The sequence below is a fragment of the Pyrus communis genome, chromosome 12 (assembly GCF_963583255.1).
Source record: "Pyrus communis chromosome 12, drPyrComm1.1, whole genome shotgun sequence".
Taxonomy (NCBI): Eukaryota; Viridiplantae; Streptophyta; class Magnoliopsida; order Rosales; family Rosaceae; genus Pyrus; species Pyrus communis.
In genome coordinates, this window is record NC_084814.1 from 19629471 (window position 1) to 19770409 (window position 140939).

The 140939-nt window shown below is 36.6% G+C and overlaps 16 protein-coding genes and 1 non-coding gene across 24 annotated transcripts; 7 read left to right on the top strand and 10 right to left on the bottom strand.

Annotated features, from left to right (window-relative positions):
- Nucleotides 1-572: 572 nt before the first annotated feature.
- LOC137711326 (transcription factor ICE1-like) lies at nt 573-3519 on the bottom strand. Its single transcript, XM_068450557.1, has 4 exons — nt 1964-3519; nt 1437-1664; nt 1079-1249; nt 573-880 (listed from the first exon to the last, which is right to left on the bottom strand). Exons 1-4 carry the CDS (start codon nt 3116-3118, stop codon nt 797-799), a joined length of 1638 nt encoding a protein of 545 aa, XP_068306658.1. The 5' UTR covers nt 3119-3519; the 3' UTR covers nt 573-796.
- Nucleotides 3520-12054: 8535 nt separating this feature from the next.
- On the top strand, nt 12055-17584 carry LOC137710272 (ATP-dependent Clp protease ATP-binding subunit ClpA homolog CD4B, chloroplastic). Its single transcript, XM_068449200.1, has 10 exons — nt 12055-12277; nt 13001-13571; nt 13934-14049; nt 14143-14265; nt 14382-14567; nt 14707-14922; nt 15206-15423; nt 15684-15759; nt 15854-15943; nt 16104-17584. Exons 2-10 carry the CDS (start codon nt 13010-13012, stop codon nt 17280-17282), a joined length of 2766 nt encoding a protein of 921 aa, XP_068305301.1. The 5' UTR covers nt 12055-12277; nt 13001-13009; the 3' UTR covers nt 17283-17584.
- A 362-nt stretch (nt 17585-17946) lies between these two features.
- On the bottom strand, nt 17947-22636 carry LOC137710273 (dual specificity protein phosphatase PHS1-like). The gene is made up of 11 exons (XM_068449201.1): nt 22583-22636; nt 22283-22348; nt 21997-22139; nt 21713-21917; nt 21402-21578; nt 21157-21317; nt 19746-20820; nt 19482-19628; nt 19173-19400; nt 18789-18946; nt 17947-18623 (listed from the first exon to the last, which is right to left on the bottom strand). Exons 1-11 carry the CDS (start codon nt 22634-22636, stop codon nt 18266-18268), a joined length of 2772 nt encoding a protein of 923 aa, XP_068305302.1. The 3' UTR covers nt 17947-18265.
- Nucleotides 22637-23383: 747 nt separating this feature from the next.
- On the bottom strand, nt 23384-30993 carry LOC137710275 (serine carboxypeptidase-like 45). The gene is made up of 11 exons (XM_068449205.1): nt 30893-30993; nt 26317-26651; nt 26013-26114; nt 25778-25873; nt 25086-25178; nt 24879-24955; nt 24523-24804; nt 24198-24322; nt 23984-24076; nt 23787-23904; nt 23384-23702 (listed from the first exon to the last, which is right to left on the bottom strand). Exons 1-11 carry the CDS (start codon nt 30991-30993, stop codon nt 23553-23555), a joined length of 1572 nt encoding a protein of 523 aa, XP_068305306.1. The 3' UTR covers nt 23384-23552.
- Nucleotides 30809-35620, bottom strand: LOC137710274 (coiled-coil domain-containing protein SCD2-like). Of its 3 annotated transcripts, XM_068449203.1 has the most exons (17): nt 35080-35619; nt 34556-34728; nt 34377-34458; nt 34187-34228; nt 33981-34043; nt 33752-33801; nt 33646-33673; nt 33435-33509; nt 33247-33357; nt 33106-33166; nt 32718-32834; nt 32486-32604; nt 32298-32367; nt 32026-32067; nt 31597-31637; nt 31320-31446; nt 30809-31140 (listed from the first exon to the last, which is right to left on the bottom strand). In XM_068449203.1, the coding sequence occupies exons 1-17, from the start codon at nt 35452-35454 to the stop codon at nt 31010-31012; spliced, it is 1707 nt and encodes a 568-aa protein (XP_068305304.1). In that variant the 5' UTR covers nt 35455-35619; the 3' UTR covers nt 30809-31009. The 3 variants fall into 3 exon arrangements, with proteins under 3 accessions (XP_068305304.1, XP_068305303.1, XP_068305305.1); XM_068449202.1 differs by having other exon boundaries at nt 31320-31637; nt 35080-35620; XM_068449204.1 differs by having other exon boundaries at nt 31320-31637; nt 34556-34724; nt 35080-35219.
- A 1261-nt stretch (nt 35621-36881) lies between these two features.
- LOC137711500 (acyl carrier protein 1, chloroplastic-like) lies at nt 36882-38414 on the bottom strand. The gene is made up of 4 exons (XM_068450740.1): nt 38269-38414; nt 37692-37790; nt 37404-37526; nt 36882-37203 (listed from the first exon to the last, which is right to left on the bottom strand). The coding sequence occupies exons 1-4, from the start codon at nt 38338-38340 to the stop codon at nt 37072-37074; spliced, it is 426 nt and encodes a 141-aa protein (XP_068306841.1). The 5' UTR covers nt 38341-38414; the 3' UTR covers nt 36882-37071.
- A 1637-nt stretch (nt 38415-40051) lies between these two features.
- LOC137711501 (mitochondrial phosphate carrier protein 3, mitochondrial-like) lies at nt 40052-43716 on the top strand. The gene is made up of 6 exons (XM_068450741.1): nt 40052-40383; nt 41084-41445; nt 42748-42791; nt 42889-43103; nt 43196-43320; nt 43423-43716. Exons 1-6 carry the CDS (start codon nt 40096-40098, stop codon nt 43478-43480), a joined length of 1092 nt encoding a protein of 363 aa, XP_068306842.1. The 5' UTR covers nt 40052-40095; the 3' UTR covers nt 43481-43716.
- On the bottom strand, nt 43705-47097 carry LOC137711499 (uncharacterized). Its single transcript, XM_068450739.1, has 14 exons — nt 46906-47097; nt 46678-46771; nt 46452-46562; nt 46222-46319; nt 46051-46134; nt 45737-45870; nt 45573-45645; nt 45435-45480; nt 45224-45333; nt 45024-45131; nt 44887-44946; nt 44706-44767; nt 44229-44541; nt 43705-44108 (listed from the first exon to the last, which is right to left on the bottom strand). Exons 1-14 carry the CDS (start codon nt 46981-46983, stop codon nt 43893-43895), a joined length of 1587 nt encoding a protein of 528 aa, XP_068306840.1. The 5' UTR covers nt 46984-47097; the 3' UTR covers nt 43705-43892.
- A 2953-nt stretch (nt 47098-50050) lies between these two features.
- Nucleotides 50051-50437, bottom strand: LOC137710124 (xylan glycosyltransferase MUCI21-like). Its single transcript, XM_068449076.1, has one exon. It carries the CDS (start codon nt 50435-50437, stop codon nt 50051-50053), a length of 387 nt encoding a protein of 128 aa, XP_068305177.1.
- A 15471-nt stretch (nt 50438-65908) lies between these two features.
- Nucleotides 65909-68688, top strand: LOC137710973 (transcription factor bHLH137). Its single transcript, XM_068450154.1, has 8 exons — nt 65909-66442; nt 66579-66764; nt 66884-66949; nt 67057-67125; nt 67222-67305; nt 67493-67678; nt 67821-67958; nt 68262-68688. The coding sequence occupies exons 1-7, from the start codon at nt 66053-66055 to the stop codon at nt 67914-67916; spliced, it is 1077 nt and encodes a 358-aa protein (XP_068306255.1). The 5' UTR covers nt 65909-66052; the 3' UTR covers nt 67917-67958; nt 68262-68688.
- Nucleotides 68689-81117: 12429 nt separating this feature from the next.
- Nucleotides 81118-85211, top strand: LOC137710377 (sialyltransferase-like protein 2). Its single transcript, XM_068449335.1, has 12 exons — nt 81118-81452; nt 81550-81623; nt 81857-81946; nt 82215-82292; nt 82472-82572; nt 82657-82849; nt 82934-83024; nt 83114-83178; nt 83312-83466; nt 83571-83652; nt 83961-84070; nt 84545-85211. Exons 1-12 carry the CDS (start codon nt 81365-81367, stop codon nt 84729-84731), a joined length of 1314 nt encoding a protein of 437 aa, XP_068305436.1. The 5' UTR covers nt 81118-81364; the 3' UTR covers nt 84732-85211.
- A 1459-nt stretch (nt 85212-86670) lies between these two features.
- LOC137710379 (uncharacterized) lies at nt 86671-88260 on the top strand. Its single transcript, XM_068449336.1, has one exon. It carries the CDS (start codon nt 87212-87214, stop codon nt 88142-88144), a length of 933 nt encoding a protein of 310 aa, XP_068305437.1. The 5' UTR covers nt 86671-87211; the 3' UTR covers nt 88145-88260.
- Nucleotides 88261-108354: 20094 nt separating this feature from the next.
- LOC137711140 (U-box domain-containing protein 4-like) lies at nt 108355-110344 on the top strand. The gene has a single exon (XM_068450349.1). The coding sequence runs from the start codon at nt 108453-108455 to the stop codon at nt 110118-110120; it is 1668 nt and encodes a 555-aa protein (XP_068306450.1). The 5' UTR covers nt 108355-108452; the 3' UTR covers nt 110121-110344.
- Nucleotides 110345-113044: 2700 nt separating this feature from the next.
- LOC137711758 (U6 spliceosomal RNA) lies at nt 113045-113146 on the bottom strand. Its single transcript, XR_011065106.1, has one exon. It is a non-coding gene; the product is annotated as a U6 spliceosomal RNA (small nuclear RNA).
- A 542-nt stretch (nt 113147-113688) lies between these two features.
- LOC137711521 (CASP-like protein 1F2) lies at nt 113689-114887 on the bottom strand. Its single transcript, XM_068450760.1, has 3 exons — nt 114604-114887; nt 114375-114498; nt 113689-114090 (listed from the first exon to the last, which is right to left on the bottom strand). Exons 1-3 carry the CDS (start codon nt 114801-114803, stop codon nt 113869-113871), a joined length of 546 nt encoding a protein of 181 aa, XP_068306861.1. The 5' UTR covers nt 114804-114887; the 3' UTR covers nt 113689-113868.
- A 3925-nt stretch (nt 114888-118812) lies between these two features.
- On the bottom strand, nt 118813-124056 carry LOC137711531 (uncharacterized). 6 transcript variants are annotated; one of them, XM_068450774.1, is made up of 5 exons: nt 122573-124056; nt 122220-122471; nt 121580-121660; nt 119971-120519; nt 118813-119449 (listed from the first exon to the last, which is right to left on the bottom strand). In XM_068450774.1, exons 1-5 carry the CDS (start codon nt 123854-123856, stop codon nt 119411-119413), a joined length of 2205 nt encoding a protein of 734 aa, XP_068306875.1. In that variant the 5' UTR covers nt 123857-124056; the 3' UTR covers nt 118813-119410. The 6 variants fall into 6 exon arrangements, with proteins under 6 accessions (XP_068306875.1, XP_068306872.1, XP_068306873.1 ...); XM_068450771.1 differs by having other exon boundaries at nt 118814-119441; XM_068450772.1 differs by having other exon boundaries at nt 118815-119441; nt 122582-124056.
- An 8314-nt stretch (nt 124057-132370) lies between these two features.
- Nucleotides 132371-133313, top strand: LOC137709708 (early light-induced protein, chloroplastic-like). Its single transcript, XM_068448689.1, has 3 exons — nt 132371-132520; nt 132613-132702; nt 133034-133313. The coding sequence occupies exons 1-3, from the start codon at nt 132371-132373 to the stop codon at nt 133289-133291; spliced, it is 498 nt and encodes a 165-aa protein (XP_068304790.1). The 3' UTR covers nt 133292-133313.
- Nucleotides 133314-140939: the final 7626 nt, after the last annotated feature.

Consider the following 140939-nt stretch of genomic DNA (forward strand, 5'->3'; position numbering starts at 1 on the left):
AAAATTTGTCTCCCATTTTAAAATCACACCAAACTTCAAAGTTGTAAAATGTATTCTTCATTGTCAAACTCTTTAATTTTAACAAAAAATTGACATTCATCTAATACAAACGCTTATGAGTAATGTGTTTGTTTTCTTTATGGAAGCAATCCTTAAAAAAACTTATAGAAAACCATTTACCACAAAGAGAGATTTTTTAGTGTGCAACGAACACATCAATTGGTTCAAAAGTGTAAAAAAATAAAAATTCAACTAATTGTATTATGACGCTTAGTGTATTGAGTCGTGTTCCAGTCACACAAAAAATTTCTCCACGGTCCGATAATAGCACAATTATTGTAAAGGGGATAAATTTTAAGGAACTTTAACAAAAAGCTTCCGGTATTGTTCACTTTAACGAAAAACCACATTTTTACACTAAAAAGTCAATTCTGATACTATTCACTTTACCTTTTATTTTGTCCTTATCGTTAAAACTCAAAGTCTTCAAGCCATTTTTATTAGTTTTTCTTAAATTTTATGGGGTAATTCTGGTCGCAAAATTATCTAATAACAAGGAAAAGAAAGCTGAGAATTATTTTATTTTTTTCAGTAAATCCAGTTCTGATCGAGCTGAATTTGCTAATGGTACAAAGCAAATCTACAACTACAAAGTTTATGTTCCTTCAAAATCTGCTAATTAAGAAGTTGATTGAACGACACAATTGAGCTATCAGCTATGGCAACACACAACAAATTGCACGACTCCTTCCTGTCTTTGGTTAAATCAAACTTGAGGTGGTTGTTTTGCTGCAATCTACACCATGCCATGGAACCCGATCAAATCCAGAAGTACTGCCTTTATCTGATCCGGGTGGACGTCCTGGCCTTCCTTGCATTGCTGCAAGATATCGAGAAGTTAGCAGAAATGTTTCATTATCCAACCATCTAACTTATTGCCTACGTGTAAAGATTTATGATAACATAACATGTTAGACTGTCTGGTGGGAGAGCATTACCCTCCTCCACAATGTTAGGCGACGATAATGTTAGTGGTGTGCTGTATGTGCAAAGAAGTGATGAGAGTAATGAACGATACCTCCGCACGGAAGACATCCATAGCAAAACCATTGAAACAGCTGATGACAGCTTGCTGGATGTCCAACCCAAGGTTATCCAAAGTTCTCATGGTCGAGAGTAACAGACCTGGCCTTCGGCCGCAAAACATGTGGATATTCACTGCTCGTCCTTCTCGCTGCCTAACTTCAACCTGTATATAGTGATCAATATCAGAACACTACGATGATCTAAAGTGAACAGAGTTACTCATTTCCTTTCGTACTTTTAGCAAAAAGTAAAATTACTAGAAAAGTTTCCGGATGTTAAGAGTAAAATCTAATTTATACTGTTGGATTGAGGAAGAGCAAAAAGTAATTTCCAAGCATAGGGGCTGTTACCCTTGCAGGTTGGCCATTTGGGCTAGGTAATGAGCTGGGGCAAAGTTCTTCCTTGATACGATTTGGCAGAGTAGCCGGAGTGGGTGTCAAAGGGTGGAAAGTATTTCCGGTAGGTGTCAATGCAGACCCGGGAGGGATGGACTCCAATTCATTATGGAGGTTGTTGATCCTCTGCAGAAGTTCCTTCAAGTACTCAATTGCATCCCCAAGGATTGAGGCCCTGTCCATCTGATATCACACGACGGAATGTCTTTCAAATCATAAAACGTTTTTCGTAGATCCTTCTAATAGCAACTAGTAACTAATCTTTCATTTAAATTGGCTAAAAGTTTGAATGTGAGAGAAATTAATGCCATCTTAAATTGAAGAGGAAGTATTTTGGAGCCTTGTAAATGATGCTACTTGTTCAACAAATGAAAAGGCCAAAAACAATTTGCTTATGAACTTTGAGGACGTAATTAATCACCTAAAACATAATGTCATTGCATATTAAAATTCACGACAAAATTGTGTAAAATAATTCTTACTTTGCTGATTTTCGGAACAACGGATCTCAGCATGTACAGCCTATCATTGAGCTTCTGCCGGCGGCGCCTCTCAGCCATCAGATTCTTAGCAGGCAATCCTTTCTTCTTCCCCTTATGACCCCCTCCTCCTCCTCCACCTCCAGCAGCGGTAACAGTACTATTCGCATTCGAGCTATTCCCACCATTCTTGGCACCGTCATCCACCTTAGTGTTCTCAGTAAACTCATCCGAATCATAGTTCAAACCCGAACCATCAAAACTCAGATCATCAACATCATCTCCCCCTCTCATTTTCCTCTTCTTCTCATTCTCTACACCCATCTCCCTCTTCCTCTCATTGCCTTCATTCAAAACCAGGCCCCCTTGTGAGCCCAAAACACCCAAATTCCCTCCACCATCGGCTAAGTTTTTCCGAAGCGCGGCTCTTTTCTGGAAAAGGGTTGGCTGTGCTCCCACAGAAGGGAAGGACTCAAGGGGTCTCAGTAACTTAGGCCTATTAGGAAACAAAGCATTGGCTAAACCATCATCCAAACCTCGAAAACCCGAAAAATTTGAACTGTTTTCGAGCAATTGAGGCATACGGGTAGTCGAAAACTGTAAATTAGAACCCAAATTCTGAGCATTCATCTGGCTATTCGAGCTCAAATCATTGAACCCAGTTAAAACTCCACCTCCCCGGTTCATCAAACTCGAACCACCAGTCGAAGCTTGAGTGTCAAGAAACCCAATGTCACAGCCCAAATCGAAGCCGTGATCCAAAGGGTTGTTAGGAACAACATTAAGCAGCGAAGACAAGTTGGGATTTTGAGGCATGTAGTAATGAACCTGATTCGGGTCGAGATTGTTGAAAACCGACGACGACGGCGAGCAGGAGGAGGAAGAGTCCACCGGGTTGAGCAGCAAGCTTTCTGGGTCGGCAAAGCTCGGCGAGAAGCTGATGTCTCTGACATCCGAATGACCGTGGATGCTGTTATTCGTCGCCATGTACCAGTCGTCTTCAGCCTCCAGCATAGATTTGAAGGTGGAAAGAGAACCCATCTCGTCTTTGTTCTCGGTGGTGCCGGCAATGGCAGCGGCGGAGGTTCTAGTCCAGGAAACAGTCTCTCTGTCCTCCCTGTCGTCCATCCAAACACCACCGTTCAGCCTCGGCAGCATTCTGAAACGAGTTTTCCCTTCTGGGTTTTTCTCAGGAAAGTGACAGAATCAGCAGAAACCGAAAGGGCCCGAGAGAAATACAAAAAGTGAGAGAGCTTTTAAGGTAGGAAGAAATGGAGGTTGCAGAAGGAAAAGGGCATAGCTTTATGGCGATTTCTTGACACGATAGCCTCTGGAAAACGTTACACCCTAATCTAATCTAATCTTATCGCCATTTGGATTTATGTGATGATTACTATGAGAAAAAAAAACTGAAAGCTTTGGGATAAGCTTTCATGGCATCTCCTTCCTCGTTTCCTGCTCGGCTTTTTGGAGAACTAGGTTTTTTTCCTGCAATTCAGGGATTTGCAGGAGAAGCTCAGCTGGTTTTGTGGGGTGGATTGTGTGAGGTTTGTAGGGGGTTTTAGGTGAGTTCTAAATTCTAATCATGGCATCTTAACGTTAATTGCAAATTTACAGGTAATGATTCACACGTGTTAGGGAGAGTTTTCTTTCTCCCCCTAAAATTTGTATTTAGTTCTTCATTGCAATTTTGTTTTTATTTTTGTTTTTAAAAAAGAGGTTGAATATTTGTTCTGTGCTTGCAAATTTGGAAACTTTGAAGCACAAAATTCATCTATTTTATTTATTTTTTAGCTAATTCATGATAATTTTGTGCACCTCACTCTTATGCGTTACACACGTCTTATATGTGTGTTAAACTTGGTTATTAGTAGATTGTACTAACAGTTATGGCTATTGGCTACTAACATACTTTCCTTTACTTGATTTGACCATATATGCACCGTCCTTTCAAATTGTATTGTTTTTTAGTGTTCTTTCTAATTTTTTATCTCTTAAGTAATCCTTATACTTTTATGCATGTAACTATTATGCGTTACACACGCCTCACACGTGTGTTAAGCTAGGTCATTAGTACGTTATACTTACGGTTATGGCCATTGACATACTTTCCTTAACTTGATTCGACTATATAAGCACTTTCCCTGAAGAACATACATTTTTTAATTGTTCTTATTGAAATTCTTATCTCGTAAGTAATTCATTATATTCTTTTGCACTTAACTCTTATGCGTTACGCACGCCTCTCATGTGTCTTCTGCTATGTCACGTATCGCATATGAGACTCTAAAGTAAGTTATGAACTAAGGGCAACATATATTTAACCTACATACTTCTTTGGTGTCCTTATTAATTATAGACTTAGAGGTGATTATAGTGTGCTCTGACCCTCCAAATTAGAGAAAATTTCTATCATATAGTCTAAGTCTAGCTTAGCACACCCACCCTAACCCCATCACAATTGAAACCAACTTACATGGCACATAATAGCACAATAACACTGTACATATGCAATGTAAGTCAGTCTCCTATGTTCTAAAAGGCGTTAGTGGGGCGGGCAAGTAGAGGCCTAGTGACTAGGAGATTAGACGGGGTTTTTATTTGGCGTCTTGGTCCATGCCTTGTCCCTTAAGGGCTCTTTTGGGGCCTTACATGTGTTTGGATTGGATTTTGATAACTAAGATTTAAGGAACGTTGAAGTAGCCACTTAGTACTACGGTATAGTTTTATTCCTCTTTACTTATAAGTGAGAGGTCTTAGGTTTGATTCTCGCCAAAGAAGAATTTCAACAACATTACTGCTAATCCATTGTGAGGCTAAGCCCTTTCTCCCTTAGTGTAGATAATATCGTATGTTAAAAAAAAAAAGGGTATGTTGAAGTAAGAATGTGTTTGTGGGGATTTGGAATGAATAGGTTATGAAGTGCTTGATATATTTTGTGAGGATTGAACGAGATATTAACTTTGACAAAATTTCTTCATATATTTCTTTCTTGAAATTAATTTAGCATGTTATCCAATCCAATCTCAGATAGGCACCAAAACCATCCATGTGTCCGTAAGACACACTTGTTACATTTGATCTACATAGATGCCAAAATGATTCTGGATTCGACTATTCAAAAACTAATTAGAGTTTCAAAAGTATGTTGTTCTCAAGCATAAATCCTGAAAGTAATTGTGCCTTTGTGTATATATATGGTTTGTTTGGAAGTACTTTTAAAATGACTCAAAGTGCTTTTAGTGAAATTTTTTTGGAACCAATCCTTAATAAAACGCAAGTGAATCTTGCAAAGTGCTTTTGAAACCCAAATCATTATCTAAAAACGATTTCAGTCATTTTAAAAGCAATTCTCAATGAGCCTATAGTTGCAGTAAATAAAGGAAAATATTGATATTTTATAATTCTATCCCTTTGCGTCAATAAAAGCCAACTTATATCCAAAAATGGAAGGATAGACTGGAATTGTATTGAAGATGTGGTCGGTGGTCCTATTTGGTACCTGTCCCTCTTCACATCATGATAATTAAGCTGTATTTGGTTTTCTGCAATTATATATATATAGAGAATTGTTATTAACACTCTAAAAATTTCATTCTATACTTCTCATAAGTGTATTTTTCTTTCTAATTATAAAAAGTTTGGAATACCAAATGAGATTTTTGAAATGTTAATAACAATTCCCTATATATATATACACGTATATATATTTATATATTTCTGGGTTTTTGTCTTGCATAAGAGCAGTGAACATGTTATTGGCAGCCGCATCCCCCAACTTATCTCAATCATTACATGTTACAAAAAATGTGATTTTATCAAAATGTAATTAATATTGCAGGGATCAAAACACAAAAATATAATGATAAAAACAGAATGGATTGCAGATTAAGGAAACTTTAATTGGAGTGTCAGCAACCCTAATTTATCTGCTAATCACACTGTAGATTCCAGGCTCCTATTTCTGAGACATGACTGTGTTACTGGGCCAAATGCAGAACCACTTTTTTTTTTTTACTGTTTTACCTGTTTTTGGATAAGGCAACTGTTAACCAAAAGTAGGTAATTACAAATGTACTAAAGGTGATGCTGTTTCACCAACTTTTTTGTTTTGCTTTCATGTTTTACATGTTCTTGATTCTCAAGGGTCTAGCAAAGTATTGCTGATTGGTTTTATGATAGCATTTTGGCTTTTTTAATGATATTAGAGTAGATGATTTTACGTGTGATACTCAACTGTCACACATACTCCATGATACACGATTTGTGTTGTTCACGTGCTATGCTTGAAAATTCGTCACACGTGAGGGGGTTTGTTGAGAGTATCAATCCTGAGAAACCTTGCTTGTGCTTATGAGTAATTGGGTTATTCCCCATATTATCAATTAGTTTGACGGTGAAACCTCAACTTTCTTCACAAGTAAACTAAGCAATAATACACATACAAGGGTAAATCTAGATGTTTTTACCCTTGTCTCATGCTTATGTTATCACAATTCGAGCAATGTTTTTACGTTGCTTAAAGTCTAAACCACATTTAAGTTTATAGTTTGTCTCATGCTCATGCCTTGCCACTTATTGATGTTTAAGTTTACATCTTGTCACACCGCCATCCTTTTTTTTTTATCAATCACCCATTGTTTTTACCCTTTTTCAAAACTTTAAACTAAATTTAAGTTTATAGCATATGTCGTATGGTCATCCTTTACGTGCTTATTCGTTTATCACTCAATCGAGATTTTACCCTTTTTAAATGCTTAAATTGTGATTAAGTTTACAATTCGTTTCATGCTTATCTGTTTTGTTGTTTAACTTTTACATGCTCATCCTTTTACTACTCGATTGTTGTTTTTATCCTTTGCAAAATATGAACTACATCTTGTTTCATACTCATTATTCTACTACTTGACTGTTGCTTAAGTTTACTGCTCACCTTATGCTCATCATTTTACTTCTGGAACGTTGTTATAGTATCAAATTACCACTAAAAGCTCCCAATAGGCTGCCTTATTTGACCTTTGAATTACGAAACTCAAGCATATGTGGATGAAACATAATAACTAAATAGGAATAGTAGTAACCACAACAAGTAGTCAATTGGATAATTGCAGACAGCAGCTTCTTAAATAAAAAACGGGAGGTCCTGAGTTTGATACTTATAAGCTGTGAATCTGTTTAATTGTGATCACAAATATAGTGTAATTCTCAACTAATCTCCTCCAAACCTCAAAACAATGAAAAATTATGGTTCGCCACAAGTTGTCTCCTTTTTTTAAAGGAAGAGTAGGAGTAGTGTAGGATTTTGATTAAAAAAATTGAGTAAAGAGGAGAGAGAGAGAGAGAGAGAGATGGGATTCATGATTTGCAGTAGCAGCCAGAGTGGCAGAGGGAATAATTTTCAGAGTTAATAGAAAGAAAGCCAAGTATCTCGTGAGCCTCTTTCTATTCACCACAACAACCATGAACCAACCAATCAAACCTCTCTTTCTCCCTTACCTTTTCTTTTGGATTTTTAAGATCTTGTGGTTCCTCAACGGTTACTTCCTTCTCTCTCTCTCTCTCTCTCTCTCTCTGCCCTTGCCCTTTGGTCTAGTTTGTGTTGTGTGCCATTTCATTCACCCTCCCTCCCACCTTTATTTCTAATGTACTAATCAAACTCCCCTTCTTGATTAAGACAAACTTTTATAGAGACACCCAAAATACATCACTCATTCATTGAGTTCTCACAAAATAAGAGGTTATGCGCAATTTGCCGTTTTTTTAAGGATTCTCCACCTTTTACTTTTGCCGACATGAGATCTTATGTATTTTAGTCTCACTTAAAAATGACCTTGGTTTTATCAGATGTGAGAATTACTCTAATCACGCAGCCTTAAACAAGTTTATCTCCAAGTTAAGAAATACCCAACCAAATCAAATTAGAGTTGACCATTGCTTATGAGCTCGATTACCTTATAAACCCGAAGTTCATCAAATCAAGCTTAATACTTTTCTAGTACATTGGAGAGATCGAACTCTTGACCTATTCTAATTCAGTCTCATTAACCTCAACTCCCAAAACGTAGAAATTTTTTGAAACTTGAATTCAAAATGGTAAATAAATGTATATAAAACAAAAAAATATTTACAAGGGGACCCACTAAATCTACAAAAATAAAGCAAAGGACAAGTGGAAATTAAAATTATGGACCACAATGAAAGTGTAGTTAATGTAAAATGTAAACAGATGTAAAAGTGGAAGGAGAGGGGCCGGCAAGAATAATGTTGCAATTGCAAGATGGCAAGGGTAAGGCTGCCTTTAATATTCAAGGACTATCCTCGTGAGCTATATGGACATTGTCCCATTGGCATCAAAAGGCTGCCCTTAATATTTAGGGTGTTAACCCCCACACTACCTTAGTACTTGCAAGAGAAACGTTCTTTTATACTATAACATCCCAACTTAGGAAATTATTTACACGGACATCCCATGCCGGCCCTATGCTTTTTCATTTGACCATAACGAGCTACGTCGCTTCGGAGTAGTTCGGGTTGAGCCGTCGAGCGTAGCATTCCTTCAAAGTGGCCAACAACACACCGAGGGGATCTAGAAAACGATGGAATCTATTGGTGATGCACAAATTGGCTACTTTGGATAAAACCATGAAGAAGTTTGCATGGTAAAGATATATCACTCTATTAGGGTAGCAATAGTATTAATTGTAAGACGATATGACATGTATGTGGTGAGATGTTATATTGTTACGCTTGCAAGTGTTGCCTTGTCACAATCTAAAAGCGAAACCATGTTAGTTGCATCTTACTCGTAAATTGTTCTTAGGGTTATCCCAAGGGGGTGAAGGTGAGTGAGAAATAAGATATGGGGTAAGCCTAGTCAAAAGTTCGATTTCCTTCCTTATTCCATGATTCTCATCCCTTCATATGTGATATTAAATTCCTCATCTTAGTCCAAAGACTCCAAACTATAATATTCTGCGCAGAAAAGAGAAGTTCGAAAAAAGGATTATTTATTAGGGGAATTATTATTAACATTCTAAAAGTCTCATTTGACACTCCAAACTTTCTATAATTAGAAAGAAAAATACACTTGTAAGGAGTGTAGAATTAAATTTTTGGAGTGTTAATAATAATTCTCTTTATTTTGGCCCAACTTAAAAAGGCCTGAGAAGCCCACAAACATCTTCTTCTTTCTTTTTTTGTCAAAACCCACAAACAAATCTTGACCGGCCCACTTTTGGACCATCTTGAATTTGACATAGACTACAAAGTAGGCTGAGTCTCCTTGGCCCAATTAGCCCAAAAATCTAGCACCTCCATAAGCCCACAAAAGAAAGAACAAACTTAAAAAAATACAAAGGTATGGTCGCCGAATTGACAACAAGGCCAAAACAAAAGGCTGCCGACCCCAGCACTCCTAAATATTGGAAAGGGATATTCTGCAGATTCCTTTCCACCTAGTTCGAGATTTAGACCGTTGAAATTTGATCAAACGGCTACAATTATTATCACTTTTGAAAAAACCTCATATTTGTAACTGTTTGATCAAATTTCAACGATCCGGATTCCGAACTAAGTGGATTATGTGGAAAGGGATCCAGAGAGGACCCTTTCCCTAAATATTTTCTGATATATTTCTTATATGTACAAACAACAAAGCGCATCCTAATCATTGATCTTTCTCTAATAGTGGTAAGGTAGATCTCGTCGGACTTGGATCCTCTCCTGAGCTAATGGAGAGGATCATCCTCATCAATCATCCATGGCCGTTGGATTTTTATCTAACCGCTACAAACAGGGGGTCCCTTTAAAGTTATAATGATTGTAGCCGTTGGATAAAAATCCAAAGGCTAAGGATGATTGATGAGGAGGATCCTCTCCATTAGCTCAGGAGAGGATCCAAATTCGATCTCGTCTCTATTAAATTTGGTCTCTCTATTACTATTTTGTTTTAATATTGATGTTCCTATTTTAAATCACACTAAAGAGATGAGAGAGTTTGATTTCGGAATACAACAGATTAAAGAAGAAGACCCCAACTACTAGGGCAATCTGCCAGTTACTTTTATAACAGTTAGTAAGCTTATAAATATTGAGACTAAACTTAAAAAAATTGAACAACAATCCAACATATTGTTCAATCCAACCGCTGAAAGCCCGAAAAAACTTCTCAAAACTATTTTTTAAAAAGATGTTCCAATTTTTATTAATAATTGATGTGTTTCCGACAAAAGCACTTGGAGGTGCTTATTGTAAGCAGTTTTTGTTTCTTTTAGGGTGCGTTTGTTGCACCGGACTAACTTCAGGGACTAAGTTGGACTGGCTTAACATGGACTAAGCAGTATAAGAATAATGAAGCGTTTGATGCAGTGCCGGACTAAAAAGCGGACTAAAATATTTTTGGAATTTGATATTTTTTATACCAACCTTTTATCTCTCTCACCATTTATCACACCTGTTTTTTGTAGAATGTCGAGCACAGAACAAAAAAGTCCAACTCAAACCCAAAATTAAATAAAACACTGAACGTTGAAAAACCATAGTTGTGAGCTTGTCTCTCCATTAAAATCCAATTCTAAATATTCAAAATCAAAACATCTCTCTAATAAAACCAATTTTAAATGGGAATTGTTATTGGTACTCCAAAAATCTCATTCTACACTCAAAACTTTCTATATTTGGAAAGAAAAATACACTTGTGAGGAGTTCCATTGACCTGCACCTTTCTCTTTGAAATTTGCAGATTTTGTTGTTTTTTTTATCCAAAAAAAAAGCCAAAGATATAAACCATTTCAATTTCGTCAAAATATATTTCAACTACGACATATTTCATCTGGAACTGGAAATAACACACACTCATATATATAAACCCCAAAAACAAAAGAATTGCAAATGAGAGTCAGAGAGGGAATTTCAACTTCTTCCTTTTCTCTCTGGTTTAGTATTAACGAAAGCTCGACACACATCCATAGCGAATTTAGCAAAGAAACAATTTTGCAATCCAAAATTGACCAAACCACTCTCAAATTTAAGCTAAACAATCATCATATCATCATAACTATAAAAAAATAACCATTACCCACTAAAAATAAATCAAAACAATTTTTGGATCCTCATCAGCTCACCCCCCGTCATAGCCTTTTTGGGCTTCCAAAGACCCAGAACCGACCGACCCAGATGACGTAAACGAAAGGTAATCGTCAGAGATGAAGCAGTTGACGAGTTCGGCGTCGGAGATGAAGTCGTGCTCGAAGCCTTTGCCATTGAAATCAAGGTCGAGGAGGTGGATCGAGCAGGATGATGCGATGTGCCGTCGCAATCCAGGTTGAGGAGGTGAATCAAGCAGACCAAAGCGAAGTTCTTGGCTAATCCAGTGGTTTTTGGGGGGACTCGTGAAGAACGGTTAGCGATGTCTCTAGTGAAAGCGAGTCCTAGTTAATCTCATTAACACTAGTTCCGCAAGGAAACAAACACTGGACTAGACTAATTTTTAATCTAGTCTAGTCCAATGAGTGCTAAGATGGGCAAACAAACGCCCCCTTATAACCTACCAAACATTTTAACTTATTTTTAATCAAATGTTACTTGAAACGCTTAATCATTATAAAAACGTTCCAAACAAGCGCAAACATTTTTACATATTACAATTACAATGTGAGTTGTAGAATTTACCTCACAAATGACATTATGAATTAAAAAAAAAAAAGAAAAAAGAATTTGAAGGAAGCTTAAGCAATTGGTCTCGTGTACGACTGTGATGCAATCAAACGCGGCGTATTGATATTTCACGGAATATTTCTGGCGAATGAAGTCGAAGCGTATCAAGGGCGAAACCGTCAACCGACGAAATATCTCAGGGTGAAGATAGGGACTGCGCTAGCATTCACATTGGCTTACAGATAAGGCCTGTGGGCCCACTCGAAGCCACAATCTCACACTATTAAACGACGTGTCGTAGTTCGCTGCCGTCGATCACTCGCGGTCGTAGGTTAGCGGTGTTCTTTAGGTTATCGTGTACGCAACGGTGCATGAACGCTGATGCACCTTCATGTGGAAGAGAAAAGGCCAACAGATAGATTTATCAATTTATAGAGAGAGAAAGAATTTATAGAGAGAGAGTTTTAGAGAGAGAGAGAGAAAGAGAGCTTCTCTTAAGACCACACCTATCTCTTCCTCTTTCGGCCGACCATATCATACTAAGAATAGGGTCTCTCTCTTCGTCTCCGAAGAAAGACCCTCTCTCTCTCTTCTCTTTCTCTCTCTATAAATTCCGTTTTTAATATTTCAATTCGAAAGTTTATCCAGATAACGGGGTTTTAGGTGAGCTTTTCTTTTCAATCTGTTTACCCTTTTGGATTCACTGCTTCTGTGCGTGAAAAGTTAGGGTTTTTGTACTTCTGCCTAGGTTTATCTGGAATCTGGGTTTTCTGGGGTCTTCCCCTTTTAATCGATTGTTCTTATCTGTTGTGAGTGAAATCTGCTTCTTATGTTCGAGTTTCGGATTTGTTAATGTTTTTATGTTGTTGTTGTAACATGGGTATCTGATGTTTTTGTGTGTTTTGAGGTTATATGGCCTTGTTTGAATCTGGGGATCCGTTCTTTTGGTGGTTACTATGTTTCTGAACTTTTTTGTACTGTTGTAATTCACGAAGTTTGTAGATTTTAATGTTATATGAATGTAATTGTTGTTGGGTTTTGATGTTTGAGCTTTACATGCTTGGTTTGGAGACTAAAATGGATGAAAGGCTTGAACTTTATGTTTCGTTGATAGCGAAAATGGAGTGAAAAGGATTTCTCAATTTTGTAGTTATAGTTACTTTTGAGTAAGTCGATACATATGTTTTATTCTAATGGGAGAGAGGAGATTTCTGTACCTTGAGTAGTAATCTTACTGGTGTGAATATTGCTGCGTAAATCTCCGTAGTTTGATGCGCGTAGCACAAATTCTGTTATTAGTGAAATCTGTATGTTGAGTTTGTGTCTCTATGGATGTCTTGAATTGTGAACTAAATCTTTGTTTGGTCGTTGCTGAATGCGGAATAGGTTGGAATCATGGCGAGGAATCTGGTTCAGTCTACTTATATTCCAAGTGTGGCAACCGGGAGAAGGCTTGGCTACTCTAAAGGGTCTGGGAATGCCAGAAGGACAGTCATGTTCTGTACTTTACGAGCACCTGCATTGAGAATGAGCAGTTACACAGGACTCCGGAGTGTTAATGCTTTAGATGTTAGCGTAAAACCCAGGCATGACTTATTTTCTACGGTGAAATTCGCAAACACTAAACGTCGTGAACGAGCAAGCAGATGTGTGCCTAAAGCCATGTTTGAGCGCTTCACAGAAAAAGCAATTAAAGTAATTATGCTTGCACAAGAGGAAGCAAGGCGACTAGGTCACAATTTTGTTGGTACTGAGCAGATACTTTTGGGTCTTATTGGTGAAGGGACCGGTATTGCTGCCAAGGTTCTCAAATCCATGGGAATCAATCTTAAAGATGCACGAGTTGAAGTGGAAAAGATAATTGGAAGGGGTAGTGGATTTGTTGCTGTTGAAATTCCATTCACTCCTCGTGCAAAGCGAGTTTTGGAGCTGTCACTGGAGGAAGCTCGCCAACTTGGTACCTTCTATTCTCTTCCTCCTGTTCACCAAATGCCTCAAAAACATTGATATAAAGTTAAACTAATAAGAAGCATCCTTTTTCTCCTTGAAGGGCATCCTGCCTTTATTTACTTGGTTTTCCTAGTAATTGCGATGTGTAAACCTTCATTTAATTTAGGTGGAACAAAATTTGTATAGGCTGTTTGGCATCAAACGTAATCCTTGTGGAGTGAATCCATATTTCAATTGAAGTGTAGGGATCATACATGAATTGAAGGCAGAATATGATCTCAATGCAAGTTGATAACTCTTTTTTCTTTTTTTGTTTCTCTGCTGTACATCCAATTTTGTGTTATACAGTTCATAAATGATGGATTTCAGGTCATAACTATATTGGCTCCGAGCATTTGCTTCTGGGATTGCTTCGGGAGGGTGAGGGTGTAGCAGCTCGTGTTCTTGAGAATTTAGGTGCTGATCCTAGTAACATTCGCACACAGGCAAGAATAGCATCCTTGTTTAGTGATTTTTTTTTTGAAGAAATTCATTATCAGAACTGAAAGTAACCATAAAAACTTTCTTGGTGCGGACAGGTTATTCGTATGGTTGGTGAGAGCACAGAAGCTGTTGGTGCTGGTGTTGGAGGAGGGACCAGTGGTAATAAAATGCCGACTCTAGAAGAATACGGGACCAATTTGACTAAGCTAGCGGAGGAGGTATTGAACTCGTTTATTCTTTTTTTCCTTTGTCATGTCGTAGAATGTGCGCTGCTTTAGATGTTTTGTTTTTGTATCAAGGTTTGTTTTTAAGATACTTTTTCTTCAATTCACAGGGTAAGTTGGATCCTGTTGTTGGAAGACAACCTCAAATTGAACGTGTCGTCCAAATTTTGGGTAGGAGGACCAAGAATAATCCCTGCCTTATTGGAGAACCTGGTGTTGGGAAGACTGCAATTGCAGAAGGTCTTGCTCAACGGATTGCAACTGGTGATGTTCCAGAAACAATAGAGGGAAAGAAGGTGGGTGAGAGTTTAGTTATAATTCTGAATAGGTTAAAACTTATTTGGAACCGTTCCTTCTATTTCAGTATTTCAAGTTATATCTTGAAAAGCAATGTAATAATACGTTTGACCTTTTCTCCTTCTTAAAATTGTCTAGGTTATAACTCTGGATATGGGTCTTCTTGTTGCTGGTACAAAGTACCGTGGAGAGTTTGAGGAAAGATTAAAGAAGCTAATGGAGGAAATCAAACAAAGTGATGAGATTATTTTGTTTATTGATGAGGTGCACACTTTAATTGGAGCAGGAGCAGCTGAAGGGGCAATTGATGCCGCAAATATATTAAAACCAGCTCTTGCAAGAGGTGAACTGCAGGTAATAATCGTAATATTAAAAAAGTGATGTACGGATAAAAAGTATTCAAACCATTTTTTGTTTTTTTTACCTGAACAAATATCGTGTATGTATATTAAACACATATGTATTTGTTAACTGGAGGATGCACTTATAGATTTTATTGTCTGGGGAGTTGAGCTTTTCATTTGTTTTGTGCTCTTTGAATTCTGACGATTCAGGAATGATATATTTGCTACATTATATTAGCTTGCTGCTGTTTACATTTGAATCCGAATAGTAAGTTTCATCTCTATTGGTACAGTGTATTGGAGCCACTACTCTTGATGAATACAGAAAGCACATTGAGAAAGATCCAGCATTGGAAAGGCGATTCCAACCAGTCAAAGTTCCTGAACCAACCGTGGATGAAACCATTCAAATTTTGAGAGGGCTTAGAGAGCGTTACGAGATTCACCACAAGCTCCGCTACACTGATGAAGCCCTGGTATCTGCTGCTCAGCTATCATACCAGTACATCAGGTAGGCATCCATAATTCTATGTGTAATGTTGCTAATGCTGGATACTGTTGATGCTTATTGAAACTAATTAAATGTTGATAGTGTTTTGATGTGTACCAATGTCTTTTGTTATTGTTTGCGTTCCCTCCGCATAACCAATCCGTAAAATTAGTTGGTCTCCACTTTTCTGTTTGTTTCTGATGGTGCTAGCTACCTATCTCTTTCCCCATGCATGTGTACTTGAATAGTTCTGTTCTGATTGATAATTGTGTATACTTCAGTGATCGCTTTCTGCCTGATAAGGCAATTGACTTGATTGATGAAGCTGGTTCTCGAGTTCGCCTTCGTCATGCACAGGTATGAGTATGACCATTTCTAAGTTTTGATAGCCACCATCTTCTTAAGCTCAGGGATTTTGTATTGATGGGGACATGCTAAATGTTTTTTACAGCTACCTGAAGAAGCTAGAGAGCTTGAGAAAGAGCTGAGGGCAATCACTAAAGAGAAGAACGAGGCTGTTAGAAGCCAAGACTTTGAAAAGGTACAGAACTCTGTTTCTGAATGCACTTCTGTTGTAAAATTGATTTCAGAGTTAATGGGGTTTCTGATGGTAGATTAAGACTGTCAAATATCATCGTCTGTTAGGCCTGTGGCTTAAAAAAACTTGCATAAGTTGAGCTGACAACATGCATTTTGGACAGGCTGGGGAGTTACGTGACAAAGAAATGGACCTAAAGGCACAGATCACAGCTGTTGTTGATAAAGGCAAGGAGATGAGCAAGGCAGAGAGTGAGGCAGGAGATGTAGGTCCTCTCGTGACCGAAGTGGATATTCAACATATTGTGTCCTCCTGGACTGGAATTCCAGTTGAGAAAGTGTCCACCGATGAATCAGACCGCCTCCTCAAGATGGAAGAGACCCTCCATAAGCGAGTGATTGGTCAGGATGAAGCAGTCAAGGCTATTAGTCGTGCTATTCGCCGAGCCCGTGTCGGACTGAAGAATCCTAATCGTCCTATTGCCAGTTTCATCTTTTCTGGTCCAACTGGTGTTGGGAAATCTGAGCTTGCAAAAGCTTTGGCTGCTTACTACTTTGGTTCTGAAGAAGCCATGATTCGGCTTGATATGAGTGAGTTTATGGAGAGGCACACTGTTTCCAAGCTCATTGGTTCTCCCCCGGGTTATGTTGGTTACACCGAGGGAGGTCAGCTGACTGAAGCCGTTCGACGCCGTCCTTACACTGTGGTGCTTTTTGATGAAATTGAGAAGGCACATCCCGATGTCTTCAACATGATGCTTCAAATACTCGAGGATGGAAGATTAACCGACAGCAAGGGCAGAACCGTGGATTTCAAGAATACACTTCTGATAATGACATCTAACGTCGGAAGCAGTGTTATTGAGAAGGGAGGCCGACGCATAGGATTTGACCTTGATTATGATGAGAAGGATAGCAGTTACAATAGAATTAAGAGCTTGGTGACAGAGGAACTAAAACAATACTTCAGACCCGAGTTCTTGAACAGGTTGGACGAAATGATTGTTTTCCGTCAACTCACCAAGCTGGAGGTAAAGGATATAGCAGATATAATGCTCAAGGAGGTATTCGAAAGGTTGAAGAAGAAGGAGATAGAGCTTCAAGTGACGGAGAGGTTCAGAGACAGAGTGGTTGACGAAGGATACAACCCGAGCTACGGAGCCAGGCCTCTAAGAAGAGCGATCATGAGACTGTTGGAGGACAGCATGGCTGAGAAGATGCTTGCAAGGGAGATCAAAGAAGGCGACTCAGTCATTGTGGACGTCGATTCTGATGGCAACGTGACCGTGCTAAACGGCAGCAGCGGTTCTCCTGAGTCCTTGCCAGAGCCGATTCCCGTTTGAAGAGTTAACGTAGGCGCATTTCGTTGATCTGTTGGCAATATGTCTGCATCTTTTTTTCATTTGCACTTTGGCCATTGAACGTAGTATGTTTTAATGTCGAAAGGACTAGTCGGTAGCGGCAATCGAAAGCTGTTTGTTTAATGGTTCTTCGCTTGAATGTTCAAGGCTGTACCAGTTCAATACAGAAAAATAGCAATTCCATACTTCAGTTTCTCAAATAGTAGAATTAGACTTCTCTTTTTACACCTCGTGTGGTGGTTCAGTGTTGGTATTTATAATAAAAATTTCAACTGTTAAACTTCTATGCCTCTGAGAAGTTGTGTGCTGCCATGTGACATGAAGTTTGATCAAGCGTTAATCAGTTAGTAACATCTCTAGCGTTTTGGCCCACTTCACTCTCTGATATTTCTCATAGTTTGAACTGATATTTGTCAAGTTATTATTGAAAGAGTCTCTGACAAAGTAGTTAAATAGACGAACACAACATTGTCGATAAACAATGAAATGTCTACCAAAATAATGGCTAATTTGAGTGAGTTTTTACAAGAATGATTACTGGTACGAAATATTCAGGTCACCAACTGTTAGTGTTTGAGTGCTCCTGCAACATGAATTACTAACGTGGAAAAGAAACGATTTTGAGTTAAAAAAGGGTAGTTGCTGCTGATATTCATCTATGTACACTTGAAAAACTGTGCTTGCTCGCAGACGCGGGTTAGGCCAGTGCGCCTTCCCTTTACATCTCTGTTCGAATCCCTTCACCCGTAGATTAGAGTACATTATAATATCGCTTTGTCAGAAACACAGTGCATGGCACTGCCAATATATATCCCTAACTTGTCTGACAATCTACAATCTTCTTGATTACCAGGCAAACTCTACAATCTGTATATTTATATCTACAAGAATGGCCAGCCACATTTCTGCAACCATAAGTCCTTGACCTCCAAAAGCACCTTATAAAAAGGAGGCCTGGGAGATCCCTAATCTTCCACATCTGAATGAGACCTCTGTTTAGGGATGATGCTTCCGCCTCGGCTAATTTTTAGCGCTGTCAAGGCCTTTTGTATCTCCATTGTCATTGCACTATCGACACTACCTGACGATAGCTTCTTGTGTGATTTCTGCAGATGAAGCTTAAGCGAGCTGCTACTCAGACCTGCATTTACCCCGCAGATGGGGCAAACTTTCATCGTAGGCTTCCGCTGTTGCCACTCCATGGAAACTCTCCCATGAAGTTTCTTATCCAGATCCACTAGGATCTTTGCAAAACCATCATTGGGTTGCGCCCGACGATGAACTTGTTTTAGAGAATTCCACGCCTCTAATAGAGTGCAATTCCTGCACCATAGAAAGATTACTTAGCTAAACATTTCTCAAAGTAATATTGTTGGAATCACAATTTACACCAATAAAAGCAATACGGGTATTGAAGATCTGTTGATGCCCCATGTGTACGAGGAGTGTACTATATGTTCTACGATGTGTATAACAGATTTTACTTACTTTCTCAGCATTAGGTATGCAAGCACTAGGGTGGCACTTCTACTTTTCCCCTCGAAGCAATGGACAAGAACCTTCCCTCTTTCTTGTTCAACATGATCAGTAAAACTGATAGCTTCATCAAAGATGGTGCTGATATTTGTATCGTCATTGTCGCATATCTGTTCAAAGGAGGTGTGCACTCTATTCAGGACAATGCAGGTGCCAAACATTTTATGAAAGCAATAAAATACATGCAGAGTTGGGGGATTAAATTTTTAATACATTAAAAACAGAAACTTCACCAAATTAAATGGTGAGCATGGATTCTGGGAGAGAAGATGTCATTAGACAACGTTCACATATGCTTATTTGGATGTGTAAACACTGATGAGAAAGAACCCTTACAGCAAAATTCTTGTACTCGAATAGATCAGGAAACTGAGAATCTGCTTGTCCAATTTCATTGGAGCACAAACACAATACATGAGTAATTCCTAAGCGTTGCAGCGTGAATACAGATCGTGCAGCCAAGGCTCCACCGATGAACATGCAACTTGTGACTCGAGATGGCCTCTCTGTATTTGCAGCCTCCGATATCAATGCAATCCTCTCAAGAATGTGCTCAAGTCTGACCTGTTAGTTATAGAGAAATGTTTACAAGAAAGAGAGAGAAAGGAATAAAAAAACAGAAAAGGAAAGAAGGGACAAATATACCTTCAATTCATAAGCATCAACAACACCATTGTTGTCACTGCCCTCGAAAAACCCAGAATTAAAATTGTTCTCTTGACATAGTTTGATAGCATCACTCTTTAGCATTTCATTCCACTGTTCCAGTTCTTTGTTTGATTCAGCATCAACCTGAGCATTGTAATATATCGAAGTTTAAGAGAAACTATGTATCAAGAAACGGCTTTCTGTTTCCTCATCTGCGGTATCATATAAGAAAATTTTTAGTTTGCTTTAAGTATGTCCAACCTTGGCGTATTTATGAAAGTCCCGAAGCTTTGCTGTCAAACGCAGACTACTGAGGGGCTCCGCACTTCCTTTAGAGAACCTCCCATGCCAACTATCCCTTGACATGGGAGAGCTGCAGTCATAGCCTTCTTTATTTCCAGAAGACGAAGACCTTAAAGCAGTTCTCTGTGACTCAGAATCACTAAAATCAGGATTGTTCTCATTGACAAGTCGTTCCTTACTTGGTGCAGAAGCACAATGAACACTTCCAGCAGCATGAGAGGGAGACTCAGGAACTGCCAAATCCTCTTTGTCGGACTCCCCTGAGGATATTCTATCTATAATATTGAAGAATATTCGTAACAAGTTCTCCAGTCTTTGATGAAGTGTGAGTAAGAATATATGGAATCCCTGCAGATCCCTAAGAGCAGCTCGGAATCCACTACGAAATTTTTTAACAACTGAAGCCATCTCATACGCTGGTATATCAGATGCATCAGTTTCTTGTATGGTAGAACGTCCTAACTTCCCTAATGTTATTTCATGCAACACATTAGAGGAGTACTCAGAACTGTTCAGTAGTAACTCAACCAACCTGGGATAAATTTCCTGATCATTTGCGCGCTTTCCAGCAGGAGGTCGACGAGGAACCCCAGAGTCAATAGCCACAACTGGAAAATCAGAAAACACCGAATGATCTGATAGTTCACTCTGTATAGATCTTGGTGACTCTATAATATCTGAAAGATCAGAGGTCTGTGTTACTGTTACGGCATTATGAGTACCCAATTTGCTATCTACTGAAGTTGCCCTTCTATCCTTATGAAGACCTCTGATTACTCTTGGTTTGTATCGCTTGATTGCACAATCGAAGGCTTCCTCCAATCTATCCATATTTCCCAAAGCCATTTTGTCAGCCAACAATAGATTTGCGGAATTTCCACGCCATCTGAGCTTATTACAAGGAAGCCTATCCTCATTTCTGATGACAAGATCCAACATCAAGATCCTACCAAGAGCAGCCGCTGTTTTTTCTACAGTTTCCCTCGATTCAAATACAGTTGGGCTTTCAAGTAAAGGAGATCCCTGAATATAGCTGCAAAAATTAAAGCTTTGGCCTTCAGAACACCATATAAAAGGACCAGTTATCTACTAGGAAGCGTTTTCTAGTGGTCCAGATCATGGAACATGATGCTTCCTCATTTAGTTTCTGTTAAAAGCATACAAGGAGTGGGGCAGAGATCAGGTTCTAGAAAACCTAGGGGAACAATTTAACTGCATGCAAAATGACCCGAGCAATCAAAACAAGTTTTTGCCACGACTCTAACTAGTTATGTGCATGCTCGATGGTGAACGAAGCACAAACATTTCATAATGCAGAATTAACTCCTTAACTACGTTAGAAATAGAGACACTAAGATTATAGTTAGACCTTATGAGCAAAAGGCACCGGCTAAGTTCAAGAGCTTCCAAAAGTTCTGAGCACGTCATTTCCCCACATTCATCTCCTTCTAAACTTGCTGCATCTCTTGCTTTCTCTGCAGCTTCCTTCATCTGCAGCCACTCCAAGCTACAATTATGAATGACTCTGGCCTGCAATATCCAACAGACAAAGCATATATGTATTATGGTAGATATGATATTATCGCAGGAGAGAGTTGAGTGACAATGTACTACCTGAGGAGTTCGAACTCCAAGCCACTTTGCAAATTCATATCCAAGGCGTTCAGATTGTGTGGCCATTCTTGATGATGAAATCTTTATAACAGCTGCCGCTTCCTTAGTAGAAGCATCATCATTCCCTGGCTGGTTGAATAGGCCAAAGAAGACAACGCCCCCTGAATTTACGGTTACCTATATGCACACAACTGAAGAGATTACGGGGAAGCAAATAAGAATATAAATAATGACGTACGTGTTTATTCAGTGATTCAATCCAGTAAACATAACAAGAATTCCATACAATGTAGTTAATTTAGATTGCACACCTCAAGAGCTTTATTCATTTCATCCTCAGAATTGTCATTGCTACTACTAAGCTCAGTGTGATGAAGCGAAGAGAGCCTATCCCAGGAAAAATAACACGAGTCAATGTCCAATGCAGCAGCCCTACCAAGTCTTTCCCAGAGATTGACTTCCGTGGTTTGCTCACAGGGAAGAGAACCTTCCCAATCATCAACAAAGTCTCCTACACTGAATGACCACCGTGATGACTACTACCGAACATTGTGACCACATTTCAACGTAAGATAACACAAAAACTGAAACAGACCTCGAAGGCATACTGTCGAACCTCGGAAGGTGGTGGGGGAAGCCAGAGGAGTGATATTTGGCACTCCGTTTACGAAGCAGTTCCATCCATTGCGTGATTCTATATGCCTGCCCTGCGGCAATGTCACCCAACATATACAAGGCCTGCATTCCCAATGCACCCCCAAACATCCATGATTAAATTTCATTTTTGTTTCTCAAAAGTTCAACCACTACCTTTCTATGCAAAATCGTACTACAACACAAGCATTCCAATAAAAATGCGGCATATTATACAAGTTACTAACCCGGGAAGTGACGGTGAGAGGCAAAGGGGCCTCAGGCTCGTCAGAACCGGGGTCCAATTCCTTGTCCTGTAATTCCAGCATATAAACTACAAAATATGAAATCGGAAACCCCCAAGTTTACTCATTTCTTCCAAAAAAAAAAAAAAAAAAAAATGCAAAATTTACACAATGCAGAGAAACCCCGGATTCCAAAACATCAGATAAACGCGAATGGCATTCAAATTAGGCGCAATCTGAGATTTTAACGATCTGGGTTTTAATAAAAGGGAAGGAAAGATAAAGGGAAGGGAGGAAAAACACCTGGAGCTGCAGAGGGTTGGTGAGTGCAGGCTCCTGGCTTTGCTCCTTGGCCATAATGTTTATTTTTGGGATGTTGGGGATTTTCTTTAGAAAATTAAAAGAACGGGAGGAGGACAGAGAGACTTGAAGCAGTTGGAGAGAGAGCTGCAGAGGAGGATAAAGCATAATTTAAGAAATAAAAAAAGGAGTTGGCTTTTTTAAGAAAGAGAATGCGGGATCGTTGGAAGTTGGCGCCTTTTCAGTTTGTTTTGCTGTTCTGAAAACTATGCGTTGTTGTTATACGGTAGAGAGAGAGAGAGCGAGAAAGAGAGAGAGAGAGAGAGAGAGAGAGAGAGAGGTCAAATTGTGAAAGAAAGGGTGGGGAAATTATGTGATCTATTATATTTTTGATCTTTTTTTACTTGACTCTCATTTAGTATAAGAATTGTCTTTAACAAAATTTATGTTGTGATTTTCACTCTCGTAATCTTCTTTATCACTTGTCGCTTTGTTGTTTTATACTAATTTTTATTTGATTTATTCAATTTTACAGGTAAAGGCAAGGAGAAAGGAATTGTAAATAATCACTTACCCAAAGTTTCCATCTAACCCTTGATATTGGCTCAAGTCAAGGCCAAAAAAGATTTTTTGACAAAAAATTTGCAATCCAAACGGTCAATATTAAAGGGCAACCTTGGCTCCTCACTTTGCGAGGGTCGGGGGAAACGTTTATTATATACAACCTTATTTTTGTTTTGTAAAAATATTATTTTCACAACTCGAACTCCTGATCTTTTAGCCATAAAGAAACAAACTTTCCGTTGCATCAAGGCTCGTCCTCCCAAACAGTCAATAGTACAATTACAAAATCCACCAAACAAACACACAAAATCTCCCGTCTTTTCTTTTTACATTTTTGTTTTTTTAGAACCTTTCTTCTTGCAATTGAAAGATCTCTTCAAACTCGAACACCATGGACCAAACAATTGTATCAGAAAATTTCAGGCAGAGGCCTGCCTTCCAGAAATGACTTAAATAGCCTCAGTGATCTCTCAGGCTGTGAGAATGGAGCTTCATGAGAGGCACCTCTGATGGTGGCAAATGACAGAATGTTTCCATAAACTTGAGTCCACCCACCAACCTGGACGGAAGAAGAAGAAATCGCATAAAACCCGATTTTCCTTACTCATTTTTCATTACAAATAAATTCCTAGAATATATATACCTGCTTTCCCTCGAACCAAACTCGATAAGGGACAGTGGTGTTCAATTCTAACTCCCTTGCCAATCTAGAGACCAATCTTCGGCTTCCCGTTAATGGAATTACAGAATCCTGATCTCCACTGAATTTAGAAAATTTATGAGTTTGTTTTATAGCAGCAAGAAGTATCCATATAGCAGGTGAAACTGAAATTTAGTTACCTGTACACCAAGACTTGGATGCCTTGCTTCACAAGCGATCCAACTAATGAGATTGTAGGTACTTCCAGGTTGAGCATTTGGTACTCCAAAATGCTATAGGATCAATATATGCAGCAAAAGTTTGAAATTTTTATTAGTAGCTGCTTAAATTGTATTTGTACAGAATTACTACATCAGCTTTTTCTTTAATCTCAACTAAAAAGAATTTAATTACCTGCTGCAAACATCCCATCTGCGCACGCCAACAAGCCGCGCATGGAGAGCCTTTTGCACATCTTTCCGGTTCAAATAATTCACAGTTTTGTCTTCAACACACACATCTATCCTCTCAGTCATTTGCTGCAGCCACATAATGTGAAGACTTAAATGTGTAATGAGAAAAAAAAATTCAGAAAAATGGAAATGATCTCCGTGCACTCCTTTTTTCTGTCTACGCTCTCCTATTTATTTATGTTCTTTGAATATCGCTTGATTTATTAGGAATGTGCAGGCGGAGAAAAAGGGTGTAACAAAACGTTAAGGGGGAGAATTAGGCTTACATTGGGGCTTATGAACTTGGATTGTGAAAGCACAGATGAAATACAGACATCTAGGGTTACATCATACTTGTCCACAAATTGACTTGTTTCCTTGGTCACTTGGCTCATAACCCTTGAGCAAACAGGTGAGACCGAGTGTCTGTAGTACTCGCTCACATAGCGCGAATAGTTACAGACAGAAGTGAACATGTTGTATGTTGAATCGGATATCAGTCCGTGAGACCAAAGGAACTCCGCCTGCGAATTCAAGTCCGTGGCAAATTCTAGAACAGGATTTCCCAGCTGCAAGACCTCATGAAGTTATTGAACTTTCTGAGTGGCAAGTGTTAATTTCAGTAAAAGTACTTTCTACTCACAGCAATTCCTTTTAGATTGAACTTCTCCTTTCTGTTGATTTCAAAAATGAGCTTCGCAAGTTGAGGGATGTAGTGACCTGGAATTAATAATAAGCAACCAAAAAAAAAAAAAAAACAATAAGAAAAAGAAAATACAAAAGGATGAAGCAGAAATGCCAAAATGCTCTTTCAAAACGACTCTCGGAAACGGATAAATTTTTAGAGTACCTGCGTAACTCTCTCCTGCTAGAAATAAATCCATGTGCCTGTATTGGGGGAACTTGTTGAACCAGCGTTGCAAGAATACAAGATTGTCCGTGGCTTGAGAAGTCAAATGCAGAAACAACATTCACAAATACCGTAAGTTCGAAATTATGAATTAGGAACAAAGAAACATAAGAAAGGGAAAAGGTGAAAAGAGCTTGTTAATACTAGAGTTTCGAGCTCTTGGGGGCAAAATCTCGGGTTAACTGTTGTATATCTCTTATCACGAGATTTGATATATTCTGATTATGCGGTAGAATCTCTTATTCGGGGGAGTCGAAAGCAAAAGTAACAGTGATGAAGATCCTCATTGTGGGGATATTTTCGGGCTCCTCACATTGTAACCGGTCATCGTAGATATCAGTTTTCATTAGATACTATTTGACATTTGTGTTTAATTTTAAATTCGAAATAATTTTTAACCGCACACTATACGATGAACGTATATGATGCAAGGATCCTTAGGATCCCCACAATTTGAATCCGAATGGGATTCAAATCCGATATTTCAGCCAAGAATTACGGTTGAACATGTCACTTCTTGAAAAGCCAAAGCAACTTCAATGCAGTCCACTTGGAAAACCATAAGTTTCAAAAGGAGAAAAGTAGAAAGCAAGAAAGAAGCAAAAAGGATGAACAGAACATGAATAATGTACCTGTTGCCTCATCATCCACTGCCATATAGGAGGAGTTGGATTTAGAATAAGAGAATCCCACTCCAACTGGTGTCTCCAAATACAGCATATTTGCCTCTGCATTATATCAAATGCCAAAATTATGAATCTACTAATTTCCAAATCATGCAGCTACTTACATATGCTCATCTTTTTTTATATACAAGCGATATTGAGGAAGGGAGAATCGAACACGGAAACTAAAACCGGTGAATACCTCTATTCCAGCTGTACTCATTTCTAACCAAGACCTCACCATCTGGTCTAAAAGGTCCATTCTCAGAGAATGCTCCTACTCCAAGAGAAGAACAACCAGGTCCTACATGAAAACAAAAATAACACATCAATGAAGGAACCACATTGCAAATGTTGTTAGGCCAGTTGGTCAGAGCAGTGCGTCCGCTCTTTTCATTCAAGTTCGAATCCCACCCATAAATTAGAAAAAAAATGAAGGAACCACGTTGTCCAAAGTTTAATTTACATTGAAGCAAGTAATAAAGGGGAGTAATTAGGTTACTGACCTCCGTTCAACCAGAGGACCAAAGGCTTTGAAGCTGGATTGATTTCTGCTTCAGCAAAGTAGTAAAAGAGAGCTTTATGGTTGTGATCGTCCACAGTAATGTAACCAGATAACTGTTGCAATCCGACATGGGGCTGTCCAGGAAGGCTGGTTAGCTTGTGATCAGGATGGTGGTGAGATGAGGACTCAACAACCTCCATGGAAGAGTAGGTCTGAAGTACAAGTGCCGCAGCCATTGCCATGGCCTTCCATGTATGAGAAGAAAACATGGTTACCGAAGTGGGGAGAGAGAGAGAGAGAGAGAGAGAGAGAGAGAGAGAGAGGAGTTGAATGTTGCTCGGTGGAGGCCTGGGGTTGAGAGTGGGGGGACCATATAGATGGAGAGAAACTTACCTAAACCATTGTAGACTTTGTAGTTGTACTTTAAAGTCAAAAAAAGTATCGTCAAAGTTTTGATTTTGTCTCGATAATGTCCATGTGATTGACCTACAATAATGCTAGTATAACGGTATCTCAAATCAAAATGCATTTTAATTTTTTTATGCAGTAATGTGTGATTGATTTGAAATACAGTTACAGTGACCTCTGTAAGAAAATGCTTTTCATAGAAATGTCATATCTTGTTTATTATTTTGTCCGACAAAACGTTATTCTAAATTACTCTATGTCATATCTTGTTTATTATTTTGTCCGACAAAACGTTATTCTAAATTACTCTAATTTAAAGAGTATGATCGAAACTCAAATGTAAGAGGACTGACATGCTGTCCCGGCCAACTGTCGTGCCATAATGCCATACCTTGTTTTATATTATGATTACACTCCTAGCTTTTTGATTGCAGGCCTGAAAATGGTGATGAAAGAGATGTGTGAGAGACGCAATGACTGGAGTGTAGGGAGTGAGTCTGGTCTGTGCCTGTTTGGTCTTTTGAAAACCGAAGTTTTGTTGTTTCTGTAACAGTTTTGAGCATGATCCATGGAAAGTGGCTTTACAGTGGACTATACTTTCCATCAAAGAAAAATGCAGGTCAGGTCTACAAAGACACCATCAGAGCTTCACAAACAACAAGTAATTTTGCTTCTAAATTCTAATGGGACCTGCCTCCTCCTGTAAAACTCAATTGTTGAAAGAAGACGACACACATTGCAGTGCGTGCCATTTCTAAACAAATGATTCTGCAGGTCATCCAATGACCACTGAGCCCTCAAGTCACGGATTTGAAAGGTGGTACTAGTTAAATGAAAGTGTAACTTTGTTTGACAAAAAAATGATTAATTTATACACTTTTTTTGTTAATTGTTTACGCACCTTTTTTTATTTATGGTTATCGGAGGGAGTAAATGCGAAGTCTACATTTTGGTGAAAAGTGTTGGAGTTTAAAAGTATTTGTTGGTCAAAAACTAAGTCTATGGTGCAAGTTAGTTAGAATGAGGGTCTAAAATGAGATAGGAGTGATGATTGGAGATTGTGAAGTACTAAAGAGTGAATGCTTATGTTATCATGGATCTATCTTTCAAAAGGATAGAGAATTAGATGAAGATCTCAACCATAGAATATAAGTTTGATGGATGAAGTGAAATAATACATTGGGTGTGTCGTGCCACTATTGTATGCCACTAAAATTTAAGGAAAAATATGCATAGGATGACAATAAGGCCAATAACAACTCTTTATGACACAAAATGTTGGGCAGTCAAGTATCAACACGTGCAAAAAATGAGTGTAGCGGAGGATGAGAATGCGTTGTTGGATTTGTGGGCACACAAGAAAGGATATGATTAAGAAAGAAGATATTCGAGGTAAAGTGGGAGTGGCTGCAATCGAAAATAATGAAAGAAAATTGGTTAAGGTGATTTGAACATGTGAACCGAAGACCTATAGATGTTTCTGTTATAAAATCCAATTATGAGATAGAGGCTTAGAAGAAAAGGGGTAGAGGAAGACCTAGGAAAACTTTGAAAACGACTTTACGTAAAGAATCAACAAGTAAAGCAAGTAGAATCAACAAGTAATATTAAACATGACCGAAATAATTAAAATTTCAATTTCAATTACTGAAAAAAATGCCTTTCGGTATTTAGTTAATATCGCTAGCATTTGATTCATATTTCTTCAATATTTGATTGAAATACTATCAGTATTTGACTTTGGTTGATTTAACAGTTGAGGTTGTAAATCGATCATTTTAAGCTTCTTATTTGATTTTAAATAAAAAATTAGACGAGATTAGCTCTTTAGTGGAAGTCACATGATGCAAGTGGTCGCCCTCGATTTTGAAGGAGAGGATCAACACTTTAGGGTGACATTCCCTTGTTTTATCAAGATAAAAAAGGTACAACATGAACTCGAATATACAACCAATTGCATTCTCTCTTTCTAATAAAACATCTAGCATCTATAATTTTTTTAAGATCTCTTCCGATAAGGTGAAGACTAAATGAAGTAACTACAACTGAAGAAATAACGGGATGATTGTCCTCAATGTGCATCTTAACCTAGATATGAGGTTTAAGCATAAGATAAAATCTTCATGATGAAGTCACATTCACATACCATACTTTGGTTATGGCGGAAATGATATGGTCCCAATTTTATATATATTCCATGAACATGGCTGGTCTTCTTCATCATTGCTTCAACGCCTTTTCTCTGATTTTTAAGGACATAATTTTGGCATCTAACAAGCGCTCAACATTATTAATTAGCTCCTAGGTTAATGATTCTTTTCAATACAGAAAGAGATTTCAGGTTTGAATTTCCGCTACCTTGTCGAGGAAAATAAAAATAAATTGTCAAAGGTAATTGTATCCTTTCATAAGAATTCATGTTTAAATTTCTTTGATATGTTTTGATTTGTTCCATGGTTCCATTGTTTTAAGCCTGCGTAGAATGGAAAGAGAAATAAAAAAGGGTACTGTTATCTACATATTTATTTTTACTTTTCACACATCTCTTTCAATTTTTGGTTGTCTAATCGAATGAATTGAAGAAGATCAATAACTAAAAATTAATAAGGGTGTTTCGAAGGTAAAAATAGGTGTGTGAATAGCTTATTTAAAAATTAAAAAAAAAGAAAAAAAAGAAAAAAGAGGAATATGAAGAACGGGAAGTGGTTAGATTCTCTCCCGTCCAAATTTTCTCTCCTATCTCATCCCCTCCTCTCCTCTCACACTTTTGTCTTTGTCTCTCTATAAAAAAGTTAACACAAAATACTGATGTGGCTTCACTATAAGAACTGGGTTCAAGCTTTCCTCAGACCCTTCTCATCAAGGGATTCCTTAATTGTAAACGTTTAAATCAAAAGGGATTAAAGGGGAGAGATAATGAGAGATGAGAGAATCTGAATTCGAATCCGTGGCTAGGAGCATCACAGTTGGAAAATGTGTACATTAGAGTTTATTTTTATAAAGTCTTGACTGTCTTGGCATGAAAGCAATGTTTTCACCTTTTTTCTTCATTTGTTTTATTTTTTTATATACAAATATTTCCCCCCTTTTGGTGGAATTTTAATAGTGGAGAAAAGACAATCAACTTTTCTATATTTAAATAGCTTCCAAAAGAAGGATATAATATTTCTTTTGTTTAAAAAAATGGAAATATTATTGAGTTCCTTCTTTTTAGGTAATGTAGTAAGTGCCGGTTGGCTTGAACTTGTAGAGAAGCTGAGCTTAATTTGGACTTTGCTTCTATTTGTTTACCTAGAAGTGTCAAAAGGCCACTCTCTCAAAAATCAGATTTTTCACAGATTTTTTTATCACCTTATATATTTTGCACAACGTTTGATAATGTTAGCACGAGAATTAATGTTAAGCTGTGAGGCGACAGAGAATTCATGGTTCCTACTTTGAAAGAGTCTTCTTAGCATTTTTCTTGTCTACCATATATAACATGATCCTCAATTTAGGGCTGCTGTGAAGCAGCTTTAGCTTTGAGAGGAGTTGCTTATGTTGTTTTGCGTTTGGCGATTGACTTTTCCCCTTCTTTTTAGGATGCTTCTGCTATCTATTGAGAGGAGTTTAGTGTTTCGGACCGCTCAGTGCTAACACAAATTTAACATCGTTCAACTTGTTTTGGGTCTCTGGACCAGTAACTTACCGACCCAAACACAACACTAGTGCTCCAAGCATCTAGGATTACAACTTTGAGGTGTCGCAATGTAAGTGTGCAATTTCTTTTGGCATTTTGTCGATCACTTGGGCTAACGTTGTCTACAAGCCATAATGCGCACATGTCAACTACCGACTCTTGTTGAGTGCCCCTGGCAAGTGCTGTCGAGACCCTGTTACCTAGTCTTGTCTACTCGTCTTGGGCGTGCTACCGAGTAAGCATTTCGTCCAACAGTTGTACCCAAAAGGAACTCGTACTAGCCATTTGAAGAGTCCCCGAAAGATCTTGACAGGCATGTTTCATTGGTCGAAACAATTGCAAATCTCATTCCGTATAAAGACGAGAGGAGAAATGACTCGCTACTGATTCGCAAACCCTCGCAATCGGAAAAAAAATGTGAACTTGATTACATAAAAAAATTGAGTGATATATGTACTACAATCCCAACTCAGTTTAATTATACAGGAACTCCAGTGAGAGAGAGAGAGAGAGAGAGATGCTAGCAGTTTGGACTAACACTTCATGTGAAAAATAGTATAAAAAGAAAAAAGAAATGATATAAGAAACCATCTGAAGGCAGCATCTATCACGAAGAGGTGTCAAAATCTGCTGCAGCAGATTTGTAAGCCGAGACGGGCTGATCGATTTCCTTACGAGATGCTTCCCAAAGTTGCTGTTCTATCCCCAGCTTCCGCAGCTCATATAAACCCCGCTCCGCTGCCACAAGCACTTATACGTTCATTTACAGCAACAACATTCGATAGAAATTACAAATTCCAAACGAAAACAAGACTTCCAATCTATTTCTATTTCTCCGTTTAGTAGGCATCAATTTACCGAATCACCGATTAATAAGAATCTAGGCACTGTTGATATTTCATCATTATGAAGCTTACCATCCACAGCATCGTGGCAAGTTGGCGTCTGCACACTACGGCTTATCCATAACTGAAGCCTATCATCTGCAATATCATCTTCCACGCCGTGTTCTTTAGCTCTTCTCCAAAAGTAAGTCAGCCAAGCCTGTGATGTCAATAGAGTATTCAATGCAAACAAATGTCGACTGACATAATTTAGTATCTTGTTTCTGGTTTTAATACAAATAGTAGATATCATAGCAGAAGGGAAGAATATATGGGCATTTCTTATATTCAAGGGGCCAAACCAACTAACCACTTTGAAAGAAATGTCTTCAATCTCATCGTCACTAAGATCTGCAAGGAAAAAAAACAGAATAGTGATAAGATTACCACTTTTCATCAGTTTAAATCTACCCATAAACTTGATGTGTAAATACTATATAACTGTGATTCTATCACATGACTCGAAGCAGGTAGTTTTGAACTACTTGCTTGGTTTTGAATATCCACCAAAACGCAACGTGTGATCACTTTTCTTTACATTTTAATTTTAGTAAAAAAATGTGCATTTAATTTTGGGTAAGTTACAAGAAAAGTCGTCCCGGAAGATGGGAGGCTTTGGGAAATAGTAATAAAATTATTTTCTGGTATGATTAAGATATGTGTGCTGAGATTCCTTAATTTCGGCATATATATGTGATACAAAGATACATTGTGCAATAGATCAAAATATCTCTCTTACCAAATGCCTCCATGAACTTGGGGGCGCCAGGTGATTTCGAATCTGAAATTCAAAAGAAAAGTAAGGTAAGCATTGTTTTGAGAATCTTTCTGCTCCGGTCCTTAACCTTGGACAACTCTAGGATAGCCAGCATGAAATTGATAGCAAGAATAAAATGTTGCGACGCACAGCATTTGAACCATCAAGCACATGGATGTAACTATCAAAATAGTTTACCAAAACACCATAACCAGGCAAATTCTAGAATAACATGAGACAATAAAGAAAAATACCTAAAATGGACTGCCGAACAGAATTAGGACGTCTATGTTGGGCCAATGCAATTACAACAGCATCCTCAACCTAAAAGAAATGTAGTACAGCAATTAGAAGTTGAAAACTGGATAATAATAAAAATATAAAGTATATTTTTTTTTAAAGAAGAATAAAAAGATTCACAAGTCAAAGAGTAGGAATCGACCTTTAGAGAAGATAATTCCCTCATACCCATTTCCACTGAAAGCATACTCTCAATATTTCCTTCGCTGGTGAGGTCGGTTAAATCCCGAGCCAGCTTACTTCTATCTGGATCATCACCACCTGGTAGACATCATACAGTATAAAAGTTTAATTGAGTGCATCAAATGAAAAACCAAATTAGATAAAGAGATAACATAATCGTTTTCTTTGATATAAGGAACAACTAAACTAACTTTTGCGCCAAGGTTCCTCCTTTGCCTTTTGTCCAGCAGAAATGACAACTTCAAATGGAAGAGGAGCTAACGACGACCAATGCTCATGCTTTGACACTGCTATATCTGCACATATGCCTTAAGCACAAAAGAAAAAAATAAAGCAAAATCTAACTAATTATAAATCTGCAACTTGATTCATTCAAATCCATATTCACATATACACATATATAAACACACTTCACCATACACTTTCTTGATGTTATGACTAAAATGAATACACAATGTTGAAATTGACCAAAATCTCCAAATCAAGTGAAACATTCCTCAGCAAGCTGAGATGTCAAATTTAGGCATGCAATTTATATCCTCATTCAAGGAGAAGATGGTAGAAAATAGAATACAATACCATGTTGCACCGCTAAACCCCAGTAACGAGCAAGCCAACATCTCTTCAAAACAACTTCCTCCTAAAAGATACATACAAAAATAAACTTAAAAGAGTATGAACAGCTAAAAATAAATCTCACACGAGTATCAGTAGACAAACCATCTCTTCCTGTGTTAAAATCATTCTTTGCGTCTTTGTACGAAGACTCTTTGCTTCAGATTCTGCTTCTCGGAGCTGTTCGGCTGCCGCTGCTGCCCCATCTTTTAAATTCTGATTATAACAACATAAAAAACTCAAGAAGCTATCACATAAATCAGAAACACTTGATTAAGATCTAAAGAATATACCTCAATTTCTGATCGAAGAGTTGCAATTTCCTCCTCTTTCCCATCCTTGTTTTGCTTGGCAGCGAGAAGAGCAGCCTGAACAATCAATAAGTTTTAGTTTAAAGACAGCCACTGACTATGTCATTTTAACAGAACAAGTTTCAACTTATACTAGTAGTATCCTTATTAAATGCTATATCTATGCCACATCTAATTTACCCTCCCAACTTACCTCTCTTGAACGCAAAGCTGCTTCCTTCCTGCAGATGAATCATTTAAATAATCACAACCAGGATATCAAATAAAGGCAGAACAGACGCAAAACAGCTCAACGTTACCTGCTCAACAATTTGGCTTCCATGCTTACACCTTCCCCCAGATTAGCAACCTGTGAATGAATTGACCATAAAAATGGCTGAATCAGCACCGCTACCTTCTTTGTAGTAAACTTACGCTAATATTGTTAAAACTATAAAGGAACATATAACATGATAAAAAGAAACATAACGGCAACATCTCCTGATTTACAAGCCATACAGTTAAATCAATATGAATAATAGGTTTGACCTGTTTCTCAAGCTCCTTAGCTCTGGCCTCTGCTTGCGCATGTTTTTTTTCAGCAAGGCGAAGCTGTAATGCATGTTTAGGCATAAATTTACAAATCGAATATAACCGAGTCATGCTCCATGCGTGCATGGTTATGAATGTATGTCTGTATTAGAATGTAAAGTATTTGCATATACTTGTGTGTACTAAAATGTAGAAGAGCACACCTTCTGAAGTATAATCTCGTTATCTTCTTGTAGCATATCAAGCTGCAATTACAGCACATGTTAGTTTCAAGACTACTGCTGAAAAAATGACAGTTACAGCTCCACAAATAACAATCTTAAAAGTGGAGCAATAATGCGTATCCTTCAGGTAAAGGTTATCTGCGCCCGTTAAGGGATGAAAATGACATACTTCATCACGAAGTGCAGAAGCTTCACGCTCATCTCCTGGGGCCTTTGCTTTGAACTGTCCAATATCTGGTGTAAACCTGTCCCTGTAACAAATTAAATATATCAGCTACACATACTTCCTAAATTTCGATAATATCAACTAGCTACTATAATGCAAGTGAGAAATAGATACGAACTTGCCTTTTATCTCTATTCCTATTAGAAGGAGGATCAATTGGAGGTATGGTTACTGGAGTTCTAAGCGATGGTTTGCTCGGTGGTGGCACTACTGCCGCCGAACGAACTGACATAGAGGGCCTCCCCGTTGATGAGGAGCGAACCGATGTTGTATGCTCTACAAAGTTCCGACCTAACTAATTAAAATACCAGAATCCAATCAGCCATAAGATCACCACATTCAAATCCTCTTACAAGTTTACCAATCGAACGTTAACTAAAAGTCAAATAATTAAATTAACACTAATTAAGAACAAGCCAATGGTAAGAACTCTAGCAGAAAAAATAATTAAAGTTTAATTAGACTCGAATTTAAATAAATCTCTATGAAACTAAGCTCCAACTCAATCTAAACACAACGAAGTAAGCAAAATTCAGGTCTTAAAAAGATATCAACGAAATTAAACAAAAAAATTAATTAAAAAAATCCAATTCCACATGATTCAAAATTTCAAATCACGTAATTATCAGCGTAGATTTTGAATTACCGCAGGCGAGGGAGATCTATTAGGCCGAGCCACCGCAATCGCCGGAAGAGGCTTTGCGCCGTTAGTAAAACCATTTCCGGAGAAAGAAGACGGTGCATGAGGCGGCTGAGCGAATCGGAAACCGAGATCATCGTCGTCGTCGTCGTCGTCGTCGTCATCGCCGGTGGACTGAGAAGCCATGACCTGAGCTAGCCGTTGAGCGGCGGCTTTAGCAGCGAAGTTTTGATTTCGCTTGATGGTGGAGATTCCGGTGGCCGACGGATTGAGCCGGGACTGAGGGTGCGCTGGCGACATCGCCGGAGAAGAGCCTGTGCTGCTCGAGCCTCCGCTCCACTGCCGCGAGTACACCGGACTCGCTTGTCTCCTCCGATCCATCTATATGTGTGTGTATAAATATGTATGTATTGCTGTGAAATGAAAGCTGATATTTTCCCGAGAAAATTTTCTCGGGAAAATCGAAGGAAAATCGGGAGGTGGACTGAGAGAGACTAGAGAATTAGGGGAAGGTGTTTTTCCCCTTGAGTTCGGGGGTTAGAGACAAGTCGTGTGGGGTTGAAACTTGCAATGCGCATGCTGAGCAAACAAACGGTGGCGTTTTGGCTTTTGATTGACGTTGATGCACGTTTCGCGGGAGAGGATGAGTGGAAGCGGGCGGTGACGTGTCAAATGAGAAGGCGTGGGCCCGATGCTTTTGATGGCAGCCGATGCCAGATGTTTCGGGTATTGATGCATTTCGTCGGCAGTTTCGGACACGTAGACTTTTTGCTGCGGGAACGAGTGAATCCGGATTCTCTTTGTAAGGATTTCAAAAATTCGTGAAGGATATTCATTCATCGTAAATTGTATAGTTATTTTTTATTATATTATTTATGTTCAATTTTAAATAATAAAATTTAAAATAATTTTTGACCGTACGATATGATAATAGGTATGAATTCTCGAATTCTCACAAAGAGAATCCGAAAAGGATTCTTATTCGAACGAACTAACATTGGGACGAGACGAGGTCTATGAAACGTTAACGTTTTGTGAGGAGAAAGCTTTGGACAATGAGTTGTTAAGACTAATTAATAAAAAAATTATTCATCTCTAACTATTCTTAATCATGTCAACTCCCTAATGTGATCATACTTGTTTAATGATTAAACGTGTTTGTTTTCTCAATGCCAAGCGATTGAGTAAAAGTTACTTAGAGATCAATGGGAGTAAGATGTCATGTACATAAATAGTAAGATGTCATGGCATTATAAACAAATAATATGTCGTTTGTTTTTTTAAGTGACAGTATGTTAATGGTTAGAAATGTTAAGATAATATACGCGCAAATGTAAATCTCTCTCGTCGAAGTTGCTTGTGTTTCACTATAACATGAGAAGGTGGGTACCAATTGAGCTCCACTAGATGCATGTTTAGGTGTATGAAAATAACTGTGAACCGTTAATTAAAAAATATTACAATATTAGTTTTACTTGAATTGTATTTAATACAATACATCACTGCGTGTTAAACTTGACGAATTAAGCTCGATTAGCTACATATCTTGGTGTATAAAAGCAATCATGAAACTGTTGATTGGAAAATCTTTGCAATATTAACTTTGCTTTTATCAATGAACCACAAAAATCCATGATTTTATTTAGGCACATTATTATAGCATTTTAAACCAATAACGCGAGAAAATTAAAACACAAGACATCATTGTATTCACTTATAATGTCACGTTGACGTGCCCAGAAGTGTTAAATCCTTTTTCAAACTTTGACACTGCCGGAATTATGATAAGCTCTATTTGTTCACATACATTAACAAGGAGAAATAGCATGCATTTTTGCAGTAACAATGTTGTAGACAAAAACTATGCAACTTCACCAAACCAAATCAAAGTCATCCAAATCCAGAACTAGCAAACCAACCTCACCAAATCAAATAAGAAAAAGTCGCAGCTCATAACCAATAAGCTTAACATAATTAAACTCAATTAATTTGAATAAATTAAGCAGCTGATTTCTTTTCAATGAGCTTCTCTATCAAATCAGCTGCTTCTTGGACCGTGCTTATGTTCTGAGAGCTCTCCTCTTCAACACTAATGTCAAACTCTTCCTCCAAATTCATCACTATCTCCACCTGTATCCAAATTACTTCTTCGTCAACCTAATCGATAGCAAATAATCCGAGATAGTTTTGAAATGGTATAAATAAAGTATCAATATGTTGGCGACATTCTCAAGACTTGACATAGTAATAGCGCTATTTGAGAACATTGCTGCATTATATATGCACATAAAACTAAAATTTGATAAATTGGATAAGAAAATTAGACATACGGTGTCAAGAGAGTCGGCACCAAGTAATGCAAACTTGGAGTCAGGGGAAACCTCTGACTCCGGAGGCAAAGCCAATTGTTTCCTCACAATCTCCACTACCTTTTGCACTGTCTCCGTTTTGGCCTGTTCATTTATGTGGTTTCAATATAACTTGTTAATCTCAAATTTACAAGTCATCTGTCTTGTAACCGATTATAAACAGAGAAATAGACACAAGCCAATATACAAATAATAATAACTATGAATCTTTCGAGAGACACAATTAATTTTTGAGTTCGAAAAACTTACGACGCAACAAATTTGGAGACGAGAGATCCTCAAAGAAGAGAAGCCACTCTTGGCCCATCCATTAGAAACCAACTTTAAACTTGAACTTGTTTTTGTTACCTGCATTATTTTCACCTTCAACACATTTTATTGGTCTAAAAAACCGTCAATTGGGCAAATATTCAAGAAATTCAAAAAATAACGACTCCTAGTGGTTAACCTATAACTAAGGTATGTGAACGCCTTTCACAGATAAGTAGATAGACTCGTGTGAGATGCACATGCAGAGAGTACACCTATCTTCAGTATCACCATTGGACGCAAGATTTTCTCCAAAACATACCCCAAAATTTCAAGAGATAACCCAATCGAACAACAAGAGAAATGTGACTTGAGCACACAAAATTTGGTATAGTAGTACTAAAAAACCAAATGAGACTAAAATTAATGAAGACTTAATGACACGTGTTCCCGTTATCGTGGCATCTTGAGCAGTCCTAACATAGAAGTGGCATAGGACGTTGCAATGAACGTGTTCTATGAAGGTCTCTCTCAAAATTAACTGCAATAAAAGTGAATCTAAGGTAAATGTTAGTACCTGGCAGGTCTTGATTGGCTGGTTTTGAAAGGTTTGGAACCTGCAGAGAGAAGTTGCTGAAGCAGAAGCCATTGGAGCTCACAAAAACGAAGCACAGAAACTTGGTTACTTGAAATAGAGATATGGTGAAAGTCAGCTAAATTATCCTATTGGAACAGAGCCCTATCTACTACTTACGTGGTAGATACTCGGACAGCATGGTGGGTCCCCAAAAGCTAGGTACAAGTTGCCACATGGGACAAATTAACAACTAGGCATCCAGCACACGAGACATGTTGTGTACAGAGATTAATGATAACGGTATGTCACACGTCATATGTAATTGAAGAGATATTTAAAAATTAAAAAAATTTCTTTCAAATTATATGATGAAATATGACGCATCTCGCAAAGATAAAATATGACGTGTATCGTCGTGTTCTGTGACTGAAACGATGCTTGTGAAATGAAAAATTACATGTCGAATCACACAAAATGGGTTTACAATGAAAAATAAAATTAACTTTACAGTAATTTGAATACAGTTCGTCTTCAATTTTGTTTAAATCGCTATTATTTAATCCTTTTAGTTTAATAACTATTGAAGCTTAAAGGACAACGACTTCTTACGTCGACTAAATTAGAACATAAGAGGACATGTGTGATTAAGATGAGTTTTTGAAAAGTACATTAAAATCCTGTGATTTCGAATGGCAACGATTATTAATTTAGATGCATGACAATTGACTTACAGAAATTGAAGTGAAACGTTGTTTGAACTACAAGAACTGACTACATTCATAGGCCATTGTATCAGAGAGATTTATATGAATCAAAAACGATAAAATGATGATGCCTCAAATTTATCACATGTCACAATATTTTATCGCATGTTTTAAGCTTCTCACATAACGTAACATTACTGATGTTGATAAATTTATCTACTAAACTACAAAAATGATTCGCTTAACATGAGTAAATCACTAGTGTGATATTTCGTGCTAATAATATATCATAATACTGACTGCGTAGAGAACTACGATTGCAGTTGCCAGTTCCATAAAAATTGTTATCTCGAAACTGGAAGATAATTATTACTTATTAAGGTATGGGCAGAAGATTCTTTAATATTTCTAGGTCTGAATATTCTTTTTAGCATGTGGTAGAAAGGAAACTAGTTACACGTGGTTGCTCATCGAACAAAAATGATAATGTTATTGATACATTTATTTTTATTTTTGCAGATTCTTATTAATTTTGGCCATTGTTCTTTTTTGGAGTATCTCCAAAGAAGATGTTAAAAGATAAATGTCAAATGTTAATTTGATGGTTGACGTAGCAATGTCAGATTTATTTATTTTTTTTTCTAACTGATATGTATTTTTTGTTTTAAATAATATTTGTAAGACCTATTTTATAAAAAAAATCAATTAAAATAAAGTTTCAGATCTATAATTAGTGCATTAATGGGACATACACAATAAAATAATTAAAAATGATTTAACATCACTTTTTCTCATATGTTAAATTTGACATATGAAAACTCATATATATTACTACATAAAATTGGCATATCTGTTAAAACTTGCTCGTACCCTCAAATTTAATTACATAACATTTCACTTAAAATTGAACTTCTTTAAAAATGATCTTAATTTATTCCAAATATTTGAGTGCGACAAGGCTTTGAAATTTTGGATGATGATTGGTCCCTTCCACAAATGGCCACTCCGCCCGGCCAAGATAATATAAAATTGCGCGCCACGCGCACATTTTTCGACGTGTATTTCCACCAACATTTTAACGCAGTCTCTCCAATTTCCTCTCCTTTCTCAGACAGCTCAAAAAATGGCAGATCCACTCAGCAACTCTCGTCGCCACTCTCTCGTCCCAAGCTTCTTGTACTCTTCATCTTCTTCAATAACGACGAGTACTGATGCACTGCGGCCGTCGGTTTCATCGTCGTTGGTGGGGGCAGCGTTATTGTCGAAAAGAGTGGTGGTTCCGGCGCCTAAAGAGAAGGTGGAGATGTACTCGGCGGGGTTTTACGCCGCGTGTGGCGTAGGAGGGATGTTGAGCACCGGACTCACCCACTTGGCTGTCACCCCGATCGATCTCGTCAAGTGTAATATGCAGGTGATCAGCTTCTTCGCTATTTTTTTTTCCCTTTTGGTTTCTGAAAATATGAGCAAGCGTCGAATTTTGTAGTGTTCATTTACGGATTCTAGGTGTTATTCAACACGAACACGGTTTTGGAATTCATGATTCTTGTAACCGATGTGGTTGTTGTTTAACAAGTTTGGAAGCAAATAGTAAGCCAAAGTATTTTGTTCATGCGTCACGTAACTTGCGACTTCACAGTTGGTTACTGATTATGATTTACGAATAAACAAAGTTTTTTGTGACTTCACAGTTGGTTACTGATTATGATTCACGAATAAACAAAGTTTTGAAACGCATTCAAATATAAACGTTACTTTGCAAATAGAAATGCTATTCAGACTCTCTCACATTCATCCCAATAATTAAGTAGTTAATGTTACTTTTAACATCACTTAGCATGACCAATTATACATTTACACATCAAGTGCCCCATTATATCTTTGCAAATAGAAACGCTATTCAGACTCTCTCAACAAGTGCAAGCACTCGCACTTAACCTTGCTTTTTAAGGAGTCTGTTCTTAAGACAAAAACTACAAGCGTCAACAAGTCCCACTCAAATTTGTTTTATAGAGTCCGAATAGCGATCCTCAAACGGACATTGTGGCATCACTTATGTTGATTCTAAGCTTGCTGAAGTTACCACGCCTCTAAACCCTAAAACCCTTCTTCAGATTGACCCAATCAAGTACAAGAGCATCACATCCGGATTCGGAGTTCTGCTTAAGGAGCAGGGCATTAGGGGTTTGTTCAAAGGTTGGGCACCAACCTGGGCTGGTTACAGTGTTCAGGGAGCCGGCAAGTTCGGGCTCTACGAGTTCTTCAAGAAGTACTACAGCGACGTTGCTGGCCCTGAGTATGCAGCCAAGTACAAAACATTGATCTACCTTGCAGGTTCTGCATCAGCTGAAGTCATTGCCGATGTCGCCCTCTGTCCTATGGAAGCCGTCAAAGTTCGCGTCCAAACTCAGCCCGGTTTTGCCAGAGGCTTGACTGATGGCCTTCCGAAGTTCATCAAATCCGAAGGCGCTCTTGGGTACGTATGAATCGAAAACTGAAACACAATGTTGTGTGTTGAAAAGCTTTGGTATGATGAGGCTAAGGAGCAGTGGCGGATCCAGGATTTTAAACTCGGGGGGTCCCAATAATAAAGCCATCGCTTCCTAATTGTGAAAAGTTGATTTTAAAGAGATAGCAATGAAGACAAAATGCCGCATCTTTAGATATACTATACTCCAACCAATCATATTCTTCAAACCACGAAACAACAAATCGTCGCTTTTTCTTTGCATGCAAAGTGTATGGGAACTCATACTTTGTAGGCCTACAAGGTCCCATTTGCAAATATGCTCTGCGGACCTCATCTTGAATATTAGAAGGATAGTCCTTCATTCGAATTCTTTTTCCCGGGTCTCTCTCAAGATTATTAAAATCAATGTCACACTCAATTTGTCTTGAGCTCGAACTACCCGAACAAGTAGATGGTGCTATTGGCTTTGGCTTGAAAAATCTTTCCATATTTCTTATTTCTAAACTACACATTTAACCAAAAACACAAAACATATACCAATCAACCAATAAACAAAAATTCCTTATTTCTTATTTCTAAACTACACATTTAACAAAAAATACAAACATATACCAATTACCCAATAAACAAAATTTCCATCTAAATTCTAATGATCAAATGAGTATAAACATAAAACATATCAACAATCATATCAATAATAGACTAAAAATCTTCATCAATATCTAATATAATTTAATTGAGATTAGATTAGAATACCAAAAAACTTACTTGAATTGTGAACCAAATAGTGGTGACCTAGAGATTTGGGGAGGTATGATATTAGAGTAATAAAATTATAATATGGGATTGGGTGTGGGATTTAGAATTTTAGGGTTTTGAAATCTGAGGAGTTGGGGATTGGAAATTGGATGAATATGTTAAAGCTGGGCATTGGGGGAAGCAGAAAAGAAATTTGGGTGAATATGTTATTGGGCATTGGGGGAAGCAGAACAGCGGGAAACGGGGGAAGGGTGGGACAGTGGGGAATGATGTGGGTTAGGGGAGGGATTTAAAATAATGGGCAAACACTTTGGGTGGGATTTAAAAAATAATTTAAAACAATTGGCCAAAACTCTGTTGTTTTGGGCCAATTATTTTCTTTCTTCTCCGGTCATCTTCTCCGACAAGAAGATGTCGTACCTGCAACCTGCACTGCACGAGGGGTCCCCAGAAAATTTCTAGTAGCGATTTAGGGTCGTCGAAGGGTCCTGGGACCTCCCAGGTCCCTCTGTGGATCCGCCACTGCTAAGGAGTTTCGTTATGTTGTAGGTTGTACAAGGGGATGGTTCCGCTCTGGGGACGTCAAGTTCCTTGTAAGTTGAAACCTTTCAGTCAACTTTTATTCTGCTTCCTAACTTCCTTCCCATGCATTTACTCATAAGGGCGTAAACATGGTCCTGGTTTCTACAGATACTATGATGAAATTCGCGTCTTTCGAGACGATTATCGAGCTCATGTACAAGCATGCCATCCCAACACCTAAAGAGCAATGCAGCAAACCCTTGCAGCTGGGTGTGAGCTTTGCTAGCGGGTACATTGCTGGTGTGTTCTGTGCTGTTGTCTCGCACCCAGCTGACAACTTGGTCTCCTTCCTCAACAATGCCAAGGGAGCAACCGTTGGCGAAGTGAGTGTTCATATATCTCCGGCTTCCTCTGCGTTTACCAACACGTATTTAATAATTAGTTGTTTATTTTAATTGTGATTGATGTCTTGCAGGCTCTGAAGAAACTGGGACTTTTAGGTCTTTTCACCCGAGGCCTTCCTCTGCGAATCGTCATGATCGGAACCCTCACCGGAGGCCAATGGGTTATCTATGATGCTTTCAAAGTTTTTGTAGGGCTGTAAGTTTCTGCTCCCTTCATTGTCTTTCGTTTTGTTCTTCCAAGGATGCTCTGTTTTTGGCCGTTGAAATGTGACGTGGTGCGTTCAATTGCTTTTCTCAGGCCGACTACTGGTGGTCCAGCTCCTGCTGCTGCCGCCATCAAGGTTGCCAACGCTTGAATCCATACCGGATAGCTGACAACCCCAAATCTTTTTGGCTCTGAGAATTTGCATAAACTATTTCTTTCAAAGTGATGATTTGATTCAGTTTCGGTCATTGATCCTGTATGTATACTTGTTCGCTACGTTGTACTGCTCGATTTGATGCCAAGAGAAATTTCTGGGGTCAATTTCCCCATCAATGAACATGTAACATAGAATTAAAAAGTTCCACTAAATTGAGGTAACATTCAAGTCTTCAATGACGCTATTTAATCGTCTACTGTCGAATGAATGAACTGCCAAGAGCTCGTATGAGAGTTGGTTTAACCGCCCTAACCTAGTCGTGTAGTTTAGATGAGGGAACAAAGGGACAAAAAACGACTCCCATATCTTACTATTAAGATTTCGAAAATTTGTTCTCACAAGCAAGTCATGTTTGAGCATTATCAGGATTTAGACCAAGAGGATATATGGTATCGAACACAACTCTTGCGAAAATATGCCGAACTTCCGGCAGGGCTCCCTGAGCTAATGACTCATAATCAATCTTGCTGCCCTGCTTCGGGATGAATCCCCTCTCTGCGCCTGACGTTACGCAGCTAAAAATCCGGCAGACCCTCAAAGATAATCCCCACGGGATAAGTACCTGTGATTTGAGATCAAATCAAATAAGCAAGCCCTTTTGCAGTTTATCAATAAATGAGACGAAGAATTACTAGATCAGCATGCAACTTCATCGGGAAAAGAAATAAAAGGAAGTGCTAACCAGATCCGAATATGGTGCTTGTGGGTACGCTGCCATTGCCTGAGAGACAATTTGCTCATCAGTCATATTATTGAGGGCACGCTTAAGAGATGTTGTGAGATTCACAACTTCATCTCGCAATGCTCGATGGTTCAAATTCTGATTTTCTAATAACTCGTGAAAGCTAACATCATGTACTTTAGTGACTCTCTTGGCTATGCTTACTGCTTCTAACATATCTCCACCATTGTGAATTGCAAGGCTAAGTGCAGCAACCACCAACGGATCCCGAGGTTGTTCGGATAGTGCATTGTGGAATGCTAAGATCGCAACCCTGGAAGTGTAAACCTGTGATGAGTCTTGGTCCAAAGTGTAATGAGCTTGAAAGAATATCCTAAAACCTCTACTATACAAGAGAACATGCAATTTTATCTTTCCAATTTCCTGCTATTAATGGCATAAGTAAACGAGCATTCATTTATTTCGAAAGGATCTTACCATAAGCTACTGTGGCATGGCTTGTCAGGCGAAAGAAGTTTGTCCAAGTTAGAAAAAAGGGACTGCATGTGGCAAGCCAAAGAATTTACAAGTCTTTCGCTTTTAAGGCAAAGCCTCTTAATATGTGAACTTATGAATAAGCATATAACAAGTAAGTGCATAGTTATGTAATGATGATTACCAAAAGCAGGTTGGTCCTTTTGTCACGTCTTCGAAAACCATGGCGAACAAAATATGCTGCCTACAAGATGAAACTGTATTAGAACTAATTCTATGGTGTGGAAAAGTAGAAAATTTATTCATTTATGAGACCCATACCTGGATAGGAAGAAGCAGTTCTAGAAGTCCAAATTTCCATAACAACCTTAAAGAAGCTTCGGCAGAACCATACGCTAGCATGTAGTTCATTTCCATGAGGAGTCTTCCCTAAAGCATAAAGTTATGAGAAAGTAATTCAGGAATTCCAGAATATTAAGTGGAAAAAAAACAATGATAAGGTCAAAGAGCTATTGAAATACCTTATCAAGCCTAAGAATTGAATAAGATAAACTTTTAACAGAATGAGCCGTGTCCTTGGAAATACGAAATCGTAAACGGGCAGCAATTCTTATTGCACGTAGAATGCGAGCTGCACAAAATGCAGAATCTGATTTTATTATCTTCATAAACATGATAAAGTGTTTGCCAATTGAGCACAGGTAACCTTGTATTCTGCACACATAAACTCACCACAATCCTCTTGAAAAGAAGTACTTGCAGGTATCACGGTTTGGACCTATGCCCAAAGAAGATGATGTGAGGACAATGTATTTGCCATCTAGGGTAAAGTAATTTAAGAAATCACAACTGCTAAGAGTACAAGCACACTTTAGCTTTTCTAATATCTTCAATGCCTCCCATGTAGTCGTACACTATCCTTGCATAAGGATCAAACATCAACCTGCAAAAGACAAAAAGGAAGACTATAAGAAATAAAAAGAAGGAAGAGTTTTAATTGCCAACTTTCAAGTAAAAAGGGTTTTATAAGCAACCCGTTAATTGTAAAGTCACGCTGTGAACAATTCATCCAACGCATATAATCATTGTCGTCACAGTGATTTGGTTTCCTGAAATCACGACTTAAGTTTCTGCCAGACTTACGTGCAGAGATGCTAAAACTTGAGACCTGATATGAGCGCAAACATTAACATGACATTAGAACAGTGTGCATATATGTGTGTGCCTGTGTGCAAATGTACAAGGAACTTCATGGTATTTGAGTTCGAAATGATAGCACTCCCAATGCATTAGGCTAATAGTTCATTATTAGTTGAAAAATAGCTTAGAATTACTCCATAAAACAAACCTCAATAACTGTATCACCAATGTGGACATGACATATGGGAAACCGCTTGCCAACTATTTCACACCAAGAAAATGTTCTTGTCACCTGAAAATACAGCAGATACAACAAGCTGGAAACAACTTATAATATCAACAACCAGATAACATTAAAGTAAAAAATTCAGAGCGAAACCTCCTTCAGTTCAGCAGAAGTTATTATGTCAAAGTCCTTTGGCGTACGGTTTAATATAAGATCCCTTACACAACCTCCTACAAGATACACATCATATCCTACAAGAGAAGACAAGCTAACACGGTTATTTACACAATTAAGAATAAAGCAACAACCATTTTAATAATACAAACCAAATTCAACCATAAATTCAAACTTGATCACCATCTAAACGCTACATTAACACGCACCCTTTCGCTTTAGCCCATTGAGAACCTTTCGAGTAGGCTTGTCGATCATTGAAGTAGTAATCCCAAGCTCTGTGGAATTCAACTTCTTCCATGCCGGCGCCTTAGCATCTTCTACACCCCCAAAAAATCCGAAAGTAAAAGTTAAAAAAAAAAAACCATTCAAATGATCCATAATACAAAACCCAAATTACAGGCAAGAAAATTAAACCAAAAGGTCGAAACTTGCTTCTTCCATTGGCAGAATTACTGCTTTTATTGTCCTTAAACAGACCCTCCGGCTCATCAAGCGCCTCCATGGCCGCGACCAAGTTCACTTGCACCTGCAATTGATTGAAACGAGTGGCTCATAAAGCAACTCACACACACATGTACATACACACACACACACACACACACACACACATATATATATATATATATATATTATATTTGACATATGCAGGGATGAAATTACCTTGCTGATGCAGTGAAACGGAGGAGCACGGAGGCAGAAATGGGGTCGGCAGGCGATTCCGAGGCTCGAAATCACCATTATCGGAGTTGATTCATTCACCGAGTCGGGTTTTGGGAATTTGGATTGCAGAGCTTAAACCCAATTGTTAGGGTTTTAGAAAACAGGGGCAGAAGTGAGAGCAGAGTGGCTCCTCTGACTGGAAATGTTTTAGCCACACGTGAACTGTGATGATCTAAGTTGGATTAGCTTGGGCTTACATGGGCTTACTACACACGCAAATACCTTATTGGGCTAAATGTGAACTGGTCTAGGGCACATAACGGGTTTGGCCCATGTTCGTATTGGAGCGTGGAGGATATCGAACTTGAAATCTCTTTTAACGTCGAGAAATAATATTGTGAAAAGTAGTTTCTTTCATTTTCTGATTGGTAGGAGTGGGCAAGGTCGATTACAATATAATGTTTTGGTTTGGTTCAATTTAACAAATATTATTAAAAAACCGAACCAAATCAAACTCATTTTTGCCTTTATTTTCCTTACTGGTGCCAAATGCCCCCCAGTTCAGTCCAATTAAAAACGTGCTGGAACTAGATTAGTTCAACACAATACGTATTGGATTGAATTGGTTACTATAAAAACCTAGGTAGCGCCACCTCCACACTTATTTTTACTTTCCACGAACCTCTTGTTAATTTTCATAGTTTGATCTTCTTCAATTCATTATATCTGATGGTTCAAAATTAAGAAAAGTGTGGAGATAAAAAGGAGTGTGTTGATAGTACCATCCAAATCTCGCTCAATTATAATTCTTGTTTTTTTTCCATTTTTTTTAAAGCTTAGTTAGCTTGGACTGGGTTGGTATGCATGTCCAGCCCAAATTAACCAACCCAAATTTGTGGCAACCCTCAACTCAAACGTGGGCCCATTAAGAAAATGGTTGCATTGAGCCTTTCTAAACCCCAATATTGAAAAAAATGTGATTGTTGTTCAATCAGTGGCCAAGTGAACCCATGGCATTACGCCAGTTTTCAACCAATGTTGGGGTGAGAGCATTTCCGATTACAGTACTTTTGGATGAATAGATTCACGCTGCCAGTCATAAAAAAAATTACGCATCGAAATCACCATCTATACGAGCCGACATTTCACTTACAAGTAAGACGATTATACTAGACTGTAGTGCTACTGGTTGCTAAGTGTGAGTTATGTCCTAATCATTTATCTTAGGTTAGTAACATTATCATACTATAAAGTGGATGGTGCTATCCACACCCTTTTTTACTCTTGAGACAACCCTGTTAATATTCATCCTTTAATTTTCTTCCATTCATTTGATATGATAGCTTGAAATTGAGAGAAATGTATAGAAAGTAAAAAAAAATGTGTGGATAGCATCACCATATAAAATAATGAGGTATTCACCAATTTCCCCCTGGGGAGCTTGTAAGGAGCTACTAATTTCCTCTTTAAACTTTAATTTTAGTTGATTACCTCCCTGAACTTTTATAATTGGCAAATTTCTTCCTGATCTATAATTTAAACCGATTACCCTAGAATTTTTATAATTGGCCAATTTCCCTCCTAAACTCTAAAATTCAACAAAAAGTGTATGGAGTGAACTAGTAGAATAGAAGAAGAAGAAAAAAAATGTTGTCCACTACATCAAGGATAAAATTCCTTCTTACAATTATAAAATTAAAGTTCATGGGAGAAATTGACCAATTATAAAAGTTCAGGTGGGTAATCGGTGAAAATCAAAGTTAAGGGAAATTAGTTAATTATAAAAGTTTAGAGGTAATTATAAAATTAAAGTTCAAGAGGAAAATTGGCAGCTTCTTACAAGTTCAGAGAGAAAATCGGCAAATACCTTTAGAATAATTGATGATGAAACTAGCACTAGCCTTCATTGAATATGTACCATTAGATAATTGATCTATCATAATCAAATTGTAGTTTGGTAATTTATAATTGGAGGGGAAGAAAAATTAAGTAAAAAACATGATTGGAACCTGATAGGAAAGAAGAAGAAAAATGAAAAGCCAAATTTGATGGAGGGAAAAGATACGCGTAAATATTGTGAACCTGTGATGGTACACAGAGAGAAGAAGGGCAAGCAACAACCACAAATATAACCATCGATGTTACGTGCTTCCTATTGGGCTGCATGCCTGCATGCATTGCTTTCACTTAATATATGAAGATCTTTAATTCAAGATTTTCGGATCATTTTTTCTTTAATTTGTTGTGGGATAAGTTTGTCAACAGGCCACCGTCCAATGTCTGTTTACGCGTAGCCAACACAGTACACATCTCTCATGCAATTTGAAGTTAATGGTGCCCTCTGAAAGTGATTCACTTCCGTGAAAATTTGATCGAATTTTGTTTGAATTTTGCGGGCAATTTCGCAGAAGAACACTTCTGTTTGATCAACTTGGATTGATTGACGTCGTTTATTTCAAATTTTGTTTTACATCCCGTAGCATAAAATCGAACTGATCCAAGATATGCCACAACTTGTATGATAAATTAATCTGCAGAAATATATACGTCCAAAGCAAATTAATTTGGACTTGACCCTTGACTGACTTTTACTATGATTATGATCTATCTAGATACGGGCATGCACGAAGATTGCGACATGCTTCCCCACCACCCCCCCCCCCTCTCTCTCTCTCTCTCTCTCTCTCTCTCTCTCTCTCTCTCTCTCTCTCTCTCTCTCTCTCTCTCTCTCTCTCTCTCTCTCTCTCTCTCTCTCTCTCTCTCTCTCTCTCTCTCTCTCTCTCTCTCTCTCTCTCTCTCTCTCTCTCTCTCTCTCTCTCTCTGTTTTTTAATTAGGAAAACTAATGAAAATAACTTATAAACTTTGAATGTTAACAAAAAATCAGGTAATAACTTTATTTAATAGTTAGGACAAAACCCACATTATTTTTAAAACTATAGCAAAATAACTCATATTATTTTTGAAACTGAACTAAAATAACTCACACTATTTCTATACACCCCACATTTCTCAAGTCTTATAACACTCATTTTTAATTTTCAAGGACTGAATCTAACCATTTAAATGTTTAGTTTGCCGAAAGATTTCAAATCATCTGAATGTTCAGTTTGCCGAATGATTTCAAAATGATGATTTGAAATCATCTTAGTATAGTTTGCATTGACAGATGTCTACCATCGTTATGTAGGGTAACATCAGTAATGGCTTCATTGCTGGATGTTTAAGAACAGGATCAACTTTACCATACTTATCGTACGATGAGCTCTCTGTGGGAAGAATTTTGTAGCCAATGTAGTTTAAATCAAGCTTTCTTGCAAGTTCCCCAAAGTATGCCTCTGCTCCCCAACTAGTTCCAAGAGGAATCACTTGGATCAACACAGAGCCAGGTCTCATGAACAGAAAATGTGTCATGGTAGCACCGTGAACCCCTATCACGACATCACTTAAATTAAGAACCCAATAAATCTTTACCAACTCGATCCTCGAATCAGGTCCAAGAACTTCAACTTCAAACCCAATTTTCTCAAACATTTCCACCAACAAGTCTTCATTGGTTTTTCTCTTGATCCGTTTCTAGATACGATCACCAGTTTAGGGTTCTCCATTTGTCAAAAATAATTTTTTTCAATCAACATGTTTGTAGTTTCATTGGTTAGGATTTTGTTCAACAATGGAGGGTAAGAGGGTTTTGATAGTTGAGAAGAGAAATAATACGCTAAAAGTGATTTGGGGTGTATTTAGAATTTTTATTTTATTTTTAAAAACCCTAATAAGGTCAAATTTGTCATTGCATAGTGGGGTAAATAAGTCATTTAATATTAAAATTTAATGTGGGGTGCATTTAACATTTTGTGGGGTGTTGATATAAAAAGCCTTTATTTAAACGTGCAAAATGGTTTGAGGAGGTGGCCACTCTCCTTCACCCACGTTGAGCTTTACCTCCCTTTCAGGAGGAAAGGGACAACAAGAAGAAACAAGAAAAGAAAAAAAAAAAGAACCTTAACAAAAAACTTTAGGTACTGTTCATTTTAACGAAAAATCACATTTTTACAGTAAAAAGTCAATCTTGGTACTATTCGTTTTACCCTTTATTTTGTCATTTTCGTTAAAATTCAAAGTTTTCAAGTCATTTTCATTAGTTTTCCTAAAAAGAAGGCAAAACCTGAAGAGAGAACGAACAACCAAAAGAAAAAATAAAGAGAGAGAATTGGCTGACATAATGGCATATTTGTAAATAAAAGAAAGTTTATTTCTAATAGAATTGGCTGACATAAGAGCATTGTTGTTAGGGGCAAAGGTGACAAAAAAAATCATTTCGTTTTGGGCTTTTAGTTCAGCCCATGTGTATTAAATGTTTGTGAGTTTGATATAGATTAGTTTTATCCTTATGATTAAATATGAAGCCCTTTTTGTTAAATAATAGTATATGATGGTTTTTTTATTAAATTAAACTTAACTCAAGCCCTCTTCATTAAAGCTCCCTTTTTAATTTTGGCCTTTTCAACTTCCGATAAGAATTAATAGATGTCAAACATTCTTAAGTGCAGATTTCACTACACGTATGTCATAAAAAAATCTTTCCAACGAAATGTTATTTGTAAATTAAATTTAAAGTCTTTGTGATTAGCCTTCAAATTTGACATCAATGTCAAATTTATTTTGATTAGTTTAGTAGTGGGTCCCTAATTCCACTATCATTTTAGCCTATAAAAATTTTGTTTCAACAAATTTTTAATATATACAACCAATTAAAGCTCTATATTAATAAGAAAATAATATTTGACAATTTGGTTAGACAAACACAAAATTTGATATAAAACTTCAGATTACCACATCAACCATTAATTATAATTTGACTGTTATATTTTGACATTTTCATTGGGGGTAATTAGTAGCGAAGCCAGAAATTTTCAAGTGGATGAGCGGAATTTAAAGAGTGCAATGTTAAAAAAATGGCAATAACCAAATCCTTTTATATAGTAATGTCTTCTTTAATTTACCAATATTAATAATGGGAATGACTTCCTGGAAATTTGAAGGAGGACTATCCGGAATATTTGAAGGATTTAAGCATTGTTTCTTATTGTATTGTTTCAATACATAACTGTATAATGGGAAGAAAAAAAGTCGTAATACTCTTAATCCTAGAGTAAAATATACTATATGACTACTAACTAATTAAACCAACAACTCAATTAATCAATACCAATAATCGTATAAATTATTCCAAAAACAAAAATTCAATCAATATCGATAATTAATTAATCAATAATCAAGAATTCAATTTCTACCCTAAATAACAATTTCATTCATCAATAATCATTCGTAGGATTCATATCTCTAATTAATAATCAATAACTCTATTAGTGTATTGCTCTATGATTCTATATTAATTAAACAAAATCGTATTAATTAATCAATTAGAGTTACCAATATATAAATTTGGAAATTAAAATTTTGGGAGGCACAAAACACACCTATGTGCTTTATGATTGGTTTTCAAAAAGGAGTGGGATTGAATGGTGTGAACGCAAAGGGGGGACCAGTGGTCCCCACTTAGTTTTTGGTTTTTGGTTTTTTTTTTTTTTTTGTATTTACCTAAATGGAACTGTGACATTGTCTAAGAAATATTTTAAAAAATTTCTAATCATTAACCGAAACGGCGTCGTCTAACTTAAGGATTTTCCAAAAAAAAAGTAAAACACCTTGTTGTATAGAAGAAACTTGACAGCAGAGCGAGCACCACCACTTTCAACTGGACTAGAGGGGTGAAACCACCTCTCCTAAGCTTGATTTCCGGTGATGGGAGGGGCGGCCGCCCCTCCTTGCCCATGTGTATCTTCGCTACTAGGGATAATGCTAAGAAGACTAAATTTTTAAACAAAGTTTTGTAAACAAAATGATATGGTTGTTAATAATTGGATGGGTAATGCTAGGGAGACTAAATTTGTAGACAAAATGTTATAAACTAAATGATATGGAAGTTAATGATTGGATTATTACTTAACCGTTGATAAATGTGCTCATTTCTATTGGTGACAAATCATTTAGTTTGTAAATTTTGTCTCCCTAGCATTATCCTAATTGGATTATTACTCAAGTGTTGATTAACATGCTCATTCTTATTGGTGACACATCATTTAGTTTGCAAATCTGGTTTAAAATTTTAGTTTCTCTAACATTATCCTTCCATTGGAGATGGTCTTAACTGTTTCCCAAAGGATTAGCTATGTTATCAATTGAAAATAGTCAATAGATAACAATTATGTAAACTTAATTAGTACATTTGCATCTACAAAACGTGAGAAGTAAACATTTAAGTAGTATGTGTATATATTTCTTCTTTTGATATTAATTTTTAATGATTTTGATGTATAAATAGACTTTTTCATGTATTTAGGGTTGGTTTGGGAATGCTGTGCTTTTAAAAAAATGAAAACTAATGAAAAAGGCTTGAAAACTTTAAGTTTTAACGATAAGGAAAAAATAAAGGGTAAAGTGAATAGTACCATGATTAATTTTGTAGTGTAAAAATGTGGTTTTTCGTTAAAATAAATAGTACCGTGAGCTTTTTGTTAAAGTTCCCTTAAAAAAAAGCAGTTTATTAAAAAAATCAAGTACATCAAATGTGTTTGGTAAAACAAAAAAATTGTTTTTTTTAAAAAAAAAAAACTGTTGTCAATGACAATAAAAAAGTATAGAATGTTATAAAAAAAGGTCAAAGTTTGAGAGATAACCTTTTAATGGTAGGTGCAAGGTAGATGTAAAATGCCACACTAAAATTATGGCACAGGCAGATAACAAATAAAAGGCAGAGGAATAGATGATGTTACTGATATTTTTCTCTAGTTTTCTTTCTTCTTATCTTTTCTGTTACATGAAAACATATGGAGTGCTCTATTTATAGAGCAACTCCAAACTGATGCATTAACTGCATGTTGAAACTTGTAACGCGTCCTCTGACAATACAATTCATTTTCCACTTTCACTTTGCATAGGCATTGAAAACTTCTGCCCATGCTGAAGAATTCTACTAATGAAACTGTGGGCATTCATTGCCCATGAGACTTTTCAACACTCCCCATTGGATGCCCACATATCAACATGAGTTACCTCGTTAAAACCTTGCTTGGAAAAACCCAGTGGGAAAAAACCATAGCGAAGGAAAAAGAGTACAACTTTTCCTGGATCGTTGATATAGTGTCATATAGTGTCAAGTATACTTATGTTGCCTCGTTAAAACCTTGATAGGAAAAACTCAGTGGGAAAAATCCTAATCGAAGGAAAAAGAGTACAAAAAGCATGTATCATGGATGCTCCCCCTGATTTCGCATTCTCCAAATTTAGCTGTTTGGTAAGTCGACGTAATCCGATGCCTTGCACTAACTTCTGAAATGTGCACTTCGGTAGTAATTTGGTGAACAAGTCTGCCAGATTTTCATTTGAACGGATTTGTCTGGCTTCAATAACTTTAGCCTTCTGAAGCTCATGAGCACTGAAAAACTTTGGAGATATGTGTTTAGTCTTATCGCCCTTGATGAATCCTTCCTTCATTTGGGCAACACAGACTGCATTATCTTCATGGATGACAGTTGGATTGTCTGTCTTTGAAGTTAGACCACATGAATTCCGAATATGATGGATCATTAATCTGAACCAAGAATATTTGCGACTTGCTTCATGTAAAGCAAGTATTTCTGAATGATTTGAAGATGTAGCAACTAATATTTGCTTGGTTGAGCGCCAAGAGATTGTTGTATCTCCATTCTTAAACACATATCCAGTTTGTGAGCGGGCTTTATGCGGATCAGAGAGGAAGCCAGCATCTGCATATCCAACAAGGACCTGGTCATCTGTAGAGTTCTTTGAGTAGAAGAAACCCATGTCTGTTGTCCCACGAATGTATCGCAATACATCCTTAATACCATTCCAATGGCGAATTGTTGGAGCAGAGCAATACCTTGCTAACAAGTTAACTGAAAAAGCTATATCTGGTCTAGTACATTGTGCTAAATACAACAAAGCACCTACTGCACTCAGATATGGTACTTCTGGACCAAGGACTAGTTCATCATCTTCTTTTGGATGAAATGGATCTTTCTTAATGTTCAAAGAACGAACGACCATTGGCGTGCTTAGTGGATAAGCCTTGTCCATACCAAATCGCTTCAGAATTTTTTCAATGTAAGCTGATTGGTGGACCAAAAATCCACAAGCACAATGCTCGATCTGTAGGCCGAGACAATATTTTGTTTTCCCAAAGTCTTTCATTTCAAATTCACTTTTCAGATATTCAACTGTTTTATTGAGCTCTTTAGGATTCCCAACTAGATTCATATCATCAACATATATTGCCACTATAGCGAATCCAGAATTGGATTTCTTAATGAACACACAAGGGCAAATAACATTGTTGATATACTCTTCTTTGATCAAATACTCACTGAGACGATTATACCACATTCGTCCAGATTGCTTCAGACCATACAATGATCGCCTTAATTTGATCGAGAGCATACCTCGTGGTTTATTACTTGTTTCAGGCAACTTAAGTCCTTCTGGGACTTTCATATAGATGTCAGTATCTAATTCTCCATATAGATACGTAGTGATGACATCCATAAGTCGCATGTCAAGTCTTTCTGAAACCACTAAACTTATTAAGTAACGGAACGTAATTGCGTCCATTACAGGAGAGTATGTCTCCTCATAATCAATTCCAGGTCTTTGAGAAAAACCTTGTGCAACGAGTCGTGCTTTGTATCTTGCGATCTCATTTTTCTCATTGCGTTTCCTTGTGAATACCCATTTGTAACCCACGGGGTTTATACTAGGCGGGGTCTGGACTACTGGTCCAAAAACATTCCGTTTTTCTAAGGAATTTAATTCTGCCTGGATTGCATCTTTCCACTTAGGCCAATCCTGTCTCTGTTTGCATTCATCAACAGAGCGGGGCTCAATATCATCACTTAAGATGATTTCAGTGGCTACTGCAAATGCAAACATATCATCGATGATTATTCTATTCTGATCCCACAATTCATTTGTACATGCATAATTTATGGAGATTTCTTTGCTTTCATGTACTTCTGTCTCTTCAAGGACAGATGTCTTATCAAGGACATTTTCTTTTTCTGGAAGTCCAGAATTATGAATTGTGGATGTATCATTCATTTTCTCTTCCTGAATGACTTCATTTGGATTCAGTTATGCCCTCGACTTTCTCTTTCGAGGAGCTGAATCTTTTGAACCTTGGGGTCTACCACGCTTCAGGCGTGCACCAGATGAATCATTCGTTGCCACTTTATTTTGTCCAACAGGGACATCAATTCTTGCAGGTGCATTTGCAGCTGGTATATGTGATTTTGTCACTGTTATAGCATCATTAAATGCATCTGGCATTTGATTGGCAATGCTTTGAAGATGAACGATCTTTCTCACTTCATTTTCACATTGAATGCTGCGAGGATCAAAATGAGACAAGGTGGGAACAACCCATGTCAGCTCTTTCTGTTCTTCTGGAACGATCTTTTCTCCCCCTAACGATGGGAAAATTGTCTCATCAAAGTGACAATCAGCCAAACGAGCTGTAAACATATCACATGTCAAGGATTCCAAATATCTAATGATAGATGGTGAATCAAAACCCACGTAAATTCCCAGTCTACGCTGAGGTCCCATTTTAGTGCGTTGCTGCGATGCAATAGGCACATAAACAACACAACCAAAAACTCGTAAATGGGAAATGTTTGGCTGATGTCCAAACACGAGTTGTACTGAAGAGTATTGATGGTTGGCTATATGTCTCAATCGAACCAATGATGCAGCATGTAAGATGGCATGTCCCCATGCAGAGACTGGCAATTTGGTTTTCATAAGCAGAGTGCGAGTTATTAACTGAAGCCGCTTGATCAATGCTTCTGTTAAACCATTTTGAGTATGGACATGAGGAACATGGTGTTCAACATCAATGCCCAATGTCATGCAATAATCATCAAAGGTTTGAGACGTAAATTCACCAGCATTATCAAGTCGGATTGACTTAATGGGATAATCTGGGAACTGTGCTCATAACTTAATTATTTGAGCAAAGAGTCTCGCAAAGGCTACATTCCGAGTAGACAAGAGACAAACATGTGACCATCGGGTAGATGCATCAACCAAAACCATAAAATATCGAAATGGTCCACATGATGGTTGAATAGGCCCACAAATTTCCCCTTGAATTTTTTGCAGAAATGATGGGGATTCAGCATCAACCTTTAGTTGTGATGGTCTAATTACCAATTTCCCTTGAGAACAAGCTTTGCAAGGGTTATCATTTGAGGTAGCAATGTGTCTGCTCACTAATGGATGTCCATTAGAGTTGATAATGATCCTACGCATCATGGTAGATCCTGGATGACCCAGACGGTCATGCCAAAGCATGTAAACCTTTGAATCAATGAACTTCTGGTTCATGACAGTATGTGATTCAATTGTCCTTATGTATGTATAATACAATTCACTCGACATACTACGCAACTTCTCCAATATACGCTTCTGGGTATCATTGGAGGTAATGCATAGATACTCCACATTTTCTACACTTTTTGTTTCAATGTGGTATCCATTTAAACGTATGTCTTTGAAACTCAACAAATTTCGAGTAGATCGAGTAGTATACAATGCATTCTGTATGGACAATATTGTTCCATTTGGTAACATAATCTGGACTTTCCCTGAACCTTGAATTACATCTGAAGGTCCTGATATTGTTGTTACCCCTACTCTTGTAAGTATTAAGCTTGAGAAATACTTTCGATCACGAAGTATTGTATGTGTGGTTGCACTGTCTGCAAGACAAATATCTCCGCCATTTCTCATGTTCTGAGAATAACCACAATTTTTATCCATGCTCTCTGAGTAAGAGAATCAGAGTTAAAAGCAAGTTATAACAAGAAATTTACATGCCACTTTTATTGAATCTGAAAATACTACAAGTTCAGCATAAAAGTACATCAATGTTTTAATTGGACCGGTATACTTCATTTCCCCTTTCCACAATAAAATCTGGAACATCTAGATGAGTTGTGTTCAACTGCCCTGTTAAGTTAAACACTGGATCAGGTATATCCATTGGTCTAGCCTGGTCGAGAAAGTTGGTCTCGACACCCTTCTCCTTAAGGGAGGCTTGATACAGATCCACTAAATGTTTTGGGGTACGACAAGTATGCGCCCAATGCCCATTGCCACCACACCTATGGCAGGCTCCTTCAGATTTTCTAGGAGCATTGTTCATATGAGCTTTGCCTTTGTGGCGATTCATATTTTTGAAGCTCGGGCCTGAATTATGCCTCGGAACCTGGTTGTGAAACTGAACTCCATGGTTCTTGCCTTTCCTATTCCATCGACCTCGCTTGTGGCCACGCCCTCGTTTATGATTATCACCACCAGAGGATGTGGCGTTCACTTCGAGGGAAGCAGCATTCACTTCTGGGAATGGTACAGATCCAGTAGGTCGGGAATGATGATTTTTAATCAGGAGCTCATCATTCTGTTCAGCTACTAAAAGCACAGATATTAGCTGGTTGTACTCAGTGTAGCCTCGCGCTCTATACTGTTGCTGCAGGAGCACGTTGGAGGCATGAAATGTGCTGAAAGTCTTTTCCAGCATATGCTTATCAGTAATAATATCCCCACAAAGCTTCATTTGAGAGGTAATTCTGAACAATGCAGAATTGTATTCTGCCACTGACTTGTAGTCTTGGATCCTCAGATGAGTCCACTCACAGCGAGCCCTTGGAAGAATCACCGTTGTCTGGTGATTGTATCTGTTTCTCAAGGCATTCCAGAGAGCTAACGGATCTTCAACCGTTAAGTACTCGCTCTTTAGCGCCTCATCAAGATGGTGGCGAATGAAAATCATGGCCTTTGCCCGATCTTGAGAGGATGAGTTGCTCTCTTCCCTGATGGTATCTCCAAGATTCCCTGCTTCCAGATGGATCTTGGTATCCAGTACCCAGGTCAGGTAATTCTTCCCGGTAATATCCAGGGCAGCAAATTCAAGCTTCGCCAAGTTTGCCATTTTCTTTTCTAAAAGAAAATGAGATGTGTAAGAACTTGCAATAATATGTATTCCTGGAGGAATATGATGTTAGAACTTCTGGTTCTTACAAATTTTTCATTTTGATCTTCAGGCCAAAATGATAAGCACTCAAAATTTCTGGCTCGAGATTTTCAGGGTGAATGAGGAGGGCGATCGTACCGCACCATTCTCATTGAAATAATGTAATATAGAATGGGCGATTATTCCGCACCACTCAAGTAACAGGAAAATTAAATATGCAGAGCAGCGTGGGCGATTATACCGCACCACATAAAATTGCAATGAAATTAAACAGCAGGTAAATTCAAATATGCAGGGTAGGGTGGGCGATTATACCGCTCTACCTAAAATTTGCAGTAAAATTAAATCTGCAGTCCAAGATAGACGATGATACCGCACCGTCTTGGATCGCAATAAGAATAAATTTGCAGTTCAAGATGGGCGATTGTACCGCACCATCTTGGATTGCAGTGAAATTAACATAAATAAATACTGGGTTAGTAATCAATCTCTACACCAAACAAGTAATCAAAGATGTATGTAACCGTTAGTTGGAGAACTAAGAGTAGGCATGGAGCAAATAGTTCGTCGCGAGGGTATACTGCGCAGTTGAGGCAGAGGAAGAAGATGAACAGTAAAAACCTTAAAGGAAACATTTTTCTTTCTTTCGGTCGTTCGTTCGGCGAAGAGAGATGAGAGAATAATTATATTTAGAGACTCGTGCTGATAACGTGTTATAAAAAAAGGTCAAAGTTTGAGAGATAACCTTTTAATGGTATGTGCAAGGTAGATGTAAAATGCCACACTAAAATTATAGCACAGACAGATAACAAATAAAAGGCAGAGGAATAGATGATGTTACTGATATTTTTCTCTAGTTTTCTTTCTTCTTATCTTTTCTGTTACATGAAAACATATGGATTGCTCTATTTATAGAGCAACTCCAAACTGATGCATTAACTGCATGTTGAAACTTGTAACGCGTCCTCTGACAATACAATTCATTTTCCACTTTCACTTTGCATGGGCATTGAAAACTTCTGCCCATGCTGAAGAATTCTACTAATGAAACTGTGGGCATTCATTGCCCATGAGACTTTTCAACATAGAAAAGTAGAAACAAGGTCTACATGCTTCTTAAACAGTGTTTTTTATAACCCCATATATTTTACAAAATGACAATCATTACCCATACTTTATTCTCTTTGACAATTATTATATCACATTAATAACCATATCCTGTTTTGTCATTTAACATATTCATAACAATTTATATAAAAATTTCCCAAACACTCAGACACTATTTTCTTTGTTAAAAGCACTTTTACAAAAAAAAAAAAAAAAAAAAAAAAAAAAAGGTTTACCAAACACTCAACAACTTTATTTTACAGCTGTTTATTTTTACAACACAGTAGATGTAGTTTTTATTTTTTATTTTTTTATTTATATATATATACCAATGTAAAAAAGGGGAGGCCCTGGTTCAAAAAACTCTAGAGCCCCACTTCAAAGGAGGTAGATTCTTTGCCCTCCTGCTATTGTGCCCTTCCCATCTCCTTCTATTTGTGCGGTCACGGTTAAGTCACGTCAACATTTTATATTCCTATTACCTTTTGTCTTATTATCTCTATTTAAAAATCAATATAAAATGTTGACGTAACTTAATCGTGACCGCACAAATAGGAGGGGATGGGAAGTGCACGGTAACAGGAGGGCAAACAATCTGCCTCCCACTTCAAAAGCTCACCTAGGCCCCCCAAATTCTTAGGGTTGGCTTGGATTTTGTCAATATGTTCATGTATGTTTATTGTTTTGCATATGCGTACGCGTATGTACAAGTAAATTCAACGTTCAGTAAATACACAAATTATAAATGCTGGTCACATAAAATTTTCTTTTACATACGGATTGAACAAGTGGTAATAAGTGATAATTTGAACTAGCTAGTGACTAGAGCCCTCCTAATTAAGATTCAGTGTGCCAATTTGGATGATAGAGTTGCACATGAGAGAGCTAGCTTGCCATGCGATTAACTTCGTGTTATGAAAGAAGATGGCTACATACAGGTCCTTAATTTGTGCGACACAGTCGACGGAGTCATGAACTAACATATAAGAGCCAGAGAAGATGCATGCCGACGTATAAATTATATTAAGTTAATTAGCTATATATAATTATAAGAGCCAGGGAGGATTTAGACACATAATTGCTAATTATAAGCTAATCTATCACATGCGTTGCTCCAAAGAGCTTGCATTTGGATCGGTAATTAATTAACAACCACATGCAGACTAAAGCTGTTTCATGCATGATGGACTACTAGCTTGTAGCTAGAGCACGTAAACAAAATATAATGTAAAAAGAATTTATGCAGATTATACAGTGACATTGTCGTTGTTTTACGAAAGTTCTTCTCTCCTTAATGACAGCCATGCAGTAGAACTTCCAAGACCTACTAGAGCATTTCCGCAATAGAAAACGATGTTTAATTTCCCAATTCATATTTTTCATGTTCTCCATCTTCAATTATTCCAAGTTTGATTTTAGAGATTTTCTATTACGCATCAATGTATATTTTTTTGGCTATTGGATTCGGATATTGACTTTTTAACCGGCGTTCAACTTTTTATTCATTTTATAAATTTTTATAGACCAGAATATGATTTTTTTTTTTTTTAATATGTGAAATTTATACTCTCAACATATATGCATATTGCAACAGTGACATCTTCGTGGTGGAAAGTACTCTCTCCTTCCGATAACCCATGGTCGAGCATTTCCACAATGGAAAATGATGTTTTACTTTCCCAATTCACAATGTTCATGTTATCTTCAACAATTATTAACCAAAGTTTGATCTTAGTAATTTTTTTTTGTGCACTAGTGTATACTATACATTAAGATCCTTAGCCATTGTATTCTTAATTATTGAATTCTTAGTTGCACGTTCAACTTTTTATCCATTCGGTATATTTCATACATCAGAACATAATAGAGAATTTCTGCGGATCTTATTGGCTCATGAATTTGGCTTCTTAAAGTTACGAGGTGCCAAACGTGTATACATGCACCGACTATAGTATTTTTTTGCGGTATGTACTAAAGTATATGAGACTGGTGACAATATATCACAAGGACCCCCACACTTCACGCGTAAAAGACTCGTCACAGTCAATAGATGTGCTATTTACCACCATCAATATACATGCACCCACCAGAACCCACGCAGCACCAACCACTCAAAATTGCAAAAATACATCCAAAGGGCTGGTCTGAAGGGACATCTGCAGGTTTATTTTGGAGGAAGAAGAAGAAGAAGAGAAAACAAAGCAATGAAAATGTGCACAAAATATTATTTTTGCCAGTTTTATCTTTATTATTGGCTTCTAGGTACGTCTAGCTAGTCAACAAAGTGCATTTAATTGAAGATCACACCCGTATACTTAAGCAAGAACCGGCCAAACTAGCTATTTAAAGAGGTGGACGACCAAGATTGATCAGTTTCAGACCGACAAATTTTTTTAAGATATATTTTTCTTGAGGAAGTGATGGATGGAAGTATAGGCCCTAGGGTTCGAATAAATGATGAGGTTGAGAGTTCAAATTTTGTCAAAGAATGCAAGCAAATTACTAACTTAAGTGAAAGTACGCAGATCTTGATACATTCTAGTGCAAAATAAAGAAAATAAAGTGATCAAAATAGTAAAACATTATAGAATATATCTCCGACCCGAAATATTAACTATTTTGCAAGATTTAGTGGCAGAGATCGAATATCATATTAGAGGATGAGGAGATTAAATTCTAAATGAAAGTATTGGGTGTAAATTTCTTAGACATATATTATTTCCAATTGGAAACTGTGATATCTTCTACTATATCTTTTAATACCAAACGGGTTTGGATGTTAAAGTGCATGTTTTGTGTTTTTTGGATCCAATTTAAAATTAAGGGATGCTAAGTAATTTAGCTATATTCATCATTTTTGAAAACTAAAAATTGGATTAATTAAAAAGGATACTATTATTCTAAACAACCCCTAATATACTTATACGGTTAAATTGTGAAAACAGTATAAACTATGTAGATCTTTTTCATATATGGGTACACACGTAGTTTAAATGAGTAATATTACACTTATTACAATTTTTTTTATATTTGTACCATTTGTATAATAAAAGTAAGGTTCACCAACACATGTACAATAATTGTAAATGGTTTATTTTTTATTTTTTACTTTATTTTTAAATTTATATATATTTTTTATTTGGTAAAATGTTGATTGTGCATTTTATCCGTTGCTGAGGACAAGGGGCCACTGTTAAAATATAAAAATAAAACAAAATGAAGGGAAAAAAAGGCCATGATTAGAAAATCTGAACGAATGATGCCCTTCATGACAGTGTATGCATGGCACAGAGAGCTCCTAAAGATACCTTACAATTCACGAACCCAATCCATGATGACGATGGTGATGCTTTTTTCAATTTACATGCAGAGAGAGAAGTGAACGCGAAAACACAGAGCTTCCCCTCAGGGCCTCTCAATTTCTACAAATCGTACTTCCAAAGTTGAAACCAAAAGAGCAAGCAAAAGAACCCTGAGACTTTTACGTGACATGTACACGTACCTACCTGTGCACTCTGGTTCTTGCACTTCGCTTTTAATCGCCAAAAGGCATTCTATGTTGTGATTCTTCTAAAAATACCAAACTATTTTAATCTATATGGGAAGGACATTTAAATTAATGAATATAGTGCAAGAAGGTATAGTGTTTTACTTAATTCACTTGTGATTTTTTTAAAGATCTTTTAAGTAATGAGTCACATTACATTTTTCATTAACAATGTTCTGAAAATCGCAAAACGGTAGTCGATCGCAGAAAGAAAAATCACAATTGTTTTAGTGCCTATGCCTCATTTTAGAACACTCAATAAGTGGAGATGATGCTCACTTTTAGTTGTTAGAGTTATGTAGTTTACTTAAACTTGCAACTAAGGATGATCAAATCTTAAATATATCAACACATGCCTTTTAAGGGAAGGGATCCCCATTTTTCAAAAAAAATGGGGATACCCCTCTTGACCGTTAGATTTGACCTTAATGAAATTCTGTGGTTGAGATTAAATCACAAGTCACAGAATCTCAACTGCAGGATTTTATTAAATTCAAATCTAACGGTCAGGAGGATGCCTCCATTTTTTTTTTTTGAAAAATAGGGATCCCTTCCTTTAAAGGCTTTCTATATCAACATGTGACGGATGTATATGTGCCCCAACTGTCATGCAAAAATGCCTGTCAAACGACAATGTGACAATCTTGATCGACCCGCAATGCAAAAATAGGGTAACCACAAGTGCTGCTAACCTCTGTAGAGATCGAAGTTTTCTATATTATTGTGTGTACATGGACCAACACTAGGGAACCTAAATCTTCGTCGACATGGCCTAAACGATTAATGGGGGACCTTTAGTCTCCAAGGACATGCTCTAAGAATAGGGAACCTATAGCATTGACGGTGGTCCTAATTTGCTTCTACTAAGGAAACTCGTCTTAATTAATCCCTAATTACAGACCCATGTTTAATTTCTGGATAACATTATCACTGAGTGTATATTGGCTTATATAATGATTGACATGTCAAATGATACAAAAGAGTACCAGTACTCCTGTTTCTGAAAAAATTAAAGTCGTAATTTTCTTTTGAAGTCAAATTTCCGTTTTGTAAAAGAATAGCACTATTTATACATCACTTTTTATCACTCACACACTTTTGTTAATTTTTATTCATTGATCTTCTTCAATTTGTTCATTTGACGGCCGAAAATTAAGACAGATGTATGAAAGGTGAAAATAAGTGTAGATAGCAGCATCCCTTTGTAAAAATGTGTATGCCATATACCCTGTGACAGAGTTCAGCCATATATGATCTTGGTCAACTTATTAATGATCAAATTCGCGGAACTCTTATGCAAATACAAGTGCGTTTGTACCATTAGATTGATGGATCACCTTTCTAGATCAATGCTACATTGTTTAAAAAGTTTCCGAACACAATGCGAATTCTATTGGAAGCTAAGGAACTTTTTCTTTCAAAATAGATGAACCCCATAATCTCAAAAAAGAAGCTAGGTACAATTGCAAGGATGAGGGGCTAGGAGAGGCATATGCTTTTGGTAGAACAAGAAAAAACGTTGGACCATAATTTCAAGACAGAGGCAGTACTTCACCAAACTGAAAGACATCATCACAGCTAGCCCTTTAGCTCAAATAATTGCAGAAGAAAGAGAAGCAAATTAACGGTGAATGCTCAGTGTTTCCTCTCTTTCTTATTTATTTCTGTTTCTACTGATAGTGATATTTTGTCATTGATGACACCCGTCGATCGGTTGCTTTTAGTTTCTGACTGCATAGTGCGATTGTTTCTGCTCATGTACATGGACATTTTAAATCACATTTAACCAAATTGCCAGTACAAAAATGCCCCAGCTGGTAACATATTATTTCACATTAAACCAAATAGCCGGTACAAAAGATGCACCCGCCAGTACACACTGAAAATAGCATGCTAACGATCAAGTCATATAATTTACAGTATATGATTTAAATAAGAAAATCTTTTTAACATTATTCTTAAATAATATATGGCCATAGTTGATAATATAAGCTTAAATCCTTATCAGCTATTCATCTTTTTCTGTTTCTCTTTTATTTTATTTTCTTTTCATACACAACTGTATGTATATTAGAGTAAGAGAGAAAAAAGAAAGGGATTGATGAGATAAGACCGGTGTAGAGAAAACATTTGCATGCTTATGAGTTACCAAAAGATTTTATACACCTGTTGGATGTGTCTCCCTTCTCTCCACTCCCCCCTCCTCATCTTTATATATGCCACTTCCCACTTAGTTTCTCACAGAAAACCCACTTTTCTTAACTTGCTCTCTCTCTCTCTCTCTCTCTCTCTCTCTCTGTCTTCCATATATCACTTTCTTTCATATAACACTCTTAACCATTTTTCCAATTTTTCAAAAGCTCTCTGTTCAGATATAGGACACATGGCAGCCTTTTCATACCAAAATCCCCACCACCCTTCTCTCCTTGACTCAATTTTCTTGCCCAACTCTCCTACTACCAATAACATCAACACTGACAGTAACTTCTCTCAATCTTTTTACCCATCTGAGCCTTTAACCCAGGAAATTCAAGCTGATAATAATTCAAGAGCCGTTGAAAGCAGCTGCACTATGGATCATAGCTCTACTAAGGTTGCTTTTAGTGACAATGAGAATGATCCTTCTGTGACCAAAAACAAGAGCACAGAGTCCTCAATTGTTGTGGATGTGGATAGGCTTGAAATTGGTGATCAGGTCACTCAGAAAGTGACTCCTATGGGCAAGAAGAGAAAATCCAGAACTGGATCATCCTTCAATTCTGCTCAATCCAAGGTATTTTCATAATCTATTATATATACATGTAATATACGAGCCGTTTCTTAGCAGGTATCCCGCTTTATTGTAGCAAAAAATCTTAATTGATAGGAATTTGGGGAGTGGGGTGTTTAATGGTGCTGTGTTCCATTAGGGTACTAAAGAGCAGAAGGGAAAGAAGCAAAAGAAGATTGATGGCGGTACCAAGAAAGATGAGGAAAAGAAGATTAAATCAGATGAAGAAGACCAGGTGAAAGCAAGAGAAGGACCTCCAACTGGCTACATTCATGTTAGAGCAAGGAGGGGTCAGGCTACAGATAGTCACAGCCTTGCAGAAAGGGTACACAAAATATGAACTTTCATTAAACATGTCCAACAGTTTATGTCCCAAAATTGCTATTGTGCCCACCATTTTATTATATCTCATAATTGTGTATTCTTTTTTTCTCTATTTCATAGGTAAGAAGACAGAAAATTAGTGAGAGGATGAAGATGTTGCAAAGACTTGTTCCAGGCTGTGACAAGGTGGAAAACCAGCTGCTCTCTCTTGCTTACTTGCCTTTACCCTATATGTATATATAATGTAATTTTCCTGACTAGATTCATGTGATTGGTTTTTTAAAATAAATTAGATAACTGGAAGGGCAGTCATGCTGGATGAAATTATCAATTATGTTCAGTCCCTACAAAATCAAGTGGAGGTACTGTTTTAAATATATATAATATCCACACACATGTTAATTTATGATCTTTATTGAACATTTGATTTAACCAATTTTTTTTCTTTTTCTTTTTAGTTCCTCTCAATGAAACTTGATTCTTCGAATCCAATGTTCTACGACTTTGGAATGGACCTTGGTGCTTTGTTGGTCAAACCAGAGGTACATAGTTAAAAAGGATCAATTATGTTCAGTCCCACGTCACAACGTTTTCAAACATGGGAATGAAAATCTTCTGTTCTTATCTCATGGGAATAGAGACACGAGATTTTCATTGTCAAAAAATCTAATTCACGAACCAAAAAGTACTAATGTAATAACAATTTGGTTTTTATTGTTTTCCATGCAGAGATTGTGTAGCATGGAATCACCATATCAATCTGTGCAAACACAGCCAACACCTTTTGCTGATACATCCATCGACATCACCGCCACCACTGCCGCTGCCGCTGCCGCCTTCACCACAAATAACAACTGTCCTTTTCTAGACAGTTCAGCTTCACTTCTACTTCAAAGGCCAAATACCTTCTCTCAGGTATATATTTCTGACCTAATTTGTTAACCCAATTTCAATTTACCTTTTAAAATATCACTTGAACAAATGTTATTCAATGAATTATTAGTTAATACTATTTCTCTAACCTTGAGGTTCATGGCAAAACATATATCATTTTCAGGACAGTGAGAGCTTGTTGTGGGATGTGGAAGATCAAAGACAAAGCTTTCTTAATCCATCTGGTTTCAGCAACAGCAACTTGTGTTCTTTCAATTAATTACAAGGCAAAAAAACTGCCCCTCAAGCATACCAGCATATGGTTGGCTCTCATTTCCTGTCTCGTACTTAAAAAAACAAGTACATAATTATACACAAATTGATAAGATAACTAGTTAAATCAATTTAAAACAAGTACCATGTACTTGTGTTTATTAATTAATCGTTGTTCGAAACTTCTATTATACTCCAATGATTAGATCTTAGTCATTGAATTCTTGATGAATGATCCGATTGCCAAAATCCTTGTGTAAAATACCGAAGCGTACCCTAATTTTGTATATTGTCCACCTTGTTCACTCATATAACTTAGAAAGCACTCTTCTTTTTTCATTGGTCTTTCCAGTTTGTGAGGAGACAAGAAGAAAGCAGCCAAAACAGAGAAAAACAAAACCCAAACATGGAAAATGAATCAAAGGCTTAAGGTTGTTTTTTTCATCGGTTCCATTGGAGTCGGAGCTTGGAACATGAATAAAGGGAAGCTAGCAATACCGGTGGATGCAGAAGAACACAGAGAACGACAGATAGCAACCGACCAAAAAAAGACCATATCTTTTTCAAGATCACTTTGCCTTATTTTATGCAATGCACAACTTCCAAAGTAGCCTAGCTGGAATTTTAATATGTAAAAACAGAATATATATGACCGTTTAATGTATTTGACCAATTCCTGTGGTTTCAGCTATTCTAGTTATTTCAGTTATTTTTTAACCTTTGTTTTTGTGGTGCGTGAATTGAGAAAGTAAAACCCTAAAAGTAGGGTTGTTTGATTCTGTTCCTGTAGGTTAGCAGTTCGACATGACTGGTTATGCAGTTGTTTGTGGAATTTTTTGGTATTATTTTCGCGTTATTGTGAGACTCAGGTTTTTCTGAGGACGTGAGGTTAATTCCCCCCCGTCCATCGACGTAAACGTAACGGTTCTAGGCAGCAGAAGCATCTGTTGAATGGAGCAGTCTCCCTTTCAATTTTTCTTTCCCTCCCATTCATTATTTGAACGGTCACAATTAAAGTATGTAAAAATCTTGTGATCACTAATTTACAGAGAAAGAAAAAGAAAGAAGGTGAGAGAGGAGGAGATAAATTTTGGAGAGAAAAAAATCATACTTCTTGTTGAACATAACTGACCTACATCTTATTAACCTAAAAAAAAAAAAAAACATAAAATGCAGATTGACTGGTATTTATTAGGCTAAAGATTTATGCATTCTCAATTTAAAAGTGACAAAATTGTTATAATGTAGGTATACTAATGTCTTGGGAGTTTCATCTTTTGGGGTTGCCGACCCAATCCCTCCAAAATGTCATCCGTTAGATTGGTGTATCTACCACCAAATAATCTTTACTCAACTTTACATGCGTAGGTTATAAGCAATATAGATTCACATTAGGGCCGTGAAGGTTATAGCCCTCACTCACCATTTTTACTTCCTTGAAGTTGCTTAATATTTACATTGATAGATCCTTTGAGTACGACCTTCATGAGGCAATGTGTTTGACAAAATGCCTTTGAGACGGCGGGCAAAGAAGCAAACTAGTGTCCATGGTTAGGCATACGAGCTAGCTTGAAGTCGTCATTATAAGTTTTTTTTATACAACATACGGCCGATGCAGTGGGAATGAGAGAAATGGAATTCAAGACATCGGATATAAGTGAATATCTTAACCAACTGAGTTTTTTAATCAATGTTGGTAATATTTAAGACATATTTCTTCAAAATCAATGTTCGAGAGCCTTAATGTTTGCTCTTGTCAAGTAAATTTCATAAACCCGCACACTGCTTGGAAGTGATTGGTAAGAATTCGAGAGACTGTTCATACAATTTTGCAGAGGACCACATTCATTGATGTCTTTGAATTGTTCAGGTCATATGACAATGATAAGCTGGGTTGCAATTAAATGATTTTACCAAATAGACCAAGCAAGAAATAATTGTTCTGGTAGTAACTGAATCTAAGAAGTAAACAGCCCCAAGAAACATGGCTAGACTCTATTGAAATCTGTGTTTAAAATATTCACGAAATTGTCGATAATTAAATATTTTTATAAATTTGCATATCTATACGTTCATGTATATCGATATTTTAAACACTGATTGTAACAATGTTTCACCAAATGAATGACAATAGGATTTGGAAGAATATATATATATATATATATATATTTAAACATAAATACAAAACTCAATCATCGATATATGTTATGCACAGATTTTATACACAAGCAAATTCAATCATCCCTTAAAATAAGACATCTTATACAATGATACGTTGCAGAATTTCTCTTAACTTGTAACAAAAAAAAAAAAAAAAAAAAAAAAAGAAAAAGAAGAAGAAAAATTATTAATGCAGATAATATCTGACATTGGCCTCCCATACTATCTTGCAGTTAATATTTGGTCACCCATTATGAAATAAAAAACAAAAATTACACTTGACTTAATTATAATCATCGGTTGAGTTGAGTTACTAATTTACAATATATGGCCCACTAAATAGTAGATATCCATAAATATCATTAGTGACAAATAGCTTAGTTTTGGAAATTCTCCTTTTTAAAAAAGGATACATGCTTAAGTTAAGTTGGTTCTACATATATGGAGGAAGACAATGCATGTGGTTTTTGTGTTCGACCTGATTTTTACGTTGACCCACATGTTGTATTGTTAGTGGCAATTAGTCGGACACATCCAGTCTACTTGCATTGTTTCACCTCAATAAGAATTGCATATCCTTTGTCGGACACATCCAGTCTACTTGCATTGTTTCACGTCAATGAGAATTGCATATCCTTTTGGAAGAAGTCACTATAAAATTAATTTGCAGTATGAAAGAATAGTTCAACTTCTCTAAATTCTTGCATGGTTTGATCCCTTAACAATGTGGAACTTACTTTTCTTATTGCCAATTAATTTTATGGTGGAACTTCAACATTCTTCATGGTATAAGAGCAGGTTGGCCTACTTGTGAAGCCTAGCTAACAGTCACACCGACTTTACGTTAACCAATTTGTATTGTCCACGTGTTAAACTTGAAAATTCGCCACAATTGAGGGTGTGTGAGAACACAAGAACAAAGTCCCATATCAGTTAGGGACCAAACCATGCAATAACTTAAAAGAAGTTGAACTATTCCTCATATTGTTATTTGATTTTATAGTGGAATCGCAACTTTCTTTACTTCTAAAACACATCAAACTTCAAACACAGTTAATTAATTAAGAGCATTCACATGTAAGACGTTTTGTGGTGTTCTCCCAATATATTTTGTATCAGAAAAGACGCGTATAGTTTTGTAGGCCAGTTCCAAAAAGAGAATAAAACTAAACTATTGTTTGGCAATTATGTTGTTCAATATTTGTCCGGGCTTCCAGTCCCATCTCTTGAAGTTGTGGAACATTGTGAGGACTAGAATCAAACTGATGGATGAATCCAAACTTTGATTATTGCTTTTAATTACATTTTTTTTTAATCTTTCACAGGTGTTCATGAATATAAATAGAAAAAGCATATATGTTTAATTTATATGACATTAGTTGGTGTATTATTTAATGTGAAAATTGATGTATACAAGGAACATTCAATGAGATAAATTCATTAATTGACTTGGCATGTACAGTGCATATCACTTGCCACATCAAATAAGAGCTTGTTTGAATGTGCTTTTAAAATGACTAAAAGCGCTTTTGGTGAAAATGTTTTTAGAACTAATTTTTGGTAAAAATGCAAGTAAATTCTGGGAAAGCGCTTAAAGTGCTTCTTGGAAGAAGCACATAATTGAAGTGCTTTTGGAATCCAAAAACATTTTCTCTAAAAGCGCTTTCAGTCATTTTAAAAGCACATTCAAACGAGTTCTAATACACCAATATGTAAAAATGTGATCTCTGTAACATTTTTGTACTTATCCCCAACCCAAGGTGATCGCTACCCTCCCTCCCTCCAATATTTTGCCACGTTTTTATTTAACAAATTATGGTTATCCATGCATTTTAATTTCACATTCTCATCTAGTCCTTCTACCCTATATTGTCTGCACCCAGTGGCAAAGCCAATTAGGAGCAATGAGGTGTAATCGCATCTCTGGTTATTGAAAATCGGCTTTAAGAGCGAGAATCCGCCTCTTTGATTCCTCTAAACCTGCACGGAACGATTCGGTTTTCTACTTTTTCCACGCCCACAACAACACGATCTTCTTCTCACCCTTTCATGGATTCTTGTGATTGTGATTGTGATCGTGACCCCCCATTTGCTAAGATCTCTTATGGCGTTCATGAACACCAACAACCACGGTCCATCCCCATTTTAATTTTTTTCCTTTTCTCTCCAAATATTTAATATTTCTGCTCTTCTGCTTGTTGGGTTTTTTTTTTTTTTGTTTGTTTGTTTGTTTGTTTTGTTTTTTTGTTTTGTTTTTTTTTTGTTTTTTTAAGATAAAAAAAAGGTATTTTGTTTGTTTCTTTGGCAGAGTTGACCAGGAGCTTGCATTTGTATCAATTGGATAAGCCGCTTCTAATCTTGATGAAATTTCCAACTTCTCAAGTGCTCCAAGGGCATGCATGTCAATGACTGATGGGTCTGCATTTTAGCATTTCATGAAAATTCACATGTTGATTTTACATGCATTCTTTCTATTCTTTCAGTCTCCAAGTACCGTTTTCATTCTAATATTTAGTCATATATATGTTGTCTCTCAGTTTTTAATGTTTTTCACGGTTTTGTTCTTTTGGTTCGGGATGTTATTATTTGTGTTTGTGTGTTGTGTTTGAGATTTACTAATTGCAATAATACCTGATAACAGATTTTTAAACATGACATTAGAATAATAGCTTCATGTTTAGAATTTGGTTATTTATATTTTTTAAGGACCTTTTATTGTTTTAAATTTCGTCTCTTCTCCTAATAATTCTTGACTTCGCCATTATCTGCAGTAAGAACAAAATTTTACAATAAAAGTTCACACCCGCCCCATAGCAGAAAAAGAAAAGGAATAACTACCCCATACCAAAGGAACAATACATCAACGAGGCTGATTGTATATCACATCTTCCACCTATCCTAGCTTCTATCTTATTCCAAGCACTGAAGTAGTACTTTCTTCAATTTTGTTATAGGACATCTCGGTTTTTTTTTCCCTTTTCTTTTCTGCTATGGTGGGGCATTAGTTTTTTTTTTTTTAAATAAACGATATTATCTACGCTAAAACGGTGATACATTTATTTTTTATATTTTGTTCTTACTGGACTATAAGAATGAGGACTGGTTGAGAAAAATTAAAGATTGCAATCAATTATTAATTAAGGAGAGAGAATAAAAAAAAGAAGAAGAAGAAATGGTAAGTTTTATTATTTTTAATTCATTTAATTAGTTTTTTTTCACACAAATTTTCATTAAATGCATAGATAATAATAGGTTATTAAATAGACATGTGACGCCACTTAGTACTACGGTTTAGGGTATTCCTCTTGACCTTTAAGTAAGATGCTTTAGGTTCGATTCTCGCTAAAGGCGAATTTGAACCATATTATTGTTAACTCATTGTGAGGCTTAGCGCACTCCCCCACCCCTTAATGTAGCTAACATCGTTTGTTTAGAAAGAGAAAAAAAAAATAGACACGCGACAAATTTTGGAGGGGTGGTAAGTTTTAACGGCCACCTTCAGTCGGGTGGAGTGAGCAAAAATGAACTCACACACACACACACACAGAGTAATGTTAGGTAGACCAACCTTTTAGATCATATTTGCAAATCACTTGATGTAATCAATAAAAAATAAGCATGTTAATCAATACTTAAATAATAATTCAATCATCAAGAACTATGTTATAAGATATATAAAATTTGATCTAAATAATGATCACCCAAACATTACCAATTTTATCGAATCATGACCCATCATCAAAGGAAATGTTGGCCTACAAAATTTAATTTTGTTTGGTATGCAAACGATTGCTCATTTGCCACTTGTCACAGCTGAAACAAGATAGCACTTCCACAAGGATAAATTTTTCAATGTGAACGGTACACAGAGTGGTACACCACGTGTCATTATACAAATGGTGAGATATGTGTGTTAAAAAGTTAATTACTTAAAAAATAAAATTTCCCACCGCTTATATAAAAACACGTGGTGTAGCCTCCGTGTTCCGGTCACAATGAAAATTTTCTCCTTCCATAGGTAATCAGCTCGGAAAAGATTAACACCACACCAAAAATCTAAAATCAAACTTTGGATAATCTGAATCTTATTATCCTTAAGAACTAAGACATCAACGGAACCCTTTCATATTTCATTCATCTCATCTTTATAAAATATGTAAATATGCGGGTTTCCCACTTTCGGCCCCAATAAAACAGTATGATTACTAATGTAATTAGTATTTAAAGGAGTTTATAACATTCGAAGTATAAATTCAATTAGAAATTGATTTTAAAAGATTTTAAAAGCTGAGGAATTTGAGGGAATTTGAGATATTTTGTAATGCATTTTAAGTATTCTTTAATCTCACATACCATTTAGTACTACGGTATAGTGATATTCTTCTTCATTTGTAGGTGAGAGGTCTTAGGTTCGATTCTTGCCAAAGGCAAATTTGAATCACATTATTGCTAGCCTATTATGAGACTTAGCCCACTTCCCACCCCCTTTGTAGATAATATCGTTTGTTAAAAAAAATAAAAATATCACCTCTCTCTTTGAAATTTTGAGTAAGTTCACTCAAAATATTACATAGTCTCCTAAAATTAACTTTTTAAACAATTGATGATATCCACACTAAGGGGGAGGGGATGATATGCTAACAATAATGTGGTTCAAATTCGCATTGGCGAGAATCGAATCTAACCTCTCACTTACAAGTGAAAAATAATATCATTAAATCGGAGTACTAAATAATCTCTTTAAATCAATTACATTCTATAAAAATCTCTTAAATCTTAATCGAATACACCTCTTAGTTTCTAACTTCCATATTCCACTAAGTTCTAAGAATTCACTAATTATAGTAAGTGGACGCTCTAGGCAATTAATCTTCATTGTCCCCTTCTAGTGGAACAATGAAAGCATTAGCTCCCAAACTCTCCAGCTAGCAAAGCCAATGCTACGTACACGTATAAAATACATTTATGCGAACTTTGCCGTGACAAGTCAGACATCTAAACTAAAAGATAATCGTCATCTATCATACCAGCTTACTTTAGAAGAAGATAGAAAGAAAATAATTAGGTCCGCAGCTTACTTGCTAGCTAGGTCGACACTCTTTAAATCTGTCATATCCCATGAAAAAAAAAAAAAACACTTGGCGGCAAACTAAGCTCTGTATATATGCGAAAATAAAACATTTGGCAAACTAAGCTTCGTATATAGGAGTATGATTCTCTCATCTTCTATTTCCATTCATTTTCCTTCCTTTCCCTCATACTATATTTTTTGTATTATTATCTCTATAAAACAATTAATATAAGATGTTGATGTAATTTAACCATAACCGTTCAAGTAGAAGGGGAGAGAAGGAGAGAGAGATTACGAAAGGAGATAATTCTCCTCGCCATATATATGCAGGAAGAAACTTTATCATAACTAATAACACTAAGTAGCAAATATTTATTGTATATATAGTATACATTTACGTGGTAAACATTTATAAAACAAGTGAAGCCCCTAAGACTATTTCTTGATTGCAAGAGAGAATCAGTCCCGTAAGAGAAGAACAGGCGAAGCAATCAATCGTAATGCAGTATTCGATCCAAACAAAATACTAGGTCTTGCTTTTTCTTTGCAAGATACAGAGGTTTTAGGTGCCATGTAAGAGAGCGTCTTATATACTACACTTGGAATCCGGTGTTTGTAAAATGGGAAGGGGTAACAAATCAGAGACGGAGATAGATGAGTATTATTGTGCCTGGAGCTGCACGAACGCATGACTCGTTGCCGGATCTCATAATTTCTTGCCGTGTACGTAGGTGGGCAAACACCTGGAGACTTCACTTAACTTTTTGCGTCATGATCATGTATATATATAACAATGCATGCCCCGTCCAGATCTGAATGCAGCATGACTAGGTAAACCAACATCTCGTATATTTGACACATGGACATATTTGACGCTAAGAAATAATATTAGAGTTGCTAACCCGGTCCTCATATTAGAGTTGTTAACCCTCGAAGCCTTCAGCTGGTAAACCATATCTTTCCTTGGATGTATCCAAGGGATCTTATAAAAGAGTTGCTAACCCGGTCCTCATTTTAAGGTCCTTAAGCGGGACTAAAGTTATGTCACTCGCATGCATTGTTATTGTTTACCTTTATTATGCAAGCTGAGTCAGTGGCTCTATGGATTAATACATCCGTTGAGAGAAGGATTTACATGAAATGGATTTACTACCATATGTGTCCTTTATCCTATACTGCATTGTCAAACAAATTTTTCTCTACATGACAATGGATTATTAGATCGGAACGTTACATAGGTAAACTCATTTCATATAATTATTCTTATCCGTAAGAGTTTGAATTTGGGTTGGGGTTCCAAATCTTAATCGTTTTCACACCCTAAACCCATTATGGGTAGACAGCTACTAAACATTAGATATTGAATTGAAAACGATTTTCATCATCACCGTCACCGCCGATCACCATCGTCAGATGTCAATGTGTGATTTGCACACACATTTACATAACACACACACACACGCATATGATTGATGAGACTCAACAAGAGGCTCAATTAAGGATTAGAATTATTTCCCTTCCTCTTTCCATCATCTCTTATCACATTCTCTACTTTGTCTTTCTCTTTCTATAAAAAATTAATATAAAATATCGACGTAGCTTAATCATGACTGTTCAAATAGGAGAGGATGGAAGGGAAGGGAAAAAAAGAAGGGAGAAAATCCTACTCCCTTAATTAGTGTACCAATCACAACTTAATTAATGATTAACATAATTTGCGTGTTCATATTGGCTATAGCAGTACAGTCACAGATACGTGATTACTCATGTGTAGACCATCATGCCAGCCCAATTAGATGTATACATATCAATACGTTTCGCTTATGACCAGCTAGCTAGTCACTTGAAGTTGATGTCACTGAATTTGATTTGATAATTTTCTTCATTCTCTGGATAATTATCGACATGAATAATCATGATTACATTAATTATTTAGAAACTAGCGAGAAAGCTGCTTTCAAGTTGTGCCTCCAGCTACCAAGTACGAAGATCTCATTGTGGGGATGACAATTGTCGGGCATCCCATTTCAAATTATGCGACTTTGAATCGGTGAATCGTATATCAATTTTGGTTCGACAATGATACAATCAATCACATGCATATGTAACTATCTATATATCTTTATAGGGTCGGATCACATTTTAGTGAACCCCACTTCGTAATGTATTCAACAATTCGAATCGTTTATATTTTAAGTCTCCTCTCAAATATATCATATCTACAAAAAATTACCAAAATCTGAAACAATATTATCGTTGGATGAAGGGTTTAGGGTTTTTTTGGTAGAACCGTATTATTCTATTTTCTTCATTGCAAATAAATGTCTTAATGATTTTGGATTTGTTTAATTTTTTGCAAATATGATCTATGAATGGTGTCCTAAAAAATTGACGGTTCGGATCGTTAAAATATATTACGGAGTGAACCCCATAAAAACGTGTCAAAAACTATGTAAAAAATGTGATGTCATGAATCCACCTCATCTGTATATATTTATCCTATACACTAAAACATATATAATTTCTCATCAAGCTAGATTAATTACTGATGTACTCCAAAATGTTACATTAAAATTAAAAAAATGCAAGTTGTGAAGAGAATAAAAATTGAACCCTAATTCCTAAAATATAATATATTTTTAGCTACCAATTATTGAAAGAAAATAATTTGAACAATTCAACAAGATGTAGTGTCACGCCTCGATCTTGATATACATCCAAGATCGACACATAATGTCACAAAAAATCCGTATCTCTAACATACCTCGCCTCCGGCTATGTATAAAGCACCATTCAAGGTCCAAATGCGTAGTAATTTTTTCGTATACTTTATGGCTGCATCTAACCTCCTCATTAGATTGCTTACATACCCTAAATAGGGATCAAGCCATACGTAATTCGTTATTCACTAAACTCCGACACTTATCCCAGTACGTTTTAATAGGAAAACGTATCATTCCTTAATTAATCAATTATTTGGACTTGATAAGCATGAATTAATTCATTCAAGCTACATAACGAACCTACATGACGTTCAAGATTTACATTCCATCAATCATAAAATCACTATGTTTTCAACATAATATCGCAATCCAAAACATGTAATATATCAAAGGATCAACAAAGCACAATATTTTCCTCTAGTCACATTCATTAACTAATCTAATCATATTAATAACAATTATATGCAATTATATCCAACATCATACAACAATCACTTCAATCAACCAATTCCATGAATCAATGAGGCACGATATTAACATTTGATTACGTTAATCAATCAACAAGATCATGTATCACCTCACAAAATTTAATAAAAGAAGTCTATACAATTCCCCACTTAGATTATAAACAATAACATGGTAAATCTAATTTATAAACACGATGCCTATTGTGAGCAATTACTATTCACTTGAATTTAAGGCTGGACTAATCTTGTGGAAATGAGCAAGAGTAGGGATTCTAGACCTCTCAACGTAATCCAACTAAAATAAAATCGTCTATCGAAATGTACCAAGTACAACTAATCATCATCACCCCTAGTATGCATATGGTCCCCCATTGCGGATATACCAAGCAGAACCATAAACATGATCTAAACGTGTTGGTAGTGATCACCCATTGCGGATATACCAAGCATGATCACTCCTAGCAGTCCCCCATCGCAGATATACCAAGTATGATTGTATCCTCTAGCTTTAGGTAGTGATCACCTATTGTGGATATACCAAGCATGATCACCCCTAGAATACGTATGATCCCCCATTGTAGATATACCAAGCAGAACTATATGCATAGTCTAACATGTGGTCCCCTATCGCGGATATACTAAGCAGGACCATGTCCTAACTCTAGGTAGTGATCACCTATCACAGATAAACCAAGCATGATCACCTCTAGAATGTGTATGGTCCCCCATGGCAGATAAACCAAGCAGGACCATAAGCATAGTCTAACCGTGCAGGCAGTGATCACCCATTGCGGATATCCTAAGCATGATCACCCCTAAAATACGTGCAGTCCCCTATCGTGGATATACCAAGCAGGACCATTCAAGTAACACTCATACCTGGTACAATCAGTTTAACACACAATCTACCCTTACCTCAATCCCTATGATTTACAACGTAGACACCTACACTATCAACTTCTCATGTCCACTAACTATCTTGTCATACAAGCATAAAAATTCTACATAATACTTCTAATAAGATTCTAGGTTCACATCGTCATAAAAACAATCATACACATCATACCAATCATACAAATCAAACCACATTTCATAAATGTTTTCAAACTACAGTCGAATCACAATTAATACACATAGATCGATGGCTACAAATAAAAATAACAATTCAATAGAAATCACATTTAATAAACAAGTATAACTCAATATGGTGCCACTTGTACATAAATTAAGACACACGTCATCACGATGAGCCCATTAAGCTTCATGAATCTCAACAACACACTAAGATAAACGACACGTTAGAATAATTCAAGCTAGTTGACTAAAAAGTCAACCGTCAATCAAGGTTGAGGGTAGGGTCCACAACCCTAGTAATTTAATCCAGAAGATTCGCTTATCAAATTTCTGATCCGTAACTTCTCAAAAGTCTCTTTAATTTTTTAGAACAATATCTTAAAATTTCGGAACGATTCAATTGTTGGATTTCCGACAACCGCTAAAATTACGTGACGGCCGACGTTTAGTTTTACAAACTTAGGAAATCAATCCGAGAAGATCAGTATGTCAGGTTCCTGATCCGTTAGTTCCTAATATCCTCAAATATTATGTGCTATAACGCATTAAAGTTTGGTGACGATCCAATGGTCGGATCGTTAATTCATATCATGATCAAGCGATGTACCATAATGAAACTAGGTTCAAACAATCAAATCACATAAAGTGGATTCGAATATGAAATCAGGACATCTAATTTAGCTTAAAATAGCATCGTCAGCCAACTGGCCACGTGCCGTCGTGGGTGGTGGTTTTCGGCAATGGAAACCCAATTACGAACTCCAAAAATTACCAAATTTAAAAAAAATGTAGAACTCATCAAGGGGAAGAACTTTCATACTTGGGCCGAAGTCCAATTCGGCCGGAAAACACTTGAAAACTGCATTGACTGCCGGAAACCTTTGAAATGGGTGTTATCGATTCGACCTCCAATGCCTTCACCACTGCTTGGGATTTGTTCCTGGGGTTGAGGTAAGTCTATTCATGGTGGGGATCAATGACAATAGTTTTCGAAATCATCGAAAAAGGAGAAAATTTGCAGGAAAACCCTTGGCTCTTTGTGGCTTCAACCTGAAAAAAGTGGGTGATAAAATGGGAAATCTAACAACACCAAGATGTTAGGCTCGTCGAGACCTTTCCATGGACATGAAGATCACCCAAAACAGAAGTCGGACGAGGGAGATACGACCTGGTCAAAATTGATCGTTCGCGGGTCGAAATTATGGTCTAGTAATATCACATTAGTTGGTATTAACAGTTGATGTCTGTGTTGTGACTTAAAATTATGGTTTAGTAATATTTTTCTTTTACTTATAAGTAAGAGGTCTTAGTTTCAAATTTCAGAAATGACAAGTTTGATATCAATTTATTCCCCCTCCTTGTAACATAAATATAGCGTTGTACCAAAAAAAAGTTGATGCTCATGGTGATAAACAAAATCATGATGGATTTTTTTCATCTTTTACTTATGTTTTAAAATCTTTGTGGCATTTCTAATTTTTCGTTCATTATTCTCACTAAGAATGTGACTAAAAGCTCGAAGAGCCCACTTGATTGCTTCTTATTTTTTTTAATTAATACATACGATATTATCTTCGCTAGAATTTGAACTCTAAACTACCATAATTCTAACCATAGATCACAAGGCGATGACTGACGTGCTCAAATCTCCTTACAATTTAGCTTAGTCTAAGGTGTCATGGGCCTAGGCCCAGACATCAATTAAGCTAAAAGTCCGGCCCGTAAATTTGGGCCCCATTGAACTGGGCCACTTACAACTGCAATTACGCGGGTCTTCTTCGTCCTCCTTTCCTGTTACTCGGAGCACAGTAAGCACAAGGAGCAAGAAAGCAAGGTGGGTTCTTCTCGAGAGATCCAGAGCTCGCTCGCTGAGAGGTAGCAGTTCAAAACCAGATCTTCAAATTATCAGAAACACGCAGGGAGCTTCGCGTCGCCAAAAAGTTTGAAGCTTTCGAAGCCGATGAGGCTTTTGCGGTTGGCGTTCGTGGTTTCTGTACTCTTCGGATTGGTCGCCATTCTCATCTACATCATCGGCGTCGCCGATCTCTGTATGCTTCTCTCTCTCTCCCTCTCTCCCCTCTTTCTCTCTGTACAAGTTTTGATTTTGTGTATGTTTATGTGTGTGGCTGGAATTCTGTGATGCAGATGAGACGCATCGGCTTACGGAAGAAGATGTTGAGGCGCTGCATTCTTTGCAGACCGGTTTCCAGAAGTGTGTGGTGAGCCGTCTGGAAATTTCTTTTCTATTTTATATGTGTGTGTGTGTGTGTGTGCACGTACCAATTGAAACTTCTGCTCTTTTTTTGTATGTGTTCTGAAAAAAATTATATGTCTTTTGGTTGGTAGAACATGGTAATGTATGTTGAATTGAGGTACTAAAAAATGGGGTTTGTTTGTGTTGTGAGAGATTTCGGAATGTTGGGGATGTCATATTCATATGATTGTGATGCAGGCTGCAAATGGATTAGGTTTGCAAGCCACGCTCGGTAAAGATTACTGTCAAGTCATAATGCAGTTTCCTGCTGACACCATTCCTAAATGGGTGAGTTCTTTTTCCTGGTTGAAATGTTCAGCATTTGAAAATGCGTGTATTTGGCATTTGAGTTGGGAATAGGGATAAGATACCGTAATCTTTAAAATGAAAAGAAAGGGTGTTAAACTAGTTTTTTTGTATTGATTCGTAGTCTCTTTAAGCAATATTGTTTAGAAGTTGGAATGTCTTGGCATCTATTTGCCCTCTGTTTTGGTTGTAGACTAATTTAAGTCGCTCCCGTGGGCTAATCTATTCTCTGAATTTTATGTGTAAACAGAAAGATATTAAAACCGGTGAGCTTGAAGGCTTATCTTATGAGTTTGATCTTTGTGAGGCTGTGGCTACATGGGAACAGGTTAGTGTTCTATCACTCGTAGAGATATGCGATCTGACATTACTATGTCATCAAATGAGATATGCAACTGTGCATGTTGAAATCAATTTCTTCTTTTTTGTCTCGACCTTTTCAATGTTAAGTTTGGTTTTGTTTTATGCTTTACAATTGATTTGTTATTCAGTGAGTTGATTGCTCAGGTGCGGAATAGTACCACAATACTGACCAGGGAGTTCATTGACTCTTTACCAAATGGATGGGAGGATTATGCGTGGCGTAGGATTAACAAAGGAGATCGCCTGTTAGTACTGCTCTAGATACTAGTTTCAGAATGAAAAATAATTGGATGAACATGTAGTTGATTTACTGTATTTCTGTATTGCAGCAACCGCTGTAAGAACAAGACATTATGCGTGGAAAAACTTTCACTGGTACTCCCTGCAACACCACCATATGTTCCACGGATGTTTCGCCGATGTGCTGTGATTGGAAACTCAGGAGATCTTTTGCAAACAAGGTTTGGAAAGGAGATTGATGGCTATGATGTTGTTATTAGAGAAAATGGTGCACCAATTCAGGTCAAGCTGATTCTTTTTAGAAGTTTGGAATAGTGATGCTTACTTGACTTTGAGAAATCTTCTTACTTTTTTGTTCTTCTGCAGAACTACACTGAATACGTGGGGAAGAAATGCACATTTCGGCTTCTTAATAGGGGATCTGCTAAAGCTCTTGATAAAGTTGTGGAGTTAGACGGTATGGTAAATGGTCCACTTTGTTGTAAGTATGGCATATTTACTGGAGTAAACACTAAGTAGTAAACACTAAGTATAAAGTTATTGCAGAGTCAAGAAAGGAAGTATTGATCATCAAAACAACAATTCATGACGCCATGAACCAGATGATTCGGGTTTGTATATTGTTATTCAATAACTTGTTGTCTTGACTTAACACTCAACCAAGTACTTGTTGCTGCATATGTTTGTTTTACCTGCAAAGAGTACTGATGTTTTGTTTGTACAAATTTTGATTGCAAACTGCAGGAAATTCCAATAAAAAATCATGTATATCTCCTGCTAGGTGCTTCCTTTGGTTCTGCCGCAAAAGGAACTGGGCTCAAGGCTCTTGAATTTGGGCTCTCTATATGTGACTCAGTAGATATGTATGGTTTCACTGTTGATCCGGGATATAAAGAATGGTAATGAAAAATTTTCTACTCTTTCTGCCAACATCTCCTACAAAATGCTTTCTCACAGATTTAAAATGTTTACCTGATAAAGGATTTTGAAAATATTTTTTCAGGACTAGATATTTCTCAGAAGCCCGACAAGGCCATACTCCTCTACATGGTAGGGCATACTACCAGATGATGGAGTGTTTGGGCGTAAGTGTTTAATTTTCTCCTGTTGTCATTCTGTAACCGGCATATACAAGCAATATTAGTAGAATTTTCTTGAAAGCGCTATACGGAGGAAGAAACCTCCTTTTATGGATCTCAGATGGTAACTGTTTTAGCCAATAAATTACAAATTGTTCAAATAAAGTTTCAAGAGTCCAGAACTATAGCGTCTTTTGTTTGTCTATTTTAGAAAAGTACTTACACCTTCTGCTTATTATGTGAGAGAAATGGATAATTTGTACTGGGTAATTTTTCTTATTTGTTATTGATACATTTTATTTCTCTTTGTTAAGCTTATCAAAATTCATTCGCCTATTCGAGCTGATCCAAACCGTGTTGTGCAATGGGTACCAGAACGAAGTTTAGTAACTGCTGCTAGAATTGCATCCGAGAAATTGTTGAGGTAACATACAAAATTTATTTATTTAATGAAAAAAATCAGATTCATTCTTTAAAATGTGCAGCTGTTATCACGAGCTTGAGTTCGACCAAGATTGAGTCATACATCTTTATGAATCACACATATCGCTATTACAGTTAGGAACTTCTGATGCAACCCTACATGACCGTCCCAGTAAGAGGATAAGTACTATTGTTTGTAGTCAGCTGGCTCGTTGCTACTGAATATCTCTAAACTCATGAAATAAGTTAATAAATAGAGTAAGAGAAGAGGTTCCATTACATTGATGGAGCTTAAAATATGCAAGCTCTCCTCAATATTCGGTTGTTTATGTAGGGAACTTCTATTCGTCATGTGATGGTTTATCTTTCTTGTACATTTCTGATTTTTAGTTCTGCAATGTGTTGAGGGTTTTCTGTTTTTTCATTATATTGTTCCACTTCAAAGTGGTAATTGTGCTTTTGTTTATGTCTATAGGAGGATTGGAGCAGGGTATGTAGATCCACTGCGTATGTGTTCAATTGTAAAGAAGCAAGTCAACCTAAAGCTGACATCATTTCTAAGTCTAAGAAAGGCCGCTATTGACCATCAGAAATATGTGAAAAGTGCAACCTTGTACCCTCTGGAGCGTAGTCCTCGGCATGGTATGCTTTGCACTGTGTGAACCATATAAAGTTGAGTTTACTAGACTGTTCCTTGCACCGAAGCAACTAAACAAATCAGTCAACCCAATTTCTTGGTCCAAGCGCCATACTTAAGCTAATGTACGTAGAAACGAGTAGCAGCTCAAAATTGTTCAGGAAGGAGATCAACAGGAGCCTACTCAGTGTAGAGTTTGGAAAGAGCTGTAAGTTTTTCGGCACCCTGCATTCATCATAATATTGATTTTTCCATCCAAAATGAAAATATTAGGCTGAGATATGAAGATTCAGTCCGTAGCGTCAGTTGACAGTTTGTTTTTCGGAATTAGCAGTGTCGTATATGAGGTTTTACAAATGATTCTTTGGACACAAGACAGGCCATGATTTATATAAATTCTCTTGTTTCTGAAAATTCTGATCCAATAGCTTGTATGAACGGGAAAAATGCAATTCAAATAGCATGAACTTCTCGTGTGTGCAATGCTTGCCACTTTTTCTGACGACATAGTTGAGTACCTGCTGTTATTTTGCTTTTAGATGTACTTGCAGTTGACTGGTTACAAAAAATTTCTTGAGGGAATCGAAAATACTTGGTTTTTATGTTTGGATTATTTTTAATTAGGGACAAATTACATTTTGACACGTGAAATTTTCTTTTTGTGATTTTGACAAGTCACTTAAGTACATGTGTTCACATCGTGAAAGCAACTTGTATGAAACAGGTTCATCGTCCCGTGACTTCTTGATCCAATAATATTCTGCCATGTGGAGAAAGTCTTACACATGACATGACATTTGACATTATTGGACTTGGATACCATGGTGATGCTGAACCCGTTCGTCTTTCTCCCACTTCATTTTAAACGCAAGGATTGTAGCAGTGTTCTTTCTTGAGTTAAATGTAATTGAATGAAAGAGGGTAGATGGAAAACAACCTCATTCTCTTTACTTTTGGTCTATCCTTTAGATTCCATACCCCTTTTACTTGTTTCTGTTCTTCTGTTGTTTGTAAAAATGAGAATTAGTATTATTATCTAGTGATATTTCAGAGGGCGAGTTTTGGTGCAACAGAAAGGTTGTTCCTTTGTGACTAAGAGATCACGAGTTCGAGTCGTGGAAATAGTCTCTTTGCAAATAGTACCTAAAATTATGGATCCATCGATTTTGGAAGAATGTCGAGGAACATCTTAAAGTCTTGAATCCACAATTATTTCCATGGAAATTATAATTTCTTGCATCACAAGAGAACATGTGATGGTAAATGCAATTTTTATACATAATTTGTGTTGAATCATCATCTCTCTCTCTCTTCAAACAAGAGACTTACATACAAACGAAAATTGGAAAAAATCTTATATGCAACAGGTCCACCGCTCTTTTCATTGGAATGGAGAGGGACCAGCAAAACTTGCCATTCAAATTTGGAATCCATCTTGGACCTGGAGTGGATAATCGATGGATACACCAAAAAAGGTAAAAAAAAATAAACATAATATTGGCAAAATAATGAGCAAGATAAACTTCAGGCAGCTTTTATTGACTTTTTTAAAAATTCAGTTTTACTTTTCATACTTGTTATCTCTTTTTAGTTATTGGATCGAATAAATTGAAAAAGAGTAATGCTAAAAAGTTTAATAAAAAGTGTATGAAAAAGAAAAATAAGTATATGAATAACATTATTTTTCCAAAATTTTTTTATGAAAAACAAAAACTAATAAAAAAATTCACGACAGAATAATTTTCTAAACTGTCAATAACAGTTTTTAAAGAAGGAATCACAGCATAATATTTTCATGTGCCATTTATGAAAATGAGTATTTTTGCTCGTCACACTAAATTTTGATGTGTATTTACTATACATCTAATTACGTGTCATGTGTAATTTTATTTAACTCTGGTTAACTTTTTTAAAAATTTAAAAACTAACTCTTAATGTGAAAGTTAACGATTTAAGTGAAAAAACACATAGCACATAATAATATATTATGAGCATACATCGTAGTTATGATGGCGAGTAAAAATGTTTCTTTTATGAAAATTTTGATTGATTGAGAATAAAGATATCTTGTGGTCAATGGGACATTCTCATCTGATAATAACATGGAGAGAGTGACAAGTGTCACCCTCCTGTAGACTCCAACACGCCTTCTCTCTCACCCCCAAACCCCCAAAGTTTCTCACTCATCACTCACTGAAACCTTCACCTTCTCTTTCTCTCTCCCTCCCTCATCAATCACTTCATTTACTTCACAACACTCTCTCTCTCTCTCTCTCTCTCTCTCTAGAAAACGACCAAAAGGACAATCTTGTAGGCACATCGAACAGCACTACATCCCAAAGGCCAAAGAGCACCCTTTGCTTCTCCCCCCATTTTTTCAATTAACCAAAAAAAAAAAAACACAGAGAAATCCGGAAAGTTCGAGTCTTTGCTGAGAGAAACTCAAATCCCAGCAAATAAAATTGGATTTTAGGGTAAAAAAAGGAAAATAAAAATTGGGATTCGATGGCGGAGATTCAACCGCAGCCGGTGAGTCAGATCAACGGCGGAGGGCAGTTCTTGATGGGTTCATCCGAGACGGTAGGATCGAAGCGACAGCGGAGGCCCAGCGTCCGATTGGGTGACATCGGAGGAGACCAGCCGTACGATTCGCAGGTCCGCCGCGCCACCAAGCAGTGGAAGTTCCCGCCGGACCACCGTAAAGACGCCAACAAGTCCTCAAAGATTCGACCTTTAACGAATTTGAGCTCCGTTGGGGAGTTCCATGATACCCTAGACGGCGAAGACAGAGAGGGCAATCTTGATAGTGTTGCCATTGGGAGCTGGAAGGTCAAGGACGCCAAGAAACGGGCTTCGAACGTCACCAAACGGGTCAGATCCAATTGGGTATCTTCCAAGATTGACGAAGGTGGCGGCGGCGGTGAAGGGGACGAGAAATTCAGTGGTGCAGAGGACGTTGATGAAGGGTATCATCGGGATTTCGATGTCGAAAACTCGGAAAGTCCTTTGAAAGAGCAGAGCCCAATTCATAGTTCAGAGAATTTGGGCGTGGTTGGGCGTGCCAATGGAAGGGAGCTGCTTTACCATGGAAGTAGAAGACCCATTAGGACTAGGATTTCGGAGGGTAGGGACAACCATGATGGTATTGAGCTATCCGGGCCGTCGGATACTGATGCCAGGGATTGGAATTGCAGAGGGACAAGTGGGGATAGAAATGAGAATGAAGGAAGAGAGAGGTGTGGGGAAGATGGGGTTAGGGTTTGGCTCAATGGGTTAGGGTTAGGGCGGTATGCGCCGGTGTTTGAATTTCATGAGGTGGATGATGAGGTATTGCCCATGTTAACATTGGAGGACCTCAAGGATATGGGGATAAATGCAGTTGGGTCCAGGAGGAAAATGTATTGTGCAATTCAGAAGCTTGGGAAGGGATTTTCTTGACTTTTTGCTTTTGTGACTGTTGGCAAATAAAACACCGAAATCGAAAAAAAAAATCCCCAGCCATGTCAATGTAAGAGACATGCCTGCAAGTAAAACTGGTTTGGGCTTTTTGGTTATATTTTCACTCTCAAATCTCAACTCAGTAGTATTTTGGATGAGTAGATTTTGTTTTTGATTGCACTATTTGCTCTCTTTTTCATTCTTTCGATGCAGTACAATTTCAGATCCTTATACTTCATTTTGATAGTAATGCTGACTAGTTGTAGTCATCCGTTGATCATAGTGAGACCGAGATGAGATACGTTGTTTTCTTATTTGGCTGTAGCCTTTAGAACAGAATGGGTAAGAGAAACGCCTAGAATTGGTTACAGGAAGGATCAATTGTGATATCTCGTTTCCGTTCATTATTTCCACCAAGCATGTGGAATAGTTTTGAGCTGATGGCCTGTCTAATCTATATAATGATTTCCTAGATTGCCTTCTGTTGAATTTAAGCTTACTTATCTATTAGGCCTCCTGTTTTTATGATGTACAGAGTTGTATATAGAAAACTATGTTATCTTATTGCTGCATTCGATTTTGGGTGATGCTGCAAAGCATTCCGCACATTTGCAGGTTTTTTGCCGTAATTGTGGCATTTATTTGGAGCCAGATTTGGTTAGTGGATCAACTGATCAAGTTAGTCCAAGTATATACATATCTGGTTGGTTTATGAAAGAGAAGATATAGGCAAGGAGTTGAATTTTGGAAGTCCAATTTGGATTGTTGTGGTTAGAGAGGGGGACGCCTGAAAGTTGAGATTAAATGTACAGAGTTGTATAGTTCTCTTAGGGTGTTTTAAAGGTAGATTGGATGGCAGTGGAGGTGATGTTCTCCCGATGTTATCTTTCCTGCAGAACCAGGACGGGGATTTAGAGTCTAAGAGGTCAGGCATTGCTGTTACAATATCCTTGATCGAGGCGGGTTGAAGTTTTAATGCTGAGTTGCTCAGAGGGAAAGCTTGCTTTCTAGTTCCAGAAGGCATTGCTTCCTTCACCAATCCTAACCCGGGCAAGATGGGCTTGTGCCGATCTAGGGCAGGGTTAACAAGGTTGAGTATCGCAGGGTATTAGTCGTGCATCTCTTCCAAAAGACGGTATAAAATGAAATTGTGAGACATGGATGTCTAGTGTTAGGAATCACAGTTTGAGCACCGAGTCATCCAATACTCGATGAATTGCCTTCTTGTTATACATGTAAAATTCCATACTGCATTATTACCATTATATTCTAAATAGTCTTCATTGCATCTTGATTTTGTCTTCCCTATATATATATCTTGACAAAGTTTAGGATTGGTAGCGTAGGTAACTTTCACTAGCTGGTTATTCTGGTGTTTCCCAATATATGTGTGTACAAATCTGCAAAGTTTCATGACGAATGTCGACTTAAGAGTTTGAAGTTTGTGTTCTTTTCTTTTTCCAGGGAAAGTTGAGCCTGCAAGACACCTATTTGTACGCGGTACGTATTTATGTAAAGGCTTTGCTTGTGTAGTTTTATCACCTTGTTTTTATAGTATGGTTACTGAGTTTTCATTACTGCTGTATATGATTAGCCAACAGCTACCGATAGAGGCATTTCATTAGAATTTAGAACGGAACCAGGCCTTCTTTGAGATTTTGGGAGCCTGTGTGAAATTTATAAAAGGGCTCATTCTTAAGATAGTTTTTCAAAAAAAGTAAGACTATATACTGATACTAAAAAACATTAACTTTAATCAAAACTAACTTAAGACTCACTGAATGTCATTAAACAATAAATAAAAAGAGCTACAAACATAACTTTTACTAAATAATCAAAATCGCTTCAATTTTAAACAACCAAATAAGAAAAAAAATTCAAAAACTAACTTCAAAGTTTCACTTGAATATATAGCATTATTATATAATCGAATTAAAAAAAAAAGATCGTTTTTAGGTGTTGTTATGAGCACTTCAAATATCTCATTGTACACTCTAAATTTTTATATTTAGAAAGAAAAAAAAAATTTACACTTATAAGGATTATAAGGAGTGCATAATGAGATTTTAATGTGCTAATAAAAGCAATTATTTTTTTAATATATAGCATGATTACATATAAATTTTAGATGAAAATCTTTTTGGAGCCCCTCAAATTTGGGATCATGTGCAATCGCACCTTTCACTCTCCCTCAACGCCTCTTCTGAACAGAACTTGCTGATGGTCCGAGGTTCGGATTAGAAATCACTGTCCTTATCATACAAGATTCGTGAGGTCTCACGATGATGGCAATTCTAACCGTTGAAATCGATATCTATTGATAACTGCCTGAATGGATTGGATTTAGGTATGAAAATTCGGGTATATTTTGGATATGAGGAAAAACCGTGAATAATATTCGATTATGGTTTTGGATATGGTTACAGGGGTCTTCAATTCATATATGTAACCAAATCCGAACCGAATTATATATAATATAATAGTATTTATATATAATCATATATAATATAATCGTATTATAATATATATATATATATATATTTATTTATTTATTTATTTATTATTCACTGAATCCTACCTTGAGAATACAAATGTTGCACTGTGTGAATTGCATGTTGTGGGCAAGTTAAAAAGTTTTGATATGAATTAAAATCTATGAGAATCTAGACCAATATTACTTATGGGAGATATCAAAGATCAGCCAACATTATCAATATTTAACTTTAATTTTTATGCTCTACAAGATCCATTCATTAAATCATTTTATACATTAAATATTTAGTGACGAAATTAATATTTACTAAATTATCATGTGTTTATTGAACGAATATATTTTATGTATTGACGAAAATAGGTATAACCGTTAACCGATGGGAATTCGTTACCTAGTGGGTATGGTTATAGATAATACCCGATGGTTAATTGACGGTTATGAATATGATTAATTTTCGTGATTATGAAGATGGATATAACATTTCCGTCATCAAATCGAACCGTTGCCATCCCTTTTGTGAGACCCATCAATTACTTTGCACTTCAATGCCATCCTTATCGTCTAATTCTGTCGCGTGCAAGTGCATGCTTTCTCTTGAAAAAATAAGTGACAAAGTTGTTACCTTAGGATTGTTGCAACATGGCTAGAGATGAATCGCAACAATTTAAACTTTCATGTATCAAAGTGGAATTTCCCTAAATTATAGACATCTGAATGATGAGAATTTCACAGCAGCCGCTGAGATTGATCTAACAGCTAAGGACGTTGTGCAAATATATGTTGTGTATACAGCAAAAGGTGGTTGTGCCTGTGAGCATGGGATCCCACTCCCTCTGCTGTACTTGTACTTCAAAGACCCCGACGGATTGAGATTCTCACCGAATCTCCCATTCCGGATTTCGCGGGCTGGGCAATTCGGACCAACATGACATCAACTAAATTCATTTCTAATCAATACAACAGTGCTGAGGTAGAAACACACAACTGGTTTTCAAACAAATGGGAGATGCATATGTACATATTTCATTGATACAATTAACCGATATAAAGATTTAACGGTATTATACCTGACTGTCTTTAAGGCTATATGCCTCACATTTTTCAGCATGAATTTTTGCTGGATTGTAAGAGCAAGTCCACCGGGAGTGGAATGCCCGGCACCCAAAACAGGCCATCCGCCAGCCAAATCACTCCACCCCAGCCTAATAGGCTGACACCCAGCCCAAGCCAGGCAAGAGACCGGCCCAGAATCGACAGACCCAACAGTCGTGCCTTCTGATGTCAGGCTTACGTCAGCCTAATGTCAAAGCCCACTATGATCACAACTGAATCGTTCGAGTGTGCATCATTGGGCAGTTGCCATCATGGGCACGCAGATCTGACCTGCGGAGACAGAAGGTGCCTAAGAACGGTCTGATTTAAGAGCAACAGTAAGTGGCGCCACCTACAGAATGAAGTAAAGTGGTGGCGGGGATGGAAGCAGTAAGTGGCGCCACCTACAGAATGAAGTTAAGTGGTGGCGGGGATGGAAGCAGCGGTGGCGTTGTGGTGGAGTTAGGGCTTGAATGGATCTTAATGGCAAGGACGGAACCCATATAGAAGGGAGAAAGAAAGAGCAACCCAGTCCCCATACAACCAGTGATACCAAGTGATGGAACCCATTTAGAAAGTCGAAGGAAAAGGGCAAATGCAAAGAAATTAAGAAAGTAAACAATTAATAATATTTTTTTATAAAGTCAGAAATTAAAATTAATTTTTTTTTTATTATTTTATAATAAAAAGTAATAATAATAGATCTGTTGAGCTGCTGGAGGTGAAAGCGAAAATGATGCGAGGGCGAGGACATAAGAAGCGAAAACTAGGTTAACAAAAATGAACAAGAGTACCAACCTCGGATGCAGCTATATAACCATCTGCAGTGTCGACGCGTAATAATTCACAGACATCTCTTCCCATTTTTCCAACTGCCCCGATGCTGAGAGCCTCATCCCACTAAACATATGCCTGCAACAAACACCAAGGAGAGAGCAATGGTAATGCTAAGTTCATCTGTTGAAAAAACACTAGAGTGAAATTATTCTGAAAAGATCACTCGGCAATCTAACAAGTACATTCCTTGTATTTCTTACAGGTTGCAACAAGCTCTGGAAGGTTGCAGAGATCGCCTTCCGTACTGTATATTCCCTCTACAACAACGATTATCTTCTTCCACGCCTGTGTGTTATAGATTGCCCCTCAACTATTTGCTCTCTCAAAATCTTCTCCAAGTGCCAAGGCGCTAAAGCAATCAGGAAATAGAGAGCCAAATAAGTAAAGAGAGCTTCGGATTCAATCGCGCTCGCGAGCACTCACGGAAAACTTTTCCGATGACTGGATCCCACGAGACGTGCAGTACTCATCCGACGCAGCAAAGCCTAAATAATTATACGATCCCAAATTGAGAAACATACGTTTCTTTGCTCTTCGTCTGCATCAAGTACATTTCGAATGATTAATCTGCGAAAAATGGAAGGAAACAAAGAAAGTTGTTTTAAAATTACTCACTTGAGAATATCCTCAGAAACACGTTCAACTACATCAAGAGCACTTGCTATTGGTCTTCCAAAGAAATCCTACACAGATTATCAACCACGGAACTCTGGCATCCTAATCTCAAATATGTGGGTATATATAGGTATATATGCAGGAAAGCATTTTGGCATTTTTATACAGGCAATATTCTAATTTAAACTAATCTAAACTACATGCATTACATCATAAACTGCCTTTAATAGCATGTTTTTATAGCGTATTTTTATGAAAATGCTATGTTTTTTTTTTTTTTTTTTTTTGAAAGAAATGTCATGTTACAACATTTAATAGCATTTTAAAAACTTAAACAGGGTTTCTTAGCCATACGCAATCAAAAGTTTAAATATATATTTTTTAAATAAAGTTTAACGCCAACAAAGAAACACGACAGCTTATAAGAAAAAAGAAACTCGATTTACAAATAAAAAATAGTTTTGCGTAAACTCATAGAGCGCACAAGCACACTTTCTCAATCGTCCTGCTTGTCGTCTCCATCACAAATCACCGTTTTCGACTCAGAATATCACCATTGCAATCTATCTTTCTCGCATATCTTCACAATCGCATAGCCGCGCAACCACAATCACACTGCTGCGCGCATCCACAATCGCCATTGCAAGCTTGCAAGTGTCAGATTAGACCAAATCATTGCTGCGGCCATCAACAATCGCATTGAGTTCCCAATTTTAAAAAAGTTACGTATATGCTCTTGGATTGGTAATTAGGGCTTGGATTTTATGAATCACATATATGCTCGTCATGTCTTCTATCACTCTCTTTGTGATTTTCATCTAACATAAATTCTTTTTTTTCTTTTTTTTTTTTTTTCTTTTTTTTTTGTAAATATTCTAACCTAGGACTGAAACTGTAGTCAAATTATCAAAAAGTTGAAGCTAAATCGCAGTCTCGTTGTCGCACAAATAATGAGCTCGATCAGCATTGATAAGCTAGAAAACTTCCTCTATTTGGTAAGATTTGTAATTATGTAATTTCTTGGTGTCTAACTCGAAGCTTGATCAAGCATAGTTAGTTCTTACCCAATAGAGGGAGCTTTCTAGCTTATCAATGTTGGTTGAGCTCACTGTGCGACAACGAGATTGCGATATGGATTCAACTTTTTTATAATCTGACTAGAGTTTCAATTCTCGGGTAGAATATTTACTAAAAACAAAAAAAAAAAAAAAAAACAAAAAAAATACTATACTAGATGAAAATCACAAAGGGAAGGATAGAAGAATAAACGAGCATACATGCGATTCATCAAATCCAAGCCCTAATTACCAATCCAAGAGCATATACGTAACTTTTGTAATCTAAAAACCCTAATTTAGAAAACGTTTCAGATGCATATAAAATTTCTACAACCAAAGGCAGATGAAAATACTGGAATAAGCATACGATTTGATCTAATATGACCTTGCAGCTTGCAATGGCGATTGCAATTGGGAACTTACTGCGATTTTGGATGTGTGCAACAGTGCGATTGTGGTTACGGGGCTGTGCGATTGTGAAGATATGTGAGAAAGAGACTGCGATGGCGATTTTCAGAGTCTACGACGGAGACATGTGTGGCGATGATGACGACGACGGAGATTTGTGATGGCGACGGCGACCAGGACGACAGAGAGAGTGTGCTCTCTGAGCTTACACGAAACTATTTTTATAATCGAGCTTCTTTTTTCTTATAAGCTACCATGTTTCTTTGTTAGCATTAAACTTTATTTTAAAAAATATATACATATTTAAACTTTTGATAGTGTAGGAACGCTATATTCAGTTTTTTAAATGCTATTAAATGTTGCAACATGACATTTAATAGCATTTTCATAAAATTTATAAATTTAAATAAATAAATAAACGCTATACAACATGCTATTAAAAGCAGTTTTTGGTGTCGTGAGCCCAACCTGTTGGCGTTTGATTCCAATTTTTTATTCTTCTAGCAAGACGATATTATAATTAAACCAATCTATTTTGTACAAATACTCTAACTAACGGAGAGCAAAGTTTGAGCTTGAGTGCAAAGGAGACGGGAACATTTTCTTTATTAAGTGGCCTAACTCACATATGAGCTATTAGATCGTACTTTTGTATGAACAAACCATATAAACAAGTTGAATATCAGAGTGCACCATAACCAAGACTGCAAAATCCTAAGAGGCTACATCATGACTAACATATTCTCGACTGAATAACAAGCATGCTATTTATAATAAACTAACCCTAATCCTAAAAGGTAAGAAATCAAAATCCTAATGCTAACCGGTTAAGCCCAAAAAACCATGGCGGTATACGACATGGGTTTGCAAACAAGCAGATGCGGACTAGTAGGCATGCAAACTTGACTTGACCAGCGAACTTGACATGACTTGATTTGCGAACTTGACCTGACTTGACTGGCGAACTAGACTTGACTGGATTGGCAAACTGATTCTTGCTGGCAAGCTGATTTTGGCTGACAAACTAATTCAGGTTCAGATTGGCTAATGTTGACACTATATAAAGAACTCGTCACTAAACGTACGAGATTTCCATATCTCAATTGTAACAACAAATGACGAAAATAAAAAGATACTATCACTCAAATGATCACAAGTCCAAACACTCAAGTGACGGTCACAAAACAATTCCAAATAGGCTAGGAACTTGTGTGGGCCTAAAACTAGCTTGACCATTTTTTTTCCCCTTGTCCGTGTGGGCCAAACAATTTTTTTGTTTTAACTTTTTCCTTTTCTTTTATTTATTTATTTTTTTTCTTCTTCTTGTCTTTCTAATGGAAAATTAACACAGCAAAAGCAACAGTGGGTACTGGTGAATGGTTCAGACGAACGGCTGGGACTGGGTCGGGTTGCAGCGATGCGGGTGCGAGTCGGGTTGATCAGATGCGTGTCTGGGTTAGAGCACCAAAACAAGTGCAGGTTGAGTGGGTATGGTGCATGTATGGTTCTGTCGGTGCGGGTGCTTGGAGGGTGCGAGCAAGTGCAGCAAGGACGGAGAGATTTAGGACTGAATTCAAGCAGGTGGCGAGACTGGTTCGAGGCGAGCGAGATGCAGGTTCAATAGGTGCGGATCAAAGTGGTGCAAGAGGATCTGGTACGGCTTGACAGAGATGGGTCAGGTGCGGATTGTTCAGTCGTTGTGCCCTGGATTAGGGTTTTACAGTTTGAAAAAAAAAAAAAAAGGGAAACTAAACCAGTTGCTGAACCAACCCTCTGCCCCGTCGCCGCTTGGCCATCGTACCAGACATCACCATCACGCTGCCGCAGCGCAACTAGAAACCCAGAACACGACCTCCTGCAACCGGCCTCCGCAAACCTGTCGTCGCTCTGTTTCAAAAATCTGATCGAAGTCTAGATCCCGACTCGCATTCCGCTGCTGCTCCAGACCGTGTCGCACCTGATCCGTCGCCATCCTTGCTGCACCGCTTCTGTCCCGCATCACTGCAATCAGTTCTCGCCGCCGCCGTCCACCACCACCCGTTGCCAGACCCGCCTGAACAATCCGCACCTGACCCATCTCTGTCAAACCGTACCAGATCCTCTTGCTCCACTTTGAATATCAGAGTGCGGCGTAACCAAGACTACATAATGATAGGAATATTATTAAACAAATAAGAATGCTAAAACGGCTACAAAATCTCAAGAGACTACATCGTGATTAACATATTTTCAACTGAATAACAAGCATGCTATATATTTATAATAAACTAACCCTAATCCTAAAAGATAAGAAATCAAAACCCTCATGCTACTGGGTTAAGCCCAGAAAACCATACATTCAAATAAACCAAAATACTAATATTTTCAAACAAAACATGGTTGCGATGGTTACCTATGTTAAGGTGTCTGTTACCACCTTCATTAATCATGCCCTGATTGTCTCTTCCAGTCCAAGATTCCAACAAATCTACTACTGCTGCATTTCTCACTCTGATGCTTTATACTTAAAGCATGACCCCATGTAGCAAGTTCCCTCGTAATATCCAGACAACTAAGACAATTGAAAATTTATTTTTTTGGTTAAAGTTAATGCTGTTGATCAACTTCGCATAGTTTCGAATAAATTGACAAGATATATTGTTCGGTATTATAATCACAACACAAGCATGAGAGTTGCAGTTTAAGCATCCAAAACAGTCAAGCCGCAGCTTGATTGTTGCACCTTTTCTAGTAATGCATACATCGTTTCACAGTAAAAAAAAATGTTTACCACATATATATAGACAGGGTTCCCCCATCAGACAATCATGAAATCTGGGAGCGATCATATATATATTGGGAAATCTGCATATTGTATAAAAAATCAAATTAGTGTGAGATGAACGCATATGATTTTAGCTCGTCGCAAACCTTGATCCACTACTGTCCGAATCCGCATTTCTTGGTAGGGTTTAAGTGGCGATCGAATACGTGGGAAGTACCGTTTTCAATTACCAGCTGCAAATTGTGATGCTATGCATACTCATAAAATGTACCTCTAGACATTGTATATATACATGCTGCAGTAGTCACATCAAAATGCATATCCAATATATAGTAAAACGACATCAGTAGAGACTTAAAAACTCCATATACATGGAAGAGAGGAAAGTCTAGCATGAAAGATAAGAGCCAGTCAGACAAGCCGAAGGACAACTTGCTTATCTAGAAATCTCAATATATATAGGCTCAAGCGCTAACTTGTTAGTAACTTGTGCACATATGAGATCTAATTAGGCAAGTCATCCCTGGCTACCAAACATGGCTCTTCACCTTCATACAGGACTTCTCTTCCTCTGAATTTAATTTGTTGCCTATGTTCTCTATTGTTAAACTAAGCTTCTATTTATAGGTAACACATCGGAGGCTGCCTAGTCATGCTGCAACTAACTATATCAGTGCAGAAGATATGGATCGAATATATTCGTTCCTCCAATTAGAGGCCAGCAAATTGTATCCATTTGATCTTCATGCGAGTGCTGCAACTTATGCATGTTGATGTTTGATGTGCTAGCAAGCTCATCCTGCATGGATAAGTACTGATGAGTCTCAAAATTGATAAGTCAAAAGGTACAAATTAAAGGTTTCACTTTTGCATATCACGCCACAATAGCAAATAGAATATATTGGTCGTCGGTGGTCAAGCAACTTGCACTGAATTTGTTCTCAATCTTCATTTGACCTTTCAGTATTATCTGTGCTATTTCATGAAAAATATTTAGCTTGTTACAATTAAGAAGTCGCTACGATTAATCTAATGTTACATATGTATATGAATTTTTCTTTTTATGATTTTCGATGAGATATTTTCGTATGTGTCTAAATACAATTTGCAATTAAGTAAAATGACATTAATTTATAAAAATTCAAGTTGTGTTCATACAACATTTGTGCATGCAGTCTAATTCTTCGTATCTTTTCAATCTTTATACCATTTATAGATTACTTCTACTCACAAATTTGACTCCTTTACAATCTCCAGTTAGCTAGACTTACACGGGTATAAAATGGGGCGAAGGCCACCGGTTTATTAGCCACAAGTCTAACAACTGTGGCCCTTGTTGCTTAGGCCATAGATAGTCCGCATCTGAGGCTACTAATTAGTCCCTCACAGATAACACATCGAAATGCATTATTGCATAAGTAGCAGATGGTAGTTATTGTAGGTAGTTGATATATGCCAGATGCACAAATCAATCAAAGATTGACAAACGCTCATGTCGTTGTGGACAATTGCACTCACAAAGCTCTTCTTCCTATTGAATACAAAATCAATGGTGCATCGATAAATACTCTTAATCAGAGCTCACTACGCCATAACACTACATCTATCACGGCTAATTGATCACGGATGTATAAAGTCCGTTATAAATAGTCAAATTTAACCACGGACATTTGAAGTTCGTGGTAAATAATTATTATAACAACGGGCATAAACAAACCTGTGGTTGAAATGGTTAAAATAACAACGTGCGTTTAAAGCCTGTTGTAATTTAGCTAAATATTACCACGAGGAAAGCCCATGGTTGCAAAAAGTTTTAACAACAGCGCCTTTTTAATTTTATGACGGACTGTAATTGTTATCTTTGTAATTTAAATTTTTTATTTTTTTAATCAACTAGTATCTCTAATCTCTATCTCTAATATCTAATACTGGAAAGTCATAAATCAAGTTTGGTGTCTCAAGGCTTCACCAAAAATAATTCGACTAAAAAACCCCCTTAAACCAAAAAACCCAAAACTAGCTGAAAATAATAGAATCAAATTCTCATGGGTAATTTTGTCATAAAAATAAAAAAAATAAAACAATTTTTTTTAAAGAACTAAATAAAATGGATTAAAGCCAAGTGGGTTAAGCATGTAAAGGGAAGGAGTTTTGCAAAAAAGAGATAACCGTCGATCATGGGATTCAAATCCAAAATTACCTCTACGTTCTACAAAGTTTTCCATCAGTTCAGGTTCTTTTCTTACTCAATTTATCAGGAATGAATGATACCCATTACTACCTCTCCCAATTATGGTTCACACAGCAATCTAAGAACAAGGTAGAGGGATTGAAAATGGATGTAGGGAGCACTGCTGGTATTGTTTAATTTTCATTTGGGTTTTTCTCTCAAGTTATTTATAATATTTTTTATTGTTGTTCGCTGCAGACACGTAAAGCAAGCAAAGTCAAGAGAGTAAATTTGTTTACGCAACTTTTATGTGCCTTTGAAATTATTCTATGATTTTATTTTTTGTTTATAAATCATGACAAGTGTTCTAGAATCAAAATTGTGTTGCATAAACATGACAAATATCTCTCAAAAAGGTATATTCTTCCTCCCCTTCTCTCTCCCTACGTGTTGCTTTTCTGTCACTCACGCTCATAATAATTTCATATGTTGCTTATTCAATCTGTAATCTTATAAGAATAATTTCATATTTATTCTTTTTAGTTCAGTTATTGATCATGATAAGTTGCGGCTCTACAAGTTCGATATTTTCTCATATGCTACTTATCCCTACAGGTACAAAAGCATGCAAACTATAGAATATCCCTCCACCCAGCCTTCCTAAAAGTTGCGTTAGGTTTTTGGTTCATTTACTTTCAAGTTTGGATAAATAGGTGCTCATTCTATTTTTATTTTATCCACTAATTTAAATTGAAAATTGATCCACTAATTTACGATTTCTATGTAATCTTGCACAGATAAAGAAGAACGAGGACGAAGGAGAATGGGGAGATCTACAGTAATTGACAAAGAGTCTTTCCCTTTGTTTTTCCTTGTCTTATGGTTCAAGTTTAAGGAATTAAAATGTCCTCATTTGGTGTAGGTGGTCTTGATTTCTAAGCTTTATATTTTTCCTTGTTTGTCTCATAGGTGGTTGGTGGGTCTAATTCATGAGGGTTTATAACTCAAATATCAACTACATTTACAGCCACCTGCAAATTTAAAGTGTGATTGGCTTGCAGGAGATGTGTGTCTTCTTGAAGAAACGATTGCAGAGAAGACGAATATCATTGGAGGACTAAGGGTGGAACTAGGACTTGAGTTTTGTTTTAAAGTGTGAAGCAAAGTCTCTACATATTTTGGTGATTTGGTATATTTCTTAATATAACTACTCATTTTGTTGTTAATTTTAGTGTAATATTAGAATATATGAATTTTAATAAAGTTAAATTTGCAATTTTGTATATAAATATCTTTATATATATATATATATATATATATTAATTTATTAGGGAAGTGTTATTAGCACTCCAAAAATCTCATTCTACACTCCTCACAAGTGTATTTTTTTTTCCAAATATAGAAAGTTTGGAGTGTAGAATGAGATTTTTGGAGTGCCAACAACAATTCTCATTTGTTAAATCTTTTTTAATTTTTTGTACTTTATAAATTTTTTTTATAACGAGCATTAGCCATGATTAATTTGTAATCCACAATGGTCATAGCACATGGTGTTAGATCCCAATCTACTACGGGCACAATCTGTGGTTACTTTGCATTTAACAATGTGCATAGTTCGTGGTAGAAACAAAAACTTTTTATCACATCTAGAATACTAACAGGTACAATGCCCATGGTAGATTGCAATTTATCACGGGCATCCACCGTGATAGATGAGCTTTTTTCTTCTAGTGGCTATAAGTTTTCTAGTGAAATTGCAATTTGAAGTCATAAGTGTATAACATTATAAGTGGTGAGGTGGTTACAGTCTTCGTCTTCATCTTCAACTCTTCTCCCCCTTCTCCTAAATAAATGGAGGATCATATATTTCTTGGTTGGCATTGAGGCATCCAACCCAATCTATTTCCAATTTCCTCATTGACATTCTTCTAACTACAAAAAGGACTGAAATCGAAATTGTTTTGACCTTGATTGATAAATCACATCCGGCATCCTTAAAGATAAGATCTGATAGGATTTATGGTATGAGATGACACGACTCTCCTTGACTTTCTTTTATAATCCCTTTGTGAGCTCGCTTATTCCAAAGTTCCTCACCTGCTGTATGATAGTAAGATCTCAACCGCCATGTCATATTCCCACCCAACAAAAGAGGAAAATAATAGTAAAACCATCCAACTTAATCACCAAATTCTGTTTACAATAATATTCCAAGCTTGTTACTCAAAAAAGCAACAAATCCCATCGCTTCACTTGCATTCAACTTTATTTGGTTTTTGGTTCTTCTCAAGGGCAACTACAAAGAATACTTGTGCCCATGGAATGGTGGATGTGTTTTGGATTGATTTGATTCTTCTTGGTACACCGGCCGGCTTCATGGCTTGAGATGATATCCAAACAATTTTTAGGAAGCAAATTAAATGTTAGGGAAAATGCATTCTCCTACTATATTGGTGGATTGCTTGGATAATTAGAGTTTATCTTCATTGTGTTTTTTCATAAAAGAGTTGGAGTTATATTTAACCACGTGTTTAATGGGCCATACATGCAATGAATTCCACATAAGTAACCTTTTGTGTTTCAAGTAACGAAAGACTCATCAGCAAGTCATGTTAAGTCAATCTTGATGTTATTAGTAATGAAACCATTCATTTATAGATAAAAATATATTCTTTCATACTTAAAATAGTAGAACCACATGGTAGCATGAAGATCGCACTTGGATATCTTCGGGATTTACAGCCTTTACAAGCGGGGGCCAGGTAGATAGAATTCGTCTAAGTTCAACTTGCATTACATCGGTCGTAGAGGAGAATCTTGCGCACAACTAATATGTATCCTCTTTCCAAAACAAGAATTTAATTTTTTTTTTTTTCCTGTTGAGATATGAATAGTGCTACACTTAGCATCTATTTGTCTCATCATGTCCCATTTCTGTTAGACATATGGTACAAATAGATGGTTAAGATGACCTTTTTGTTCATCTAATTTCCTCTACCGCCTTAGGAATAGTAATTGATCTATGTGGATTAAGTTTTATAACATGGTGGAAAATTATATAGGCAATAAATTGGTTATTCTTTTTCACTATTTATCTTAATATTTACCGATTCGACATGAAAAATGAGGTTTTTTTCCCCCAGTAAAACTGGGATGAAGTTGACCCAAGATATTCAAGCTAAATTCGCAATGAAACGTCAAAACAAAGAAAAACATAAAATTTATACAAGGTAGCGATTTTCTCACTTATCTATTTTAATCATCTATGTATGCCCGTTAAAAAGCGCAGATGACTAACAAACGAGTGCGAAAAAATCACTACACGAACAAGCAACTAAGCAAAAAATCAACCTCCCATGCATATTGAACCAAATCAAGCCATATCAACATTGAGTGGAGGGCTTGCAGAGCTGCCAAGATTGCTGTTTCTCACATTGAAAAGCTACAAATAGTACCCCCTGACTTTTATTATAAATTTTGAGCTCTTGAATGCTAGCAAAGATATCATATCATAGCAACTTGTTATATATGACTAGCTAAGAGATTGTTTTCATTTCTCCAGTGTAAGTAATAACTTTTTTTGGTGGTTAATTAAGGTCTTTTCCTTTAACTCATTGCGGTTTGAGTTTAAACTCTCATTTCTTTATGTAATGTGAATTACAGTTGTATTAACGTTTGTATTAAAAAATTTCTCCCTTAACTAAACTTTAGAGTAAAATTATCGGTTCTACTAAGACAAAAAAAATATTTTAAAATTAGTTGACGGTGCAAATTGGGAGAGTGGACATAAAATGAAGATATATATAGGAGAATATAATCGATTGCATGAGTTTTTCATTTGTTTTGGGTGGAAAGGAAGGTTGCATGGGTTTGACTTCAATATTGGCATACATGGTAAAACGTAATTATTGATGCTAATCATTGACTTTATCAAGAATATGAATACTAATCATTTTTCTCCATTTGACCAAAAAAAAAAATGAAAATAATAAAATTTGTGATAAAACATGGAGAAATTCTAAAGAGACTTTCAAATTTGGATTTTTTATGGATTCTTCGTAATTTCACAGTTTAACATCAATTTTTATGTCAATTTTATAAAATAATGTGCGAAAAAATTGAAATGACAAAGAGACCAAGAAAAGTCTCGCTTTTGAGCAAGTCTTCTAGCATTTCTCAAAAAGAAAAGAAAAGAAAAAGAAAATAATATAGAAAAATGCTAAGGAGACTCTCACAAAATGAGACTCTCCAAGAACTCTTCGCCACCTCATATTTTTAGCACTATTCTCATTATAAAACATTATGCAAAAAAATGAGGTGGCGTGAAGCTCACCCCACTTTAAAAGTCTTCTTAGCATTTTTCCATTTTACATATTTTATATTAAACGTCATCAAATGGAAGGCATCATAATTTTTTATTTGTAGTTGCTATTTTAGTGCATGATGCCAACATCAACATGATCGAAATTTCATTCAACATTCATGCTAAATAAGGTTATGTTATTGCAGCTAGCACCAATTAATAGTAATGGTTACGTACGTGTACTTGACTACTAATTAAGTTTCCATAAAACAACTCCTCTTTAAACTTCCATGCACTACTAATCTTGTCTTGCCAGTGCTTTAAGATGATAATATATTTAAATAAAAATGCGAGGAAACTAAAAATATGTTAGTTAAAAGTAATAAGCATTAGAATTCTTGACCAAGTCACCGTGTGAATGGAGGTGATTGGACCCGATTCTTATTTCTAATGCATATTGCCATATTGGTTTGCATGAAAAAATTAATTACAAATTTTACGTACAAAAAGGGAAAACAAAATCTCAAACAATCACATTTTCGAGTATTACTAATGATAATTGACCAATAATAAAAAAAAAAATGACCAATAATAAAAATAAATAAATAAATAATAATTGACCAATAATCTCCAAAGTTTCACAAAGGAGTAGAATTTTCTCCCGTATGAATTTCTTCCGCTCCTTTCTGAATTTCTTCTCCTCCCCTCCTCTTTCCTCTTACTTTCCTATTTTTCTTTCTCACTCTATAAAGAAGACGATAGAAAATGTTAACGTGAATTAATTGTGACCGTTCAAATAAGAGAAAATTATAGAGAAATGAAATTTGGAGAGAAGATAATCCTACTCCTTAGTGAAATGGTGATCCTTAACTTCCAGTTGACATGGAATGGTGGAATGAAGTTAATTTGTTCTTATTTATATTTTGTTGGGACTTTATGGGCTATTCATTTGGAAATTAGTATTCGTGGTTATACTTTTAATTATGTTTACTGTGAAGTGAATATGGATTGTGGCAGTAGACGGGACGAGCTTGATTTTTAATTATAATTACGATCACTTTTGTGTTTTTTTTTTTTTTTTTTGAACAAAGGATATTATTTATATTAAGAGAATAAGAGAGTGAGTTAAATCTTTCAATTAACTCGTAATAATATGTTTCAAAATCACCTTTGGCGAGAATCGAACCTAAGAGTTTGATTTTATGATTTTTTTCAATGTAATTTTATAAAAATTTGATCTACAGTTTAAGGATTCGTGGAAGATTTTCTTTATATCTTTCCTATATTTTTAAAAAATAAATATTCTTGCTTAGTTATAAATCATAATTGAATTTTAAAATCAAGATTACTGACGATATATTTTAGTGTAATATTTTTATGAAATTATTATTATTTTTTATGAAAACAAGTGGGACACAGGCTGCGATTCCCTAATAAACAGAAAATGTACAAGGTCATGGGTTCGATGCTCCAAGTTGGTGAGTCTGCTTGATTGTGACCACGGGGAGGGTGAAATTTCTCATTGCCTCTCAAAGCCATAAAGGGATGGATAACCATGGATTGCCACCAGTTGTCCCTCTTTTTTAAAAAGAAGAAAAAAATGAAAACAAAAAAAATAAAATTTGAGTAAAACGGATAGAGCACACACTAATAAAGTTAACATTCGTTGAAAGCGGCCATTTACCACTGTGGTAGAAAGGATTTATGCCATTTACCACGCCGGAATTCGAAACCTTCGGCTCCCTAATCTAACATCTAACCACTAATGTCATCGTCTTATTAAAAAAAAAAAGAAAAAACTTAATATTCGTTTAATAATTATTTTGTTTTAAGCTTTTTTATTTTATTTTTTGAAAACTTGCAATCTTGTGTGATAGTTACTTTTAATTTTCAATAAAGTAAAAAATAAAAACGTCTCCTTAACTAAAGTAATTCAACAATTCCAATAGTTTCATTGCAATTTCCCCCTCAATTTAAATAAAGTTAATAAATAAAAAGGCAATAATAAATAAATGGTTAATGACCAAAATATAACCAATAAACAAATGGTAAAAGTATCTTTCAGTCGCTTTCTTTCCTTAAATATCCAGTGAGGAAGACGCTGTGCTTTTACTTTCCAGAGTAATAAACACGTACATACATATGGTCAGACTATCCCGGCAAAAAGTCACATGCTTAATGTCTAAGCAACTCGTCAACCTCTCCCGTCACAGCACAATCCCATTAGCCAAGCCCAGCAATGACTCCTACTCGTAATCCAATCCAACGGTCCAGAAGCGGCTGTGACGATAACGGTGAGAGACAACTGGAGATTACCCCCGAGTTTGCGGAAAGAGCAGGAAACTTGGGAAGTTTCGCTTTCCTACCTGTCACTAAAACTTTAAAAGCAAATCAATTGACGAGGGCAAGGGTAAGGGGTAGAAGTTTTATTTATTATTATTATTATTTTTTAATTTTTTTTTAATTTTTTTTTGCTAGCAAAGAAAATTTATTAAAGAGAAGAACCTCTAGTAGAACTAGTTCTAAGAGTATCAAATAACAGAGTAGCCTTAGCTTCGATCGAAATGCATGCATCCCAAATACGAAGATTAGCAAACTTAATACCAACATAAGCTAAAGTATCAGCCACAAAGTTATTTGATACTCCTGAAATTTAGCATTCTTAGAATTATGTTGTTGTAAACAGTGTTTGAAATTTCTTCAACATGGTTAACATTTTAGTGAAAATGTCAAGAAAAATTGATGAAAAATATAGAATGGAGGTAAAGTCTAAACTTCACAAGATCACAAGATATAAGAGAAACTTTTAAATTTTGGCTAAAATCAACATATTTCATCAATATTTCTAACACATCGGCTAAATATCTATAAATTGACATATGACATTCCCTAAAGTTTCATTTTAAATGTCCATGTTTTTTAGCAAATTTTCATCGAAGACAACTGATCTTAATATTGACATATCTATATATATTTCTATAAATTTACATATTGGTATTTCTACAAATACTGATAGGGAATTGTTATTGGCACTCTAAAAATCTCATTCTACACTCTAAACTTTCTATATTTCGAAAGAAAAATACACTTATGAGGAGTGTAGAATGAGATTTTTAGAGTATCAATAACACTTCCAATACTGATATTCTAAACATGAGTTGAAAGAGATTAGGGCATAAAAGTGCTCAGTTGCTAGTTATTATTGGCTACTTTTTTTTCTTTGAGTTAGATTTTTTAAGAGCTTTAAACTTTGAAGGCCCGAGCTATTTCAGCCTAGACCAAATATATATTAAAAATTAAATTTTGTCATGCGAATGCCTATACTAATTTGCATATATTAAATATGAGATGGTACTATTTATACATTTATTTTTTATTTTTACACGTCGCTTATTAATGTTTAATTTTAATTTTTTTCAATTCATTCATTATTTTGACAATCAAAACAAAAAAGACTGTATGCGTGGATTACATCATCTAATTATGATCTAATAAAAGAGGATATAATTGAAAAGAATGTGGGTCCCGCTTTGAGTCACTGTATGAGGTGGGACCTAAATTTGGCTCAAGTCCCGAGTATTATAATCTTATTTTTTAGTCGAACCTGCTATGCGGGCTAGTTGCTTCTTCACGTGCTTTGTATCTACGTGTGTTGCACGTGGTAGTAAACCAAACGGCGCGGACCGCGTCAGCGTTTCCCTCCACGTTAGCTTGGCTCGACTCTACTAAATACTATATATATTGGGCAAAATTTAATCAAATTTTTTATTTACGGTTTGGCTTTATTTTCACAAGTTTATAAAATTACAATTTTATGCATATAGATTCATAGTTAAGGATTAAAGTATAATTTTATCTAATTTTTTTTAATTAACAACACTACGAAGGGTTGAGCAAACTAATTATAATTATGCCAACATGTCATTGAAAAGTTAAGCAAAATAATTTTTAGTTCAGACAACTTTAGTTTTACATTACAAAGACTTTGCGTGAAGATTGAGGTCAATACGAACTACATCTAATTCTTTTTACTTAACTCCATATAGTGATTTATGCAGTCATGGATAATAATAACCGCCGTTGATAAATTAAGTTTATAAAATAAAAAATTTAGTAGAATGTTTATGACGTCATTAACATGTATGAACAAACTAATGTTAAATATTCAAAAGTTTTCTTTTAGCGAACACCCAGGTAAGTGAATATATTGATGTAATTTATTTGATGTTTTTGATAAAATAAAATAAAAGTTATTTTTAAATAAAATGTTAGATAAAATGTTCACATCTTGTAACTTAAAATAACAAACAAATGGATAACTGTAGCCTAATTCGAGTCCGTTAAAGGCGCGCGAGACCACTCGCGGCAGTTGCATGTGCGCCGAAGCCGCCAGTCAAATTCCACTTCACCTCTTACTATTTCTTCTCCTTCGCCATCACCTCCCCTCCTCGTCGTCATTTACTCCAACATTTCCCTCTCTCTCTCTCCTCTGTAAACCCTAAAAGGCAAACCCCCAGACTCTCTCTCTCTCCTCACTTTCTCTCTCTACAGAAAGCCAGCAGAAGCCATGAAAGAACCAGAAAACGATCCAATCGCATCGTCGACCCAGCTCATCTCTTCACTCTACGACCAAATCCCACTCATCCAAACTTTCAAAGGTAAATGGGCCTTAATCCGGGACAAGCTCTCGGAGCTCCGGGCCCAGCTTGTCGACTTCGCCGACCTCCCAACCTCCACCTCCCACCCTCTCTCCATCCACCTCCTCCTCTCCGTCTCTCAAACCCTCAGCGACGCCGTTTCGCTCTCCCTCAAATGCCAGACCGCCAATCTCTCCGCCGGCAAGCTCCGCACCCAGAGCAACGTCGACTCGATCCTGGCCCGCCTTGACCGCCACGTTGCCGACGCCGAGATTTTGATCAAGAGTGGTGTCCTCCTGGACTCCGCTGTCTCGTCCGTCAGCAGCTCCTCCTCTAAGAGGGAGACGGTTCGGGCCGAGTGCCGGAACCTGGTGACTCGGCTCCAAATAGGAACCGCCGAGTCGAGGAACTCGGCGATGGAGGCGCTTTTAGGGCTTCTGCAGGAGGACGACAAGCACGTGATGATCGCCGTGGCGCAGGGGATCATTCCGGTGCTCATGCGGTTACTCGATTCGAGCTCAATCGAAGCCAAGGAAAACGCCGTTTTCGCGATATCGATAGTGTCGATGGTGGAGAGCGGCAAGCACGTCTTGATTGCGGAGGGTTTGTCGCTGTTGAATCACCTGATGCGGGTGCTCGACTCGGGAAGTGGATTCGCAAAGGAAAAGGCTTGTTTGGCACTTGAAGCTCTGAGCATTTCGAAGGATAACGCGAGGGCAATTGGGTCTAGAGGTGGGATTTCGTCACTCTTGGACATTTGCCAGGGCGGCACGCCCGGCTCGCAGGCTTCGGCGGCGGGTGTGCTGAGAAATTTGGCTGGGTTTGCCGAGAATCAAGAGAATTTCTTGGAGGAAAATGGGGTTGGTGTGCTTTTGGGGCTTGTGAGTTCGGGGACGGCTTTGGCTCAAGAGAATGCGATTGGGTGTTTGTGTCATTTGGTTTCTGGGAGTGAAAGTTTGAAGCTTTTGGTTGTTAGGGAAGGTGGGATTGAGTGTTTGAAGAATTTCTGGGACTCTGGCTGGAACAATAACAATCGAAACCTCGAGGTTGCGGTCGAGTTCTTGAGGCACTTAGCTTCGTGTTCTCCGATTGCTGAAGTGCTTGTTTCTGACGGGTTTGTAGCTAGGCTTGTTGGGGTGTTGAGTTGTGGTGTGTTAGGAGTGAGAATTGCAGCAGCTAAGGCCGCTTATGAACTCGGGTTTTGCTCAAAAACTCGAAAGGAGATGGGTGAGCGTGGCTGCATTGACCCATTAATCAAAATGTTGGATGGTAAAGCCATTGAGGAGAAAGAATCAGCTGCGAAGGCCTTGTCGGAGTTGATTTTATACGCCGGTAATCGAAAGATTTTTAAGAAACATGAGGGTGGAATTGTGAGTTCAGTTCAGCTTTTGGACCCATCAATTCAGAATTTGGATAAGAAATACCCTGTTGCCTTATTGGCAGCGCTTGCACATTCAAACAAGCGTAGGAAGCAAATGATTGCTGCCGGTGCGTGTCTACATTTACAGAAACTCGTCGACATGGAAGTAGAGGGGTCTAAGAAGCTCTTGGAAAGCCTCGGTCGGGGTAAGATTTGGGGTGTTTTTACCAGATCTTGACGATGGAAGACTTGACGAATGCCGAATTTCGGAGCATAGACGTACACGAAGATGATTCATTGATCTGTATGTACAAAACTTGTGATTACTTTTAGTTTTGGCTTTGTTTTTCCTGTCTTTTTTCCAACCTTGTTTATCATTGCTCTTCCTTCATGGTAGAAAAATTAAATTAGCTTCACTGTATCTAGTTTTGGTGACCTAACTGGATAAACGTTCTTTGTTTTCTCAACAAAAAGCCAATGATTGATGTTGCTGCCTTATTGCGAGTTCATACATGTGTAGCAAACCTTTTGCGACTTCATTGACTTAACAATCTAGCCAACCATAGTTAGTAAAGATTGAGCCTTGTTTAGATCGAGGGATAAAAGAAAAGGGAGAAGGTGGAAGGAAAACCGGAGTGCGAAAATCACTACCTACCAAGGATTTGTAAGGGTGAATTTTCTGTTATGGTTTAACGTCAGTTCTCATACTAATATTTTAAAAGATTGTACAAAAACATGAAGCGACAGAAAGCTAGTTCTTATCATTTCTCTTCTCAAATTTCTGAGTATTGGTCAATTCACAAAAATGAAGAAATTTGCGGTTAGGTCCCTGTTTACCTAATCCCTGATTAATTTGATGAAAGTTTTGGACCTGGAGGACAATTGATAATTATATATAATAATCATGAGTGGGGCCAGAACCATGTGCTAGGACCCTATTACTGGATTATTTGCATTACTGTCTCTATTATGTTCCTCCCCTGTAATGCCAGTTTCTTGTAAACTGGTATGCCCCCCTTACCCACTATCACCCTAATCATCTTCTGCACTCGTCTCTGGTCTTTTGCAAGTGTCAAATCTTTTTGGCTCTTGGCTGCACGTTGGAGACAGTCTATCTATATAATGGGTTGTATATTCCGTCGTGTCTGTCTTTCTGGCGTGACAAGGAGATAGATACGAGGAGATATACAACCAGAGATAGCTAAGAATATCTCTTGGTATTGATTTTGTAATTGAGTAGTGTTCATCGGATTGCCGTACAAGTTATAATCTCAATTCTTTCAGCTAATTTGATGGTTTAACAGGTGTTTGGAGTTTTGTGGTCAAGAAGCATGTGGTTTTGTTAATGAAGCATGTGCTTTTGTTCTATCGGTTGCCCAATTTCGCACTCCTGTGTTGGCAAATCTCCTAACCATTATTTGCCATATATACACACACACACGCAATTACAGGTGGTAAATCAACCCGATGGGTAACTATTAAAACCCGTTAAGTGTAATGCAAACAGTCGGAATGAACTAATTTGGAAAGAAAATGACTATGATTCTGTTTGCTTTGTTGGATTGTTCCTAATTGGAAATGAAATAAGACAGCTAATGGGTTTTGGTGGCCCATCTTTAAAGTAATGAAATAAGACAACTAATGGTATTTGGTTTTCGGTGTTGTTCAAGTGTGGTGTTCCTTGGCTAAGACCCTCTTGGCCTTTTTTTTTGTCATGTGGGCTGCTAGCCGTTGGAAGGGAAAATCTTTATCGTCGATAGTGTTGAAGTTTTGTCTTGTAGCTACTGTGGATTATGCATGGAAGAGCGGAACACTTGTAAATTCAAGAACTCATGTCAACCCACTATGGTAGTTCTCAACTCGATTGAGTCCATTATTAGACTTAGGTTGAGTTTTTTGAAAATCGTTTATTCCGCTGCTAATGAGTTTATTTTACGAAAATGGAATATCTCCAAAAATAATTAGTGTTTGTTATTACTGCTTTGGAGCAGCGTTGTTGGCTTGGTTGCTGCAGCTTTTTTATGCTTGTTTGTATTATCTTTTCTCATCAATGTATTTTATTTATCAAGAAAAAGAAAAAAGCAGGGTACTGTTTGCTGAGCTGAAAGATAAGGGAAGGGAGTTGAGAGACATTGCCCGGAGCTGATAGACATTGCCGATATTAATGGAGTTTGGGTTGCGGAATTTCGGAGCCTATAAATAGATGTTGCGGCCCATATGTATCTATATGTGTATTCGGCTCTGTGTTCCAAATGGATAAATATACTTTGTTAATGATAAGTGCAACCCCTTTAATAGTCCCCTGAAAAATCTAGAGGACACCCCACCAAATAAGTGCCAATAATTTAACATATGTCTGGAAGTACTTTTAAAATAATTAAATGGAGTATTAGAAACTAACAGAAGATATAGCGCTAAAATTGACCATAATGATATTCTAGTATTCATACAACTGACTTACTTAATGGAATAATGCTTGATCATTGTTATATTGTGCTTTCAAATCACCAAAAGTGTTTCTAATAGTGTTTTAGTCGAAAAAGGTCAACGTGTTTCTGGGTTGACAATCAAGTGCATTATGAAAGTAGCACTTGTTGTGGCTTCGTGAATGGAGCATTTCAATTGTTTTTTTTGGGTGTCACTTGGTATTTTTCTGTAAAAGTGTTTCTTGTAAGTAGCATATGTTACATGGTTATTTCATGGAGCATGTCAACTCCTTTTTTAAGAGGCACTTGCATTTTTCTTAAAAAATTGGTGTACTCCAAATACTAGAAATGCATCAATCATAAGTGATTTTTAAAAAAGTATTTTCAAAACGAGTTCTTATTGTAGCTAGTTCCAAATGAGAATTATAAGATTTGGTAATGTTAATACGAAGTAAATTCAAAAAATGAATTCTACAGTTAAATCCGAATATATTTCTTACTTAACTAGTGTATTCCCTTTGTTAACATTAACAGAAACACTTTTGAATTAAACTATAGAAAGAAGAAATATAAACTGTTAAGTATCATATGCAATAATAGTCAAAAGAAAAAGAACAAAACTTGAAAATATGAGACACATGAATTAAACTATAGAAAAGAAGAAAAACACCGTACGTATAAACACCAGATGCAATAATAGTTGAAGGAAAAGAAGATCGAAACTCAAAAAGGAAAAAATAATTTAGACCATTTCTTATTTATGTGTGTCATCTTTGCATAGGAACCATGCTAATCTTCTCTATATCGTTCTAATTTTATTGGATGGCCCCGAAGGGAAAAACTTACTTGCAAGTGAGTGCTATATAAAGCCTAACGAAAAAAGTCTTCTGGCCGACGTGGGACTGTTAGCTCGCCTCTACATCCTCGAAACGGCACTCATGATATTGTCGTTTATGTGCAATTTACAAATTTGATTGATTCCATACATACTTTTGAAACTAACGCATCTTTGTTTATTTATTTATTTATTTTTTTTAAACAGGGTTCTTGAAACCAAATGTGAGTTGAAGTGTTTTTTTTTAATTTTTAAAGATGATATTTAAAATTACTCTGATTTATGAAGTAGAGAGTTCAAATTTTGGTTAAATTGATGAATACTGTATTTACCAACTGATTCAACTCACGAAGGAAGTGTTTTTGATAAACCCGTGTTAGTGGAGAGGGTTAGATAAAAAGAGGACTCAAGCTCAACCAGAGTTGTCCCGAGGGCAAGGCGACCAAAGCCATGTACCATAGTCCTCAGTTTGAAACAAACCTCATATTTTTTTCATACCCTAGATGGTAAAATGAATTAGAAAGTTTGATATATAGTCTCACTAATTTATTAAAAAAAATATATTAATTAAGTTAAGATATTAAATTAGGAGTGCCTCATTAAACTCTCTTAGGCCTCAGTTTGCATTGGGACGGCTCTAGCTCAACATTTTCTTATATATCACATTGCAACTACCTCCATCACGCTCAACTTCCTTTACAACAACAACAACTTAATTAGAAGATCTAAACCTGAATCTTTCTCGACTTGGTTGCAGAGCTGATGGTGAGCATGAGCAAGAAAACGAGAGACAAGTAAGAGAGAACCACAGAATCAGTCCCTCTTTTGCAGAACTTCCCAAAGTGATCACAAATTGGCGCCCAGCCCGAGTGGCTATTCCCATATTGCCCCACGTACCCTATTGCAGTTGCAGCTGAGCATCCAGCCATCAGCAAACACAGCATTACCTGTCGGACGAAAGAAAGATTCGAACTTGAGACATCTTTTTAAAAAAATAAAAATAAAAAAACCTGCTAGACTAATAGTTCGTTGATATACAGTAATTTTATGCTCGTAAAGCCGAGCTGGCATACCAAATTGTGTAGGAACAAGATATTGTGGTCCGAACTAAAAGATTCGAACTTAAAATCTCTTTTTGAAAATTAAAAAAAACGCAGAGAACTCGGCTAGACTAATAATTATTGGTAATAAGGAAAATTATGGGTGGAAAATAAAATCCGAATTGGCATACCAAATCGTGTAGGAACAAGATGAAGTAGTTGGTAGGATTCGAGCCATGGCGATGGATAAGGAAAACGAGGAACAAGGAGAGCAAGCAGAAGGCACTCACAACAGCATTTGCATAAGCGAAGAACCTGCAAAAATACATAATATATATGAAAAATTAATTAAACAAAATGGGAAAAAATTATTTTTTCTATTGTAGGGCAAAATAAAATTGGTCTTATTTCTCATCTTACTTGAAGGTAGGTGAATAATAATATCGAGCATCAAATTCTATGCCAATAATCTGACTGCTCTGCTTGTTGGTGACCATCACCCAAGTTGCAGCCAATGTAGCAGTCATTGTGACAGTTCTCATGAAGATTTGGACTCCAAGAAAAATCTTTTGGGTTTTCAGAGGTGCGTTTTGCTGGAACTTGGAGTCTGTGCTGGCCATGGTGAAAAGTTCTTGGGTTGCAGAAAACAAGGAACAGAAAATAAGAGCTGAAGGGAAAGGATAAGGGGCAGATATTGAGTAGTGTGTGGAGATAAGAGGAACATTTATACAAGAAAATGGTGATAGGAATCTTTCGAGAGTGGAGAGTTATGGTGTTGGTGTGACTTGTCAACTCAACCGCAAATTAAATTTTTGGGTTCCCATTTTATCACATTTGCAGAATTTTGGCATGGACAATTACATGGTTTTTCTTAGTTTTAATGCAAGGATATTAAGAAAAAAAAAAGATTCGAACACAGGACTTCTAGTGAAAGCATAAGCGTTCTTAACCATTTAAACTATTCTTTGACAATTACATTGTTAAACTTAAACCCAGTGATTCTCTTGAAATTTGGTTTGATATTTGCATAATGTTATTTAGTTTTGATTATTTATTTTTTACAAACAATAAGAGAATTACGCTAAATTCATTTAAGATACGGAGAGAGAGAGATTCAAACTTGAAAACGATAAAATATATTGCTCTAACCAACTTGACTAAACCTAAATTTACGACTTAGTTTTTATTATTACTGAGTTAATTTAACTCAATTACCCTTGGAGTGAGCGATGATGCTCCTAGAGCATTGAGAAGTTCGGAAAAGTTTGTCAGTTTTTGAAGAGAGAATTACAGCCATCTGCCAACCATGTTGATGCCATGTGAATGGTTACTGCTTTTAACTTAGTACTGAGCTAAAAAACAAATTATCAGTGATCTGTAATTCAGGATCTCATATGTTGAATTGGAGTAGTTATTTATTCCCCTTCTTCCATGTATGGTTTCACAGTTACTACCAACCAAGAAGGTAGATCAAGAAAAAATTTTTTACCAATAAAATGTTTATGTTGTTAGATTGTGAATCTAAGTTATTTATACATGTTGTTTTTATCCGTACGTGTGACCTATATTTAAAGTCTGACAATATAAGTATTTGTGTATACTTATATTTGACAACATAAGATGTTTATACTATTAGACACGTTACTAAACTATTAGCTATGTTGTGACTTATATTTAAAGTTTGACAACATAAGTATTTGTCCGATAACATTAGTTTGACAAAAACAATCTCGCTGTGAAATCTCAATCCCATATTTACACACCAATTCAAAAGTTTACCTTTTGTTCAAATATGGCATTTACTTCATATATACAACTTTAAGCTTTGAACCCATAACTTGTCTATCTATTTTTTCCACTCGTTCAGTAAAAAGTTAAAACCCTTTACTGGAAAGTAGAAAACCACGATTTCTCTTGCAAAATTTACTGCAGTCTAGATTTGGATAGCCAAACTGTGCAACATTTTTGTCTTTAAATCGGTGGAAATCATGTGAGTTTGATCAACTTTCCAACCTTTCAGATAAAAGGATGCTTTCAGGATGGGAGTTTTCTCAAAAGCTGCAACCAATATAAATAAAAAGAGGTCGACACGACACGTTTTGGGACTCAGGATACGACCCCCTAACCATATTCAATGCCATGCATGGTTTTTTAAGTTACTAGGTTGTGGTGGCCACTCCAATCATATTTATCTATGTACGAGGCCCATGTTTGGCATGTTGCATTATAGAGACTAGACGGAACCAAAATATATGTATTCATGTCGAATAATAAATTGCTTAAGGGGTTGGATAATGCTATATGAATCCTAGCACGTAATTTATTAGGGTAATGTTTTCTCATCAGAGTTATATTGTTAAGCAAATTTATGCTTAATTATGTTGTTAAATTGTTGTGGTATGATAATATAAATACTATGGGCTCATTTTTTAACAAGTATTTGGTGTTTAAAATTTTATTGGATTGAATAATACTATATGATGAATTCTATCACCTGCTCCATTAGGGTAGTTTTCTCTATTTTTATGTTGTGAGGCAAATGTATGCTTATGTTGTGAGACTGTTGTAGTGTAAAAACAATTGGTTTGTCTTTGTATGAGCTCATTTAGTGTCTAAGTTTAGATTTAGACTAGATTGCTTAAAATATTGGATAATACTATATAATGAATCTTATCACATGCTCGTCTAGGGTAATGTTCTCTATCAGCTTTATGTTGCGAAGCAATGTATGCTTATGTTGTTAGACTGTAGTGATTTGACAACATAAATATCACGGGCTCGTCTTTCTGTGGGACTAGGCTACGATTAAATTGGATTGAATAACTCACTGTATTTAAAATGTTTAAGGAATAAATGAAGATATTTGTCCAACTTAAAGGTAGATGATGTATAATTCATAAATAAACTTATTCCTTTATGGCTAATACATTCATTATAGGGAAGTGATCTATATTCACCTCCTTCTACCTTCTGCAGACTCGTCTAGCTTATGGCTTTCTAAATATAAAAATTCAAACTAACAAAAACGAAAAATAAGCAAATATCTAATGGAAACGTAACCATTGTAAGAGTAGCTAAGATTTATAGATGTCATTATTCATTTGATGGAACAAACATGGCGTGAGGTAAGTGTACTCCTTTTATATGTGGTTCGAACTTCACATCTTTGTCAAGCAATCTTCCTTTGATAAATACTAAAGAGATTCTCTTAAAACTATGACTCTCTATCACTTTATGTTTTTAGCACAATTTCGAATCAACATTATAAAATATTGTGTCAAAAACATGAGGTAGCAGAAAATCTATAAAGAATCTCACGTTGAGAGTCTCTGTCTTCTTAGCATTTCTCTCTTCCTTTTTTCCCCCTCTTTGCCACTATTATTGGTTATGTTGTGTATATCCTTCTGCAAGCACTTGAGACACATTTATTTCAAAATCTGGTATAAATTAACATCTAACGAACCAATATAGTATCCAACTCTAGGATGGAGGTAAAAGATCCAATCATATTAGACCATATATCTTACTACGCTATATGCAATCAGTGTTGTAGAATCCAACATATATAGGGCGTGTAAAGCACTAGGGAGGTAGATTTGCTGGCTAGGTTTCACTATCAAGGTGCAATTTTCACTTTCCATCTCAAGAAATTAGGTGGGTTTTGAAGTAATACCAAAATTAGGAGGCAGAACAACCGTCTGAAATTTTCAAAATGGCCAAATCAAATCAATTTGGCGGTTCAATAAGTTTTTACACTTTAAAAAGTATAATCTTGAGCTGAGCCGATTGAATTCTTGTTTGAAATTGCTTAAACCGAACCAAACATAACCAAGCCTAATTTACTTTCATTAAAATGAAATAGCAAGCTCCATCCCGATAAGTTGGCCAACCTGAGCCTCACTCATTCTTTAGGTCCGGTCTATTTTGAGCAAGTTCCATCTTCTTGTAAGTAATTGTTATTTTTGTGATATTTCAGGAGTCTCTCGACCTCACGACATTATTTTATAATTTCTCTTTTTTCGGTCTATTAGCAAAGAAAGTCCAATCAATACTTCATTTTGATTCTCAAGGGTAATTAACTCTTTATGAAAAAACTATGAGACTCCTCAATTTGTAGCACTTTTTTTTTTTACTTCCTAAATTCAAATTTGTAGTTTGTTATTTTTAACAAAGCATTTTCTCCAATTTAGTAAGCAAATTATTTTGCTTATTTTCTCGTAGCTGTACCACTTCTTATAATTATAGACAAAGAAGAAGACGGTTCTTTTATCGTTCATTGAGTTGGAGATAGTAGCTCCTGTTCACTTAAGTACACGCATATATGTTATAGCACACACCGCATAATTTTACAGTATTTATCGTTGCAAACGAATCACAATCTGATTTGGGTTCGTTTAATTTTCTATTTGCGATTTCAATGAGTTCTAACTACATATGTTAGATTGTGATTTTCAGACACCGAGCGGTATTTCCTAACTCATTGTTGGTACCAAATACTATTACTATCAGATTTGTTGGGATGCTCACACTTTCTTTCAGCTTAATTAGAATCCTCATATAAGAGCTGCTTGGAATCGCTGTGCATGGCAGCAACCACCTCTCTTTCTTTCAACGCCACCCTCTAAAACCACAACTTTGCTCTCACATCTTCAGTTTAAAGTTATCGCATTACAACTGCACAAATCGAATCGCATTGTTTTGCGCTTGTAAACTTAATATAAATTGTTGTCTCATTCCTTGACAGCTTAAGCTAGGAGGTAACAAAAACCTTTTTAGCTAAAAGTCCCAAGTTCGATCCTCATTCTCTACTTCTTTATTGCTTCGTATACGAACTAGGATTAACCGACCCTGTCAGATGACACTAATCTTGATTCTTTTCTTAAAATAACCCCTTTTTACATGGAAAAAAAGAAAATTACAGTTTGGTGGGTTGTTGGAGGGGAAGAATGATGTGTGAAAAGTGAAATTCATTCGGATTGGAATCTTCTTTTTACTGTTCTTTTGAAATTGACTACATTTTAGGGAAGTCTCTGCAGTGCCCTTCTTCATAAGTACTAGCCATGGCTGAATTAGCTGATATAATTCCACAAACTTGAAACAAATTGCTCTCAGGGTGCCTAGTTCAAATTCCAAACGAAAACTCCAAGCTTTAGTCTCATCGACGAGTTACGGACTCACGGGGTCGGTTTGTATTCCAGTTGGTTAAGACCTTTCACCTGTGCGCCGGCTATCCTGCGTTCAACGACTCCCCTTTTTGCCTACATTGCTTATAAAAAGAAATTATATATGAAAAAAGGAGTTAAGGACTAGATGGAAGTGTCTATCAAAGTGATCATATATCTACAAGCATTTAGAACATATTTAATCGACTAGTTATTGATAATTACAATTATTTACAGATTGAATGGGGAATTGCCCCAAAGACTGGGAGATTTGAACTGAATTTACAGCTATCTATTTTAGCAGAGAATTCCTATGCCTTTAGTTGCTGATACCAAAGTATTTCGGATCGGAAGGAAAGTGATATTCCACATGTAACTGCAAAACGAACAACATGCGTAGTTGGATTACGATAAGGGTCTCAAGACTGTTTCATGCCTGGAAACAAAGTGAAGAACTAGGATTTATAAACTTATCGAAACCAAAACACAGACAAGTTACGCGTAGTTGAATACTACATTGTTCTATTTACTTCCGCGGATAAATACGAATCATGCAAGATTACATGCACACCAACATGGAAAACATCTATAATGCAAATCAATATATAAGGTGTGGTGTATGTACCTTGCCCTCATCAGCATCTGTCTGGCGTTGAGGGAACACGACCCTCAAATCATTATACAAGTAGAAGCGCCTCTCCCCTTCAATGTCGATACTATTTGTCGCTTGTCCAGATGATGGATCTAACTTGCATCTCTGGACTGACCTCGAACATTTCTTAGGAAATAGGCATGAGAAACGAAGGTGAAGAGCATAACGCAGAACGCCAGCACCAGCACCAGCACCAGCAGTTTTCTTGCTCGTCTTTGAAGGGCTACGCACAGAGCTACTTTTACTAATCTCACTGGTCTTTTCAGACGTACAAAGGCTACAATCACTGGGTTCACTGTGATAACAGGCCTCAGTGCGTTCTCCCTCTCTTTGGTACTGATTAACTACATCCTTAAACTTGTTTGAATCCACACCATTGTCACTAAGCTGCAAAGAATTTGCAGCATCTAGGATCGAAGATGGTTTGGCATCATTTTCTTTAGCAGGATCTGCATGTCTTCCATTCCCGGCCTTAGAGGCTGTATCAGATGAGGCTAGAGTGATCTTTTGGCGCAAAAACGTCTGTATTTGATATGAAAAAAAAAAAAGACTTATGTATAAGATCTCAGTTAAAGAAAAACCTAACAACTGAAGCAAGCATATTCCATGTAAAATTCTACAGAAGCCAAAGATTAAGCTAGAAGAAAGTCTTTATTTATGCTTCATATATAATACGCATAAGCAACAACATGAATTTTTTTTTAATTATACACCGACATGTTCAGCCACAAAATCCTCAGTTTGAGCTATGGACTAACATGCCTTGGCTAGCCTGTTCACAAAATATGCAGCTTGAGCCATTTCAAACCAGCTCATATACAACGGTATATATAGATGGTAGCTTCTTGATTTTACGACAAATGATGACAGATTTATGTTATCAGCTTAGCAACATCTTACCACCTATATAAACATATAATGGTTGGGTTAGTTAAGGCATACTGGGTTTGGATATTCCAGGAAAAAATGCATTCAGGATGGACTCAGGTTGGGATCGTATAGTCGTATTGCCCGTCTGAGCTTTGGACTGACCTAAATTGGCCTAGAAGTCACCTGAACCCCTTCAAACCCTTTTGCTAACGAAATTCTAACTTGATTCACGCACTTGCATTTTTGTGCTTTCCCTACCTCTGTATATTTCCTCATACACAGTCAAGTGGTAGCACTCATATCTGACTACTTCAATGAAGTCAAGCAGTGTCAAGAGACCAGTTCCTAATTATATGACTACAAATGCTTTTACAAGTCACGCAACACCCTATTAAGGAACATTATTTATATCCTATAACAGGTAATACCTGTTGGAAAAACCTTGCCATATCCAATTCCATATCAAAGTGCAGATTCACTCGAGACAGGTTTAACTTCAAATCATATTCACTCGATACAGGTTTAACTTCAAATCATATTCACTCGAGACAGGTTTAACTTCAAATCATATTCACTCGAGACAGGTTTAACTTCATATCAAAGTGCAGATTCACTCGAGACAGGTTTAACTTCAAACCATGACTAACACATTTATCATGCACAAGAATTGTAAAAACTGATATATATCGATTCCCCTATACTTCCTGACTACCTTGGTTCCAGCTGGCATGTCATTCAAATCATAATTACAGAAGAAGGTGTGAATAGGTGTCTTCTCTGGATTGCTGAGAACCTGCCATAAACAATTCACATTCATGAGTGTATGACCAACCATCTCTTGGTCTGACTACGACCAGATGTCATTCGATACGTACAACTAGGAATTATTTGATAGACATAATCAGTATGAATATGATCATCCAAGATTTCAAGGCAGACAATCCATGCATCCATATTCTTATCATTCATTTTGTTAGAAATAATTCACCATCCAACGTTACTTTTTCCTCGAAATCAAATTCCACAGCTTAAGCCCATGAGAGTGACACATCCACAGCCATACAAACAACTATTGATGATAACATAAATTGTAATTAGCATATCAAGAAGGGAATTGTTAGTAACACTCCAAAAAAGTCGTCATGCATCCACCCCTCTTTATCTTTTCCACTATGAAGGAGTGCATGATGACTTTTCTGAAGTGCAAATAGCAGCTCCAATCAAGAATATTAAGATCTCCTGTTATTCTAAAAAGTTCCTAAATTCAATGCATTTCTGTGGATAGAACTGAGAGTCTGCAACCATCTGGAGTTTCTGATACTTCATTATATTTGGATTAATATTCTAATTACCAGTTGTATACGGCCTTTCATAGGTATTCTCAGACGGTTCTTGTCTGCCCATGAATCATCCATGCTAAGGCTCCTCTTCATCCTGGGGCTTCCATACTTGTTTGGTGTCGTACTTTCAGCAAGACTAATTGATGAATAATATAGTAGATAGTTATCTCCATCCACACTGGTCACTGCAAATGGAAGTTTCTGAGGTTTTGGCGAGAAATTCCCCCCAGTGACATTCAGAACAGCAAGAAAACCATCAATTCTCTGCAAATGGGAAGTTTCAAACACAAAATAAATTCAATAACAAAAATTGATACACTATGGAACTCAATAAATATAACATTACTGTTCAGATGGAAGCGAACCTGACTAACCTTTGTTGATAATAATCGACCAGACAACAGGGATTCCTCAAATGAACCAACCAATGACCTTCTAACAGGCAATCCAGTCAGTGATCGTACTAATTTAACACATTTAGGATTAGGTTTCAAGTCCTGACTCCAGTGCTGGCCCATCCCAGAAGTAGTACTCTCAGAACTAAAGAGGTCAAACTTTTCCTGCAGAACATCAACGTCTTCCGATGATTTCCTTAGCCACCTAAAAGCGTCCTCTTTCCAGGATGAGGAAATGCCTGCGATCGTTCCATTAAGTGACTGTTCTATGTCCTTCAGGGTTATATTGTTATCATCTAACTTTGGCGTACGAACCCTGCATGATTCTCCAGGTTTAACTCTTTCAGGAAACTTAGGACCAAGAGGAGATAAAGAAAGTGTAGGCAACACAACTTTACTTGAAGATATGTCTATAGCACTTGATTGTGACCTCACCTTAATTGTTTCTCTAGAGTAATCAAGTCCGGATGATGATATGAATTCATTCGGAGATCGTGACTTCTTGTTTTCAAGCAAAGGACCACCAAATACAAAAGAAGAGTTTGTATTGCAGTTGTGATCCGGTGATCTCTTCCACTCCGGGGAACAATATGCAGACCAGATTGTAGAATTGCAACAACTGGAGTTGCCAAGATGAGCTTTCTTATGCTCTTGCAACATGGGATCATTAGAACTACCGTTACCACCCCAGGAGCCACTCTTATGAACCCTGTCCGCAATCTCTAGAGAATCACCATTACACTGATCCTGGAGAAGCATTCCATTCAAAGGAGACAATAACCGCTTCCTGAGTGCTGACCCAGCAGCCTCAGTTGTGTCCCCTGTGACAGTCACCGCACTTGAAGAGTATTGGTCTCCATTAAATGAATTAAGAGGAGAATCTAATATTCTTGGTTCGAAACCAACAACCCTAGGAACAGGTGTCTGAATATTCTGCCCACTTCTCTGACTTAACCAGTTGTTTTGTTCTGAAGAGTTAATCTTCAATGCATGCATGCATGATCTACTACTATCTTTACGAGAATTAGAAAAATCTGGTTTATTTGGAATCTCCGTGATGGATTTCCTATGGAATTCTCCAAAAGAAGAGCATGTGAAATCCACCTGCACATGATTTCCCAGGTTTGCTCCATGCACCCCACTTAAATCACAAGTGCTCATGCCAGCAACTCTAGGTTGAGGTTGCATAAATGTGCACAGTGATGCTGCCACTTCCTCGGCAATGCCGCTAGGAGACAGTTGAGGTAATCCCATCTTCAAAAATTTCAAGGTGAAGTGCTTTATTTAACTTGACTTCTTTTATGTTGTGTTTTCTTTTCCTGCTTTCTCAGTTGCAGTCATGCATAAAAATCAAACTGCATTTCTGTGTTCTGAGTTACCAAATGGTTCCAAGTTGCCCAACCATTTCCGTGCTACTGCAGACATTACTTGCCTCAGTCCCAACCCACCCCCCCCCCCCCCCCCTCCCCCAACAACTAAAGAAGTAGTTATAAATTTCTAATACCAGAAGCTACGATACTATCCCTACCACATGCAGCTGCAACTCAACTATTTCTCCATCGGATATATGGGAAATCAAGCAGAAATCAGGATCTCAGACGGGGCAGGTAGAAAGCCATGTTTTCTTCACTCCAGCTAATGATGGGAAATAAGTAGTTCATGGCTTTCCATAAAACCAATGCAGCGTCCTGGAATTATCAGCTCAGTTAGAAAGTGGCAATTGACAACCAAAAGGGAAAACTACACATTCATACTTTCAGATTCTTTTATCTTTTGCCCTTCCGGCTTATCATTTCCAAAAAACAGACAAATAAAATATAGTGATCCCCCAACTTAACAAAATACAGAAACATAAAACCAGAAACCAATCAAATGACTGAGACTCCAAGAAGTATATCCCTTGAAATACTCAACAAAATAGTAGCGCCAGCTTTGATTCATACGGGATTCCACATCCAGTGAGCCAATGAAGAATCTCCGAAAACACGTACTCGAAAATAAACAATTTTCAACAACACAATTGTCAAAAGGCCATTCGTATGGCAATCTCAACAAATAAGTGCCACAATACAAGAAGTCAACAACCCAACAAATTCCAGCTACAATTTTCGCATGGGTCCAATTGGTTGCTCAAGAATTATAGAACATCAAACAAGATACATCTCCATACATAACTGATTATTTGTATTTTTAGTACATAGAACTTTCTCAAATGTTTAATTCTTTAACTGTTCAACATAAACAAACAAAGAAAAAGCTAAAACCTTTCTTAAGCTGATCAATCCAAAACAAACATTTCTTTTCAAATTTCAATCCAACTACTAAAATCTCAACAACCCAAAAGAAATACAGGAAAAACATATGAACCCAGAATTAAATTTCGAACCTTTTCCTCAGAAAACTAGAAACTGAAAAGCCAGACGCCAAAAGCACTTATTGGGGTTGTATCAAAAATCAGCAGGCTTATCCTTCTTTCTTCTTGTCCGAAAATCTTTTGTTTTGGTTGCAATTCCTCTGGTTTGCATCTGTTTTCCTTTTTGGTGTGAGAAAATGGATGTTGGGTAGTGATTGAAGATTTGGTGTTGGCCTCCCAATTTTGTTGAATAAATAAAAGAAAGAAAAAAGTAAAAAAAATATTGTGGGTCATCAGTATCGCTTAATCCCGAATTTTCTGACTGGGTGACTGCGGTTGAAAACCAAATCACATGTTGGTTTGTTTTCTTTAATTTCCTGTGTAATGTTGTTGGCATGGAATTGTTTGTTGGCAAATCCAAACCTCAAACGCCAAAGCCAAAGCCAAAAGCCAAAAGCCGAAAGCCGAAAGCCGACAGCAAAAACCAGGGGCTCTCTGTGAATTCATGCTGCGGCTCTCATTCTCCCGTTATTACATCACATGTCCTGTCTACCTCATGGACCATGCCAACTTTGTCTCTGCACAGCTTAGTCTCTCTCTATGCTGCCCAAATTTTTAACTTTTTATTAATGAAAAAAATCGAAAAATTGTTGTGTATGTAAATGGTTATTTTGGGAGCTTTATATATAGATAAAAAAATTTATTATATTTCAAGGAATTTGACTAAATTTTAAACATATTAAAGGGAGACAAAAATATAAAAACAACTAAAGTTCACCCTAAAAATATTAAAATAATATGTTAAAATACCAGTCATACCCCTATGACTTTAGGGCTGTTAATAGAATCCAACCCTTACAACTCCAACAAAATTAATATATGTCATAAGCTCAACTCATCATCGATTATTTCTGCAGAATCAGTTTTAAAATTATATGTAGAATCAATTTGTATTGTTTATTACTAGAATTAGTTCAACCCGTCCTCGATTATTTTTGCAAAATCAGCTCAACCCGTCTTCGATCAATTTTTGTAGAATCAATTCAACCCGTATTCGATGATTTTTCCAGAATCCGTTCAAACCGTCCTCGATCATTTGTGCATAATCAGTTCAACCTATCTTTGACCATTTTTGCATAATCAATTCAACATTTCTTCGAACATTTTTGCATAGTTCAACTCGTCTTCGACCATTTTTGCAGAATCAGTTCAACATGTCTTTGACCATTTTTGTATAATTCGTTCAACCTGTCCTCGATCATTTTTTGCATAATCAGTTCAACCTTTCTTTGACTATTTTTGCAGAATTAGTTTAACACGTATTCGACCATTTTTGCAAAATCAATTCAACTCGTCTTTGACCATTTTTGCATAGTTCAACTTGTGTTCGACCATTTTTGCATAGTTCAACCTGTCTTCGACTATTTTTTCAGAATCCGTTCAACCCGCCCTCGATCATTTTTGCACAATCAGTTCAACCCGTCTTCAATCATTTATGCAGAATACCCGTCTTCAATCATTTATGCAGAATCAGTTCAACCCGTCTTCGATCATTTATGCAGAATCAGTTCAACCCGTCCTCGACCTTTTTTGCAGAATCAGTTCAACCCGTATTCGATCATTTATGCAGAATTCGTTCAACCCGTCTTCGATCATTTATGTATAATCAGTTCAACCCGTCTTCGACCATTTTTGCAGAATCAGTTCAACCCTTCCTCGACCTTTTTTGCATAATCGGTTCAAACCGTCTTCGACTATTTTTGCCGAATCAATTCAACTTGTTTTCAACCATTTTGCAAAATCCATTTCAACCCATCCTCAATCATTTTTGCAGCATTAATTCAACATGTCTTTGACCATTTTTGCAAAATGAGTTCAACCCGTCCTCATTTAGATTTGCAGAATCAGTTCAACCCCGTCTTCGACGATTTTTTATTTATGAGTTCAACCTATTTTTGACTATTTTTTGTACAATCAATTCAACTTGTCTTCGACCATTTTTGCAAAATCAGTTTGTATAAATTATTGATAAATTTTTTTCATTAACAGAGGTTGAAATAAAACCCTTAGAGGGACTACGGTTGCGAAATTGTCTGCAATCTAGGCATGGTACTGTGAAGGCTACCATGAGTTATAACTTAGACGACGTCCGCGTTGTTTTTAGAGTTTCATTGCAGTTTTTTTCAGCATCAACTACTTCAACAAAATTAACATAACTGAAAATTTCAAATATTTAATTTTTTTTTTTTCCATCTTCCTCACTCACACCCTGCCCGATGAATCCAAAAGCTTGGCCTTTCAAACTTGTTCCCAAAATTCTAGTCGATTTTCTAGCTGACCCGGAACCATGGCTGCCATGTTTAAGTAACTTAATGGAAATTCTCTCCATTAAGTCCAAAGATTTGCGTATGTAACTAGAAAGAAAAGCACAAAATTTGAATCAAACCCATAATTAATTTGCTTCTATGTTTCTCTCTCCCAAATGGCAATACAACTCCATCAAAAGTTTACCAACTAAACCCAATAATCATCGTCCAAAACCGTAAGTGCAAAAGTAAATTAAAAAAATCATGGCATAGGTGTTATAATTTTGTCTCTCCTTGAAATGATTAAAAAGTGTTGTCTCAACTTAAAATTAAGTATTAAAAGTATCCTCTATGTGTAATTTTTCCTACTATAAGGGTATTATCTTAGTTTTTTTTATTATATATTTTTTTATTTTTATCTAATGTACATGTAAATGTGAAGTAACTCAAAAATATACACAAGATTGAGTGACAAATAAATACAAAAAGATATACACGGGAATGCAACAAACTTTTTTCCCTCGTCGTAAGGGATTGTGTGTTCACATGCTTGGAAATTGGAATTACAAAAAGAATAGGTAGCGAGCTAGTTATTTGTACTCAATTGTTGTGGCTAAAGATACTCTCATTATCGAGAAATACGATCATAGTACGAGCGCACTATCATTATTCTAACGATATCTACTAATTATACAATGTTTGTGTGAGTTTCTTTATATATATATATATGACTTTAGCCCTTTAAATTCAATTTTCTCCATTTTATATTTTTTGGGTGTCGAAAATACCCTTATTGCACGTTTGATATGCACAATTAATTTTAGGGTGGTGTTATTCATACACTCATTTTTACTTCTAACACACCACTTTCAATTTTCAACCGTCAGATTGAATGAATAGAAAAAGAACAATGAAAAAAAATTAATAAGGGTGTGTGGGGGTAAAAAAGGGTGTGTAAATAGCATTACCTTTCATTATATGCAGATTATAAGGAGTGAGTTAATGATTTTGAAAATGAGTTGAAAAAAAAATGATTTTGAAAATGAAAAAAAAAAAAAAAAGACATTATTGCACAAGATTATGGAGATAAAATTTGAAGGCTTAAATGTTATCATGGTCCCTGTGTTTTAGTCATTGGGTCAATTTAGTCCATGTGTTTTCAATTTGGCCAATTTGGCCATTGTGTTTATCTTCGTTAGCCAATTAAGAACATTTTCATCTAATTTCTATAAAAAAATTATTATAAACTTATTTATAAAATTATTTAATTGATTTAAAATATTTAAGAAATAAAATTAAAAATTAAAAGGAAAATTATTCTCCTCCCAACTCCCCGCGACCGCCTCCTAACATTACCCCCTCTCTTTTCTATGTCACAACCTTAATCATTTTTCAGATTGGAAGTTTTATCTCTTATATATATATGTGTGTGTGTGTGTGTGTGTGTGTGTGTGTGTTATTTCTCATTGATTTGCATTTTTATGTAAAGAGAAAGAATAATTATATCCCATATAGTTTTTCTTATGATTTTTTTTAAAAGAGATTTTATTTTTTGTCAAACAATAAATTTTGTTAGATTAGCCACCGACGTGGTTTGAACTCACTCTGTCATGCAAGGGCTCAACACCTTTCCAATATTGTAGTAAAGGGCCACTTGCCTTTAAAAAAGATTGAACGAAATGTCATTAATTGGCTAAAAGAGGCAAACACAAGGACTAAATTGACTATATGGCTATAACTCAGGGATCATTTTGACATTTAAGCCAAATTTGAATGCACAAAAGAGGCGAAATTAATGTGTACAAATATAGCTGAATCAATGAATGCAGTATAAATTAATTACATATTAATATGAAATATGAGAATTATGTCCTAAAAACCTTTACGAATTACAACCTTTTATATATTGAATGATTTTATTACTTTAAACGATTACAATAAATCTTGAATATTATGCTTATTCTCTCAATTTAATTAATTAAAAATAAATAAAGAATCAGATATATGATACACGTTATTGATTGCATTGTCATGTTTTCAAATTTGCATAAAATTAGGCATTTTAATTTTATTTTCTTAGCAAATTTGAAATATGAAAAGACACTAATTTTGGGTTTCTTGCTTCTCCCAAAATTAGTGTATCTCTAGTTCTATATATATTTGGAAAAGTTTATGAGCAGTATCTCATGTTGGGTTTTTTTTTTTTCCCCTATATTTTTATCGTTCATACCTGAGTACATTGCATTTTTCCAGTGGTTGTGTTACCGAGTGAAGGTGACGTTGGTGTTGATGGGAAACGGTCTTCCGGTCGGGATGGTAATACACTTAGTAATACCAATGATTTTTTTGGAAAATATGTTGCACTACCGCCAAACATATCGATCTCATTCGCGGAAAATTGATATTAATCGGGTTAGTCATAGGTTTAGTCGGAGGGGTTTCTTTGGTTTTAGAGAAAAATTCTGTAAGTATTTCAGTGAAAAAGAGTTTAGCATTGTAATTTCTAAAAATGAAAGGGAGAGGGTGACAGCCGAGCATTCCAAAAAATTGTCTAAAGGTTGTCCGTGGCGGGTGCATGCCTTTTTGTCCTGCTAATGGTTTTTTTTTTTTTTAATTGTTTTTTATATATTCGTACTTTGAATAATGAACATATTTAGTAGTGGTTTAATTCGTGAGCGGAAGGATGGCATGATGTCATCAAAAGTGGTGTCATCCGTTCTAATGGAGCAAGCTTCAAACTAACTTTGAAGCCAACTGAGATTGTAAAAGATAAATACAATCTCAGTTGGCTTCAACATTAGTTTGAAGCTTGCTCATTAGAACGGATGACACCACTTTGGATGACATCATGCCACTCTTCTGCTCACGAATTAGACCACTACAAGTATGTCAATTATTCAAAGTACGGATATAAAAAAAATAAAAAAAAACCATTAGCAGGACACAAAGTGGCATGCACACGCCACGGACAACCTTCAAAAAACTTTTTGGAACACTCGATTGTCACCCTCTCATTTTCATTTTTTTTAAAAATACAATGCTAAACCTTTTTTCAATGAAATACGTACGGAGTTTCTCTCTAAAACCAAAGAACCTCCAACTGAACCTTTGACCAACCCGATTAATATAGTTTTCCACGGGTAGGATAGATATGTTTGCGGTGGTGGTGCAACATGTTTTCCAAATAAATCATTGGTATTACTGTATCTCCAAAAAAAAAAAAAAACGCAATGGACTCAAGTATGAATGATAAAAATATGGAAAGAACAGAATGTGACGTACTGCCAATAAACTTTTTCCGAACTTATAAAGAACTAGAAATACACAAAATTTGGTAGAAACACGTGCAGTAAAAGCAAGAAACCCAAAATTAGTGCCTTTTCACATTTCAAATTTGGTAAGAAGATAAAAAACTAAATTGAAATACCTAATTTTATGCAAATTTGAAGACATGACAATGCATCCAATAACGTGTATCATATATCTGATTCTTTAACTTTTTATTAATTAAATTGAGAAATAAGCATAATATTCCTGATTTATTGTAATCGTTTAAATTAATGTAATTATTCAGTGTATACGAAATTGTAATTCGCATAGTTTTTCCAGGACATTAGTTCTCATATTTCATGTTAATATGTAATAATTTGTAATGCCTTCCATTGCTTCATCTATATTTGCACACATTAATTTCGCCTCCTTTGTGCATTCATCTCCAAGATTTTGTGCATTAGTCTTTTATTTTATTTTATTTTCTTTTTCAAAATCATTAGCTCCCCTTATAAGAATTAATTGCATATATCAAACATGCAATAATGGTATTTTTTTAGCACCTGAAAAATGTAAAATATGTAAAGTAGAATATAATCGATGAATTGGCTTATGTAAAATCCTAGTCACCGATTTTTTTTTAAGTAAAAATATTATGTTGAATTTTTTTTATGGAGAATTGAATTTAAGGGGCTAAACTGCTAAAGTACTATTTTCAGTAAAATATTACTCTCCTCATTCTCACAAGTCATATCGCTATGTTTATTGATATTAATTTTATTCTGCCAAAGTTATTTCCTTCCAGTTTGCCACTTGCATGGTACCCTAAATTCTTTGTCAATGCTTGAATTTGTCACGAAAGTTTAGCATTTAAATCCGCTAAAAACAAGAAGACCAGATCCCCACAAACTCTCCCACAAAGCTATGTCAAACGTAAATTACGTAATTAAGAGGAGGTAATTAAACCCTCCAACCCTTCTTGACTACTTTTTAAGATCATCTCTAATGGAGATGTCAAAAGACAAATATCAAATGTTAATTTGATGGCTGACGTGACAATGTCAGATTACTCTTTTTGCAACCGATTTTTTTTTTTTTTTTGTTATAAATGATTTTTGTTGGACCTATTTTAAAAAGAAATCAATTAAAATAAATTTTCAAAATCTATAATTGGTGTATTAATGAAACCCACATAATAAAATAATTAAAAATGATTTGACATCACCTTTTTTTTTCTTTTTTCTTTTTTTTTCCAACTGACATCACATTTTCTCATATATCAAATTTGACATATGAAAACTCATATGTCAATCCATATAGGATTGACATTTCGGTTGAAACTTGTTGCTACCTTCAAATTTAATTGTATGATTTTTCACTTAAAATTTGACATCTCATTTAAAGATGGTCTAACCCACCAACAGCATAACATTCTTCAATTATCTTGAAAGTCCACGAAAAGTCGAGGACACATTGGTAATCTGGTACTCTCACGTAGATTGTAGAATGTTCTACGTAGCAGTCGTGACAAAAAACTGTGAAAAAAACCCTAAACCAAATGCCACCGCAAAATCAGAGGCACTGTTGTTCATTGCAGCATTGTGGCGAGCGAGGAAGCCACGTCCATTTCTCTTACTACTTACGTGTTGCCAAATTTTGCACCATTCAGCTTCCTCCACTTGGCACCTAGGGCCTCAAGGTCACTCCTCTATATAATCCCACTCCAAGTCTCCAAAGCATGCAACTTCCAGAGTCCAAAAACACACACTTTACAGCCCTTCTTAAAAGTGCATTAGTTGATTAATTTTCCTACTTAAACCTGTTTCATTAAGAAACACAATGTCTGCAACAGTTTCCATGCAATCAATCTTCACCAGCTCTGTAGCTTACGAAGTTGGTAAAAGCAGAGTGAACCAGCTGATTGTTCCTGCTAATTATCTAGTTAGTCTACGTAAGCATGTTCACATGAGAGTAATCTCCATGGCCAAGGTAAATTTTTACTCTCTATATATGTCTTTGATTAATCTAGCATTATGCATGTATTAGGGTCAAGGTTTTCATCACGTTTGGGTTAATTGCAGGATGATCAGAAAGAGCAACCAACCACGTATGCATCAGAAAATTCAGAACCAGCTCCTTCATCACCTTTACCTCCTCGTCCTTCTCCTAAGGTAGCTACTCCCTCAACCTATGTAGGGAAGCTTTCTTTAATTTGTCAAATTTAATTACTTTGTCCGACTCTATTAAACCACACATTTAGCGCCTACTAATTTTGAAATCAAAGTTCAAATTCTGCAAGATAAGCATTTTAATTATATGCTATGAAGCAATTTGATGAGAGAATATTGTGGGTGGAATTATGATTGAATCATAAATAAAAATTATAAGCTCATGAAGAGATATTATATATATATATATATATATATATATATATATTGTGACTCTCAAGGATATATACATGACAAACATATATGTGACATATATATTTCTCTTTGTGTGCAGGTTACCCCAAAGATTTCAGACGTGCTTGCATTTAGCGGGCCAGCACCAGAGAGAATCAATAGCAGGCTAGCAATGGTGGGATTTGTTGCAGCTCTAGCAGTGGAGCTATCCAAGGGTCAGGATGTGTTTGCTCAGATATCGAACGGTGCAGGGATCCCATTGTTTCTTGGCACCAGCATTTTATTGTCAGTGGCATCCCTGGTTCCTTTGCTGAAATGGGTGAGTGTGGAGTCCAAATCAAAGGGGCTCATGACTTGAGATGCTGAGTTGTGGAATGGAAGGCTGGCAATGTTAGGACTTGTAGCTTTGGCCTTCACTGAGTATGTGAAGGGTGGGACCCTAGTGTAGAGTAAATATCTTAAAAGAATGTAACATATTGTAATTACAATTTACAAATTAATATAAATGTATAGTAGAGAAGTGCCAAGGAAATTATCTCAAAAGTGAGAGTTTTCATAGACTCTCACCTCATGATTTGGCACTATATTTCATATTGTTCTGATGAGAATTGATGTTTATTTTGAAATGTAGAGAGTTTATAAAAAGTCTCATTGTGAGAGAATAACTTTGACATCCGGATCCCTTCCTCCTAATCCACCAAGGTCAGGAATCAGGACCGTTGAAATTTGATCCAACGGCTACAAACAAAGATCTATTTTAAAAGTTATAATAATTTTAGCTCTTTGATCAAATTTCAATGGTTCAGATCCCCGAACTTAGTGGATTAGAATGAAGGTGTCCGAAGAGCATCCCTTTCCATTTTTTTATGTAGAATGATCAATATAAGTCATGTACGATCATCAAAGGTCTACGATTATTTTTATCCAACTCCAAGAGTCTAAATATATTAACTAGTCAAATTCATGAAATAAATCAAATAGCGTCAATCGCGAATGAGCACATAATAATATATTGATTATTGATAGCGTCAATCGCGAATGAGCACATAATAATATATTAATCATTGGTATGTGTGAGTATGATGTAATGTCAACCATGGATGATCGAACATGACTTATATGGAATCCAAACAATCAATATTTAAACTACGTCACATGCCCATGAAGAAATTAGTGTTAACATCTTTTGTAAATGAGATTAAATATTTAAAATTGTGATTGTGTAAATAAAAGTTGTTTTTTGAAACCATGATTTTATACTTTAATCAAAACAAAAAGGGCGCACATTCAATTGTTGGAGTTTTCAAAGTGAGTGAATCGCTTTAAAATTTTAGAGGAAGATGCATGATTTGTTAAAAGCCTAAAACACCATGAAATTCCCTCAAAACCATAAAAATCCTTCACTTTATACATTTTTTAAAATAAAATCATAATTGAATAACTTATTTAAAACAACTACAGATTTGTGTTAATTTATTTAAAATCTTGGTTAAATATCCTTGGACTTTCATAAATTTGTTTAAAATGCTAATTAAGTATTCCTGAATTTCTAATCGCTTTCAATTTCTTTCAAAATCTAAAGATTTAAAGTACCTTCATAACTTACGAACAAAATGGCATGCACACACCACGGACAACCTTCAAAAAACTTTTTGGAACACTCGATTTGTCACATCCCGGCCCGGGTGGGACCACTTCCCGGGCCCGCTCCACCACCGTAGCACGATATTGTCCGCTTTGGGCTTACCATTCCCTCACGGTTTTGTTTTTGGGAACTCACGAGCAACTTCCCAGTGGGTCACCCATCATGGGATTGCTCTAGCCCTCTTCTCGCTTAACTTCGGAGTTCCTACGGAACCCGAAGCCAGTGAGCTCCCAAAAGGCCTCGTGTTAGGTAGGGATGGGAATATACATATAAGGATCACGCCCCTGGGCGATGTGGGATGTCACAATCCACCCCCCTTAGGGGCCCGACGTCCTCGTCGGCACACACGCGACCAGGGTTAAGCTCTGATACCAATTTGTCACATCCCGGCCCGGGTGGGACCTGATGCGAAATATATTAAGCACACAAATTAAACCCTCTTCTGACAATTGTAGCAAAGTATGTAAGTAGGGATCGTTCAAAACCGGGGATTAGGAGGGATTGCTAAACTCTTGAAAACTGACCTAAGAACTCCAAAACAAAGTTAAAAACACTAATTTGGACTCAAAGAATGAAAAACCAAAGTTAAAACACTAAAACAAAACAAAAACTCAAAACAGCAACTAGAAGACTCAAAACTGCCTAAAAACCACTTTCTGGGCAGTTTTGAGCACCTACACTAATTTGGACGAAATTGGTTGAAAACTTGACTCAAAACACTTAAAAACATGAACCAAAACAATTTCTAACTAAATTGAGACTTCAAAGTAAAGGGGGATTTGATTTGGACGAAATTAAAGTTGAGAAAACAGATTGCAAAGTAAAACTGATTTTGAAACGTTTTTGGGGTTTTTAATGGATCATGGACTAGTTAGGGGTTCTTTCTCCACACATGACAAGTATGCAAATGACTCGATTTCCAGTTATTCCTTCATAGAATTATGAATGACAATGCCCCAAATTAACCGTGACATCACTAGTTAATTCTCAAGTTTTCCTTGTGTTATTGAATTGGATGACATCATACGACAACCCAAAGCATTCTTCAAAAGTTCCTTACATGACATCATAATAAAGATACAATCAAAGATCATTACGTTCAATGAAAACTATAAGCATTGACAAAGCACTTGTGACTATGACATCATGACACTTATGCTAGGAATTGAACTTAACGCGATTGTGACTAGCAACCTTCACTACTTGTGAATATAAGTGTGTGACAATTATGTGAAACAAACTTATATTCTAGCATCATATTCATGCAAGCCAATTAAGTGTCGACCCCTAATTAACAAACACAAATACGTTATTACTCGCACAGTTAAGCCAATTGCATTCACGATTCAAGAACTCATAACTGGAATTTATCAAATCAACTTGCACACATAGTTATGGCTTCGAAATCACCCCTAACCAATAGGGGTTTAGCCACTCATGTTCATAGCAAAATGAAAGGAAAATAAATTAAACATTGAAATCATAAAACGAATTACACCTAGAATGCACCAACGACGAAGCTTGAGCATCCAAGAGTCTTTCCTTCTTTCTCCTTGCTACGGCACAAAGGTGGATGGGATGGTTGGGATGTGTTTTAGGATCAGGGATTATGGAATTGGATGAAGGATAGATGAATGGACAAAAATTGAATGAATGAGTGATCCCCTTAGTGCCTTGCTGCAAAGCCTTATTTATAGGGCTAGGAAAGGTTTTGAACTTAGTTGAAACCAAAAGGTTTTTTTGTACCAGAAATTCTATACATGAAACACTTAAAGGATATATGTGTGTAGCTTGGACAAGGTAGGACGGCTAGTGACAAGCTAGGACGGCTAGGAGACAAGCTAGGACGGCTAGTGACAAGCTAGGACGGCTAGTGACAAGCTAGGACGGCTAGGAGACAAGGTAGGACGGCTAGTGACAAGCTAGGATGGCTAGGAGACAAGGTAGGACGGCTAGTGACAAGCTAGGACGGCTAGGAGACAAGCTAGGACGGCTAGGAGACAAGGTAGGACGGCTAGTGACAAGCTAGGACGGCTAGGAGACAAGCTAGGACGGCTAGGAGACAAGGTAGGACGGCTAGTGACAAGCTAGGACGACTAGGAGACAAGCTAGGACGGCTAGGAGACAAGCTAGGACGGCTAGTGACAAGCTAGGACGGCTTGTTCTTCCAATACAGAAATTAGGCACCATGTGTGAATAGATAAAGCCTTCTAGAAATAAGGTTTTTAGGCCCCCTTGCAGCTCCCTAACTGAATTCAAGCCTTCAAATTCGTCCATCCTCATGCCTCCATGCTTGCACTATCCAATCTTGGCCCAAAAATGCTCTAGAATGCTCCAAATTGCTTCTTTTTGCATACTTTGACACTAAAACCTGAAATTGCACGAAAATGACTTTAAACACTAAACTAACTAAGGAAAAACAACATAAATGCATGAGAACAAGCCAATTAAGTCACATAAAAATGCTCCTATCAAATTCCCCCACACTTAGCTTTTGCTAGTCCTCGAGCAAAACAAAGAAATAAAACAAGACAAAACAAACAAACATAATCTAAACCTTCCAACGTTTGCCTCAGGGATTTCCAATGCACATGACATGTTAAAGATTATCATTCCCACAGATTTGAGTCAATTTAACACTTAAGCACATGCTTAATCATAGTCACTACTTACTAGTTCACAATTAACCAATTAAAACAATGTTTTGAATGTAGTAACATGCCTTAGAGAATTCCCTCAATCCTTAATAGATTTGCACTCTATTTTCACTCAGATTTTCTAACTACACACCCTATACTAGTTATATGTGAGAGAATTGATGTAGATATAAAAACGAATGCTCACATATATGTATCACAAAGAACGCAATTTCCGGACTTAATAGGCATGTTTAGATATGATCTCATGAATGGAATGCTACTACTTAGATGCGAGAACCAGTGACACCATATGCTCATACCAAATTCAAACTCAACAAATTGAAACACATAACACTCAAGATAGAAGTTTAAGGGTTGCAACGAGGCTTGGGGTATTGGTTAACAAAGAAAGGATAGGGAAAACAAACGTTCTTCAAGCATTAGTAAGCAAAGTAATGAAATTAAGACTTAAAATTCACTTAGTTTGCAGAAATTAACTTAAAAATACAAGGGGAAGACTTTAAACAACTTCTTGGGGCCGAATTCAACTTTTTGGACCCTTTCTTCAACAAACAACACCTTGGAACTCTTTTTCTCATATTGTTCAACTCTTTTCATACTTTTTTTTTTTTTTTTTTTTTCACGAATTTTTCTTTTCTTTTCTTTCTACCCGTGCTTATGGCACATAATTCTCAAAATAAAAACTTCCCCCACACTTGGTTTCTGTCATAAAGGAATTCCATTTGAATCATGCTTACTATACTTTAAGAACGAGGGTATGGATAGTCCTAATCTAGGCTAGGTGAGGGTAATGTGGGTTAACAAAGAAAAGGCTAAACAAGGCTCAATGGGGTTAACACCTAAACATATAATGGAGTAGGGCACACGGCTTTTTGGCTAAAGTGGTGGTCACTACACAACTTCATCTTGAATATGTGTTATGCTAATCAATACCATGCTTTGAATGAAATGGGCATGACTTCTAGTGTTTGGAACTAAATGATGAAACGCCTTCTAAGTAGCAACCAAGCAAAGAATAATGAGATCATGCAACGATTTTAGAAAACAAAGAATGCACAGATTTGAACTCTCCAAATAAACGTTTAGGTTCAAGTCTCACAAGGTTGTAGCGTTAATTTGAGTTCCTTCCTTCAAGCATGTTACAAAAACTGATTTTTTTTTTTTATTTTTATTTTTTATGATTGCATGTGAATTCATAAGTTATAACCACAACCAAGCATAAACATAGAGTAAATCAAACTTTCATCCATGTTAATCACTCTCTTTAACAGCCATGTATTTAAAAACCAAATCCTCATCATTGTGTTGGAAGGTACCCTAAGACACAAACAAACACACAAAAACAACTCTTTTTTGGGTTTTTTAAAACAAATTTTTCAAATTTTTCTTTGATTTTCGGATTTTTACTTCAAAACATACTAAAACACACCAAAACTGCTTAAAAACACTTAAAAACAACAAGGAACAAGTTTTGAAATAATGGGTGATAAAATCCCACGAATTTGAATGAAAAACACTTAGTTACCCCCCCCACACTTAAATCAAACATTGTCCTCAATGTTTTAAGCATAGAATCACACAAAGAAACACACAAACAGCAAGTAAAACAACTAAATAGGCAGATTAGAAGGAATCAACAAAGAGAAGGGTTTAGGAACGCAAATCTGGAATTGGAGTGCTTTCTAGGTCTTCCTTTGTTGAATGGCATGGGTTGCCTCCCAAGTAGCGCTTTCTTTAACGTCTTGCAGCCGGACGAAGAACACGTTCAGGCACCATTGGTGCCCACGGCATGGAGTGAGATCTCCTCCACAACCTGCCCCATGGCATTCTCATAGTATAGCTTCAATCTATGTCCGTTGACCTTGAATTCCACCCCATTCCTTAAGCTTTGGACTTGAACTGCACCATGTGGAAAAACATTAGTAACAACAAAAGGTCCAATCCATTTAGAACGTAACTTTCCGGGAAATAAACGTAAACGAGAATTAAAAAGTAAAACTTTCTGCCCAATTGTGAAGGTTTTGCCCCTAATCATCTTGTCATGAAACGCCTTCGTCTTTTCCTTGTAAATGCGGGCATTCTCGTAGGCTTCATTCCTTAGTTCCTCAAGCTCATTCAATTGGAGCTTCCGATGCATTCCAGCAGCATCTAAGTCCAAATTGAACGTTTTGATGGCCCAATGTGCCTTATGCTCTAGCTCCACGGGTAAGTGACAAGGTTTTCCATAAACTAGCCGAAATGGAGACATCCCTAGGGGTGTTTTGTAGGCAGTGCGATATGCCCATAGTGCATCGTCTAAACGCATGCTCCAATCCTTCCGGTTAGGCCCCACGGTCTTCTCCAAGATTTGCTTGACCTCTCTATTTGATACTTCGGCTTGGCCACTTGTTTGTGGGTGATAAGGTGTTGAAACCTTATGCTTGACATTGTACTTCTTGAAGAGTGCCTCAATGGTCCTATTGCAGAAATGTGAACCTCCATCACTTATAAATACCCGCGGCATCCCAAATCTAGAGAAAATGTTAGTCTTGATGAAATCTGAAACCACTCTAGAATCGTTAGTACGGGTAGCTTTTGCTTCTACCCATTTAGAAACATAATCAACCGCAAGCAAAATATAAGTGAAACCAAATGAAGAAGGAAAAGGACCCATGAAATCAATACCCCAAACATCAAAGATTTCAACATTGAAGATGGGTGTTTGCGGCATTTGGTCTTTTGCACCAATAGAACCTGTTCTTTGACATCTATCACATGTTAAGCAAAACATTCTAGCATCTTTGAACAATGTAGGCCAATAAAAACCAGATTCTAACACTTTACGAGCTGTCCTTTGGGTACCAAAATGGCCTCCACATGCATAAGAATGACAAAATGCTAGAATTGAGTTAAAATCAGAAGTTGGCACACATCTTCTAATAATCTGATCTGGGCAATATTTCCATAGATATGGATCATCCCACACATAAAATCTTGCATCATGTATCAATTTATCACGTTGGACCTTGCTTAGGGTGTTAGGAACTTGCTTAGTCACCAAGAAATTGACCAAATCGGCATACCAAGGGGTACTTACCTCAATGGACAGAAGTTGTTCATCCGGAAACATCTCAGAAATGGGGAGGGACTCTTCTTCACGCACCAATCTACTCAAGTGGTCAGCCACCACGTTTTCACAACCTTTCTTGTCCCTAATTTCAATATCGAACTCTTGAAGTAGGAGCATCCAACGAATGAGCCTTGGTTTGGCCTCCTTTTTGGTGAAAAGATACTTCAAGGCTGCATGGTCAGTGAAAACAATTACTTTAGTGCCAATAAGATATGATCTAAACTTATCTAAAGCAAATACAACCGCCAAAAGTTCTTTTTCGGTTGTAGAATAATTCAATTGAGCATCATTTAAAGTGCGGGAAGCATAATAAATAACATGTGACTGTTTATTTTTCCTTTGACCCAAAATAGCCCCAAGTGCATAATCCGAGGCATCACACATCAATTCAAATGGAATGGACCAATCCGGGGGAGTTATGATGGGTGCCGTGGTTAGGAGCTCTTTGAGATGCTTGAATGACTTCTCGCATGCCTCGTTGAACTCAAAAGACACATCTTTTTGGAGGAGGCGGCATAGGGGTTGTGCAATCTTGGAAAAGTCCTTGATAAATCGTCTATAGAATCCTGCATGACCAAGAAAAGAACGAACC

Coding starts and splice junctions, on each gene's coding strand:
- LOC137711326 (XM_068450557.1), bottom strand. CDS start 3,118: ATGCTGCCGAGGCTGAACGGTGGTGTTTGGATGGACGACAGGGAGGAC. Junction 1,250..1,436: donor CAAATGGCCAACCTGCAAGG/GTAACAGCCCCT, acceptor CACTATATACAG/GTTGAAGTTAGGCAGCGAGA. Junction 881..1,078: donor TGGATGTCTTCCGTGCGGAG/GTATCGTTCATT, acceptor GATATCTTGCAG/CAATGCAAGGAAGGCCAGGA.
- LOC137710272 (XM_068449200.1), top strand. CDS start 13,010: ATGGCGAGGAATCTGGTTCAGTCTACTTATATTCCAAGTGTGGCAACC. Junction 15,424..15,683: donor CTATCATACCAGTACATCAG/GTAGGCATCCAT, acceptor TGTATACTTCAG/TGATCGCTTTCTGCCTGATA. Junction 15,760..15,853: donor TTCGCCTTCGTCATGCACAG/GTATGAGTATGA, acceptor TGTTTTTTACAG/CTACCTGAAGAAGCTAGAGA.
- LOC137710273 (XM_068449201.1), bottom strand. CDS start 22,636: ATGGCCAAGGAGCAAAGCCAGGAGCCTGCACTCACCAACCCTCTGCAG. Junction 22,349..22,582: donor CCAACCCTCTGCAGCTCCAG/GTGTTTTTCCTC, acceptor CTGGAATTACAG/GACAAGGAATTGGACCCCGG. Junction 21,918..21,996: donor TTCGACAGTATGCCTTCGAG/GTCTGTTTCAGT, acceptor GTGGTCATTCAG/TGTAGGAGACTTTGTTGATG.
- LOC137710275 (XM_068449205.1), bottom strand. CDS start 30,993: ATGGTTTCTTATATCATTTCTTTTTTCTTTTTATACTATTTTTCACAT. Junction 26,652..30,892: donor TCTCTCTCTCTCTCACTGGA/GTTCCTGTATAA, acceptor GCCTCCACCGAG/CAACATTCAACTCCTCTCTC. Junction 23,703..23,786: donor TTTGGTTCGAGGGAAAGCAG/GTATATATATTC, acceptor TCTTCCGTCCAG/GTTGGTGGGTGGACTCAAGT.
- LOC137710274 (XM_068449202.1), bottom strand. CDS start 35,454: ATGGATCGGAGGAGACAAGCGAGTCCGGTGTACTCGCGGCAGTGGAGC. Junction 33,510..33,645: donor CAGCTTTGCGTTCAAGAGAG/GTAAGTTGGGAG, acceptor TTGATTGTTCAG/GCTGCTCTTCTCGCTGCCAA. Junction 32,368..32,485: donor GGGAATTATCTTCTCTAAAG/GTCGATTCCTAC, acceptor CATTTCTTTTAG/GTTGAGGATGCTGTTGTAAT.
- LOC137711500 (XM_068450740.1), bottom strand. CDS start 38,340: ATGGCTTCTGCTTCAGCAACTTCTCTCTGCAGGTTCCAAACCTTTCAA. Junction 37,527..37,691: donor GTCTCCAAATTTGTTGCGTC/GTAAGTTTTTCG, acceptor ATAAATGAACAG/GCCAAAACGGAGACAGTGCA. Junction 37,204..37,403: donor GTGCCGACTCTCTTGACACC/GTATGTCTAATT, acceptor ATTTGGATACAG/GTGGAGATAGTGATGAATTT.
- LOC137711501 (XM_068450741.1), top strand. CDS start 40,096: ATGGCAGATCCACTCAGCAACTCTCGTCGCCACTCTCTCGTCCCAAGC. Junction 40,384..41,083: donor TCGTCAAGTGTAATATGCAG/GTGATCAGCTTC, acceptor ACCCTTCTTCAG/ATTGACCCAATCAAGTACAA. Junction 42,792..42,888: donor CTGGGGACGTCAAGTTCCTT/GTAAGTTGAAAC, acceptor TGGTTTCTACAG/ATACTATGATGAAATTCGCG.
- LOC137711499 (XM_068450739.1), bottom strand. CDS start 46,983: ATGGTGATTTCGAGCCTCGGAATCGCCTGCCGACCCCATTTCTGCCTC. Junction 46,320..46,451: donor CAATGGGCTAAAGCGAAAGG/GTGCGTGTTAAT, acceptor CTTCTCTTGTAG/GATATGATGTGTATCTTGTA. Junction 45,871..46,050: donor TTGGTGATACAGTTATTGAG/GTTTGTTTTATG, acceptor CGCTCATATCAG/GTCTCAAGTTTTAGCATCTC.
- LOC137710124 (XM_068449076.1), bottom strand. CDS start 50,437: ATGTTTGAGAAAATTGGGTTTGAAGTTGAAGTTCTTGGACCTGATTCG.
- LOC137710973 (XM_068450154.1), top strand. CDS start 66,053: ATGGCAGCCTTTTCATACCAAAATCCCCACCACCCTTCTCTCCTTGAC. Junction 67,126..67,221: donor CCCTACAAAATCAAGTGGAG/GTACTGTTTTAA, acceptor TTTTCTTTTTAG/TTCCTCTCAATGAAACTTGA. Junction 67,679..67,820: donor GGCCAAATACCTTCTCTCAG/GTATATATTTCT, acceptor TATCATTTTCAG/GACAGTGAGAGCTTGTTGTG.
- LOC137710377 (XM_068449335.1), top strand. CDS start 81,365: ATGAGGCTTTTGCGGTTGGCGTTCGTGGTTTCTGTACTCTTCGGATTG. Junction 81,453..81,549: donor CATCGGCGTCGCCGATCTCT/GTATGCTTCTCT, acceptor TCTGTGATGCAG/ATGAGACGCATCGGCTTACG. Junction 83,467..83,570: donor GATCCGGGATATAAAGAATG/GTAATGAAAAAT, acceptor ATATTTTTTCAG/GACTAGATATTTCTCAGAAG.
- LOC137710379 (XM_068449336.1), top strand. CDS start 87,212: ATGGCGGAGATTCAACCGCAGCCGGTGAGTCAGATCAACGGCGGAGGG.
- LOC137711140 (XM_068450349.1), top strand. CDS start 108,453: ATGAAAGAACCAGAAAACGATCCAATCGCATCGTCGACCCAGCTCATC.
- LOC137711521 (XM_068450760.1), bottom strand. CDS start 114,803: ATGGCCAGCACAGACTCCAAGTTCCAGCAAAACGCACCTCTGAAAACC. Junction 114,499..114,603: donor TATTATTCACCTACCTTCAA/GTAAGATGAGAA, acceptor GTATTTTTGCAG/GTTCTTCGCTTATGCAAATG. Junction 114,091..114,374: donor TCTTGTTCCTACACGATTTG/GTATGCCAATTC, acceptor TTCGTCCGACAG/GTAATGCTGTGTTTGCTGAT.
- LOC137711531 (XM_068450771.1), bottom strand. CDS start 123,856: ATGGGATTACCTCAACTGTCTCCTAGCGGCATTGCCGAGGAAGTGGCA. Junction 122,472..122,572: donor TATCAACAAAGGTTAGTCAG/GTTCGCTTCCAT, acceptor TCCCATTTGCAG/AGAATTGATGGTTTTCTTGC. Junction 121,661..122,219: donor TGAAAGGCCGTATACAACTG/GTAATTAGAATA, acceptor TGTTTATGGCAG/GTTCTCAGCAATCCAGAGAA.
- LOC137709708 (XM_068448689.1), top strand. CDS start 132,371: ATGTCTGCAACAGTTTCCATGCAATCAATCTTCACCAGCTCTGTAGCT. Junction 132,521..132,612: donor GAGTAATCTCCATGGCCAAG/GTAAATTTTTAC, acceptor GGTTAATTGCAG/GATGATCAGAAAGAGCAACC. Junction 132,703..133,033: donor CTCCTCGTCCTTCTCCTAAG/GTAGCTACTCCC, acceptor CTTTGTGTGCAG/GTTACCCCAAAGATTTCAGA.